Below are 144,179 nucleotides of genomic sequence, written 5' to 3'. Positions count from 1 at the left end.
CAATGAAATGCAGCTTCCTCTGTCGGAGAAGGCAAGCAACCATCTGGCACAACAATGAGTAAAGGGGAAGTTCTGACTAAGGATACCAGGGTAAAACCCCATCTCGTATGAGAAGTGTCTATCTGCTACTCTTACTAGAAATCTCAATGGGCTCTTTAGAGTACAGAGTACACAGCTACCAGATTTTTCTCTCCCGGCCTAATATCTCCTCCAGAAGAGACCGCCCATCCCAACTCACTTTAATGGCTCGTGAAGAATGAAGGGCTGAATAGACCCTCCTGGGATTTAAACTTGTATGTCTAGGGCGGCTGGCTATTTCCACCTCATCTCAGCTGATCAACAATATCAGTGAGTGAGGTCTCTTCAAAGTCTACTGCGAGCCCCAGAATAATCTACTAAAGAGGGGGTGGGCTGAAGAGTGAATAACTGTCTTGGAGGAAGGGCCAGATGGCACCTTATGATTTGCTAGGCTGCTTGTGTTGTCAGAGAACTCAAGTTGTCGTAGGGCCCAGCAAGCTGGCTCCTCGTAACAGCAGAGCCCGCTCGCATACTGCAAAGAGTCTGTCACGGTTTCCCCTCTAGACCTCATACATGGGGGCTCCAAGTATACTGCTCTCTTGCATTATTTCTGCTTGTGCCCATCTAGCAGCACGAGTAGCTTGTCACTGAACTCCTCTGTGCTGCCACAGAGAGTTCAGGTGCAAGAGAGTCAGTCACCTAGACACCATAACCCAGGGAAGCTTAGACTCCATTAGCATTACCTTCAACTGTAGCAGGCAGGTGGGGACTGCCATTCTGCCGATGCTGTCCGAGGACGTCTTGATGTCCACTCTCCAGTCCATATCAACCAGCCGAGGCAGGGAGACTGCAGGATTGAAAGTTACATGTTAGTTAAATTAATGACTTGGGGTTGTCCACATGCAGTACTCCCAGCCTTTGCTATGGGAGCCAGTGAACTGTTCCAGATCCACATTTCCATGCTGGCAAATTGCACTGAAACAAACCAAAGGCTTATAATTTCAACAGAGGCACTTGGCACCTTCTGGTTCCCAATCAGCCCTCTGCTCTGCACTACACATAAGCTGCAGGCAGCTGGACGCCCCCTCCCATGGCAATGAAACAGCACACAAGGTTATCCCGGCACCACACGCAAGGGTGGTATCATGCAAAACAACCCTAGAAAGAGTGTAAAACAATTGGGGGAAGGGAGCAATAAGGTTCACTAACTCCCTTCTCCAAAGGCATCCCAGCATCCCTCTTGCCTTATTGAACTAGCTTGCTGTCTGCAGCATACAACCAGCATTTGCGTGTGCCCTGATTTGAGCCCTAGTGTCTCACGCCATGCTGCAGCCAAAGATAACTCATGTAGGAATGATCTGAAAACTAAGCAATGTAAAGTACATACTTTCCACTCCCATGCCTGCTAGCAAAGGAACTCCAGTGTATGTACAGGGGGACACCCACCTCCGTGTGCCTGGTCAATTCATTAAAAGCACTGAGACACTTCTACTTGATGACTAATGGATCTCAGCCTGACCTTATTTCTATTGGACTAAATCTAATGAATTCAACAGCCATTCAATGCAATACTGATGTAGGTGTTTAAGAGGCCTGAAACACTATAAACCCTTCAAGAGAATGAGGCTCTTTGAACTTGGCTGACAGTTAAATTATTTGTATATCTGTATTCCACCTAGGAGAGCAAAGGGTTACATTGTCTCATCTGACGGAGTGCCCACAGCCTAGCTGTGTCTTTCAAGGTTATTAAGAGGTCAGAGGCTGTGCAAGCTTTAAAGCATCAATACTACAGCAAGTCTGCCAAGGCAGCAGGATGATCACATGACTCACCTTGTGTCCAAACTGGAAAAGCTACCGATATGTGAAAAGCCTTGGAAAATAACTACAAGCTGCATTCCAAAGCACAGCTGGGCGGGAACCTGTTTTCCCATTCCGCAAAAATATAAATTAAAAAAAAAATAATTTCCCATTCACCACGTGGAGGAAACCAAGACCTTTCAAGGAAAAGCAGAGAGAGACCCCAAAACAGCCAATTGGTCAGGGGACTCACCTGCAATGGGTGAGCCAAGTTCAAGCACTTATTCAGCCCAGTTTGAAGCCTGCTCTTGTCATCTGTCCCCCGAGCTGAACCCCAGGGGGCAGTGCAGCCTGGGTTGGCAAGCACTTGCCTTTGGAAGCCACTCCCAGTTACAGTCCAGTGTTTGGAAGCATTCACAACACAATGTAAGATGCATCTGTCGGTCTTGTCTTTTAATTGGCAAGGGAGTCATTGCTGGAGCTTTGGAGGTCCAGGAAACTGTCCTAATCTTTATGAGCATGTAAATTGACCATTCATAATGTTTGTTGTTTCAATCATCGTATCTGCCCCTCAACAATGTGCAGCAGATGCCTTATAAACAGCAATAGCATAATCCAACATTTCCCAGAAAATAATCTCTCTGTCCAACAGGATATTCCACCACGTTCAGCCGTTAGTAAAATAAGGGCCAGAAGCCCTAAAGCAGGGGTTCCTGAACATGGTCCAAGGGCTACCAGCAGTCAGCAGAGCCATTGCTGATAGGCCATGGAGAGCTGGTTGGACACATGGCACTGGCTCACCTCATTTCCTAGATCACATTGCAATGTGAAAATGTGTGGAGAAGTATGGTTAGGACAATATTTAGTGTAAGCAATTGCTGTAATTGCCAGTCATGTGATGCAACTGTGGAACAACCTCTCCCCACAATTTGTACTTTATCAAGATGTTTGAAAATCCCTTCCCTAATGATTCTCTTACTGCAGTGTTTTCCCAGAGTGTTTGGTGTGCCTCCCGCAGCCCCTACCCCATTGGGAGGGGCAAGGAGGGCCCATACTGGCCTCAAGTTGTTCTCTAGAGTGTCAGCTTTCTTCTGAAAGAAAACTCTTTAGTTATTAGGGTTTCAAAGAAAAGCTTTAAAAAAACAGTGTAGCAAGTGTAATCGATGCAGAGAAATCTGCTTGAGTTTGCAGAGAGCCTGAAAAAATGTCTCTGAGGGGTGAACTGTCCAGGCACTTAAAAGTGGGCTTTAAATGTCAGCATTGTTAACTGTTCGCTAAACACCAAAGCATGTGAGAAAGCAGGGGCACTGTATTATAAAGATCTATGCTAGTGTTTTCAATAACATGTGGGGGTGAGCGGGTCTGAGAGCAAGGACAGTTCGGGATGGCACTGAAGATGTATACGCTACAATACGTAAGCCCTTGACAATCCATGGGAAGGTTGCAGAGTGGGGGCAACATTGCTTTCGCTTTCTGAAGGGGGGCTCAGTTTTCAAAGAAGTTTGGCAAACGCCATTTTAGTATACCTCACAGTTTTACATTTCAAGGTCTCGCTAATCCTCCTGGAAATATTAATAGCCTTAAAATGCAACCTGCTACTTACTCTGACTTGATTGTGCTTCACTCCTCCAGACGGAGCTGCGAAAAGGAAGAGAGAGAAAAAAAAATGATCAGGCCTTTAAAAGAGATTACAGCAGCAGTGCAGAGCAGGGATGGTGAGCAGGGTGGCTCCTTTCTGAAGGATCAGTCAGAAAAAGTGGGTGGAGATATGAGACTACCCATAGCAGGTGGCAATTAAACCGTGGCAACTGGAAGAGTTGGTGGGGTGAAGAAACTAGGACAAAGGGGAAGGTTGGCCCGTGGTATTCAAGACAAAATTGCTTTGCCATCAGAAACTCGCTGCAATTTACTGGAACTGTATATTTATCTTCAGGCTCCACAGCATAGCTTTAATCTTTACATTTTGTCCCTTGACTGTGAGACAGTCTGATAGGTGGTAAGGATGGGCCATTGGTGAAGGCACTAGTCTGGGATTTAAGTGACAGAGGTTCAATTCCCTGCTCTACCACACGCTTCCTTAGGCTAGCCACTTAGGCCCGGATCACAAAGGGACTTAGGTGTTGCAATACCTTTTAGGTGCCTAGAAAATCACAGGAACAACGCCGCAATCCGCAAAGCCCGAGTTAGGTGCCCAGGCTCCCTAAGGGCCCATACAATGAATGGGGGAAAGAGAGATGCCTTAGAACTAGATGCATAAAAGCCAGTGCATTACGTGGGGAACCCACCTCCCCCCCTCACAGAGATGGGCATTGTATATGAGGTGCAGGGAGGCACCTATCTTAGCTAGTGATCCGCAACCAGGAACTGTTGGAGTCCTATGACTTAAGTGCCTAAGTCATTTCTTATGAAAATGAGTTAGGTGCTTGCCTCTGTCCACACAAAACAGGTGGAGGAGGAGGAGGGAGAGGTGGTACTACCCACCTTATAACTTACCCTAAGTGAGTGCTCTCACCAGAATTATGTGGGAGACCCAGGTTCAATTCCACCCCTCTGCCTGAAGGACACACAAGATTTTAACAGAGGCCTCCCACCTCTCAGGAGAATGCTTCAACCACTGAGCTATGGGATATTCTAACACAGGGCTCCCTCAGTCTCTCCTGTTGAAGCTGTTCCACTGTGTATAAATAAAAGTGATTGGAGCAGAGGGACTAGAACCTGGGTCTCTGACCCAGAACTATACAGTCACTCCCTCTCTCTCTCTCTCTCTCTCACTAAGCCTTACAATGCTGAGGTGTTCCAGACTGCCAGCCATGTGAATACTTGGAATGTCTAACACCCTCTTGCTTTACATCCACATGAATCTCAACTGGCAAGCACTTACACATTTTCCAAAATTATCTTGGTCAGGAGGTTTTTTAGACTCTGGTGGAAGTTCTCTGGGAAAAGCGAGAGAATTTCTTCCGCAGATGACAGGCCCCGATACACAATGTGCCTGGTGAGGTTGTGCAAAGAGCAGATCAGCTGCAGGAAAGGAACAGATAATGGAAAAGAAGCTGAAGTGATGAAGGGCACTACATGCTGCACAGGGAATGACTTAATGACTTCAGTAACCAGATGGGGTGCAGGGCAGTGTACACGCATAGGCCCAGCTCCAGCAATCAGATGCACACTGGCAGGCCCGCATGGCGCCAACTGCAAAATCATGGTCATAGAATTTCATTTTATGTAGGGAATGACAATGACCTTGATATGTGCTGCTCACAATCCACTGTACTCCAACCCGCACTCTCCAAACACAGACAACTCCAGCGTCCTCTTAAGGATTCTGGGTCATGTTATCCAACTAAGTATTAAGCCCTTTACTAAGTACTATAATTATAACTACTGCCCCTGGGTTTTCAAAAACAGCCAGGGCCCGATCTTCAGTGCTGCTGCGCCTCTGGGGAGGCCTCTGACTTCAATCTAAGTTGGAAGCATTCAGCCCTCTGAAAGTCAGGTCCTAATTGCTCATATTACTACTTTACAGAACAAATTACATTTAAGGATGAACTAGACATATGAAGTTACAGAAATTGGAAGCAGAATATGCTTATTGGGTGACCTTGCTCATCCCTCTGCTGATGAAGGGTTGCTTCCTATAGAATAGTCCTACCTATATTTTGTACTGCTTGTTCAGCCTTGGAAAAATTGAAAATCAATGGGACTTGAGCTTCTAACTCACTTTAGCACTTTTGAATATTTTAACCCTAGATCTTGAAAAAACTTAAGCTGGTTAGCATGATTTAGGCCCCAATCTTGCATGGTATTCTACAGGACACAAGTGTCTGTGCCAGCTGATCCCGATGTAGGACTGGGGTTTTACCCATAGGCAGCAATTCAGTTTGAACAGAGCAAGTTTTAAAGCCATATTTTCACTCAACTCACAGAATGAAACAGAATTTATTAAAAACCTTGGCTAGGTAAATGGAGGAGGAAAAAAAAACCTGTTTGGATTGTACTCAGTGCTTTCTTAACTTACTGCATGAAATAAATTGGAGTGGCTTTTAGAGGCATTTAATGTTTGTTCTTACACTGCTACAATTGCTTAATTATATTTAGGCACTTCAGACCTTTAAGAGGCTTTGCTAACATTGACTGATTCATGAGCCCTGCTGTAAGGTAGCTGAATTATATAGAATTTGCATCCATTTTGAGTGTACTTGTTAAGCAGAATTTTCCATTTTGTGCTCTAGTATCTGTGAAGACGTCCTGTCCTCACAGGCCAACACAGAGCTCTAATGGAGTTCTGAGCCAGCCTGACTGTAGCATTGAGGACTTTGTACTGCCTCATTAGCCATCACAGTGAAAGCAGATTATTAACTACCTACTTTTAGTTTCAAAATCTGCTTCTCACCAGTGTTTGGCTGCTTGTGAAGAGAGGAGCCAGAGGGAAAAGCACCTGTTACATGCAGGCCCTGTCAATAAGACCGTATTGTCATTGATGAAGTGTCATTGTGTAACTCACACACCTTCTGGGTGTGGTGTTGTGTCCTATCTAGTGGCACTGAGACCACTTAGAGAGATAAAATGAGTCTGCTCTACAGCCTTCACTAACAGCCAGTTGGCTTTTAGCTCATACAGTAGAGGCTCATGCTTTAAGCTCCAGAGGTCCCCGGTTCAATTCCACCTGCTGACGACCAGGGTCTGTTGGTGTTACAATTGTACTCTTACTTGAGCTGCTTCATCTGATGTCACAGACAGATTGGAACGGGTGCTGTCAATCAGTTTGCTTGAGCCTCTTGTTGAGCTAGAAAAGCAGTCTTGGCACAGTTGTCTAACTACGTCTTTTGAGGAAGCCTGGAAAATAATGAGTGCGGGGTTCAGAAACCATTGTTTATATGCAGAGACATGTGAGTACTTCTATAGTGTTTTACAACTGCAAAGCACTGAACTAATAACTACTTAGTCTTCAAAACTCCACTGTGCAACAGGTTAGCATTATATTCATCTTGTAGACAGAGAAACTGAAACAAAGAGGTGAAGTGACTTGCCTGAGGCCACATAGGGAGCTGGTGGCAGCAGCAGAACTGGAATTTAGGAGCACCAGGGTCCCAATCCTGTGTTCAGCTCATACTGTGTTGCTGAATTATTTGTGTGTGTTTTCAAATTTGGAATCTTCCCCCCCCCCATTTTTTTATCCTTAAAAGAGCAACAAATTAAATCAGTCCTACAGATCCTGTTACAATGCTACCTGACCACACCAACCAGGAAAAAAATACTGCTTGAAAGGATGGGGGGGCATTTATTAATACAGAAGCTTTCATTTTACATTCTTCTGGTCCTGTCATTAAGAGGCGACAGGGCTTGTAGTGCTCATTTATGTGCAAAGAATTGATCCACCGTGGGGAGACAGCATTTTTTGAATGCATCACCAATTTAAAACCTCATCTCCCTTGTCTCCAAAGTTTGCATAAATGACTACATGCAGCTCATCTTCCAAAGTGCACCACTGTTGAGCCCAGGAATAGAAACACCATTTAAGGCAGCAGCTGAATGAGCTCAAACACTTTTCATTCTCTTTTTATTAGTCACATTTAGCTGGCATATTTCTTCCCAAACTGCTTTACAAACTCTATCCAGGGATCAGTGAAATGCAGCCACGTCTTGGGCAGAATTCAGCAGCTGTTTAACAGTATAGGGATTTTAAAAAGCAAACATCATACTAACTTAGTACATTTGTGTCCCTCTCTTTTTTTACCTTCAATAAGATCTGCAGAGCTGCAAACTGCTCTTCTGTCACTGCAGCCATCTTTACTCTTTCATGTGACTCTATCATGTGACTGCAGACACTAGCAATCGCAAGAGCTCAGTTTAAGTCATATGATTAGCGCTTCTGTTGCCTTGCATTCTGGAAGTTGTAGTTCTAGCTGCAGCCTGGTGATTATTTTCATTTGAAGCCATTTAAAAACGTAATGGATTAAACAAATAGTTCCTGGCATGGTTTTTTAAAAGTATATTGCTGAATCACTGATACTTCAAACACTTAGGCATATGTGTAACTTTACTTACATGAATCATTCCTAGTGAAGTCACTGGGACTGCTCACATGAGTAAAATTACTCATGTGAGTATTTGCAGAACTGAGGCCTAGCTTTGCAAAGGGGCACTGTCAATTTAAATTTGGCTCAAGGTTTGACAGTTGTAGAAACAAGCCATTGTAAAGCCCAACACCAACAAAAATATTTCCACAAATTTAAAAACAGGGAAAACCTCCAACAAAAGCAGTTGTTTAAGTAAATAAACATTCCCCTGCTGAGTGTCACACCCAAATATTAGAGCACTAAAGACTTAAAAGTGAAACATTCTAAATAAACAAAAGTCAGAGGAACTTAATTGATTCTCACTGTCCATTTTGCACAGAGGCCGTTTTCTGCTTCCGTTTCCCTGGCAGATCCCATACCTTTCTCTAAAACTATGCTACTGGATGTGATCGCAAAGGTCCCTGAGCTAAAGCTCTGTATAGGAGTTTGTACTTGCTTTGTGTCCTTCATTCAAGAATCTCAAAGCAGTATATAAACATTAACTTTTTGTAAGCACTGTAGCACCCCTGTGAGGTGCACTGGCCCTTTGTGTTATTTTTATTACTGTAGCCAATTTACAGCTGAGTAATCCTACTTAGATTGTAAGCAGGGCCGGCTCCAGACCCCAGCGCGACAAGCACGCACGTGGGGCGGCACTTGCCGGCAGGGGCGGCAGATTGGGCCGGCAGACCTGCCGCAGTCACGCCTGTGGGAGGTCCACCGGAGCCCCGGGACGACCGGACCTGCCGCAGGCATGACTGCGGAGGGGGCGCTGGTCGCGCGGGTCGGCTCAACCACAGCCACCGGACCAGCGAACCGCCTGCAGCTGCGGGAGGTCCAGCTGAGCCGCGTGACTAGCGGACCCTCACCAGTCAAGCCCACGGGAGGTCCGCTGCTTCCGGGGCGCCTCCCGCGCATGACTGCTTGGGGCGGCGGAATATGTAGAGCCGCCCCTGATTGTAAGCACTGTCTTTTTGTTCTGTGTTCATACAGCACCTCGCACAATGGGGTCCGGGTCCATGACTAGGGCTCCTAGGCACTATGGTAATTGTTGTGTATTTGGTTGTCATGGGTTTTGTTACTATGGCAACTGAGTTAGACTATTAAGGGATAGCTCAGCCGGTTTCAACCGGCTGAGTGAGCTCTCTGTCTCTGTAAATAAAATGGAGGTTTTGGTTAGCTGTCTGCTCTCTGGCCTCAACTGATTGCTTCCTACCCCGGCTGCCCCAAGGATACAACACTGGCGACGAGGATGGGATCCTGGTGCTGCTCCAGTAACAGAAGGAAGTAGAAGTCAAGGTAAAGACCAAACAAAGAAAAAAAGCTGCTTGTTGCACTGACTGTGAAAGTGAAACTAAAAATCATGGCTACTCTGACCAGGCCCCTGGAGCCTTTTGATGAGAATACAGAGCAGTGGCATGTGTATACTGAGCGTTTTGAGCTTTTTGGTATTGCAAATGACATTACAGAAGCGAAGAAGGTGCCAATATTCTTAACTGTTGTAGGGGCTAAAACCTACTCTCTGCTACGCAGCTTACTACACCCTGTTAAGCCTGAGACTAAATCTTACAGTGACATTGTGGAAATCCTGGGGTCTCATTTCTCCCCAAAACCACTGGTAATTGCTGAAAGATATAGGTTCCACAAAAGAGACCAAAAGGAAGATGAAACAGTTGTACAATTTGTAGCCATTTTAAAAAAGCTAGCAGAACACTGGTGAATTTAAAGAGATGTTAAATGATGCCCTGCATAACAGGTTAGTGTGTGGCCTCTGCAGTGAAGCTATACGGAAGCGCCTACTGACAGAGGCTCAGCTTACATTACAGAAGGCTGTTGATATTGCTGTCTCCATGGAACTGGCTACAAGGGAGGCACAATACATCGGTGCATCCCCTAGGGTGCAAAAAGTGTCACAAGAACTGACCCACAAAACGGTGCAGAGTCAAGAATGTTACCGCTGTGGTAAGCTGGGTCACCAGGCATCAGAATGCTGGTGTAAGGACCTGGTGTGTCGACGCTGTGGCAAAAAGGGACACATTGAGTATGCCTGTAAACAAAAGAAAAAGAGGCCTGTGGTCTGGCCGACAAAAAGAGGAACCTTGCATACCCTAGAGCAGACCCAGGATGATCAAGGTGACACCTCCTCACAAGAGGAAGTGCCACTGCATGTTTTGTCTTTGGCAGCGGGCTCACATGAATACTGGGTAACCCCCTTATTGGATGGCAAACCTATACGCATGGAACTAGACACCAGTGCAGCTGTCTCGCTGGTTCCGGAGACTGTGTATAAGGAAAAGCTACAGCATCTTCCGCTTAAGGCAACAAAAACTGTTCTGAAGACGTATACAGGTGAAGCTGTGCCCATGTTGGGCACTATTGATGTTAAGGTGGAGCTCAATGGACAGGCGGCTAAATTGCCACTGTTTGTGGTGAGAGGTGACTACCCAGCCTTAATGGGTAGGTCTTGGCTTGGGAAGATTCAGCTGAACTGGGCAGAAGTGCACCGGATGACTAAAGAAGAAACCAGTCTAACCCCTATACTAAGGAAACATGCTGCTGTTTTTGGAGATGATTTGGGAAGTATGAAGGGAATCACTGTGACATTGAACATTAAACCTGGCAGTCCACCAAAATATCTGAAAGCCCGAACTGTGCCATATGCCATCAGGCCAAAAGTTGAAGCAGACCTGGAGCGCCTGGTCACCAATGGAGTCCTAATACCAGTTACCCATAGCTCATGGGCCACTCCTATCGTTCCAATAGTGAAGAAAGATGGCTCTCTCCGGATTTGCGGTGATTTTAAAGTCACTGTCAACCCAGTGTTGTGTGCAGAGCAATACCCGCTTCCCCGCATCAATGACCTCTTCGCAGGCCTGGCTGGGGGACAAAAGTTCAGTAAGATTGATCTGAGTCAAGCATATTTACAGATGCACGTCGATGAAAAGTCCCAAGAGCTGTTGACTATTGTGACTCATAAGGGGCTTTATCGATACTGTCGCCTACCCTTCGGAATCACATCGGCTCCCGCCCTGTTCCAGAGGGCTATGGACCAGATCTTGTGTGGCTTGTCAGGAGTTCAGTGCTATCTGGATGATATCCTGGTCACTGGAAGAAATGAAGAGGATCATTTAAAGAATTTAGAGGCTACCCTACAAAGACTGGAAGAGTATGGCCTACGAGTTCGCAAAGACAAGTGTGAATTCTTCAAGCCCTCTGTTGAATATTTGGGACACATCATCGATTCTGCAGGTCTTCATAAGGCCCCTGCAAAAGTTAAAGCTATTGTGGAGGCTCCCCCACCTCGAAATGTAAGCCAGCTACGCTCATTTCTAGGACTACTGAACTATTATGGAAAGTTCATCTCACAGTTAGCCACACTGCTAAAACCACTTCATGAGCTCCTTGGGCAGAACAAGGCCTGGAAGTGGACTGAAGCCTGTGATGTTGCATTTAACAAAGCTAAGGATGCATTGTTAAATTCTGAAGTTCTAACGCCCTTTGATCCATCCTTACCCCTGCAATTGGCCTGCGATGCTTCCCCTTACGGAGTGGGAGCGGTCGTGTCACACATTATGCCTTTGGGAGAAGAAAGACCTATTGCTTTTGCTTCACGCACTCTAAGCAAAGCAGAAACTAACTACGCCCAAATCGAACGTGAGGCATTAGGAATTTGTTTTTGGAATTAGGAAGTTTCATCAGTACCTGTTTGGGCGAAAGTTTACTCTTCTTACAGACCATCGATCTCTGACATCAATTTTTGGACCCTACACAGGCATTCCTCCATTAACTGCTAGTCGTATGCAATGTTGGGCATTGATACTTTCTGCACACACATATGAAATCAAATATCGGAAATCCACTCTGCACGGCAATGCAGATGGCCTCTCAAGGTTGCCTTTACCGGTCAAACATCAAGATAGTGCCCAAAAGGAAATCTTCTACTTTGAACAGGTAGAGAATACACCCATCACTGCTGCTCAGATAAAGAAGGCAACCCGCGTTGACCCAGTATTATCCCAAGTTATGGACCTGGTGATGCATGGAAAATCTCGACAAACCTCTCCGGTCTCACCCGACCTTGTTCCCTACATGTCCAGGCGGACAGAGTTATCGGTCCAATCTGGTTGTTTGTTGTGGGGGAGGCGTGTCATTATTCCACCACCCCTGAGATCACAGATGTTAGAACAGCTACATTCCGGTCACTGTGGAATAGTGCGCATGAAGGAAATTGCACGAAGCTATTTTTGGTGGCCTAGATTGGACAGTGCTATTGAAGAGAAGGCAAAGCTTGTATGTCATGTCAGGGTGTAAGAAATGCACCCCAGTGGGCACCCCTACACCCATGGGACTGGCCTGAAAACTCGTGGCAACGTATTCATGTTGACTTTGCTGGTCCCCTTGAAGGAAGCATGTTCTTGGTGGCAGTAGATGCCCATTCTAAATGGCCAGAAGTCTCTATAATGCAGTCCACTACTGCAGAGAGTACTATCCAAAAACTACGAGGACTCTTTAGTCGTTTTGGTCTGCCAGAACAACTTGTGAGCGACAACGGACCGCAGTTCGTCTCTCAGGAGTTTCAAAATTTTATGAAGGCAAATGGGATACACCACATCACGTCAGCACCATATCATCCGTCCACCAACGGATTAGCTGAAAGATTTGTGCAGACAATGAAAAACGCTTTGAAATCAGCAAAGGGACAACACTCCATTCAAAAGCGTCTGGATACCTTCTTACTTTCCTATAGAAACACACCTCATGCTACGACCCAGGCTTCCCCAGCCTTTCTAATGATGGGACGACAGCTGCGCACTTGCTTTGATCTGCTGAAACCTTCTGAACCCCGACAAATTGTGCAACATCAGCAGCAATATCAAGTCATCAGACGGGCACCCAGAGCAAAAGACCGAACCTTTAGCCCAGGGCAGCCAGTTTTGGCTCGGAATTATACTTCCAGAGCTAAATGGGTCCCGGCCACAGTCATCACTCAAACAGGACCTGTTTCCTATACAGTCTGGACTGCAGAGAATCTTACCTGGCGGCGACATGTAGATTAGCTGTTGCCAGGTCATGCCAGTCTTCAGGACCCATCTGCAGTTGAGGGGTCTGACTTCACCCCTCCTGGTGAGACACCGAATCATGAGTCACCTGTTCCTGACTGTTCTCCTCCATTACTGCCGGCAGCTGAGATACCCCTTTGCCCAGCACGAGCTGATACCACCTCCTCACCTATTCGTGCTGCGGACCCTGAGCCCCTAGTACTTTCGGGTGCAACAACACCAGAAGTTCGCCGTAATCCACCTAGAGACAGAAGGCCTCCTCATCGGCTGGATCTTTAGTTAGGGCGAACCCACGGTTATGGGGCAAAATAATCCCCAGGGTTTAGCCGGGAATGGAGGCAGTCTACCCTCCTTCTCTAGTTTAGTGTGTGTTTTATTTAGGGGATGTTCTTATTGGGGGGGAGGAATATGTTGTGTATTTGGTTGTCATGGGTTTTGTTACTATGGCAACGGAGTTAGACTATTAAGGGATAGCTCAGCCGGTTTCAACTGGCTGAGTGAGCTCTCTGTCTCTGTAAATAAAATGGAAGTTTTGGTTAGCTGTCTGCTCTCTGGCCTCAAGTGATTGCTTCCTACACCGGCTGCCCCAAGGATACAACAGTAATACACATAATAATTAAATAATAGTAATATTATTAATAAATATAGGGGCAGGGAAAGATGATTTGCTTATGGTCACATAGTGAGCTAGTTGCCCTGTTGGGAATGGACTGATGCACTGGGGGCTAAGAACACTTGTGCACAGAGGCTCGGGAAGGACTCAGAAGTTTTCCCACAACATGCCATGAACTAATTCCTAAAGTGGCTCAGTTTAGTGAGGCGCTAAGGCCCCTGGGATATGTCCCTCAAAAATCCTAGTGCCGAGCCTGTATAATCACAGGTACATGGGTATGAGTTGTGTGAAACTCTGCAGTGGAACTGCTTGGAGGCGGGGTCGGCTCTGCGTGCATATCAGCCACCATCTGGGTACACTCTGCAGTATAGACATACCCTAAGACCTAACAGTCCTGATTTCCAGTCCTCTGATCTGATCACTAACCTACACTCCCTCCCAAAGCTCCAAGTATCTTCTCTATAGTGGATGCATAGCCTGGAGAAAGATGATCTAAGGGTTTGATCCTGGGAGGTGCTGAGTGCCCATTATCTTCAGCTGCTGAAGGCATAGGGTTTACCATTGTATTACTGCAATGGTATGGGCCTTTATTCTAGGATACTGTTATATTTTCCCCATAGAAGGGAAATTTAAATAAATCCTCTTTCAGTGAGAGAAACAGTCTCCTTATGTCCTGTGTAATTCACCACACATCAAGTACCTTGCATTTTGCACAATCCCAGGACTTTCATCATCCCCACATCTCTGCCACACCACTGGCACCTCAATTTTATTTTGCACTGCTCCTCTGCAAATGAAAGAATAAATTGAAAGTGTAAATGTGCAACTGTTATTTGCAGCATGATGGAGAGTGCTTGGCAAGGGGAAAGGGCTTCCGCTCACAGATGAACTGATTTCACTTTCACATGCTGGGAACCTTTCAAGGGCAGAAGAATCTGAAGGGAGAGGAGTTTATTTTCTAGCATTTTTCATGAGCAACCGGAAATGATACTCTGGGGGGAGCTATTTCAAGGTATGAGTTTACCATCTGTGGCCTCTTGAAATTAATGAGTATGATTGAGTAGCTTAGAGAGGCACAATATGTTTGTGCTGCTGTTACCGTTAAGTTAACCCAGTATAGGTAGTATAATATGTAAAGCTGCCTTACAGATCCATCCCAATGGAGGCCCCTATCTGGAATATTGACATGCTGTTGGGTAGGATGGAATGGGAGACAGATGTGACCTGATTGTTCAGCCAGGTAGTCCCATTACACAGCCCAATCCATAGATCTACCCTGATCAGCAAGGGAACACAACCTGTAATCAGATTAGGGGAACTGCCACATCAGCTGTCCTTCCCCCAGGTGATATACTTGAGCTATTCTGTCCCTGGGGTTGCCAGGTGTCTGTTTTTTGACCGGAACGCTGACCGGGCCATTAAAAGTCCAGTTGGCACAGGGCTGGCAGGTTCCCTACCTGGCTCTGCCTGGCTCCCCGGAAGTGGCAACATGTCCCTCAGCTCCTAGGCGGAGGGTCGGCCACAGGGAGCGTTGTGTGCTATCCTTGCCCCACTTCGAGTGCCGGCTCCGCTGCTCCCATTGGCTGTGAGGGCGGCACCTGCGGCGGAGGCAGCATGCAGAGCCGCCTGGATGCGCCTCTGCCTAGGAGCAGAGGGACATGTCACTGCTTGTGGGGAGCCGCCTGAGGTGAGTTCTGTCCGGAGCCCACACCCCAAAGCCCTGACCCACTTGTCTAAGGAGTGAATTACACAAAGCTTCCTGCCAGTTGGACAAACAGAAGGAGAGGTGGAGAGATGGAAAGGAGGGGTCAAGGAGTCTGTGGCAAGAGAGAACATTTACTTGTGAGTCACATATTCGGAACAAAGATATCGCCTGCCAGTAAACACAGTTGAATTGTATTGCATTGACGCTCCAACTGCTACTATGCACGCACCTCCAACTGTCATCATTTCCTCACTGTAGGAACCTTCTAATGATGGGGAAACAATGACATGTTTGAGTTAATATAAAAATGGAATTAGCGGATAGCTCAGAAATGGTCAAAAGCTGATAACGGTGCTCAGAAAATATGCTGTATTTGGGGTGGGTGGTCTTTTTCTATTTGTAGTTTTTCCCCTCTCTTTTTTTGGCAGCCTCAAGGAACAAGAGGCCAGAACCAGATTTTCCCATGTAACAGTTGGAGCAGAAATGTGTTTAAACCATTGTGTCTCATCATTTTGCAGAAGGATGGTCCAATGGTTGGGATGCTAGCCTGGGACTTGGGAGCTTTTGGGAGCAGGGATTCCCTCTCTTCCACTGTCTTCCTCTGGGACCTTGGGCAAGTCCCTTAGCCTCTCAGCGCCTCAGTTCCCCATCTGTGCAATGTGGATGATAGCACTTCTCAACCTGCCAGGGGGATTGTGAGGCTAAATCAATGAATGATTGTTAGACTCTCTGATATTATGGTAATAGGCTTTAGATAGATTCTGTAAGCTGGTGCTTCCTGAATTCAGGACCTCCCCAGAGAGTGTGAAAATTCTGAGTTGCGTTTCCTTGTGTCCCCTACATGGTGAATCCCCTGTGCTGTAATGAGTTCTCTTTGAGCTCCCTATTGACATCAGTGGGGTTTCATGTGGGCATAGAGGTCCACTGACAAGTTTATTGGTCCGGGCCTAGATAAGTGTAGGCAGAGGCATGGGGTAGCAACTATTAAATTTCATGGTGGAGTTTACTGGTGAGAACTGGAAGGTTGTTCTTCATTAGGCCTTTCACTTAACTATCACAGCAGATACAGTTAGGTACTGCCTAATACACGGGTCGGCAACCTTTCAGAAGTGGTGTGCCGAGTCTTCATTTATTCACGCTAATTTAAGGTTTCGCGTGCCAGTAATACATTTTAATGTTTTTAGAAGGTCTCTTTCTATAAGTCTTTAATATATAACTCAACTATTGTTGTATGTAAAGTAAATGTTTTTAAAATGTTTAAGAAGCTTCATTTAAAATTAAATTAAAATGCAGAGCCCTCCGGACCGGTGGCCAGGACCCGGGCAGTGTGAGTGCCACTGAAAATCAGCTCGGGTGCCGCCTTCGGCACACGTGCCATAGGTTGCCTACCCCTGGCCTAATATCTTATCAGGCTGGGCCACATTTAATATGTGAGCATAATGCTTGTGCCCGTATGGACCCCAGTGAAGTAAAAAAATCCTGTAGTTATTAGTGCAATATGGGTAAGGGCATGTGCCAGCTATCATCCGCCTTGCTCTCAGGGTTTATGTATCCTGCTTTCAGCTGGACCATGAAGGAATTAAGCCTTTCCATTGGGAGGAGGGAGAACAGCTCAATGGGTAGGGAAGACTGCCTTTTGCAAAGGAAAAAATCTGGGATTTGTGCCCCTTTTTGCTTCTTCATAATGGAAGAACAAGGCCTGAAAGCATGTTGTGAAAAACCAACAAACCAAAACCAAACCACCCCTTCAAGAAACAAAAAACCTAAACAAACCAACCTTTTGCACCCTTTTTATTCATCATAAAGAAGCAAAACACAAAGGACCAAATCTAGTTTTTAAAATTTTCAGGCCAGCCACCTTTAACCTTTGTCAGGTTCTGGAGAGAAGCCCATAGCTGTGGCTTGGTTTGGAAGGTACAGCAGACAGCTGAGCTTCAGTAAGAGAAACTCATAAGACATTAAGGGTTTGGTTGGGAGGCTCCAGGGAAGGAGTTAAGATGAACAGTCATCCAGCCTCTCCAGAGACTAAAACAGCCCTCTGTGACTATGGACATAGAGTCCTAGCAGCCCTGGGAGGGAGCACACATAAGTAGTGTGAGACCAAGATATGAGCAGCTTTAAGACTGTTAACATCTAGAGGAGCATCTCCATTCAACTTTAAATATTATCAAAAACTACCTAAGCTATTCCCTAGACAGAGAGTAAAGACAGTAGCCAGGGTCCTGACACCTGACTAACAAAAACTACTGCTAGAACTGTGTATGTTCTCGTTGATCTCACCAGTGATGACCAATGTACTTATCAAGAAGCAAATATAGGTTTATAGCAGCAGATTTTCCATTCAAAGAACAGAAGCAAAACATTGTTTGCAAAATAGACAGAGAGGAAAATTACTAAAGGAAGAAACAGAATGTCAAAATTGCTTATTAGTCTGTGTGAATCTTTTCTAGGATTCTGAAAGAATTTGACTTGAGCAGCAAATGTAGCTGGTTAGTTAAAAAGTTTATTACAGATAATAATTATAAGTTTTGGGAAACCAAAATAGCAATCTCAACAAGAACATTTATAGCAGGGTTTCTCAAACAGGGGTCGCCGCTTGTGTAGGGAAAGCCCCAGGCTGGCCGGGCCGGTGTGTTTACCTGCCCAGTCCGCAGGTCTGGCCGATCGCGGCTCCCACTGGCCGCGGATCACTGCTCCAGACCAATGGGAGCTGCTGGAAGCGGCATCTCCCATTGACCCAGAGCAGCGATCCACGGCCAGTGGGAGCAGTGATCTGCGGCCAGTAGGAGCAGCGATCGGCCGGCCCTGCAGACGGGGCAGGTAAACAGACCGGCCCGGTGCACCAGGGGCTTTCACTACACAAGTGGTGACCCCTGTTTGAGAAACCCTGATTTATAGGATCCTAATCAGCCTCTAGGTCACAAGTCTGAATGCTCTCTGCCTGCTTCTTAGTTGCACTCAAACATGTTAAACATAGGCCAGTATGCAATATAAAGATGCACCCCAGCCCCCAATTCTGCAATGATGGCAGATATTAGTGGGTCTCTGAATGGACCCAATGATCATTGCAGGATTGGGGCTCTAGTGTGTAATTTATCTTGCATTCAAACACATACTTTTCTCCAGTGTTTTTAAAGCAATAGTGATTTTTTTTAAGTTGACAGTGCTGTTGAAAACACAGCACAAGTGAATAGCCTAAATAGCAAATGATATTCTTCTTTATTTGTATTGCTGTTGTGCCAAGGATTCCCAGTCACGGACCAGAGCTCCGTGGTGCTAGGTGCTGTACAAACACAGAACAAAAAGACAGCTCCTACCACAAGGAGCTTACAGCCTACACACTTTTTAACTGAAGATAAAATTCACCAGAAAAGGTAACAATTATGAATTTTGCTATTATCCCCTAATATGCAAGTAAGAAAACCAGTCAAGCTTGTAAGATGGGTTTTCAAAAAATGATTGTTTGTTAATCACTGGCAGTCACTGGGCCAGATCCTCAGCTGGTATAAACTGGCACAGTTTGTCAATGGAGGTCTGCTGATGTTCATAAGATGAGAGTGTGTTGCAGCGTGTTTGGTGCTGTACAAATGAAGAGATGGTTCCGGCCCTGAGGAGGTTATAATAAAAAACCTGATCATTCTTCGATTCAGGAGTTCCAGGATTGGGCTTTTCTGTTGGTGCAATATATAAAGCACCAAACTGCGAGTCACCTGAGTTGGGTTCTATTCCCAGCCTGACCGTAGACTGACTGTGTGATGTAAGGCACAAACTCTGCTTCAGATTCCTCCTATGTAATAGGAGGAAAATACTGCTTCTGCTTATCCACCTTTGTGCAGCACTCACTGTAGGATCTACAGCTGGAATGCCCAATACAAGTGCTAAGTATCATTGCTGTTTATAATTAAATAACCTGTAAAGAATGTAAAAATATTGAAAAGCAATACAAATAAGACTACTTGACAGTTGCCTTTGAATGTGTATTGATTTTAAGATCCTTGTGGGCATGAAAACAAGGCTTTTGCATTTAGCATCTTGATGCAGAATTCTGGTTATTGTAATGCAGACTCATTGATTGGTGTTGAATGATTCAGGAAAGCTTCCCTATTGATTACTGTTGCCGACAGATAATTCTTGCCTTGAGGACTTGTCTACACGAGACTTCACCCCCTCAAAAAAAATTTTCCCACGGTTGTTGTTATTGATGCAGCTCCACTGATTATTGCAATGGTGGGAGTGCTAGTGTAGACATGTCACTGGCATTTTAAACACCGTGGACCTGATTTTCCATTGCCCTGTACCTTGTATGGTCATTTACACAGTGCAGAATGGGTGAAAAATGCTACTGAGTCTGAATGGTAGAATTTTGTTCCTACTTTGCTCTGCTGTAAATGACTAAACAAGGTGCAGGGCAATGGAGAATCGGGCTCTGTGTTGACTAGACGAGCTTTGATTTAGAGTTTGGGCCGCATCTCTAATCATTAAATATATCTCATCCTAACAACCTTTCTACTCTTCTTGTTGAGTACACAGAGAACGGCCCAGATTGTGGTTTCAGACCCTGGTTTGTCCCCTTCATCCTTACAAAATCTTCTGTCATCTTTAAAATGGCTGTTTTCCCTCTTTCTCTGGCCTCTCAGCTGAAGCACCGGGTGCCTTTTGAGTTTCACTTGTTGACATTTGAGGCTCTCGTGATGGGAGTGTTAATGTCTCTGAGGACACCATCTGTCAAGGCTGATTCCCCACTCTGGCACTTCAAGTGCAGTAGGTGGGGGCCCGCAAGGATTTTAAAAATTAATAGTTGCCACTCCAGGCTTGTATTAAACTCCCAAGGTTACAGCTTTTCTCTGACCTTGGCTTGCTAAACGCTGCCACCACCCAAATGCAAAACCCCTTTTTTGGAACCCAGGAAGGCGCACTTGGGAATTCCTTCCTGTGGAGTACCCTCAAGCCCATTCACCTCCCCTCCAGGGAAGAGCTGAGAAAGAAAACAAAGGAAATTAGCTGTTGCCACCAGCTACTTAAACAACATGCACAAACCTCTTAGGACACCAAAAATCCAATCCTGTTCTTAAAAAAGGTAAATTTTATTAAAAACAAAAAGAAAGAAAATACATCTAGAACTTAGGTTTTTGCTAGCTTTTAAAAGAGCAATTCCAAAAATTAAGCACCCAAAATAGCTTTCTTGGGGGTTCATCTTAAAGGTTACAAGCAAACAAAAGCATCTGGGGTTAGCACAGAGGAGATCACTAGCCATAAGAAATAAACAGAAATAAACCTAATCACATCTTTCTAAACAGTCCTGTTCTACTTACACATTTGGGAGTTCCAAATAAATAGTTCTAGGTATGATCTGATGATTTATGATCATACCTGGCTTAAAACTTCTCATAGCATAACTGCTCCCTGTTCACCTGGTTCCCATACAACAACAGCTACAAAGGGGAAGTTTTTTCCCATTTTAAAAAATTCTAGCCTTCCCATTGCCCATTCCCTTTCCTTCACTTGGGGGACTTTTTTAACCCTTTACAGGTAAAGCAAGCAGAGAACAGCCACCAAGAGGGACTTTACAGCTAACTTACTGGCTGGGTGTCCATAAAAGGGAGCTACGTCCCCGCCCTTCATTTATCACACCGTCACTGACGGATGTGACCTGTAAGATACCAGCGGTGCTCCCAGATACCAATACGTGTCCGTGTTCTATATAACACTGCAGACATTTATTTCTACTATAATTGGAAGTGATCGTCTTAATGTCAGCATGAAGAGGACACTAAAAGTTAATGGCTTCAATAATGCAATGTCCCTTCCCCAACCTGTCGAATGACCCCTTAAAATTTGATTGATCGGTCAGACCACTCCCCACTGGATGATGAATCTGACTAAACTGTAAGGTGTCACAGAGAAGACAAGCTACTATATTTCAGCAGGACGCGTCAGGCTACTGCCTGAGACTAATCCCCAGGTGTTATAACCTTTATCCATGATCTCATCCTACCTTAACAAACATTAATTAAGGCTCACAACACTCCTGTGAGAACATTAGGTTTAACAAATCTCAGGTCAATAAAAAGGTTTCCATTTTTTCGAAATGTGAATTTTAAAGCAGGTTTTGTTTGCATTTCAACATTTTTCCCTATAGTGTTTGCAATTCAGACATTGCAGCAGAGCTAGTGCTGGAGAGGCAGAAGGGACAAGAGACTAGAGACAAAAATGGAACAGACCTAATCTCTCTTTATTTTCCTAGTGGAGGGAAAAGCATAAAGTAAACAAGCAGCATAACTAAGGCCATGTCTACACTACAAAATTACGTTGCCCTAATTTATGTCAGCATACAGCCATCACAGTTGTTAAATCACTTGTGTGTGTGTACACTTGGCTCCTTGTGTTGGCAGTGTGTGTCCTCACCAGGAGCACTAGTATCAATTGTACTGTTAGTGTGGAGCATTGTGGGCTAGCTCCTGAAAGCCAGTAACAGTTGACGTAAGCAATGCAGTGTCTACACTGACACTGCATTGACCTAACTACATTGACCATGACTCTATGCCGCGAGGGGAGGTGGTGTTACTCAATCATGATAGAGAGGCACTTACGTCGGCAGGAGCCAAATTTGAGTGAAGACACTTTCACAGCTCAGTCGACGCAAGGCAGCTTACCTTGACCTAACCCTGCAGCGTACACCAGGCCCTAGTAAACAAGGTCAGGATACACAGTGAATGAGTGGCAAACCCAAGTTCTGACTCCCAATTAAGATTGCTGCCAGACTGTAAGACCTGGTTTATACTTAAAAATTAGATCCCTCTAGCTGCATAGTTCAGGGCTGTGAAAAATTTCACAATCTGAGCATTATAGTTAGGTCGACCTAACCTCTGGTGTAGGTGCAGCTAGGTCAACAGAAGAATTCTTCTGCCAACCCATCTATTAGATGGACTAACTACATTGACAGAAAATCCCCTTCTGTCAAAGTAGGACATCTACACTATGGTGCTACAGTGACACCGCTGCAGTGTCATAGCTGTGCCACTGTAGTGTAGACATGGCCTAAGTTAGAAAGTTCCATGGCTCAGAGATGTTGAAAAAACTCAGCATTGGTCTGTCTCTCAGATGATGTTACTATATTTGGAGATTTTAAGGCCAGCAAAGACCACTGTGATCACTTAGTCAGATCCTGACATGCAGTAATTTAGGTTATTTGTACTTGGAAATGACTGAGTTCTTATGTTAACAATGACTGTCAGCCATAGGTCCTCTGTGATCAGTATTCAAAACAGTTTAACAGTAAGTCTCAATCGTACCTTTTGCAATGGTATGGGAAATGGTTCCTTTTCCAATCTATACTATGTTAATTTGTTATCAAGGCCAGTTGAGGAAAGCCCATTCTGGAACCCATTGTTGGCAAGCGGTCAGTTTCCCCATGTAGATGGAGCCAAAGGGACATTCTAATCTCCCCAGAGCCATGGATTACAACCTTCAGTGTAAGAATTGAGTGAAACAGCAAGAGGCTGTGAGGAGTATAGTGAATTCTATGACAATAAACTGGTTTTAGAGACATTGCACTAGTACATCCAGCAATTAAATGTTCAGTTTTCATTACAAAGGCTTGCCATGCCACAGCCTTTTGCATTCACCTCCAGCCACTGGATATATGTGCCTATAGGCATTTTGAAAACCCATTATTAGTCTGCTGATTCTGTTGCCTTTCGTCTCTCCCAACCCACCGACTCCCATTATTTATTATCCTCTGCGCCTCTTTCTTTAACCACCAGGTGTCACTGGGCCTCACAACAAAAGTCTATTTATACGCTGGTTCTTCCCAAGTAATGGAAAATGATCCATGCAGATAAACAAGAGCCAGAGAATGAACTGCATGATGTTCCCTAAAGCACGGTGCCATTTGAAAACTGGTCACTGGCCTTCCACGAGGCCCGAGCACGGAAGGCGTTGAAGTACACCCCACTGGCCGACACCCTGAGAGCCCAGGGCTACGAGATTCAGATACACACCCTGATCTTGGGAGCCCTGGGCTCTGAGACCATGTGGAATCGGGTGATGCTACGCCAAGCTCATGAGACAGCTCATGGTGGTCCAGAGACATCTATACGGAACACATCACAGAACACAGTCAATACTACGTTGAGTAATCAAGACCACCGACCAGGGAAATAACCCACTTCCTTCCCTGATGAACCAAGGGACGCACCCCACCCAGGTACTTATTCACAACACTGATACTGACTTGGACTCTTTATACAGTCCATGGGTGGTGTACCCAAGACCACTTATCCACTGACGCTTTAAAAAACCCTGCACCCCAATCTGGATCTATGCTGGTTATGTGATATGCATGTATCTCGTGATGCTTGTAACTGATACCTGTAATCCCTCATAACTCAAGCTGGACCCCAGATGTACAGTACCTTCCCTCTTAACTTGTGTATATTTAATTTTAAACATTAACTTTAATAAAAAATTTAAATCTATAGCTGGTAAATTCATCTGGCAGTGCAGAGCACATATTGAATTGGGGTGGTGCTGGGCCAGTTTTCAATCACTTCATCTAGTTTTGTTTGTTTTTGTAATAAATGTAGCTCTGGTGAAAGGTGCTATCAAGAGCAATAGCAGTGCAAGCTTCCCCCCCACTTAAACAAATGTGCTGCAGTCCTAACTTGGAGGGACCACTAGGGGAGAGTAGGTAATTCAGTGTCTGAGTTCATTTTATCCTTGACTTCCCCTCTCAGAGTGCCCCCAAGGCAGTAAGTTAACACCTGACATTGCAATGGTTTTGTGACTGGAGATCAGAACACAGAGTACCACCTGCTCACTTTGCATTGGTCCCCAAACAGCCAACATAAAATCTCTCCGTTGCCACTGACCTAACCTAGATTTAAACAGGTAATCTGAATGCTGAGGTGAAATGATCCATATCCCATTAACAATCAACTCCTTGCGTCATCCAATCCCTTGTTGTTGCTGCTGCTATTTTTTAATGATTTACAATTATTATTACTTAAGGCTAAATCTTACACTTCTTTGGGGCAACGACTGTCTTTTTGCTCTGGGTTTGTATAGTGATTAGCACAATGAAGTTCTGGTCTGTGACTGGGGCTCCTAGACTCTATAGTAATACAAAAAGTAAATGGTAAAGCTTCCATTAACTTCTTTTTTAAAAACTTTTATTTTTATTGACTTTATATAAAATATAAACACATAAAACAAAACGTATGTAAATACACACACAAGATGGAAACACCATATACATTACAAAATTCAATGCTCATTATTTATAAAACCTGGAAAAACAAAAGCAAAACATAACCAAACAAAAAATCCTGAACCCACAGAGGTCATGCAGGGCATCAATTATTTAAGTGACTAAATAGATAAATAAGTGAGAATGTAACGTCTGAGTATCAGGGACTATTATATACTAAACTGCAAAAGTATGCAATAGTTTCGTGTATGAGCAGACACCCTCATTTTCCCCCCAAGCATTTCTATTAGACAGAGTCATTTTTTCCATGAATGCAGCAGTAAAGAGCTCACTGTGCCAGTCTGTTTATGAGGGAGGAACGGCAGAGTTCCATTTTCTCAAAATAACTCTTCTGGGTACTAAAATAGTTACTGCAATCCATTTCTCAATGTTAACTGGTAATACCAGCTCATCCAGCACCGGTAAAAGTTTGGAGAAAGAAAGATAGCAACACTTTTGAGAGAGCACTGAATATGGTGTTCCTGAACACATGCATTTTTAGACAGGTATAGAGGATGTGTGGAAGGTTGGCATGTGGTTGTTTGCATCTCCACCACTGTGTTGTCAATCTAGCCTCAAACAAATGTTGGGGAGTCCAGTAGTATCTGGAAGAACAAGTCTCTTTAATATTAAGCCAGGTATCCTCCCAGGTTTCTGTTGTAATAATAAGGCTAAGTTCTTTTCCCCATTTTTCTTTGAGACAGAGGTCGAGAGGATAATGCAAAGCATTAAGCCACCTACGCATAATTCCTACAAAGTGACTTTTGATTTCATGTCTTTTTAGAGGAGAGAAAGTAGAAACAGAGCAGTTGTCTCCATCCTTGCATGAATCCTTGAACATAGCCTCTGAAAGAAGGAACTGTGAGACAGCAGTAGCTGATATTTCTTACACATGTAACTGAAGGAGACCAGTCTACCATCTTATAATATATCTTTAATTTTTGTTAACCCTTTTCCTATCCAAATTGTTTTAAGCATGGAGTTAGCCTTGACCATGACGCACGGGTTACCCCACAGTGGAACGAGAAGAAAATTAGTAAGATTGGATGCTGTAACAGGCTTAACGTTGCAGGGAGCCCCATGTAGATACAAAGATTGGATTGGATTTTCCCTTAAGGATGTGGGTAACCCCTTAAGGTATATAAAAGAAGGGAGGGAACCAAATGGCGTAGCTAAGCTTTTTTCAATCTCAAAACCAGGCTGGTGTATATACAGAGCTACTGGAGGGGAACCACCTTATAATAGGATGCATTTGGAATGCTAGATAATATAGATACATATCTGGTGACCCCATACCTCCAGTTGCCAGGATTTTTTAAGGGTCTTGTGTGACAAGAGAGGCTGTTTTTTTTATCCCATATAAATTAAATGATAAACCTGCTTATTTGAACAAAGAGCAAGGGAGAGACCTTGAAAGGCAATAGGCTAATGATACAAGTTATTCTTGAGTGGGCAGATATTCATTTTGGCTATTTCTGTTCTCCCCAATAAGGACAGAAGGAGGAGACACCACTCCTCTACATCTTGGGAAATGTCTTTTAATAGATAGTCCATGTTCATAGAAACAATTTTGGAAAGATAGGACAAATATTAACACCTAAATAAGTTATTTCCTTGCCTATTTGAAATGGAAAATTCTGAAATTGAGAAGAATCTGGTCTTTGGGATATACCCAGGGCTTGTGTTTTATTCCAGTTAATGAAAAGCTAGAGATTTCTCCAAAAATATCAACTACATTCAGTAATGATGGATTCCATTAACTTCTGTGATGCTGGGTCAGGCATTTAATCACAGCAGAAATTAAACAAAAGTTATTTCTTTCCCCAATTGTTTTGGTTTAATTGAAATACACACAAAAAGATGTGAATAGATATGAAAAGCCAGGCACACCCTGTACATTTGGAAAGTTTCCACAACAACTCCTTAAATCAGAAGAACAGGACTTTGAAAGGCTCAGAACCTGGAATAAAAGGGATCTGTGCTCTATCACGTTCTCCCGCTGAACTTTACCCCATCACGACTACTGGCTTAAATTAGCATGCCATTGTAAAGGAAAATGTCAAGATAAAAACAAAGTATCGTAAAAATAAATTCCTTCCTTGCATTACTAACAGTCTTACAGATTATTATCAGAGAGTCCTTTAAAATCTAATTAACTTTTCATTATTTAATCTCATGTTTTCTCTTTGAACTTCATTGATCATACATGATGAAACTCGATTGGCCATAGACCAACCCCTAAACAATGGGGATTAGAAACTTTTCTTGTGAGCAGGTTATTCCGTAACTACCTTCTGTTGTTTCTTACACCTTCCTCTAAAGCATTTGGTACTGGATGCTGTCCGAGACAGAGTGCTGGACTGCATGGGCCACTAGTTTGATCCACTATGGTAATTCCTCTACTCAGGTTTTCCTGGGGTATCTTGGGAATTGGTACTGCACCTCCCATGGCCAGGCCCACTATGTATATACTATATAACTAATCAGGAGACAGGGGAGCTAAAGTGAAATCTTCTCCGTTAGCCGAGGCCTGGTTTACACTTAAAATTTAAATTGACTTAGCTATGTCACTTAGGGTGTGAAAAATTCACATCCCAAACCAAAGTAGTTAAGCCAATCTACCCCCACAGTGTAGACATCACTAGATTGATGGAGGAATTCTTTCATTGACCTAGTTACTATCACTCAGGAATATGGATTACTTACATTAATGGAAAAAAACATTCCATCTATAGAGGAAGACAGCTGTGCCCATAGGGTAGACATGACCTGAATCAACATGAACTTAGCTGGTCTCAGCTGGACTTTGCTCTTGCATAGATCACAGTGTATTCTAAACTGTTGCAGCATGGAGTTTCTACAGCTGGCACCAGCCCTGGATCAAGAGCCTGTTCAGTCCAGTGTGAAAGAGTAAAGAGATTTTTATTTGCACATTTCTCTTCACTTCAGAACATTGACAACTAATTAACTCTATTAAGACTTCAGTCCACGTTTGTTTGAAACATTAAGCACCAAACAGATTGAATCTATCTAAGTCTCTGCTGGCCTTCGACCAACAGAGCAAGTATGAAATATGATATTAGGTGAAATAATTCTCTCTCTCTTAAAGGAAGTGTTCAAGAGGACAACACAAGATGCATGGATGGACTCTTCATCCCCAACCTGCATAGTCCATTACATAGTAAAATGAAGCATATTTAACAAAAAATTAATACCACACTGTTTTCTCCAGAAGAGGTACCCATAACCACTGTGCATGAATTCATTATCCATCATGGTCCTCATTCCCTAAACAGTGATTTAGATGTAAATGTAATGAGTTTATTCTGAACACATTGTGGCCCTGATATTAGATGTCTTTGGCAAAAGTTTTGCATGCATTAGCAGTACATTAAGCAGGCACATTAGATTAGGGTTTTTTACAGTGAATGCTTTTCTGCAGGAAATACTGGAACGGAATGTCCCATAAACAGCAAAAATAGCAGGGTAGGTGTCCTGATGTGTCAGCCACTCAGTGCTCTCTGCTTTGGAAAGGTCCGAGTCCAGCATGACAAGATAAGGGCTTTAGAATGTGCATTAGCCCTCGGAACACTCCCATGGGATGGGCATTATTAGGCAGATGGGGAAACTGAGGTACAGTTTGAAATTATGTGACTTTCCCAAAGTCACACAGCAAGTTGGTGGCAGAGCTGGGAATAATACTGAGGTCTTCTGTCTCTGAGGCTTCCGCTTTAAACTCAAGACCATGCTTTCAGTAAACAGGTTCATACCTGGCTTAGGCTGGGAATTAAATGTTTCATTACAGGCTAGTGCTTGGTAGCCTCAGTTGTCCCTTTTACTACTCCCCCATGTTGAGCAGCACAACTAGAAATCTTGACTCAGGTGCAGAATAGAATGGGGATAGCCAGGGAGGCTACAAGTGAAGACCGAGGTGCATTTTCTGAGCTGTGAGGAGCCCCAAACTGTAATAGCTGCACATATTGAGGCTGAGGAATGGGATGTGGAGTAATGGGTGGGGTGGGGGGTGGCAGAGCTCTAATAGAAGTGGATGCTCCTGCAGGTGAGGAGTGAAATACAGTGGTAGAGGAGCCTGGAGCCCAGGACTGACATAACAGGGAGCACTGTCAGCAGCAGGGTTTGTTGCTCTGTTCAGTACCATCAGTATCTCACTTTCAAAGGCATAACACTCACCCTTAAATTATTAAATATCCAGAGTTCTTAGATTAAATTAGCTGTGTCATTGATCACTTGGGGTTGGATGAGTTCAAATGATCACATGCCAGGTTGCCCTCAGAATAGTTTATGGCTTGTGGGCATTTGCAGTCGGGGCATTCTCTGAAATTTTCCTCATGGTACACACAACTGCACCACACTCACCCCACAGTAGCAGTTTGGCTCTTGTCCTGAGGGGCTGGGCCTTGCTCCCTGCTCCGGGAATTGCACCCTGGTGCTTGGAGTCGCATGAGAGAGGGGCCACTGGGCCAAATTTCAGTGAGTGGTGTTGTGAGCTGGTGAACCGGGTCGCAATATCACTTGGTTTGGAGCCCTCTCAAACAGGGGATCTATGCCAAACTGCCTCTTTTGCCCCCAATCTGGGTGGCCCCGCCCCCCAATTGGTGCCCCTGCCAATAATACGCACTGTGCACACTGTCCATACATCTGCAGGCACCATTGTTTACAGTCAGACTTACTCTGCAGAAACAAACACATGACAAAAAAGTGTCTTCTAGGAGATTCAGCATTTAATGGAGGTGCCTCGGGAATGCATCCATATCTTGATCTATCAGTCTGATCCTTTGCCATGCCGAGGAGAGCACCTAGTACTGGTGTGTTAGTTGTTTTTTTCTCTGGCTGTCTGGTACATCAGTCAAACAAGTTGCTGTCATCCCCAGATCTCACAATGGGAATATTGTACATTGACTGCAGGAACAAATCCTCATTCAGCAATAGGAATCATGCCTACCATAGGAATCATGGTACCAGGGCTTGAACTGAAGGGGTACTGAGGAGTGGCACAGCCTTACAAATGGCATTGTTAGACCCAGAATTTGTCTCCACACCCCCAAAATTACAGTTGTTGTTTACTCTCCATACTCCCCCACATATCTCCCATTCCCCTGATAAAAATCATCTGCCTCTGAAATGGGTATTGCAATCGTTCTAGAATCTCCTAGGTTGGATAGAGCCATCCCCCATCTTCATTCCAAAGCATCCAGGACAATCCTTATTATCTTCAGTCTGCCTTACAGGAGTCCCAAATGTATCCTGTGTCTCTTGATGCAGTGCTGCGAAGGAGCATCCCAGCCTGCATCTTCATGTGGTGATGTTGAGTTAGTATGAGGTGATGTAATGCTATGATGTAACTTCATCATACCGTGATACAAACATCACAGTGTTGCAGAGTGGGCTTTATTGTATTTCCCAAGACCCAACAACGTAACATTCACCCTCAAATGAATAAGAACCTAGATTTGTTGTGTTAAATCAGTTCTGTGTCACTGACTACAGTGGGCAGAATTTATTTCGGTATCTTTGGACACAGCCTACATCAGATAGGCATTTAGGTGCAAGTACTTTGTCCTGCAGGAGAAATGCCTAACGACAGAAACCCTAAGTCTTTGACTGCAGACCAAGGTTGTTGGGATCCCAGATATACATGTGTTCATCATCTATCTACACTTGATGGCTTTGTGGTCAGGGCCAGTTCCAGGCACCAGCAAACCAAGCATGTGCCTGGGGCGGCACATTTTCAGGGGCGGCATTCCGTTGTGTTTTTTTTTGTTTTGCTTCGGGCGGCAAAAGCCTAGAGCGGGCCCTGGCAGCAGCAGCGCGTCGTGCGCGGGGGACGCCCTGGGGCCGCTGCGGTTCGCGCCGTGGGGGAGCAGCGCCTCCACCTTGTGGCTGGGCCAGGCAGGCTCCGAGTGGGGGACACTCAGGCTGGGGGCTACCCCGTGGGGCACACGGAGACTCCTGCAGGTGCTGCAGGGCAGCCGCCCCCCAGCACCACAGCTGGGGCTGGGCGAAGTGGCCCGAGCCGCCCAGGGACTGTGGCAGGGTGGACAGAAGCAGCAGCAGCAGCGGAGCCATGGAGGGCGGGGTGCTGCCGTGTGGGGCTCATGTCCCGCTCTTTGGGGCTCCGCTCCCTCGGGGCTACCCTGCCCCAGCTCCTCATCCCCCTGCCGGGGAGGTCCCCTGGCTCTGCCCTCCTGGGTCCCAGCTGGTCCCGGAGGTGGGAGCCCTGGCTGGAGGGACCCTGGGCTGAGGTGTGGCCCGAGAGCCCTGCTGCTTACCCTGACCCTGCCAGCGCCGGACCAGCTTGAGGCGAGGGGGGAGTGGGCAGAGTCAGCACTGGTGCAGGGGAGCCCAGGGCTGGGGCAGCAGGGGGTGTGGGTGGGGGCGGGAGGGAGAGCCCAGGGCTAGGGTGACAGGGGATGCAGGTCGGGGAGGGCACTGGTGGGAGGGTCTGAGAGCCCAGGGCTGGGGTGGAGGACAGCCAAAATTTTTTTTGCTTGGGGCGGCAAAAAACCTAGAGCCAGCCCTGTTTGTGGTTCTAATATATAGGGAAGTAGTATCATCTAGCAGTGGGTTGAGCCTGGGACTGACTGTCAGAAGCTCCAGAATTCTAATACTTGTATTGCCACAGTTTGATCTTGAACAAATCACTTATTGCCTGATTTTTAAGAGTAGTTGAGTACATCCAGCTCCTATCAAACTCTGAAAAGCAGGCAGGTATCTTCGTTGCCTCAGTTTCCCCCTCTATAAAATGGGGATAATACTTTACCTCAAAGGCAAGTTGTGATTTTTATTTAAATCATCATAATACAGCACCCCAGATGTGTGACACAGTATGGCCAATTTAAAGTGATATCAGTGCGGAAAACCTATTACTAAAATACCTTTTATCATGTGGGATCCCCAAACATTTAATAACATATACTTATAGAACAAACACTTCACCCATCACTGAAATGTAGCCACTTCGAAAGTGGAACATATCAGGTGATTAACAGCGCACAGAGTTACTATATAATAGTTCAGGATAAGAGGCAAAGAAGAATCCCTTGTCTAAGAAGAATTTAGAACATATCAATCTAAATTGAAATTATGTCAGCACTTATATCCCTATTTGTACCACAGATGTCATAGGACCTTTAAGCAGTTAAGACCCTGCTTGTAACATTTCATTGAGAAACAGATGATTTCAAAACCCCTACTTAAAAAATAATTTGAAGGGGGCGGGGAGGAAGTCCCCTAGAGAGAAATAATGGCTACAATGAGGAAGACACTGGTGAGATTGACCCAGATCTTCAAAGGTATTTGGGTGCCCAGGGCTGGCTCCAGGCACCAGCTTATCAAGCAGATGCTTGGGGCGGCCACTCCAGAGCGGGGCGGCACTTTCAAGTATTCAGCGGCAATTCGGCGGAGGGTCCCTCGCTCCCGCTCGGAGCGAAGGAGCTCCCGCTGAATTGCCACAGATTGCGATCACGGCTTTTTTTTTTTTTTTTTTTTTGGCTTCTTGGGGCGGCAAAACCCCTGGAGCCGGCCCTGTAGGTGCCTACCTCCACTGATTTTAAATGAAAGTTAGGAGCCTAAATACCTTTGAAAACCTGGACTTTGTCTTTAATATTTTCCCTGTATGGCACTTCAACAGGAACAAATAAGCATTTGACATGCTGGTCAATGGAAGGTCTTTGTTTATATTAACAGGTTACATTAACAGTGTATGGAGAAAATGATGTGTTAGTGAATCATAGAGAAATATGCTGCATTTTTTCCAAGTGATGCAAGGACACTTTTTCCCCCCGAAGTAGAAGTTCAGATAATTCTTTAAGGATCAGCAGAAATTCTGGTTTCATTCAACTTTGGAAGGCAAAGTCTATAATTTAAAAAAGTCTTTCCTTCCTGGAACAGGAAATGTAAAAATAAGGATAGTGTATTTCCAACTTCTACTAAGGGAGGAGAGAATATAGCCACTTCTTTTTGCCATAAGACTGTACGTACATCTTATTTCTTGAAAGAGACAGATTTCAAGTATGCATGTCCCCATATAAAATAATAAACATGGTGAACTAAACAGTTTCCGATATAAATATGCTTATATGTGTTTCTTTTACAGCAGCATATGGGCAAGATATGAAGGCATACAGAACTTCCATCCATCCTGATTTCCAAGGCAGCTGCAGCATGTGCTAGTGGACTAGACATGGGACTGAGAACAAGGGATTCCTATGTTCTGGTAGGGTTGCCAACTGTCTAATTGCACAAACCCAAACACCATTGCCCTGCCCCTTCTCTGAGGCCTTACCCCCTGCTCACTCCATCCCCCCTCCCTCGGTTGCTTGTTCTTCCCGACCCTCACTCACTTTCACCAGGCTGGGGGCACGGGGTTGGTGTGCAGGAGGCAGGGCCAGATTAATGCAGGGGCTTTAGGGGCTGCAGCCCAGGGTGTTGGGCTAAGGGGGGCCCCACAGGCCGGATGCAGCCCGTTGCTTCTTTTCATCCAGCCCACAGCAAGTCTCCACACCGCAGGCCAGACACCAGTCCCTGAGCCTCGGCGCCTCCCCTGGGGCTGGAGCCATGAGCGCCGGCTTGACGATGTGCCCCTGCGGCCCCTAGGCGAGGGGTATTCAGGGAATCTCGGCACGCTGCCCTTGCTCCCAGCACCATCTCCGCAGCTCCCATTGGCCGGATACTGCAGCCAATGGGAGCTGCGGGGGCAGCACCTGCGGGCACGGGCAGTGTGCACTGCACAGAGTGGCCTGGACCCTCGGCCTAGGGGCCGGATATGCCAGCCTCCTCATGGAGCCGAGCAGCACAAAGCCAGGCCAGGCAGGGATCCTGCCTTAGCTCTGCTACGCTGCTGACCAGGAGCCGCCCAAGATAAGTGCCTCTCGGACGGAGCCTGCACCCCCGCATCCTCTCCTGCACCCCAACCCTGTACCCCAGCCCGGAGCCCCCTTTTGCACCCAAACTCCCTCCCAGAGCCCACCCCCTGAACCTCCTGCTGTACCCCAACCACCTGTCCTATCCCTAGCCCCACCCCAGAGCCCACCCCCCAGCTGGAGCTGCAACCCCTCCCACATCCCAATTCCCTGCCCCAGCCCTGAACCCATTCCTCCACTCCAAAACTCCATGGGCCCCACAAAATCCAATAGCCCTGGGCCCACAGGAGAGTTAATCCAGCCCTGACAGGAAGGGATGTGGTGTGCGGGTTCTAAGAGGGAGTTTGAGTGTGGGGTGCAGGCTCTGGGCTGGGGCAGTGGGTTGGGGTGAGGGGTGCAGGCTCCGGCCGGGCAGTACTTACCTAGGGCTGCTTCCAAAAGCAACTGGTACATCTCTCTGGCAGCAGCTCCTAGGCGGGAAGGCCAGGGGGTCTTTGTATTCTGCTGCTGCCCACAGGCACAGCCCCTGGAGTTCCCATTGGCCACAGTTCCTGGCCAATGGGAGCTGTGGAGTCGGTGCTCAGGGTGGAGGCAGCTTGTGGAGAACCCCTAGCCCCACCCAGGCCATAGGGACATCCTGGCTGCTTCTGGGAGTGGCGTGGACCCAGGGCAGGCAAGGAGCCTGCCTTAGCCCCGCTGTGCCACCGGACTTTTAGCGCCTAAAATCTCCCCGTTTGGCTTCAGTAGCCTCTGGGAGTGTTGACCACCCTAGTTCTGACCCTGGCTTGGACATTGACTCTCCCAGTCCTCTTGGTCAACTCACTTAAAGCACATTTTTAAAAAGTGAGTACCTCCATTTTTGAGTGTCCAACATGTGCCTCATTTTCAGAACCATTGCACACCCAGAAATCTAGTTTGCAGTCAGCAGGAACTGCAAGCATTCTGACAATCAGACCCAAGCATCTCAGACTGGGCATCCAAAATCTAAGGGCACTAAAAATCAGAGGACATCTTGTAAAACAAAGACCTTAACCTTTCTGCCTTTGTTTGCCCACCAATACAATGGTGACTGTAATCCCTACCTCATAGAAAGGTTATTAAAGGTAATGGAAAGCATTATAAATCCTAAATTTACCAAAATATATATACAACCCTACTGTAGATGAGGCAGTAGAATTCCACTTATTTGGACACAGTCCCTTGCAAAACACTTCCCAAATCTTGGCTAATAGGAATAGACTCCAAAACAAGCAGCCCCTGCTCTGCTTCTCTTGCCACAGGAGCCAGAGGAGCAAATTCTTCAGGCTGGACTTTGGGGGCAATCAGAGGATAAAAGAAAGGTGTCAGTTATGTTTGAGGGGAATGGAGGTGGAGAAAAATTGTTTCACAGGTCCTCCCAAAACTACTAAGGCCAGCTCTGCTCCTTGCCAGTGTTGGATAGTTCTCTCCTGAACATTTGCTAGGGCTTTCTTCAATGTATACGGTCTGTATTCAGCCACTTCTGGAAATATGATCTGTATGATAAGCTGGAACTGAGTCAATGCCCTAGACTAGGGAACAGGATACAGGAGGACTTTATTACGACTTGGGTTTCCTGGAGGGAAGTCCAGTCAAAGAGGTGGCTTGCATTCTCCCCAGGGCTATTGTTCATTCAGACTTGGACCCGGGCCTTTTCTGTTTATTTATCCAGACTGAGCATCTCCTTGCATGCCAGTCCTCCTGTATACAGTAAACAATGGCAGCTCATTGTAGTGGTAATAAATGCAGCAGTAGCTATGACCTTCCTCCTCTTCCTAGGATCATCTGATAATCTGAGTTCCCTCTGCCCTCTTCCTGCTTGTTGCCAGGCTCAGGCAAGAACACAATTATATGTATATTCTAGAATTTCATTCCTGGTCTGAACAACTATATGTAGGCACTTTCACCAGTAGAAAAAGCTGTGGTTAACTTGACATTTTGTTTGTTTTTGTTCAAAGTCCCATTTTCACTTGCTCCTGCCTTTCTCAAAGATTCTCCTTTGGGGTTGGAATTTGCCATGCTTGCCTCTGCGATTTGTGTTAGTGTGTGTGAAAGAAAAGTTTGAGGATGATCCTTTTGATTGTTCTTGAGATACAAGTGTGAGTATGGGGTACAGGGGAGAGACACGGTGGACCAGATCCTGAGCTGGTATAAATCAGTGTAGCTCCATTGGCTTCTGTGCTCAGTGATGTAAATGGAGCTGCACCGATTTATACTAGCTTGGGACCAGGCACTTTCCCCTTCTCCCCCATTTACAAAAGGAAAAGAAAAAAAAATCTGACTCTCTTTTAGACACCATGCAGATAACTCCAAATTGGCTGAGCTTTGCAATGCCAACCTGTGAATGGCAGTTTCCCTTAGCAAGGTGTCTGCACTTTGCAAAGTTTTAAAAAACAAGAGTGGAGAAATAACAGGGGGAGATGTCTGAAAATATTTCACCTGGCCTGCACAGTAAGTAGAATGTGCTGATGTGGCCAGCCCTTGTACATACACAGCTCAGAAAGCACATACAATTCAATAGCAATTAATCTCTCCTTAAGAGTTATTTTGCCATAGTGCCTACAGAACCCGCCTACTGATAACAGGTAGGGAAGTGACAGTGCTGCCTGTTCCTCTTCCCTTTTTCCTACAATCCATCATCCCTACCTCTTTCCCTTTATAAAAAATCCAATACATGTAGCTAACTATACCCTAAAGCTGTGCTAATTCCTCACCATATTCATCTTTTGTATGTTTTAGCCTCTTCTTCTACCCTTGGTCTGGTTGCATCTTTAGACTGAAAGCCCTTCAGGGCAAGGGTTTTCTCTTTTCTATGTTTGCACTGTGATCTCAGTTCCGCTGTGACCACTCTCATACGATACATATTTAATAATAATAAGCACAGTGGCTGAGATGGAAGTGCTGGGCTTTCAGTTGCTTGTAAGGATTTTTCAGTTGCTTGTAAAGATTTTTAAATAAAGGGGATATGGTGCAAGGGTGTCTCACACATATGTACGTTTGAACGCCTCAGACCCTCCCAATCCCCATGTGTGTATATATATACACACACACACACTGTAGCTCCTCCTTCCCCAACCCACTTTAATCTTGTGGTTTCTTTGGGCTGGTCCACACTAAGAAGCGGGGTCGAACTAGGGTACGCAAATTCAGCTACGTGAATAGCGTAGCTGAATTCGAAGTACCCTAGTTCGAACTACTCACCCGTCCAGACGCCGCGGAATCAAAGTCCGCGGCTCCAAGGTCGACTCCGCCACCGCTGTTTGCAGTGGTGGAGTACCGGAGTCGACCGCAGCGCTTCCGGAGTTCGAACTATCGCGTCCACATTAGATGCGATAGTTCGAACTCCGAGAAGTCGAACTCACCGCGTCGACCCGGCTGGTAAGTGTAGACTAGCCCTTTGAGTATTATTTCCCTCCCTCCTTCTCCATTTTGCTCTAAACCAAAGAAATTCCATGAAACAAACAAACACAAAATCCAACCAAAAATACCCTATGCTAATGCAACAGTAATCAGGAAACACTTAGCTGAGAATGAATTCTCACCTTACCTTAACTTTGTCCCCTTTGTGCTTAGGTATCATTATATGGTCTTTAATTTGCAACATGTTGTGTATTATACTGAATGTCTTTGGCTTCAAGCTCCTAGGATCCGTTCCTTCAGGATGCTGTGGATTATTTTCTCAACCCTTCTGCAAGAAAAGGTTTCTCTATATGGGGAAATTGCCCAGCAGAACTGTACCGGTGTAATTATACCACTGTAGTGGTACGACTATAATTCCCTATGTGGACATTCTATTCTGGAATAAAAGTTACTTTTTTGGTACATCTTAAACTGTTTCCAATGTGACATGAGTTATACTGAAAAAAACTCTCACGTGTGCACGTGCGGGAGTTGTACTGACGTAGCTATAGTGGTATAATATTAATGCTATAGTTCTGCTGGTCAGTTTCCCCATTTAGACAAGCCTTAAGCAGCTGAGGTTTTCCTCTCTCTCATCCTAGCCACTCCCTGGTGAGGAAGAGTTGAGAGTTCTGAAAACCACTGAAGAGCAGACTAGGGAAAGTACAACTATGATTCCTTTTTAGTTTCAAAAAGTACAGTGACTATGGATGTCTGTAGCAATCACAGATCCCCTTTGGGCCTGTTTTACAGATGTGAGTGCCTGAGTCACAGTGCTAAGTTCTGCATGTGCATATTAGCATGTAAGTGACTAGACAGAAAGGAGTAATGGCACCTGCCAGCTAGTCTGCAGGAATTGCTATGCTGCTAAATCTACTGCAGTTGACCTGGTGTTAGCAACCATAATTTAGACAGGGCCTAAGCTAAGGAGCAGGAGTTGTGCTTCTGATGTACTTAGTGGATGTTTTATCCCAGTGCAGGGCTGGTAATTTCAGATAGCTGGTTACATTTTATTGTGCTTCCTCCTGGTAAAGAACACCTAATCATTTCTGCGAGGCGAGGCTAATTTGTCAAGGTGGGATGCCAGCTGTGCTGCTTGTGCAAGAAGATAACAAAATGGGAAACTTGCTTAGAGTGGGAAATAAGTGTCTGCTAGTCATCCTGCTGGTGGTGTGAAGCCCAGATAGGCTCACGGCTGTCTCCCATTGCTCGCTGAACATAAATCCGTCAGAGGCACTATGAACATTTCCAGTATGACACACTATTTGTTATTGTCTCTGACTAAACCAAAGTTTTCATGCTGCTCAGCTCAGGAAGCGACCATGCCTGTGAACTGCATCCTCACCACCTTGCCAGCCTCAACAGGCCCTGAAAATAGCATTAAACAAAGACCAATGGTTTCTGTTAGACTTTTTAATGAAGAAGCCTTGGGTTCCAGATGTGGCAATCTACCCCCAGTGACAAAATAACTATTTTCAATATGCTTGCATTTCAGGAACACAGAGATTCATTTCACCAGGGGCAGCTCTAGACATTTTGCCACCCCAAGCACGGCAGCATGCCGTGGGGGGGGGGGGCGCTCTGCTGGTCGCCGGGAGGGCGGCAGGCAGCTCCGGTGGACCTCCCGCAGGCATGCCTGCGGAGGGTCCGCTGGTCCCACGGTCCGCAGGTTCCGCGGCTTTGGTGGACCGCCCGCAGGAACGCCTGCGGGAGGTCCACCGGAGCTGCAGGACCAGCGGACCCTGCGCAGTCACGCCTGCGGGAGGTCCACCGGAGTCACCTGCCGCCCTCCCGGCGACCGGCAGAGCACCCCCCGCGGCATGCCACCCCAAGCACGCACTTGGCGTGCCTGGAGCCGCCCCTGCATTTCACACACAAAAGCATAGCAGCTGTTGCATGGTCAGAAAGGCCTGTGCAGACCTGTGAAGGGAAATGCAAATGAATCACAGTGAGGCATGGAGTGAGGGAAGGTATCTTAAGAGCTGATCCTAAATGATGGGGCTGTTATAAAAAACTCTGTATAACACCCAGTGTGATTTGACATTCATTCACTAATCAGAGTCATCCAGCTCCCAGTGAGTCACTTGTTCCACTCCTCTGGAGACATGTCTCATACTGTAACCAAAAGCACTTTGTTTGTTCATATAGTTTTAAAAGGAACGGACAAAATGTAGTGACCAAAAGTTGTTGCCGTCTGAGAGTTGATCCATGAAATGAGTTAACAGACCTCGGTACAGTTGCTAGTTGATGAGTGGCTACATCACAAAAAACCACCCCACTACAGTATGCACTTGGCAGTCTCTCTGGAGCAGCATCGCCTTGGCTGCATCCTAAACAACCCTCTTGCTCTTAGAGGTGATCCCTCTATGTCAGGTTGAGGCACGGTGGCAGGCACAGAGTGGGGAAGGATGCACAGCTGTTAACTGTGCCTTTTCTTGAGCCTCCTTTAACCAGCCCTGAATTAATTAAAAAGATAAATTAAGAAAAAAAAATTAAAAAGAAAAAAATAAAGTGCAAAAGGCCAAGAACTCCATAGTACCATTTCCAAATATGCAAGATACAAGAAAAGAGGGTGGGACGGCACTTTTTCAGTGGTTCTCAACCTTATTTGATTGCACCCCCCTTCTTTGTGTCTGTAGTTTATGCCCCCCTGCCATACAAGTTCATATACCAGTTAATGAAAAATCAACCTGCAACTCTCACTAAATATTAAAAACGGTAAGGCATTGATTCAGACAGAGCCAACGATCCATTGTAATAAGAGCAAAAGCAAAACTGCAATTGTGGTCAGTGCTTCCAAATTAAATGTGCACACTGTGTCGTAGCAAATGGATTAACGTACAGAGGGCAACGACTTTGTATAATACTATGCAAGCTTAACAGAAATCTATCAAAATGCACAGCGCCATCTGAGGACCTGATATGTCCGGATGAATCAGCTTTGCTAGTTATTCATTGCTATGGGTAAAATGTGCATAGTAAGGGGTTTTTTGTTTGTTTTTTCCCCTAAAGCTTCTCAGGCCTCGCCAGAATACATTCCATGCCCACCCCCAAGTTTGAGAACCTCTGCTTTACATCATCGTGTTATGGCCTGGCCTGGCTAACAGTGCTTTATGAGCCACTGTAAACAATTATCAGCCACTGATGGAGAGGCACTGGGAAGAGTTTGGATGCTATATGCCAGCTTTTTGGGACAATGGGGGTAAGAGAGAGTGTGTATTTGATGGGACACTCATAGAGTGAGAACAGAAGGCCTGTTAGGCGCAGTCACACTTAGAACAAGGTACAAGTCTCTGTGTTCTTGTTCCGGTGTGGCGTGGAGCTATGGCAACCCAGCCTTGAAAGAAGCATGTCTACATGGAGCAGCTCCTGTCCAGGGTTGGATTTAGGGACAGGTAACCCAGGTGACTGCCTCGGGTGCTGGGCTTGGGGGGCACTGGGCTTGGGGTGCTCTTTTTATTGTTAGCGACAAAGGGGAACATAGAATATTTGAAGTAAAATGTTTCAGGTATTCTGTATGTGGATCCATTTTTCACTAATCTCCAGGAATGTTCTGGGCCTTTGTAGAATCTCATGGAAACTTCCAGACTTTCTGAGAACTACGTTTTCCTCCAACCTCCTAGAACATTGTCAGCCGTGCCCTCGTGGGTATTTAAGTGGTGGTGCGTCACCAGTCAGTCAGTGAGATATAAGGACGAACTGAAATGAAGTGAGAGCCCAGCTGTGATACTGTGACAACGGCACAAACATGAAGAGAAGAAACAGGGGGATCCTTGCACTGAATCCAAGAGCTCTCTTCATGCCTTGTGGCTGCCATTCCTTCAACCGGTTGTGTCAGATGCATCATCTTCTTTAGATTCAGTATCCTCTTCGGAGTACTGCAAAGGATATGCTTCCTGTTCTCAGCATCAGATACAAGATCCTCATAGACAGTGGTACAAATCTGACAGTGAAGCTGGTAAGTGACACTCACTATTTTATTACTTGAAAATGCCATTGGCTAGTCTTTGGGTCTCTCTGACACTGTGCTTCAGTTCGCAAGGGCAAAGGCAACAAAAACGACTTTTTTAACTAAAGGACTAGGGTTAACATTCTAAGGCTGTCATCTACTGTAACACTATTTAATTCTGGTTCACCCAATGCTGATGCACAGTTCAATTTCTTGATGTTAGTACATTTCAGTTATTCTTAAAATTAAAAAGTTTCTATAAGCTTAGAGCAATGATTCCCAAACTGGGGTTCATGAACCCCTGGGGGTTCACGAAATGTTACAGATGGTTCTTGGGAAAAAAATTCCCTAATGTTGGACAGAGCTGTCCCTAGGGATCCCAGGCAGCATGGGGCCAGCAGCCCGGAGCCCTCCTAGACTTCCAAGAGCTAAGCAGATCAAAGCAAGTATATCTATCACACTGAGGAGATTTAAACTTCAAGACTCCTTATAAGAAATGGAAAGAGAGGTGAATATTTTTTGCTGCTTTTAAAATTAAATAGGCAACTAGTATTGTTTTTAAAATTATTATGAAGAACAAGTTTAAGCTTTTTTGTAACGTGCGCTGTTTGCGTGGACTGCTCAAGACCTGAATGCTTGTGTAGGAGGAACTCTTTTGAGTGAGATCTTGGAAGAGTGTTGCCGTTTTCATAATGTAATAAAAATACTGTAATGATAAATAATTAATAATAAATAGTGTGTAATAAGCATGTCATAAAAACACATTTTATATTTCCAAGATCACTGCTTTTATAATTTATACTCAGGTACAGGAGAAAATCCCTGGAAATATTCATTTTTAAGAGGGGGTTCGTGAGACCTGACGTGCTAGTGAACGGGGTTCACAGGCTGTTAAAGTTTGGGAACCACTGGCTTAGAGGAAACACATTTTTTTATTTGCTTATATATGCCATGAATAATCACAGATTTACAGATCCTAGCATGCAAATGTATCATCTTATGTGCATGCTGAGTGGAAAGAATGAACAATTTGTGGCTGTGAATATTTGTCCATATTCTTAGGAGCTTTACAGTATCATTTCCAGCAAAAGTCTGCATGAGGACACTGTGTTGCATTGGGGTTTTTTTAACTACGATTTCTGTTGTGACTGTAGAATATTGTACGCAAACACTTCTTTAGTCCTTTTCTTTCTTTAGATTTTTCCCTCCCGGAGGGCTAGTCTATTTGCCTTCTCTCTTACAGGTTTGCTTCAGACATGCCAAACGGTGTCCTAAAGAGGAGAAAGAACAGGAGTACTTGTGGCACCTTAGAGACTAACAAATTTATTTCAGCATGAGCTTTCGTGGGCTACAGCTCACTTCTTTGGATGCATAGAATGGAACACACAGACAGGAAATATTTATACATACAGAGAACATGAAAAGGTGGAAGTATACAAACCAACAGGAAGAGTCTAAAGAGGAGAAAGACTTAGAACCACAGGGGTTAGAGATGGAAAATCCCTCAATGTAAGATCGGTTAGCCCACACACACCATCAGCCAGTGCAGAATTGTGCCTGGACACAGATACTCTAGCGCTATGCTCAGTTTCATTTTAATTGTCCCAAGCAATAGGGCTTCCAGAGTGACTATTCTGCAGGGTAACAGATTTCATAGCCAAACACTTTGAATGGTACTCATCCTAAATTTTATTTTGCTTAATTTCAGTCCCTTATACCATTACTCCTAATTATACCCGCTCCTGCCTCCCTAAATAGTCCTCCTTTCTCCTTGGTGTTTTACACCTCAGATAGTTGTAGACTCTTATCTTGTCCCCCTAGCACACCTAGGCATACAGTATTTAGAACTTAGGTCTTTACTCATAGGGTAGAGTTTCCAAAACCTTGATACTTTTTGTTGCTGTTCTATGAGCAACCTTATACTTTCTGATAAGGGGGTCCCTCGGATTGAATGCAGTATTTCAGATCTGTTTGCATCAGGGCTATACAGAAAGGCACCATTATCTCTGGCTCTGTGACTTACGCAGCTCAAAATTGCATCGGTCTTTTTTCTGTCATCTCACATTAGAAGCATGTCTAATGCCCTGTCCACTCTCCAGCTACTTGAGGTCTTGTTCAGCATTACCACTTCTCAGAATGTTCCCTCCCCCTGAATATCTGTGATTCAGAGGCTCTCTCACCAGATGTAATATAGCCACACTTTTCCCTGTGGAATCACATTTTGTTTCTTGAATCACATTTTGTACCAGAGTTTTGACTTGCCAAGCTAACAGGATAACGCTCTTTGCGTGCACAAACACAGTCAACCCTTTTAGATGTCGCTCAGGACTTGAACACCGCTGCTCCCTTTTGCCAGAAGGCACCTTTAAGCAGCACTAAGTATTGTTACATATATCTAAGAGGTAAGTAACTGAGGCATAAAGTGGTGATATGATTTGCACAAGGTCACACAGCAAATCAGTGTCTGAGCCAGGAACAATATTCAGAATTCCTGACTCCTTATTCATTGCTCTAGCTATTAGCTCTGTAGGCAAAGGTACAGTGTGGTCTAACTTCTGGGAAGCGTGTGATACAGAAGACAGGTAGGATCAAATATCCATGATAAAGTTACGCAGCGTGCTGCATCCACGTGGATTCACTCTTTCCCCCAACTGAAAAGATCAAATATATTATAAGCCAAACCAATAAAAGGTCATGTTTTTTAGTGATACCTCTTGTGGGTTTGCCCTCTTTAGAACCGTGCGTGTGAGAGCAGGACATCTGAGTGGGTGAGGGCTGCAGTACCATAGCAATCTTGCTGTGGGGAGGACGTGTGGTAAAAAAAAACCCAAGGTATTGCTGCAGCAATTTCATGCATAGCTGTTCAATGTGTAAATTGGCTGTGATAACATCTTTGGTGATGTTGATTTGCGTGTTCTTCAATTCTTTTAATGATGCTTTAAACAGACCCTACAGGGAGTAAACTCCCCTGTCCCACAGTCTGTTTGCACTGTGCTGTTTGTTCAGGTGCTAAGTATTGTTGTTTTCAGATGATTGCTTTTCTGAGTGGTGTAGGGAGTTTTCATCAGGAACAATCTTCCCGTACTTTTTCAGGACTGAAGCACAAAGGCAAAGTGAAGCTGCTAAAATCATGTTCCTTGCCTGTTAATCGTACCACAGCACCTCGCTTTTTGAATCCTTCCACTGGCTCTCCCTGACACCCTATTAAGTTTACATTTCCTGTCCTCCCCTTCAAGGTCCTTCACATCTCTAACCCTCCCTTCTTGTCTCATATCACATTGCAATCTCATGGCCTCCACTCCACTAACAAAGGCAGCCCCTGGGGACTGAATTAAGGCAATTGGGGGGTCCAGGCACACCATGAGGAAGGGTTCCCTTGTGGCCCCATCCCCAACTTGGAATGGAAGTCACAGGGTGCCCTCCCATCTTTTCTGGAGAGGCATGGACAGCCGTAATGGGGCCCTTTTCCTCCCCAGAAGTGGCAGCAGGGACTCTCTTCAACCCCCTCTCCTCCAAAGAGGCAGAGCTGGCAGCAGAGGGTCTCTTCAGTCCTTAACACAGTGCATCTGCTCTGGTGGCTGGAGTGGGCTCACCTCACTTTTCTCCTCCTGCCACACACACTGTCCCTGCTGGGATGGGGTTGGCAGAAACTCCCCTGAGAAGTGGATCTTGGAGTTAGCACCCCATTGAAATGCACTACAGCCCCCTCCTTCAAATCCCCCTTCTGCCATGACAACCGACAGGAAATTCATTAATTATGGCTGGGTTGAAGGGCAGATGAGGAATAAGTGACACTTTATTTACTTGGAATAATTATTAAGTATACAGATCTATAACAACTGTATATCTTTGTATGTCACATGTTTTCTTCGGGGCAGGAACACGGGGGGAACATGTCCTTTGTTCAGTCTGATTGGAGCTTTTAGGCACTTATTCAATAGTAATACATCCTGTTTATATAGCCTATAGCAGTGTTTCTCAAACTGGGAACCCTGAGGGTACTCCAGGGGGTCCATGGGCCACACTGATCAACTCCTCCCCCTGCCCGGCATGCAGGAGGCCCTGGGAGGGAGGGAGAGAGAGAGAGGCGGGCATGGGGAAAGGGCATGCTCGAGGGAGGGGGGGCAGGGGTAGAGTGGGGTTGGGAAGAGGTGGGGTGGGGCCTTGGGGGGAAGGGATGGAGTCAGGGTGGGGCCTGGGGCTCAGGAGGGAACTTGAGGGTCCACACAAATGTTTTTAGTCAAAATGGGGGTCCTCAGGTTGCTAAAGTTTGAGAATCGCTGGCCTATATAATAACAGCGAGGTTCCTTAGAGGGGAAAATACAGCTACAGGATTTTAGCTGTACACGCATTTGTCTCTAAGGTACAGAAATGTGGGTTACATTAATGTGTTACACATATTTAGCACCACTTACTTAAAGGTCTTGATGGGCATTAAGTTAGACTCATAACACTCCTGTGAGAGAGGCATTAATTATACCTTGTTATAGGTAAACCGAGGCCCAGAGCTAGTAGAACCCATTCCTGAAGCCACTGAAGTCAATGGCCCCAAGTGACTTGCTCCAAGGATGCACATGGCATGGACGTCTGTGCATTGGGCTTGTGCTAGCTTGGCCCATTGTAGGTTCAGGGCTCAAATCAGCTGCCTAGATGTGACCAGAAGGCACTGAAAGGCAGTAGCCCCAACCTCCAGCCCTGTGTGTTGGCCACAAGTGTGCAGGTCAGGTACAGGTTACTTAACAGAAGCAGAACTCCCCTGACGTGTGGGTGTGGGTTTTTTTTTACAAACTTTGGGCTTGATCCTGCAAACACGTCAGCACCGGAGTAACTTGAATCACCTGGGTAGCTCCACAGAAGTCAGTGCGTCTGTTTCTGTGCGGAAAACCGACTCGTGCATGTGTTTGCAGGGTCGGGGAGCTGTGGCTTTTCGGAGGCGCTGCAGGACTCTGGCTGCACGCGAATAGCCTTTTAGCGGCGTCCTGCCCAACGCCGCTGAACAGAACAAACTGCAAGGAAACCTGCCGCCACCGGCAGCCCGTAGAGAAAGCTGGAAAACAACCCAACCCACCTATCGCGCACTGGCTCTCCATTTCTAAGGCTGTCCAGCTGCGTAATGTCCTAGATGCGCCTCAGTTACTGCATCTCGCGCTCCGTAATTAGTGTCCAAGGCAAATTCCTGCCAGCCTTTCCCCTGGGTGTGCAACGCATGTGGGCTCAACCCTGCCACTCTCTCAGTGCTGGCTCCGTGGAAAGCTGGGAGCGAAGCTCTATTTTGAAGTGAAATTCGTTGTTCTGTTGAAAGCATCCAAGATCTGATCATATTGAGGAACCGCCTCCTGCCCCCCTCTTAAAGTCACAAAGCCATAATATTTTGCCTTTCAGTTTCCCCCTTGTGGCTTGCTGTGCTTATCTAAACTCCCACCGACCGGAGGCTGGATGCAATTTCAGCACATTGCTGCCAGTTAAATGCAGCATTTCGAAAATGTTTGTATTTAGCAACAGAAAGCCAGTGACCAGCTCCTTGGCAGTCCAGGCAGGCGCTGTTTAGGGTGAGCTTTAACTGTGCAGACTCACACATCCCGTGCACTGTGCCCCTCATTCAAATCTTTGGTCTCCTCCCTCCCCTCTTAAAAGTTTCCTCTGATCGGCTTTGTTACACTTGAAGGTCTAGCATTAGCTGTGCCGGAGGCAGAGGTGCTCCAGGAGGAGGAGGAGGAGGAGGAGGCATGTGAAACTGTTGCATCCTTTTCTCTCTCTCCTTTTTCTTTAAAGGCTAAAGAACTTAAACTTCCTGAAATTGTTGAATAGAAGCTGAGCGGACTTTTCTTCTTCCCCCCAGGAGCTGGAAACTGACTAACAGTTCAAGGAAGGCTCCAAAGCCGAGAGAGCAGCAGCACACTTCCTTTAGGGGACTCCCTGGACTTTCCCCGCTCCCCGATTTGTCTCTCCTGGGAGGAGCCAGCAAAAGGCACATTGTAAAAATAAAAACTGGACCGGAGCCAGCAAGTGTAAAATTCTAAGTGGTGTCGGTCAGATCGCGTCGGATAAAGTAGAAACTCCTTCATTCCGTGATGTGAAAAGTCTCAGGAGAGAGCTGAAACATTTCTAGTAGCGGTGGGTTGTTTAATCTCTTATTTCCTTCTCCAAAAGCCGCGATGCCGCCCTAACTTAACATAAAAAGGGGGTGAGTGTAAAATACACTTTCTTTTTTGTCTTTACACTGGCAATCTAAGGTGGTGGGGGATGCACTGTAGTTTAGCAAAGAGGGGAGGGGAGACCTCTGAGGAGCTGCAGCAGCAAATGGCATTCATGTAGATTTTGGATCAGAGTGTCAGCATTTGTCTTGTTTGAACAGGAGATAATCGCAAGGCTGTTGCCATTAAAACGGCCTCTGTTGTGTTAAGATGTTTATCTTGAGAAAGAGTTTGCAAAAAAAAAAAAAAGTTTGGGCTGTGTCTGATCCTCTATAAGAACCGTGTGCTTTATATTTTAGGCTAACACTTTCAGCTCGTTGGGTTGTTTTTTGTCCAGTTGTTAACGATTATTGAGGCATGGGATGCACTGACAGCGAGAGCCTGCTTGAGTCAAAACAAAACAAAACTCAGCAAGTTCTCCATTAACATAAATAAATAAAAATAGAGTCTCCGGGCTTTTGATATCTTTGAAGAGCATTGCCAGTGTAGACAGCCCTGAGTCATCCGGAAAACAAAATGCCTCATTCTACCCCTTCCCCTCAGGAGACACAATAATTCTGAAACTGGGGGTGGGAAAAAGAGAATCTTCTCTGGCTTTTTCGGTTTGCTAAATGAATTTAATTAGAACGTAGCCTGTTGCAAAGAGACTGAAGCCATATAACTGGCAGTGAGCCTGTCCTAAAAGGCAGAACAGAGAAGAGAGATCCATCCCTCTTTAACCCCCCCACCACCATCTTTTCTCAGTAGCTGTGTAAAGTTCATTTGCCTGGCTGTTTTGTGAATGAAAATGGAAAGTTTCTTGTTCCCTAATAACTGCTCAGGGTCTCTGTGCACTGGAAGATTTTTGTACTTGTTTTTAATAGACAAAATGTTAATAAAAAATGAGGACTCCGGTGGCACCTTAAAGACTAACAGATTTATTTGGAGATAAGCTTTCGTGGGTAAAAAACCCACTTCTTCAGATGCATGGAGTGAAAATTACAGATGCAGGCATACATATACTGGCACACAAACGTTAATGTTTTCACCAGAGTTCCTATTGGTAGAAAGAATCCCAACACCCTTCTTTCCCCTGTTCTCCGAAATGTCCCAGCACTTGCAACTTTTGTCACTTGCCTGGGCTGGGCAGAAATGCGAATGTGCATATGCAGGTTTTGGGGCTGATGCAGTTTATAACTGTCTTTTTGCTGGCCTTCTAGTCATATGAGCTCCGTCTCTTGATTTTGTGTATTTTTGTTTGTCGGAGCATATTTGTAGACAACACTGTAATTCTGTGGTATGAAAGGTTTCAGTTGTGCTGAACTCACCAGTGTCTGTGGTTCAACACATAATATCTGTTTACAGTGTGTGCATGTATGTTTAGAGTATATAGACAGTTATGACTTCAGCTAGGTTACATAAATTCAGCACAGAAATTGATCTATAATCTTTCTTTTCCTATCATAGAAACCATAGAGAAACTGTATCATAGGCCAGGGTGACATAAACTACTACTTGGTTAGTTTCATGTCTTCATTGTTCTAATATTTATTCAAGATTTTTCCTTAAAAATCCCCAGACATTCTAATAGCTTTAGTCAAATTCTGCTCTCTTTACCCATGTGAGTAACTTCATTAGCCTTGTCTATGTACAAAAATGACCTGTGACTGACAATGTGTGTGAGCAATCGGTGTAGCTAAATATGTGCAGTGCTGAACATAATCTGTCCTGGTCTGCAGTTGCAGTTAAACCATTTCAGCACCAATTCAGCCGCACCTGTCGTCAGTAGTGGGAAACTTCTCATAATACAGACAGTGTTACTGACTTCTGTGTGAGCAGAATTTATTCCACAACATTTCAGTGCAGCCATCTCTGGGGTGGACCGCACCGATCATTTAAAGGAGTGCACAAGAACAATAGGCCTTTTAAATAGTTTGGGACTGACAGGAAGAAATACTTGTATCCAAGTGTTTTGGCAGGAGGAATTTAATTAAGCAGAATGCATTTACCTTTGCTGTAATTTCCCCAGGACAAGGTGGTTAAATCTTCCTTAAACCTTAGATGTCACCTGAAAAGTGACATGGGCTCAATTTTGAAAACCTAATTTATTTCTCTCTTCCCCAAACCATTTAGTTTTTCTAGTGTCTTGATTTTATGTATTAAAGCCCACTATTGGAGGTAGTGTTGGCTGCAGGTTTTAGGGGCTGAATCTCTTGCTCATCTTTTCTTCCACCTCAGACTTTACTTTCGTCCTACCTCTTTTGGATGAGCCGTGTGCTGTCTTTACATATTGCATCTGCCATTTAAAATCAGAAGGAATAATAAGGCATTGGCCTTATTAAAATTAGTGTGCTGGGGCCAGGGAAATCTTAGCCATTTCCTATCCTGACTACTGTAAATGAGGATTCCAGGTGAAGTTTTTATAGACACATTTATATGAGACTATTAAACTGCTTGTGTGGTGAAACATGTTTTACAGATGTTAATATAGTTTTACTGATCCTTTTTATTAGAAGGGAATTACGTAAAATGTCAAATGTTTGTTTTCCACATAACAAACAACTTATATATTTTTTTCTGTTTTATTACCCTCACCACAATGTTATCCTGGATGTCTGGAGCAAAGTATATCTTAGACAATAATTGTAAGGATTCCGGTGATAAATATTTAACAAATCCATGGTCACCTACAATTTCATGGTTGTTGCTATGTTGCTCCCCATGGCTGCTTGGAACCTCAGTAACAGTAGGGATAGAACTATGATCTTCTGCTTCGTGAGCACAGGACCCTATTATGCGAACTAAAGGAGAATCTCCATTAGCTGTCGCAGCATAGGGCAACAGGTCACACAGTTCCACAATTTTAAATTCATTTCCATTAGAGTCCAGTGGTATGTGCGGCCACACACCAGCTTTTCCATTATAGATCATGTGGTATGTACATTTGAGGATATGAAATATGGCAGTAGATTTTAAGATGGAAATAGAGATTTCATTAGATCTTTATTTCTTTTAATCTAGTAAGGAAGAATATCTAAAAGCACTTTTATTCATACTGTTTGGGCTCAGTTTCCTTGATTAACACCATTCATAAATTCTAAGACCATTATTATCTAGTCTGACCTCTTGCATAATGCAAGCCATAGAACCTCACCCAATAATTCCTGCATCAAACCCATGCCTTCTGATTGAGCTGTAGCACGTCTCTTAGAAAGGTATTCATAATTTCTTCTCTGAGTGAATGTGTCTGTGGTACTACATTTTATATGAAGAAGGTAAATCAGGTTCTCCCATTTACTTTCTCACAATTCAAGAAAAAGGGGACTTCAGATGTAATGCTTTTTTGTTACACAACCCATAATTAACACATGTCACTCACTGCCACAGGATGGCATTGTGGCTAAGATCTCACTAGGATTGAAAAAGGGATTAGATGCGCATATAGCTAGGCAATAATGCATTTACAGTATGCTCAGTTTACAAGCCAATCACTAATTGATGGGGTTAGGAAGAAACTTCCCCACAGGCAGATTATTCCATAATTGTACAGTGTGGGAGTTTCTGGCACTTTTGTTTGAAGTGTCTGGTTCTGGCCACTGTCAGAGACAGGACACTTGGCTAGATGGATTTGATCCAGTATGGCAATCCCTGTATTCCTATTCTTCTGCTCATCAATGATGAAAACTTTCATTTCAAAATGGTTTAACTTGGGGATACTGTGATGGAATTCTTAAAAGAACTCTTGATACAGCAACAGGCAACAAAGCCCTTTAGAAAGCCTTCTATTCTCTATAAAAGCAAATAAAACTGGAATGTGGATATTTACAGTGTAGTTGACAGCTAGCATGGATATCATAATTGCACTCGCCCTTCAAGATAAAGGCGCCTCTAAACAGTTTTGTGCAACCAATTCATGGATTATACAATGTCAGCTCAGATGAGTTCAGAGACTCACAAGGTTCATTTTCAAAACTGAAGGGCCCAGCAATAAAAAGCTGTGTTGCCATCACTCACAATATTTGGTGTTTTTCTCAAAGTCCCAGCTCCCAGGAAACCTCCGCTTCCATTCAAAAAAAAAAAAAAATTCTAGCTCCTATAGTTGTAAGGAAAAACAATTTGAAAACAAGAACCAAGTCTGTCTCTAAGGCTCAGAAACCAGACGGCAAGGAAAAGAACTCAAAATCTATTATTTTTTAAAAACCTTTTGGTTTTTAAGTCAGTCACATGATTTTGAGAGGCTTGACTCATGATTTTTTCAACATTTAGAGTTGACAGTACTGTTAACCATAAAAGTATGGTGTTGTTGTCTACACTAGATTTATTGTCTTAACATTTACTACTGGTGAGACTACAAATGTAGATTTTACACACTGAGAAGACGTGCTGTGATCCTGTTCTAGTGTTTGTATAATGGAGGATAACAGCCTACTAATGATGCAAGCTGAGAGGTCATCTTTAGTTCAGATGGTAGAGGTCTGTGTTGAAAGTCTTCACATCAAACAAACCCTGTTGAAAAGCCATAGGGAGGGTTGTTATGTAAACAGACCTTGTACAGCCCCTGGTGTTCTTAATGGGCACATTTTCTAACCCAGTGATAAGACAACTGATGGTGAAAACACTGGTGGCTGGTCTGTTCAAGTTCTCCCACTGTTGTTACTACTGGTGGAGCTACAAAGGTGCGAAATGCTAAGGTAGTGTCCTGTGCAGAAAAGGTTTAATTTTGCTAGATCACTTCCACTTACTGTATGGATGGACCCTAAAAGATTTGTGGTTATTTGAATTGGACTAAGTCATATCTAAAGAGATCTTGCATCTCTCTAATTAGCATCTCATAAGCAATAAAATATGTGATTAAATTTAAACGGACATGGCTTGCTTGCTTTCACCTGTGATGTGGGATTTTTTTAAATTGAATTTGAGCAGTTGATCAGCTACATTTTTCTTGTTTTTTTTAAAAATCATTTTGCCAGATTTCTCCATATGCAGAGCAAAGCTCTTCTAATCTTCACAAACTATTATGTGTGACTAGGACAGTACACTTTGTCTGAATTAACTCCAGGAAGTATGTAAATGTATTTTGCTGCAGATGTTACTAGTATCATTGGAGAGAGACTGAAAACAGGATACAGCAGTTGAAAGTTCATGTTGGTTTTTGAGTTTGAATACATAAATGTGCTAGTTATTCCTCCGGTTAGCCAAGGCCCAATCATGCAAAAAATTTAGGCCCTGTCTACGCTAGAAAGTGTTGTTGCTTACTCATGGTGCATGAAAAATCCACACCCAGGAGAAACATAGCTATGCTGACCTAACCCCTGGTATAGATTGATAGCAGAATTCTTCCGTTGATCTAGATACCACCTCTCAGGCCTGGTCTACACTACGAGTTTAGGTCAAATTTAGCAGCATTAAATCGAATTAACCCTGCACCCGTCCACACAACAAAGCCGTTTTTGTCAACATAAAGGGCTCTTAAAATCAATTTCTGTACTCCTCCCCAATGAGGGGAGTAGTGCTGAAATTGACATTTCCGGTTGGAATTAGGGTTAGTGTGGATGCAATTCGACGGTATTGGCTTCCGGGAGCTATCCCACAGTGCCCCATTGTGACCACTCTGGACAGCAATATGAACTCGGATGCACTGGCCAGGTAGATGGGAGAAGCCCCGCGAACTTTTGAATTTAATTTCCTGTTTGCCCAGCGTGGAGAGCTGATCAGCACAGGTGACCATGCAGTCTTGAGAATCGAAAAAGAGCTCCAGAATGGACCGTACGGGAGGTATTGGATCTGATCGCTGTATGGGGAGATGAATCCGTGCTATCAGAACTCCGTTCCAAAAGACGGAATGCCAAAACATTTGAAAAAATCTCCAAAGCCATGATGGACAGAGGCCACAACAGGGACTCAACTCAGTGCCGCGTGAAACTTAAGGAGCTGAGAAGGCATATTAGAAAGCCAAAGAATCAAATGGACGCTCCGGGACAGAGCCGCAGACATGCCGCTTCTACGCTGAGCTGCAGGCAATTCTGGAGGGGCCGCCACCACTACCCCACCCCTGTCCGTGGACTCCGATGATGGGGTACTCTCAGTCGCTGTGCCTGAGGATTTTGCAGACAGGGAGGAGGAGGAGTGGAAGATTGAGGATACCACACGGTTCTCTCCAGCAGCCAGGATCTTTTTCTCAGCATGACTGAAATACCCTCCCAACCTTCCCAAGGCAGTATCCTGGACCATGAAGCTGGAGAAGGGACCTCTGGTGAGTGTACCTTTTGTAAATATAAAACATGGTTTAAAGGCAAGCGTTTTTTAATGATTAATTTTCCCTGAGGACTTGGGATGCATTTGTGGCCAGTACAGCTACTGGAAAAGTCTGTTAACGTGTCTGGGGATGGAGCTCTCCTGGAGGTACTCCAAAAGCCTTTCCAGAAGGTTTCTGGGGAGATCAGCCTTATTCCATCCTCCATGGTAGGACACTTGACGACGCCATGCTAATAGCAAGTAATCTGGTATCATTGCATGACAAAGCCTGGCAGCATATGGTACTGGTGTTTGCTGGCATTCAAACAACATGCATTCTTTATCTCTCTGTGTTATCCTCAGGAGAGTGATATCGTTCATGGTAACCTGGTTGAAATACGGGAATTTAATTAAGGGGACTTTCAGAGGTGGCCGTTCCTACTGGGCTGTTTGCCTGTGGCTGAAAAGAAATCCTCCCCGCAGTTAGCCGGGCTGGGGGGGGGGGCATTGGCACTGAGCTGTTCGCGTTTGGCTATCAGGGATCTTCCCTGATACCAGCCATGCGGTGCGGTGGGGGGAGGGTTAAAGTGGTCATCCCAGAGAAAAGGATGGGTGGGGAGTTTAGTTTGTATCGAAATCACATGTGCTATGTCATGTGAATAGTGTGCTCACCGTGAAAGCGTATACCCATTGAAAAGTACCCCTTGCGGTTTATGTACTGGCTGCCTTGGTGGTCCGGTCCCAAGATAGGGATATGGGTTCCATCTTTCGCCCTACCACAGTTAGGGAATCCCATTGCAGCGAAACCATCTACTATGACCTGCACATTTCCCAGAGTCACTGCCTTTGATAGCAGCAGCTCAGTGATTGTGTTGGCTACTTGCATGACAGCAGCCCCCACAGTAGATTTGCCCACTCCAAATTGATACCCGACTGACCAGTAGCTGTCTGGCATTGCAAGCTTCCACAGGGCTATCGCCACTTGCTTGTGAACTGTGAGAGCTGCTCTCATCTTGGTATTCTTGTGCTTCACGGCAGGGGAAAGCAAGTCATAAAGTTCCATGAAAGTGCCCTTACGCATGCGAAAGTTTCGCAGCCACTGGGAATCATCCCAGACCTGCAACACTATGCGGTCCCACCAGTCTGTGCTTGTTTCCTGGGCCGAGAATTGGCGTTCCACAGCATGAACCTGCCCCATTAACACCATGATGTCCACATTGCCGGGGCCTGCGCTTTGAGAGAAGTCCGTGTCCATGTCCTCATCACTCTCGTCACCACGCTGCCGTCGCCTCCTCACCTGGTTTTTCAGCATCTGGTTCTGCATAAACTGCACAATATTGCGTGAGATGTTTACAATGCTCATAACTGCTGTGGTGAGCTGAATGGCCTCTATGCTTTCTGTCTTGTGGCGTCTTTGTGGAAAAAAGGTGTGAAATGATTGTCTGCTGTTGCTGTCATGGAGGGAGGGGCGTCTGACGACTGTAGCTATCCCACAGTTCCTGCAGTCTCCGCCAACCATTTGAATTCTGGGTTGAGCTGATGTGGCAAAAACATTGTCGTCAGTCCCCTCTAGCCCCCCCCCCCTCCCCCCGTGACAGCAACAGGAAAAAATTGTTTCTTGCCTTTTTTCACTGTCACCGTATGTCTACTGGATGCTGCTGGCAGACGCAGTACTGCAGCGCTACACAGCAGCATCCCCTTGCCTTGCTGTGTGGACGGTAGATGGTACAGTATGACTGGTATCCGTCATTGTCGTCCTGTGAGTGCTCCTGGCTGGCCTCGGTAAGGTCGGTCGGGGGCACCTGGAAAAAAAAGGGAATGACTTCTTTAAGTTCTGTGTAATGGAGATTCAGTCCTGCCTGGAATATCATGTGAGCGGGAGGCTTCTGCCTCAGGCTGCTCTCCCAGCCGGCAGCACCGCACGGTCATGCCTACCCCTTGCTCCTATGGCTCGTGAAGCCAGGACAGTAGTAAGGAGCAGTCCAACTATAGGTTGAGCAAGTACAGAATGGTGGTTCACTCTACTTCCCTGTAAGCCAACCGCGCTCCCCTCCCTCCTTTGATCTCTGCTTGCAGAGGCAATAAAGTCAGTGTTGTTTCAAATTCATGCATTCTTTATTACTTCATCACACAAATGGGGGGATAACTGCCATGGTAGCCCAGGAGGGGTGGGAGAGGAGGGAAGCAACGGGTGGGGTTCTTGTACTGGCACCCCTAGAATGGCATGCAGCTCATCATTTCTGCGGGATGTCTGGGGCTCTGACCCGGAGCGGCCGCTTGCATCTGTGGTTCTTTAGTAGGCTTGCCTGATATTCTAGGCAGCACTGAATCTCCATTAGACAAAACTTAAAGAAGAAAATCACCTGGGGAGTCATTCCCATTTTTGTCTAGGTGCCCCCTGACCGACCACACCGAGGCCAGCCAGGAGCACCCATGACAGCAGCAGACGGTACAGTATGACTGGTAACTGTCTTTGCCCTGGTCTACACTAAGGTCGGGGGTCGAACTAGGGTACGCGAATTCAGCTACGTGAATAACGTAGCTGAATTCGAACTACCCTAGTTCGACTCACTTACCCGTCCAGACGCCGCGGAAGCGAACTCCGCGGCTCCAAGGTCGACTCCGGCAACTCCTCCTGCCGTGGTGGAGTACTAGCGCTTCCGGAGTTCGAACTATCGCGTCTAGATCAGACGCGATAGTTCGAACTCCGAGCAGTCGAACTTGCCGCGTCGACCCAGCAGGTAAGTGTAAACGTGGCCTTTGCTAACTTGCAAAGGCAAGGGGATGCTGCTGTTGCTGTGTAGCACTGTAGTACCGCATCTGTCAGCAGCATCCAGTAGACATACGGTGACAGTGAAAAAAGACTGAATGGGCCCCATGGTTGCCATGCTATGGCGTCTGCCCAGGCAATCCAGGGAAAATGGTGCGGAATGATTGTCTGCTGTTGCTTTCATGGATGGGGGCGTTGACTGACGATATTTACCCATAACCACCCGCAACAAATTTTTGGCCCCATCAGGCACTGGGAGCTCAACCCAGAATTCCAATGGGCAGCGGGGACTGCGGGAACTGTGGGATAGCTACCACAGTGCACTGCTCCAAAAGTCGACGCTAGCCACGGTTCTATGGACGTACACCACCAAATTAATGTGCTTAGTGTGGCCGCGTGCACTCGACTTTATACAATCTGTTCCCAAAAATCGACTTCTGTAAAATCAGAGTAATTTCATAGTGTAGACATACCCTCAGGGAAGAGAATTCCTACGCCGACAGGAGAACCCCTCCCATCAGTGAAGATAGTATCTACACTGATGTGCTACAGTGCCACAACTGCAGCGCTGCAGCCGTGCCACATTTGAAGTGTCAACAAGCCCTGTGTCTTCATTGCCAAAACAAAATGTGATTTTGTAGGGGAATAGCTGGAGTTAGCTATCTCACGGTAAAATTCTAGTGGAGACTAGGTATAAAACAGTTCCCTCTATGGGTTTTCAGCAAGGTTTGAAGTGAAAACCTTCAGCACAGACCTCTACCATTTGAGTTAAAGTTAACTCCTTAGCATGTACGATGTAAAGTTAAACCCCTTAGCAGCAGGCAATTATCCTTTACTGTACAAGCTCTAGAGAGGGCCCATGGCACAGCTTTTGTCAGTGTTTTAAATCTACACTAGCACTCCCACCAGTGGTAAATTTTAAGAAAATAAACCGACTGTAGAGAAGGCCTTACTTCTATGGTTAGTAGTATTGCCAACCCAAAGCATTCAAGAATCATGAATCAGGCCCTCAAAAAGCATGAGATTAACTTGCTGTAGTTAATCACCGTCAACACCACCAGGGGGTTATCTTGACTAGCTACACTATGATGGGAGAACCTCAGATGTTTGGATGCTGCTAAGCTTGCTGCTTGGCAAAGCTATGAGCAGTGGGGGCACTAAAGCTCTCTGTCTGCAGACTCAGACAGCATTGGATTGTGTCATGTTTAAAAGGTTACATTAGCCAGAATAGCTAGAACAGAGGTTCTGCAGCTGGGGGTTGGGACCCCTCAGGGGATCACATTCTGTCGGCCTCCACCCCCAAACCTTGCTTTGCCTCCAGCATTTATAATGGTGTTAAATATATTTAAAAGTGTTTTAATGTATAAGGGGGGTTGCACTCAGAGATTTGCTATGTAAAAGAGGTCACCAGTACAAAAGTTTGAGAACCACTGAGCTAAAATGTTCTTTTTAAATGAAATCTTTAAATTCTGCAAAAAATGATGGTTTAGCACTCCATGTTTCTCCATTCTCCCCTTCCCCCAATCAGGAAAAGGTTCTTACTTGTCCCTGGCAAATGGTGTATAGTTTTCTTAAGGCCTGGTACTGGATCTGTATCATTTCAGTTCTAAAATTTGGTTGTATTCTTTTGCCTCAGGCTGTAATCAGTCTTGTACTATGGTTGTTGCTTAGCGGGAAATCTAGTTTGTGTTAGATTCATAGATTCTAGGACTAGAAGGGACCTCGAGAGGTCATCGAGTCCAGTACCCTGCCCTCATGGCAGGACCAAATACTGTCTAGACCATCCCTGATTTATCTAACCTATTTAATCTAGATTAAATCAATTCACTTCTCTTAAAGTCTGTAATTCAAAAGTGCTTTTAATTTCAGGCAGATCTGCTATGTGACTATATGAATGAGTTCTTCTCTAGCACTTTCCACCCAAGCATTTTAAAGTGTTCTACAAACATTTTAGGCCTTTTGACACCCATAAAAGGTAGGCATTATTTCCCCCATTTTTCAAATGAAGAAACTGAAGCACAGGCGTTAAGTAACTTGCCAAAGATCAGACAGGAAATCTGTGGTAGAGACAGGAATAGAACCGAGTTCTCTTGATTACTAATCCAATGCCTTAATTACAACATCATTCTTTTTTTATATGTTCTGGAGCATGATCTGATCTCTTTGGCTCAAAACTAAACTAACTGGTCATAAAGAAGTTCACTCTTTTATTTTCTTAGAATTTTCATAAGGAATTTTAATGCTCGTAGTACATGTGCGACATATACCTATTTCACACCATAGGTTCCAAAGAGGTTCTGTGGTGTCAGAAATAGAGTGGGTCTTTTCAAACCATGGTGGGCTGCGTGAAAAGGTTTTCGTATGCTTCGGTTCTCAGACTGTTCCTACCACCCCCACCAAGTGTCTTGCTTGGAGTTTCAGGTGTGATTCAGCCTCAACAGCTCAAAGCAAAAGTTACTTGAAACCACGAGTTTCTTTGTAAACTTTACATGGTTTTGATGTCAAACCATACATGGGCCCAGGTTTGAGAGAACTTTCACTGAATCTGTTTAGAGGCTATAATGGAATCTATCACCGTGGAAGTTTCCCGGCAAACACTGGAGAGATGGTTGCATCCAGCGGGCTGGGAGACCTGGGCTCTATTGCTACCTCTGCTGCTCACTCATTTGAGGGAGTCACTCTAGGGCTCTGTAATTGCATTCCCTCATTTGTAAAATGATATAATGATTCTTGCCCTCCTTTGTAAAGCACTTTGGGATCCTGTGGAGTGCTAAGGATGAACACATCACAAAGCTGTCGGGATCCCTTGTGATCTTTCATGTGAGATTATTTACCGAAATGAAAGAGGGGCTGCAAAGCATGATATGTTGGAAGGGCTCATGTGAGGGGTTCAAGTACTTGCCAAGACTGTGTTTTGAACTTGTTACTACTCCCATCCGCAGTTGCATCACTGCTCTTAGATCGGGGTGAGATGGTGGGAGATATAAGCCGAGGTACATGTTTTCCTCTGTGTTATAATTTGGAGATGTCGTCAGCCTTAAGTTAGTTGAGCTTCCGGGCTTTAATCCAGCTAAACATGGCCGCCATTCACATTCTTTAATCATTAATTTTTGGTATTTAATTATAGTACATGTGTTTTTGTCTGGGTCATGAAGCATGTGCTTTGTGTTTCTTGGCTGGCTATTCCTGCATTCTTCTCTGTCTTTTGCTCTGAAGTCCAGCTGGCCCAGTGTGGCACGTAGTGTTTTAGTCTAGCTGGGAGCCTGAGACTTCTCAGATTTTTGGATCTGAGGAATGGTGAAGCGGTAAGTTCAGCCTTCTTGTTGGGGACAGCAGAGGGGAGGAGCTGGAGGCGGGGAATCCTGGTCATATCACCCCTCCTACTTGCAGCTGTGAAATTGCATGCAGCAGTTGTTGCTCTGGCACTTTGGAAAGGAGATTAGTATGTACATGTTCTTGACCAAAGGTAAGGGACCTACAACAACATGCATTAAAAGGGGAGTCTGATATTGTCATTTTGTAGGTCTTGAACTTGGATATTTTCTTATATAATTGTTTGTTTTACTACTGCTGTACCGCTGGCATGACACTAACTTCATGAGCACCTAAACCAATTCTTACATACAATCCAGTTCTCTCTCCCCTCCCCAGTAATTTTGTTTTTCAGCATACAGATAATTTTGTGAGCATGTTTGTTTTAAGCAAATGATGACTAGAAGCTTCAGTCCTCACCTTCCAATGTGCTTGTGTTTAGGTTTTTTTTGGCTTTTATTGCTGTTAAATAACTTTCTAGGAGAAATCAGAACTAACCTGGAGGAGGAGATGCCAGTTAAGTGGGTGGGGTGGTGTTAGTACAATACAAGTATTTTCAAACAAAACTTAGCCCTAATCACAAGTCACACTTGCCACTATCATCTGGCTTTTTTTTTTTTCCAGAGAGAAGTGACAGCATTTATTTATTTATTTATTTATTTTGAGGGGCAGGTTTTAAATTTTATTTTGTTATATTAGAGTAAAAATGTTTGTTAGCTTAGGTTTGGTATCAAAGCCTGTACTTAAAAAGCTGATTTTGACAAACTGAAAACAGTGAATCTCTTTCTAAAAATAATGATTTGTTATAGCAGCAGTTGCCTGTTTTTCATTATGTTGTTTCATTCAGGGTCTACACTAGTAAAATATCTAACTGCAACTTGGGTTAGCGTGGGTGCAGTGGAGTGGTGGCATTATCTCCAGTACCTCCATGGGGGAGGTGATGTTAATACTCATCCGGTTGAAGTTTTCTGCTTTGCAAATTGGCTTGCAACCAGCACAGCAAACTTGAGTCATTGACATATGACTTTGCAGTGGTACAGCAACACTGGCAAATAGTGCCGGTAAGATGGCAGTTGGCCATGAGGAATGTTTTCTTCCCCCTCATGTTTAATCCTGTTCTGATTTTGTGGAATAGAAACAGGATGAACCCTAACATAGTCCTTTACTTACAGTCTAATGTCTTTAACTAAATTCATTAATTCTTTGAACTAGACTTTCTGCTCACAGAATTTACACGCTTTACTGGTTTTACCAGCAAAATTGGTGATTAAGGGTATGCCTACATTGGCAGACTTACATCGCTGGCAGTTACATCGCCACTCAGAGAGTGCTGAAGGGAAACTGCTGTTGTGTGTTCACATTGTCAGCTGTCTGCGCAATAGCGTGTTCACACTTGCAGCGGTATTCAGAACAGTGCATTCTGGGCAGCTGTCCCACAGAGCATCTCTTCCTCTTCTGCCGCTAAGAATTGTGGGAAGGTGGAGGAGGTCATGGGGCATCCTGAGTCCTGTTCCAATGCCCTGTGATGCATTGCTTCGCATCCCAGCAATCCCTGTGCTTCCGTCCGCATTTGGCACCATCTTTCAATGGTTTGTGTATTGCATGCTCTACCTCTTTAGTCTGCAGGAATGGATCCTGTACTGTTGACCAATATGCTGCTTGCTCTCACTAATACCTCATGAGTGGCAGTGGAGTTATTCCTTAAACTACAAAGGCAAGAGGAGTTTGACACTGATCTTGCCACACGTAGTAGCTATGACATGAGATTGCTTGTGGCATTCACGGAGGTGCTGACCACAGTGGAATGCCACTTTAGCACTTGGGAAACAAGCACCGAGGGGTGGGATCACATCATGATGCACATCTGGGATGACGAGCAGTGGCTGCAGAACTTTCGGATGAGGAAAGCCACATTCATGGGAGTGTGTGATGAGCGGTGCAAGGACACGAGAAGGAGAGCTGCCTTGTCATTGGAGAAGCGCATGGCGATTGCAATGTGGAAGCTGGCTACTCCAGACTGGTACGGATCGGTTGCTAACCAGTTCGGAGTGGGAAAGTCAACCGTTGGACTCGTGTTGACAGAAGTGTGCAAGGTTATTAATCACATCCTGCTTTGAAAGACCGTGATTCTGGGCAACATGTGTGACATTGTGGATGGCTTTGCACAAATGGGCTTTCCTAACTCCGGAGGGGCGATAGATGGCACACACATTCCAATTCTGGCACCAGACCACCTAGCCACCGAATACATTAGTCTGAAGGGATATTTCTTGATGGTTCTCCAGGCGCTTATGGATCACCGTGGGCGTTTCATGGACATTAATGTTGACTGGTCTGGAAAGGTGCATGACACATGCATCTTTTGGAACAGTGGCCTGTTCAGGAAGCTGCAAGCAGGGACTTTCTTCCCAGACCAGAAGATCACCATAGGGAAAGTCGAAATGCCCATTATGGTCCTGGGAGTCCTCGCCTACCCCTAAATGCCGTGGCTTATGAAGCCATACACTGGGCACCTTGACAGCATCAAGGAGCAGTTCAACAACAGGCTGAACAAGTGCAGAATGACTGAGTGTGCTTTTGGCCATTTAAAGGCCTGCTGGCGCTGCCTCTGTGGGAAGCTGGACCTGGCCGATTACAATATTCCTATGCTTACAGTCGCGTGCTGTACGCTCCATAATATTTCTGAAGGGAAGGGTAAAAGCTTCACTCAGGACTGGACCTATTAGAGGGGTGCAGCGTGGGGCTATAAGGATCAGGGATGCCTTGAGGCAGCAATTTGAAGCTGAAAGCCACTAATATTTGTTGCTATGCTCAGGAGTGCAGTGTTTGTAATGCTAGGAGGTGATTTGTGATTGGTGCAGTTGATGCACTGTGAAGGTTTAAGAAAATTGCCTGTAGCCTTGCAGGGCTCTGTTTGCTTTCAGTTAATGGAATAAAGATTGCTTTCTAACCTAAACAATTCTTTTAATAAAAAACAACAACCGGAGAAGAGAGACAAACAAAAAAACACATCAGCACTGTGGGGGATGGGGGGAAGGGAGGGTCCCAGGAGGAGGTGGGGTCCCAGGATGGTTAAAGATTTGTGTATGTCCAGGTATCATGTGCAACCTTGTCCTATGGAGTACAGTACAGCGGGTATTGTACTTCAGCAGGGCTAAACTGCAGAGGGACGGGTGTTGAGTGCAGTGGGTACTGGGAGTCCACAGGGCTGGACTGTGACGGGGCAGGAGTGGAATGCAGCGAGTACAGACTGGAGCCAGGAGGTTGATGATAGTGTGTTGCCGGTGTCTGGGATTCTTCAATTCTTGGTTTTTGGCCACAGAGTGCATCATGGCATCATGCATGATGGGGGAGGTCCCAGATGACTGGAAAAAAGCTAATGTAGTGCCCATCTTTTAAAAAAGGGAAGAAGGAAGATCCAGGGAACTACAGGCCAGTCAGTCTCACCTCAGTCCCTGGAAAAATCATGGAACAGGTCCTCAAGGAATCCATTCTGAACCACTTAAAGGAGGGGAAAGTGATCAGGAATAGTCAGCATGGATTCACCAAGGGCAAGTCATGCCTGACTAACCTAATTGCCTTCTATGATGAGATAACCGGCTCTGTGGATGAGGGGAAAGCAGTGGATGTGCTATTTCTGGACTTTAGCAAAGCCTTTGATACAGTCTCCCACAGTATTCTTGCCAGCAAGTTAAAGAAGTATGGGCTGGATGAATGGACGGTAAGCTGGATAGAAAGCTGGCTAGATGGTCAGGCTCAACGGGTAGTGATCAATGGTTCCATGTCTAGTTGGCAGCCGGTATCAAGTGGAGTGCCCCAAGGGTCGGTGCTGGGGCTGGTTTTGTTCAATATCTTCATTAACAATCTGGAGGATGGTGTGGACTGCACCCTTAGCAAGTTTGCAGATGACACTAAACTGGGAGGAGTGGTTGATACGCTGGAGGGTAGGGATAGGATACAGAGGGACCTAGACAAATTAGAGGATTGGGCCAAAAGAAATATGATGAGGTTCAACAAGGACAAGTGCAGAGTCCTGCACTTAGGACGGAAGAATCCCATGCACTGCTACAGACTAGGGACCGAATGGCTGGGCAGCAGTTCTGCAGAAAAGGACCTAGGGGTTACAGTGGACGAAAAGCTGAATATGAGTCAACAGTGTGCCCTTGTTGCCAAGAAGGCTAATGGCATTTTGGGTTGTATAAGTAGGGGCATTTCCAGCAGATCGAGGGATGTGATCATCCCCCTCTATTCAGCATTGTTGAGGCCTCATTTGGAGTACTGTGTCCAGTTTTGGGCCCCACACTACAAGAAGGATGTGGATAAATTGGAGAGAGTCCAGCAGAGGGCAACAAAAATGATTAGGGGGCTGGAGCACATGACTTATGAGGAGAGGCTGAGGGAACTGAGATTGTTTAGCCTGCAGAAGAGAAGAATGAGGGGGGATTTGATAGCTGCTTTCAACTACCTGAAAGGGGGTTCCAAAGAGGATGGATCTAGACTGTTCTCAGTGGTAGAAGATGAAAGAACAAGGAGTAATGGTATCAAGTTGCAGTGGGGGAGGTTTAGGTTGGACATTAGGAAAAACTTTTTCACTAGTAGGGTGGTGAAGAACTGGAATGGGTTACCTAGGGAGGTGGTGGAATCTCCTTCCTTAGAGGTTTTTAAGGTCAGGCTTGACAAAGCCCTGGCTGGGATGATTTAGTTGGATTTGATCCTGCTTTGAGCAGGGGGTTGGACTAGATGACCTCCTGAGGTCCCTTCCAACCCTGAGATTCTATGATTCTATGCAGAAAGTCCTCTTTATTTCTTCGTGGTCGCTTTCTAATTCTGCGCAGCCATTCAGCCGGTCATAACAAAGAGGGAGGCTGGGCTCCCAAGGTTATATCTGTGAAGAACAAAATGCCACATTTTACAGAAGTGGCATTGTTTGCAACACACAGACCACTGATTCAAAACATAGCTACTAGTCACACACCTGTCACTAACTGGCTGACCCCAGGCAAGCACACATGAGCCACAAGCCCCCCAAAATGGTGAGTAACCGCAGGGGCAGGGGAAATCTGAGTTCCAGGACCATATTGTACACTGGGCACGTGGCTCTTGGAGAGAGCCAGCACTGTAAGGGAGGGCTTATAATCATTATTGTCCCCACATTTTCCACAGGCTGTGTTCATTATGGAAGATATCTTGCTGCTAGGGGTGAGCAGGAAATCAAGGGAGGGTCTTCTCCACCACTGCGGCTTCTGCCCTGGCCCTTATGCGGCTCGCCTGTGTGCAGCAATGGTGTCATCGCCCTCTTCCCCCCACCCCATCCCCGCCCCCAGTGACGGCAGAGTGGCATGGGAAATTTACCCTTAATGGGACAAGAAACAAAGTAGCTGTGCCAAAGAACCTGCCCAGTATCTCCATGAGAGTTTCAGGGAGATCTGAGGCAAATTCCTGTGAAGTGAGGAAGTAAGTCAACACCCTGTTCTGCCACACAGACGAGGCATGTGGTGGTATGTGCATCAGATAGACACAAGCCTGCTTTCTGCAACCCTCCTGCCCCCAACAACTCACTTCAGTGATTCCCAAAATCAAAGCCACTTACCAGGGGCCTCCTCTCCTGTTTTCGCTTCACCAAGCTCTGACAACTGTGACTGGCTAGGGGTAGAGAAGAGCTCCTGGCTGCATGCATCTCTGACCTTCGAGTTGTCCTCTGCCTCTGGGTCCCCCTCCACATCCACATCCAAGATTTCCTTCTCTGGCCTCGTTCCACTCTCGACTGGCATGTGAGCCACTGAAGTCTCCACAGTGGCCTTCGCAGTGGAGGTGGGGGTCGCCGCCGAGTATCGTGTCCAGCTCTTTGTAGATCCCGCAGCTCATGGGCGCAGCACCAGAGTGGCGGTTTGCCTCTCTTGCCTTCTGGTAGGTGTTCCGCAGCTCCTTCACTTTGACCCTGCACTGCAGTGTGTCCCAGTCATGGCCCCTTTCTGTCATGCATCATGAAATCTGTCCGTAGGTATCATAATTCCTATGGCTGGAGCATAGCTGGGACTGGACAGCTTCCTATCCCCAAATGCCAATGACGTTCAGCAGCTGAGCATTGTTCCAATTGGGGGATCGCCTGGTGCATGGAGCAGGCATGGTCACCTGGAAAGATGTCCTGAGACCACTGCATCCATCACTGATCAAACAGGAAAGGGACTTTCAAAATTTCAAAGGAATTTATGGGGTGGGGATGCCAGTTGGTCACCTGAGGGCAGGGCAGTAGAGTTCAAACCGATGACTAGAGAGGCGAGAACAGGCATTGTGGGAAACCTTCCGGAGGCCAATCGCTGCGCTGTAATCGACCAAGGTGTCTACACTGGCACCGGGGTGCTGTAGCCCTGGCGCAGAAAGCTGTATGCTTCTCGTCAGGGTGGTTTTTTTTACAGCACTGCAACTGCGCAGTTTCTGTGCACTAAGTGGCCTGGCAGTGTATATACCTTGGGAGTTACAATGCAGAAAGCTGCTTTACTACACAGAAGCTTGGCAGTGTAGACAAGACCTAACAGCATGCAGAAGCTGTTGTCTCTTAATGCTGAGAATTTGACAATCTTATCAGAGGGGTGTATTCAAACTTGTAGTCTGACCCTGCAAACCCTACTCTCATCCTTGGACTGTGAGCTCTTAGGAGCATGGGCTGTGTTTGTTCAGTGTTTGGAAATACCTAGTCTATACTGAGCACTAGAGTAAATAAATAATGAGTAATCCTTATTCCCAGGAGAAGTCCTATTGAAGGCAATAGGACTGCTTACATGAATAAAGGTTTGCAGGATTAGATCCTTGCCTTGCTTTCTAAGAGGCTGATCCAAAGCCCTTTGAAGTCAATGGTTAGATTCCCATTACTTTCAGTGGGCTTTGGATCAGGTCCTGTAGTTGCTATGGACCAGATTTTAAAAGGTATTTAGGTGCCGAAAGAAAGAGAGAGGCACATAGTGGGGTTTTCAAAGGCACCTAACTCCCATAGGCACTTATGTGCTGTTGAAAATCTCTATCTCTGTCTTTAGGCACCTAAATACCTTGGCTCAGTGGGCCTAATTAAAATCCCATGGAAGTCAGTGGGAAGACTCCCATCGACTTTGATCAGGCCCTATGGGAGCTACAAAACAAGCCAGTTTTGAAGTTTCACCTATCCTTGAATTAGCTAAAATAATTTCTGATCAAGACCTGTTGTTTTAGAGTGGGGTTTTGTTAACTATGTGCTTTTTTGGGGAGAGGGGTGGGCATGAGGATTAAAACCTTAATTGACTTGGTTTAAATTCATTCTTCCTTCTCTCACTCTACCCCTCCAAAAATCAAACTCACGTGACGTTTCCTTGAGGAAACTGAGCAACTGGAAAAACAAATGGAAATTGGATTGCAGCCTTAAGGGTAGCAGGAACTATCTGCGCTCACTTTAAAAACACCACAACTGAGCCCTTGTCGACACTACTGACTAATGTCAGTATAACTACGTTGCTCAGAGGCATGGAAAATCACGCAGTTATTCCAATCTAACTCCCCATGTAGACAATGCTATGTTGGTGAGAGGACTTCTGTCGACACAGCTGCCGCCTCTCAGGGAGGTGAAGTACCAATGCTGATGGCAGCTAAGCTAAGCAACGCAGCTGCACCAGGACAGCTCTGTAAGTGTAGACAAGCCCTTATGTTCATGCGCATGCACACATTGTTTTGATGAACTGAAGGGCACTGAGGTAGAATTTTGTGGACTATCTGCCTTTGTCAGTGTGGCCTTGAAGTAAATAATGTAAAGAAATGTGATTCAGAAATAATCGTGACTGGATTGTATCAGCTGAACACACATCATTTCATTGATCACGTGTTTTGTTAAATATTTACTGGGCTTGAAAAAGAAGCAGCTAACAAATTCCTGCCTGGTTCTTTTTGCACCGTTTTGTATCTATTTAAGTTGGCTGAGTGGGGTGGAGCTGTGTTTTTACTGCGGGAAGCCATTCATGGAATTGTAAAGCTGGCACAGTGGGAAATCCCTTTTGAAATTATTATTTTTCCTAGATTTTTATGCAAGAGTCCTAAAAGTTTCTGGTATATGTTGTTTTTTCCAGTTGCATGAGTTTTTAATTCCATTTTAAGTGTGCCTTACAATAATATCTGTGTTGCTTTGGTGCTACCTCTTGAGTCTAACTGTAGCCTCCCGGTGGCTAGATTTGAGGAAGGCTGTGAAGGTTTTGTTGGGTGAAGAATGCTCATTTGATTTTTTTCCTTCTGCATCTGGTTTAAAGTTGCTTTTTGGCTTGTGGCAGCTTGGTGTGAATTTACTTTTGGTCTTGACAAATACAAGCGGTGCCAGTTATCCTATTGCAAGCCTTTCTGTCCCTTGTGCTACTGCAACGCCTGCCTCCGCTGGCAGCCTTCCAACACCCGTGCTGCCTTTCCAAAGGAACTGGATTCCAGTGCATATTGGACCCTGCTGCCCTGGATCTGCAGAGAAAATACCAGGGAAAAGTAAAAATAATTGAAGACACAAACAGTCTGTTCTCTTGTTATTTAAATATTTGTTGTTTAAATATTTGTGTTTTTTTAAATCAACGCTGCATCATCTGGAAGATGCATATTCTTGAAGTGCTGCCAACTTTCTCCCTTTGTCACCCCTTCTTTGGTATTCCTGAAGTTTCAATAAGGAGCAAGTCTTTTTGCTGATCTTTCTTCTCTTCCAGGCAGCCAGATGTATTTTGCCTACTGCAGGGACACCTTTGGCTAAAATCTTTTTATAATGAATTCTTCGGTGGTTTTCATAACTATCTGGAGACAAACAATTATAAACTAGCATTGGTCCCTTAATTTCACTGGTGGTGAGGCTATTTCTTACTTAACTTTTGGAAATATCAGCTTCCAACAGACATGTGTCTGTACATGTGTTTCCTCTTGCCCTGTTTGGAATCTGTAATGAAAGCATTTTCTGAAATGTAACATATTGCAGATGGATAACGTTGCTTCATTGTCAGGTTACGCATATTCTCCAGTTTAGAAAGCTGGTGCCCAATCATGCATTGTTTGTGCACTTAAAGACCACAAAACTCTGTGGGCTATCTTGTGTGTGTATCAACTACAGATCTGCTTTGTTTGGGCTTCAAAGGCTTTTTGGCAGACAGATATTAAGCTTATAATTAGGGATGAGTGAATCAGTTTGGGTGTGGGCCTGTGGGATTGGGGTGGGGAGAAGACAACAATAAAACATCTTCTTGAACTTTGACAAGCTTCATATCTGAAAAACATCCAACATAATTAAGTAGATTGGGTAGAGGATCATGTTGCCAAAGAAGACAATGACTAAATTACCATGAAGAGGGCGCTACTCTCTTGCATCTAGAGGTGTTTCACAGCACTGAACCATGTGCTTGTACTGGGATAGGTTGCAATGCTGCTGCCCAGTGCTATATGTGGCCTGAACTTGTGTCTCCAGAGCTTGACACCTTTCATGAGCACTAATGAAAGGCAGTATTGCCTAGCTGCTAGAGCACTAGACTGGGACTTGGGAGGCTTAGGCTCTATTTCCAGGTCTGCCATTGGCCTGCTGGATGACTGTGGGCAAGTCGCTTTACTTCTCTATGCCTCAGTTTCCCATCTGTAAAATGGGGAAATGATACTTCCCTCCTTTTGTAAAGCACTTTGAGATCTATGGATGAAAAGTGCTATATAAGGCTTGGTGGCATTATTATTATTATTATAATCTCATGAAACATTTTAGAGACATGGAGAGGAAAAATCTTGGACAGGACTCAGTGAAGAGCAGTAGGAACGGGGGATACCTTTTGCTGAAATCTTTTTTAATCTAATTGGTTCTTTAGCGTTTTCATACCAAACAGAGGAGAAAGAGTTATAAACTTGTCATACTCAGCATTTTGTTATGCACTGTGGCATTCCTGGTAGCCAAAATAGCTGGAATATCATGAAGTCTCCTTACAAAACTATAACTATATTAATGCCTCTCTAACCACAAAGATAGTCTCAGCACAAGCTGTAAATTACACATTACAGAACACGCAAAATGGACACAGCCAACTAACAAGATTTGCTTGCATAGAAGAGACAGAGTTTATAAGGAAGCCTTGTTTTGGGGACCTTTTGTCTGGGGATGGGGTGTGGGTCTCATTACTGTAGAAGGAAAATTTGGTTTCCATCAAGTCTAGGAAATGCATCTGTTTGGCAGATACTGCAGAGTAGTGATGGGAGGTTCAGGATCTGGTTTGGATGCTTAGCAAAATGTAAAATGATCATAGAATATCAGGGTTGGAAGGGACCTCAGGAGTTCATCTAGTCCAACCCCCTGCTAACAGCAGGACCAATCCCCACTCAAGGATTGAGTTTACAATCCTGGGTTTAGCTGGCCAATGCTCAAACCACTGAGCTATCCCAGGTCTGCAAAATTTAAGCTTGTTCTATCAACAGAATGTTGTCTCGTGAGCATTCTCTTTTCTCCTGCTTTTTGGTGGTCTGAAAATAACAAAAGTAGACTGTAGGATGGGGAAAATGGGCTCCCACAGTTTTTGACACTTCCATTTGGAGACAGGCAACACACTGGCTAATTGTGTTTTGATGCCCTCTAGTGACTGGTGCACATAAAGGATAATAGCCTACTATTCTTACTAGTTAACACTTGCTGCTTTAACTTAAATGGAAGAGGCTTTTGTCTTTGGGTCCTGAAGCAATGGAAAGACTCCCAATGACTTCAGTGGATTTTGGATCAGGCCCTTGGTGCTGTAGGTCTCAGGTTCAGTTCCTGCTGATGACCTGTAATTAGGATTGTTGCACAGGAATTGAAGATGTGCATGAAAGTATGATTTGGCATAGGGGAATATTCATCTTTTATCCACAGACCAGACCATGAACTATCTGTCTGTGTGACTTACAAAAGCTTAAGGAAAACAGCATGTAAATTGCAATGAGCAAGAGTGAGCACGTTCTTTAGTAAGAGCCATTCAAGAAATCTGTTGGAGGGCCCTGAAAGATTCTGCAGCTGTAGTAGTGGAATTTGCTGCAGAACCCATTTCCTCCTACAAATTTATGCTCCAGAATCTAAGCTTTCATTTTAAGAAAAGTTTTAGCCCTCTTAACTACAATTAAGAATATGAACCTAATTCAGTGCAGTCATCGTAGTTAGGAAAACCTGTATGCATTTTTTAAGGACTAGCTCACGTGTCTTAACTATGGTTATGTACACTGCCTTGTGACATAGTGTGTCAATGCCTGTACCTGGTGTAAAATAATGTTTATACTGCACTGCATCGGCACTGAAAAATGCATACACATATCTTGGATGTCTATCCTGAATTAATAACTCTGAGAGGTGTGAACTTACCCTTATTCATTTCAATAGGCTGTTTTAACTCTGAAACCTAAAGATGATACATGTCATCACTTAACTATCTCACTGCTAATCTTTTAGGCAGAAGCATCCAGCTAACTTACTTATTCCAAACCTTTGTTCTAAATGTTAAATCTTTGTTTCCAAAAGAGCTGACTTCCCTGTACCCAGCTACCCAAACTTTCAGCTTCTCCCTTGGCAACTTCTACAATGTGGCTGGACATTTTCAATACCAGAATCTGTAGCACACTTAAATGTCAGGACAGTGTAAAACACATGAAATTTAATATGACACAGCTGTGATACTGTCCTGATCGTATTATTCATTTTCACACTTAACTTATAAAACCTCTATATTTTTAATCAAAATATAGTAGATGTAGAATCTCCAATCTACCACCCCATTGAGCATCTGTGTAGAATTTAGGCTCATCTTGCAGCAGATTAACTGGGTTCTGCATCATTTAAAGGTGCAGTGCCAAGAAAAAAAATGAATTGGAACATCACTGCTGCATGTGCCACAGAGCTCTTATCCAAACTGTATTGAACGTGTACAAAGAATCTGGGTGAAGCTTTGGACAGAGATGAATAGACTTTAAGTTCTTTGGGGATGATGACTATTTATTAGTGTCTTGTATAGCACTGAGAACATTCTTAGTACTTAACAAGAATGAGGTTCAAGTCTTGTTATTTTCTTTAAGATGATCCACCAATCTGTAGTCATAACACAGTGTTCTGATACCCTTGTAATGAATGGCATCTCTGTGGGAAAAATGCAGTGGTGAGGAGGGTCACAGCAACCATGCCTAAATCAGTCAGGCTCTTTAGCTGTCATAGATTCTGGGGCTTCCTTGAAGTCTGAGACAAGGTCCTGAGGACAAACAAGTCTTAAATCAGTAGGTCATAACCTGGCAGATGGATACGAAGGGTGGGGGTGGGGAGGTGGAGTCAGGACTAGTTTGGTAGGGAAAAAATGTGCCTGTCACTCATGAAAAGGTTAATTTGAAAGCTGCTAGAAATGGGTTCATGTCTTCAGGGAACGACCAGTCAATGGGAATTTGTTGTGTTGGTGCAGTGTTTCTAAACTGGATTTTCACTGGCTGACTATATTGTCTTTTGCTATCCTGTTGGAGGCATAGTGGAAAAGAGGGGTTCCTGCCTTCCATCTGTGCAGCTTAGCTAAGCATAGCTGTTGTTTTCAAGCAGGTCAGGGGGAAAACTTCTAAAGTACCATCTCTCCAAATACTACAGGAGGAGGTGGGTAGGAGGTGGAGAGGAGAGGCTTCAAAAGTTTTGGCTAAGTGTACGAATTTTTGAGAGTTTATCCAAATTCCACCTAACTTCTGACCCTTCTGCAGTTTACCCAAGGCTACTTAATCATGTCTTGGAAGATGACAGTTGGGAGGGAAGTGTTTCTACATTTTAAACTTGGTCTATCAGTTGCACCTGGCTGTGTGGAGTAAAACCTCCAGGCCTCCTTATGTTACATCATTGATTCTCAAATCACTTTTGCAGTCCCCTTATTTTGTTCCTTGCAATGGGTGTTTGGGTAGCCTTCACTTCCTCCCCATCATGTCCTCACGCCCCAGAAAAGTTACAGATGACATTGTCTCTTCATCTTCTTTCTCCCTGTATGATTGTTTCTTTCTTCTATTCTCTGTGTCTTTCCCTCCATGCTGCCTGGGATGGGCATGGCACTAGTAGCTCCAGATTGAAGTGGCTCTAACAGAAGTATTTAGGCACTTATGCTCTCACAGCAGAGCTAAATTAAATGGGAGGAGAGAAGAGATGCTTGGGCCATTGGGCTGTTACCTAATTCACATGGCTTGTTCCCATGGCTGGCTGCCATTAGGTACTGCTGCAGGGGCAGGTTGGGAAGGGGGGCTGCTTTCAAAGAGCTACCTGCCACTTGTCCTAAGTGTACACTTGTGGGAGGGGTGGATTAGGGGATATGTAGGTTTCCTTGCTCCCTTCATGTGCCCTACACTCTTCCTTCTCTTCACCAGTCTTCAGAACTATTTTGTTTCCTGAATGGTATCTTGGAAAACACCTATCTTAAGGCATTTCATACAGTGCATGTTTGTTTAGGCCCAGCAATTACGAATCAACTCTTTGCTTTTGTTACAGGGTGAACCCTTGGATTTGAAGGAAGGAAGCCCAGTGTTTGCCAGAGAACTCACAACCTTGATACCCTCCTTAGTTTGACCTTCAAGAGGGGAAGACTTCTGGCCCCCTTGACACCTTTCAGTCCAGCTGAATCTATGACTGGGGGTTCCACCCTAGCCCCACCCTTTGCTGTCCCATTCCAGAAAATGGGTTCATTTCGAAGGCCCAGGCCTCGCTTCATGAGCTCCCCGGTGCTCAGTGACTTGCCACGTTTTCAAGCAGCACGACAGGCTTTGCAGCTTAGCTCCAACTCTGCGTGGAACAGGTGAGGCCCTGCCAGTACCAGGCCCAAAGTAGCTCTGTTTGTAAAGATCTCTAGATTTTGACCTCAGGTGACTGATCCAAGGTATTTCAGACTTTTTTTCAGCTTAATCAGTCTGCTAGTGAGGATGAATGAATTTTGGGTGCTCCTCAGATTTTGTCTGCATTGGGAAACTGACTCATTGTTGATACAGGTTGGTTCTAACAATCTTCAACTGTCCTTTCTTTAATGGTGTTGAGAGACTGTGTTCATCTCCACTAACAATCAAACCATTGTACACACTGGTGCTGTCTACAGAACTCGCTCCAATGTGGACAAGAACCCACAAATATTTCAGATGCACTGGTTTAGTTAGTCATCTATCCCAGGAACAACGCTGGATGCTTTGGGTTAGGTGCTGCAGGAATCCAGAAGCACTGGTACAGCCGTGATTGTAAGTTGTATAGAATGTGGATGTGCCACAGCCCAGAACTTCTATGCATTTTGTGTAATGGTTTTCCCTTTAATCACTGTAGATACATTTGTCTCCCCTGTAGAACACAGACAAACAAGAGCAGTGATTTCCAGGGGAGAAAAAGTGGAAGTATATAAGTGCAGTTAAACTCCCCACCCCATTATGTCCACTCAGCTGTTGGCAGCTAGCTCACATTGCTCGGTGTGTTAAATCATCCTGACGTGTGTTATTTATGGATGTTGTACTGTCTTATTTCTCTTTGGCAGTGTTCAAACAGCAGTGATAAATGTGTTCAAAGGGGGAGGCTTGCAAAACAATGAACTTTACACCCTCAACGAAAACATCAGGTATGTTGCCAAGTTGTGTGCAGAGAGCCCTTTTGGTGTCAACCAGGTGGTGAGGTGGGGTGGAGTTTTGTGGGGGAAGGGAAAAGGCTGTGTTCAACTTCCTCTTCTTTTGCCATTGGGGGATGGGAGATATGTATCTAAGGTTTGGCATCTGCTGTTCTGGCCTGCATGGATGCGTGTTGATTTGGGTACAGGGGATTTTTTCCCTTCTTTGGGATTTTATCTTCTTTGTTAGATACTAAAGCAGTCTTGCCAACTCTTACAATTTTTTCATTAGCCACATGATATTTGGTGTTTTTCCTAAAGCTCCAGCTCCCAGAGTCATGTGATTATGGAAGACTCTCTGCTTTCTTGTAATAAATAAATAAATAAGATACTAGCCCTCATGGTGGTGAAGAAAAGCTTGAAAATGTGAACCCTAATGGTTCAAACTAGAAGATTCTTTTTATTTGCCTAACATTAGTTATTTTTAAAAGCCCATGATTTTTAGGCAAATCTCACGGATGTTTGAATGCTTATGGTTGTCAGGGTTGATTCAACTAAGACCTCCTAGTCAAGGGTGACTTAAAAACCCACTCTACATTAGGCGACTTGAATCTTGGCTGAAAACGGACTTCAGCAACAGGTCTGCAAAATGGTTTACTTTCTTATGGAGACCAGACCGAGCTATTTTCAATATTGTTGAGACACTGAGACTGAATTTTGGTTCTACTTTGATTCTGTAGTAGAGTCCATTCACCCTTTCACTTTCTGGTCTTTCCTACATTGAGAAATTTTCTTATTTCAAAACCTGCTGAATGCAGCGTCAAAACCAGTTCAGTGAAAAAGGCCCTGGCTGCTTGAATCCAGGCCTATACTACAACTCCCACCTGTTTTTACTATCAGTTTTGCTAAACTGGTCTGAAAATGGGTTCAAATTGTTAGGAAAACTTCCCCAGTGTAGCTAGGCTACACTGACTGAAGCTGTATTGAAAATTTTTCAGTCTGGTCTACTTGAGAACTTTAAACTGACTTCAGTACTGGTTAAGATACTTTCCTGGGGCGGACACCCACAGATATTACTATTATGTGGTGTTTTTCCTTCCATCAGCTATCTCATTACATACACATGTACTCAATTTGAATGTTGTCACAGAAGGGGAAGTTGACACCTTTTATGTAAAAGATTAACCATGTGGCATTATTGCAGTTCTGTTGTACACTAAGTTCAGATGGCTGTTCCAACTGAAACCCTTATTTTCAGCAGCCTAACCAACCCTTTCCCTACTTTCAAAATAAAACCTAAAGGGCACGAAACTCTTCCCACTTTATCTCAGCCCAAAGGTCAAAGCTTCATAAAATTCCATGCAGCCATTTTTAAGATCCTCTGAGTAACAAAACCGTACCTTCCGTGCCTTTAATTACCTCTGTAGGTGCTGCCACAGGAGTCAGAAGTCCCCAGATTTAGTGCCCCATAAGGGGAGCTGCATTTGATCTACATGAAGAAATAGTTTAGAAATAAATGTCTTAATGATTTCAAAATAGTGTAGTCTGTGGTGCATTTGGTTTATCTTGCTGAAATTAATACAGACTGTAAAGAGCTTGTTAAAGAACAGGATTTTTTTTGGTGAAATTTAGAAATATTCCCACCACCTTTAAATGCAGAGTGTGTTCCTCCAAATAGAGAGACACTTCTAGAGCTTGGGAGCACAATCATGAAATAAACACACTTACTTTTATTTAATGTTCTAAGTGTTCCCAGTGTTGGTTACGTCTCAGAGTGTCTGTTCTTAAAAAAATAGCCTCCCAATTCATTGGGTAATGTATTAATTTCAACCTACAGAGCAAAGGATATGGATTTGCACACATGCAGATCTGCACTCAGCACCTGTGATTCTAAATCTTTTTTCTGGCAAACTGTCAATAGATGTGCACACTAGCCTGAGACCTGGCAAAGAAACAAACCTGGTGAAAGGCTAGTTCTTGCGTGCCATGAGATTGAGTCAGTGTGTTTTCCTGGTTTGTATTACTTGGTTCATGTTACCCACTGACATCGCCCAATGCAAGATGTTTTTTAAAAGAAAAAACAAAAACACTAACAGCATCCCACTGATGCTCCACGGAGTTATTTACATGATATGGGGGAGGAGTGAGAGGGCGCTAAATGGGGTAGCAAAGATGGGAATAGGGAACAAGAGAGTGGTAACATTCTGCTCTGGATCGCTGCCACAGAGTTTCCCAGCTCCCTGACATTTGAGATTGCTTCAATAGCTCCTCTTTTGTTTTCCTGTACTGAAGAGGTAAGGAGCTCAGCAAGGGGAAAGCTTGGTCTATACTTAGGTCCACATAGTAAAAACCAGACTCCTGACCTACATAGTTATGCCAACCTTAGTCCCAGTGCAGAGGCAGCTATGTTGATGCTTCCCGTGATGTAAGTATTTTTGTTCGGGGAGGCAGTGTTCCTGCACCAATGGAATAAACCCTTATTTTGGTATAGGCTGCATCTGTGCTGCGGTGCTATGCTGGCATAGCTAGGCCAATATATCCTCCATATCCACCATAGACACATCCAAGGTGACAGAATGCTGCAGAGAGGTGGAATTTCAGGAAGCAGGAAATGAGCTGGCCATAGTAAGGCCATGTCTACACTACAGGCCCTATAGCGATGGGCTAAGGTGCCATAGTATAGATGGAAGGGGGTTTTCTATTGCTGTAAGTAATCTACTTCTCCAAGAGGTGGTAGTTAGGTCACCAGAATAATTCTTGAGCTTCATCTATTCTGGGGGTTAGTTCAGTTTAACTATGGTGCTCAGGGTGTGAATTTTTCACACTGCTGAGGTATGTAACTAGGTCCATCTAAGTATAGCTCACGTGTTAGTGTGAGACAATTACGATTCCCCAGTGCAGCAGGTGCCAAAATGTATTGGTTCATGTCTCACCTTCTTAAAATGTTGTGAGGTGAATGGCTGGAACATCAGCCTTGCGTACCACCAGTGGTACATGTACCACAATTTGGGACCCCCTGCCTAGAGCCTTCAGTTGCAAGGGAGAGGAATTGTCACCAGTGCTTCACTCTCTGAGTCCTCAGATTCATTCAGCGTCCACTGACTAAATATCCTGTTTTTTTCACATCAGTGATCTGGCTGAAGCCAGTGGGAGCACTTCTGAAAATCAGGCCCCAAAAGACTAACCTTCTTATAGTTGCCATCCCCTAGAGAAAGAATTTAACAGTGAGTCTGAGTCTCTTATTCCAGCTCTGTCCACCCTCTGAGGAAAGATTCTGCTGGTAAACAGGGATGTTTAATTTTAGTGTTGTGCAATGCAATCACTCCTGCAAAATGCCCGAAATTGCTAAATTAAACTGGTTGACAAAATACAGTCCTGTTCCAGTCGCTCCTGATGCAGCATTATGGTGGTGTTTTCTCCCTGTCATTGAGCCCATATAGCATATTTCTCTCCCCCTCGTTCCTCATCCCCCACATCCCTTTGCATTAGTGGGAGATAGGTACATATGCTGAAAACTCTACAGACCTTTGTTATCGTCCAAAAGGCCCTCATGTGTGTACATATATGCAGAGATCTAATGGGAAATATGTACACATAATACATATGTTCCTATGTAAAGACCTTTATACATCCTCAGAGGGTTGAAGCACCAAAAGGTAATTTTATGTAAGAAATATTTTATCATGAAAATTGACTTTTTCTGAAGACTGCAAAAATAGTGGTAATATTGTCTAGTGCTTTGATCATGAACCTGGGAGTCAAACATCTCCCTAGCTCTAATATTAGTTCCACTAGAGACTTTCTATATGACCTCTCATGAAAGGTGTGGAGAAAGTGAATAAGGAAGTGTTATTTACTCTTCCCATAACACACAAACCAGAGGTCATCCAGTGAAATTAAGAGGCAGCAGGTTTAAAACTAGCATAAGGAAGTACTTCTTCACACAATGCACAGTCAGCCTATGGAACTCATTGCCAGGGGACGCTGTAAAGGCCAAAAGTATAACTGAGTTCAAAAAAAGGATAAGTTCATCAATGGCTATTAGCCAAGATGGTGAGGGACACAACCCTTGCTGTGGGAGTCTCTAAACCTCCGACTGCCAGACGCTGGGCCTGGATGACATGGGGTGTATCACTCTGTAATTGTCCTGTTCTGTTCATTCCCTCGGAAGCACCTGGCATTGGCCACTGTCAGAAGACAGGATACCGGGCTAGGTAGGCCATTGGACTGACCCAATATGACCATTCTTATGTTCTTACCTTGTGCACAGTCACCTCTCGGTTCCTCAGTATCCCCATCAGTAAAATAGGCATTACAGTACTAATCTTCTGGGCATGCTGCAACCCCTCCCCCATGTTTGGTTTGAAAATCTATTTAGTCAAAAAAATTAGCATTTAAAAAAAACCTAACAACAACATTCTCTTAATTTAATAACTTTCCCCACACTCCCCCCGCCCCCAAACTGGAAATATTGTGGGGGTTTTTTGTTTAAAGAGAGGGTAACAACTTTCTCTCACTTTACTTCCCCGGTACCCTCCATTCTCCAAATGAAGACTGTGGGTGGGGGAAATCCCCTAAATTTGAAATGAAACAAATTTTTGCGTAGAAATTTTGTCACATGGTTTAAAACAAAACAGGTAAAATGTTGACTACAATGAAAACGGTTTATTGTTTTTTAAAAAAAATCTTTTATGCGGTAGGGAACCATGTTTTTCAGCCACCGCTAGTTGTAAGGTCTTTCTATACCGGACTTTAGGGAAGAGGATGTATTCCTCCCTAGTCTGTACATAACCTCCATTGGCATTATAGGAGGTTATTATATGCAGAGACATGAAGGGAATCTACCTTTGACCAGAATGACTCTCTCCTTTCTTCATGGTGTTCCACTTACACATATCAGGATGTCTGTGGTATGACTATGGAGGTGATGGCAGTGTAAATTTATGTATGAGCGGAGGAGTTATTTTAGAAAAATTCTGTGGGAGGCAAATTTGTGTCAGAGTATAGAACATTATATGTGATTATATTATACCCTGCAAGGTCCAGGGAAAGTGGGGAAGGACAAAAACTGGAAGACATAATGGTGTGCCATAGACCTATGTAAAGTCTGGGGGTTGGAGGGGTTAATCCATGTCGAGGAGGCAACTGCCTCCTTTGCCCATAGCGAATGACACCCCTGCCTGCAACCAGTTTATAACTCATGTTCCATTTCTTTTCAGACGTTTGCTGAAAAGTGAACTTGGATCCTTCATCACAGATTATTTCCAGGTAAGACGTGTTCCTTAACAGATAACTAAACGTTGCTCAGTTTTTAATTTGGTTTAGTTTGCTCTTGAAAACTTTTTCATATGTAGAAAAATAAATAGAATCGCTTCTTACAAGTAGGTAGCCTGCATTCAGTGTTCTCTGCCACACAGGTTCATGGAATCAAATACAGTATCTGAATTTTTTTTTTACTAAGGGCTGCATAGTCTTATGTTCAATAGTATTTGTTGTTATACATAGTAAAATAAAGATGACCAGCTCCCATGCTTCAGTATGTGATGTGATCACCTGCTGGGATCAGGAAGGAAATGCCTCTCCTGAGCTCTCTAATAGAGAACTGGGTGCACTGACGTTGCTTTTTGCCTTGGTTTGGCAGCAGTCTCCAGTGGTTAGAGCACAGGACTGGGGGGCAGGGGTGGAGCTGGGTCCAGGAAAAAAGGTGATCTGCTCCCGGTTCTGTCAATAATTTGATGTATTGCCTTGAGTAAATCACTTCCCCTCTGTAAACTAGGGCTGATGTCCACCTTTTATAAAGTGCTTTGAGAATCCTTTGAGATAAGTGCAAAGCATGGACTGGATAAACTAATATGGTACGGGAATTCCTATGTTTCCAACACTGATGCTCAGTTTCTCAGAGTGTAACTTAAACCCGCCCCCCCCCCCCCCAATATTTAGAAATAGTGGATGAAAGTTTCTCTCTCTAGAGGCGGGGGGACGAACCCTACCCCACCCTATCAGCAGGAATTTAGTCTGATCACTATCTTGGGATCCCAGAAATGTAATTCCAGTTTGTGGTGGAGCAAAAATCTAAAGCCTGGAGAAGAGGTACAGTAATTAGTCACAAATGTGCATAAATGTAACAGCCTTTAACTAATAATGTCATTATCTGTGGTTAGATGTAACCACATGAAAGTGTGTTTGAGATGAGTGCAGGGGCATGCTGATGGTTTCAGTACTGCAATCATTCAGTGGCGCTATTTAAAAAAGAGCAGGACTGCTGAGAACAACAGGGATTTCAGTGTTGGTTTTATTCTCTACCAGTAAAAGAGAAGAAAAAATTGCACCACTTCCTGAGGTGGCTGAAGTAGCTTGTGCACTGTGTCTGTAGTAAAAAAAAAAAAATAACTGACTGGTGTTGTTTCCTTTCAGTATTAGATTGCATGACTTAAAAAAAAAAAAAAAAGGTGCTGTTGAGTGAAAAATAAACTCCTGTGTTGCGGGCAGCTGTGTTTCACCTCTTCAGACCCTATCTTCACAACCCTCTTTACTGGAAGGAGAAAACTTTTGCTTCACTTAATGGGAGGACATTTCCTAGAATGTGAGCCAAGAGTCTAGCAGCAGTGAGACAGTAATGCAGTGAGTCCATATTACAAAGAGTTTGGTCTGAGTGGAAATCCACTATTACTGTAACTGGCTTTGGGGTTTTTTGTTAAACATTGCAAACCATTATATTTGTTTAGATTTGTGAAGGACTCCAGAAGGGCCTACACAGGTGGTCGGATATTACAGACAGGCCTGATATAAAAACTACAACACAAGAGAAAACATACACTTGGGGGGGTACGTCTACACTGCGATAAAAGACCTGTGTCATGGCCATGGCTGGCCCAAGTGAGCTGACTTGGGCTCGGAGGGCTATAAAATTGAACGGTTGGTGTTTGGGTTTGGGCTGGAGCCCAGGCTGCGAGAACCTGTACACTGCAATTTTATAGGCCCACAGCCTGAGCCCACTGAATCAGCTAACCCGGGCTCTGAGACTCAGTGCTGCCGTTTTTTTATCACAGTGTGGACAAGTGTGAAGCAGTGCATGCTAGAAGGAACAATATAAAGTGCTAGTATATAAGCACTGATTGGCTCTGAATGTTCTATGTTCTGGACTATACTGAAAGAGGCAAGTTTTGTTTTTTAACTTTGAATAAGATGTGCTTACACTATGCAAGCCAATCAGAAAAGTCCTGAAGGACTTAGGTTCAAACGCTGTCTAGACCAAATGGATACCTGTGACATTAACTGATGCTTGCTCAACCTCTTCACAGTACAACCAATGATAGACTAAAATCCCCTCTGATCCTTATTGACTGGGCCTCCAGTTCAGGGCCAAGTCATATTAGTAAGTGGAACCTTGCCTTGTTTTGTGGACAACATGGGGATTCTTTCACCAAGGTTGTCAATCAGTAACACTGGAACTCAGATAGAATTGTAAAATCTATCACTTGGATAGAACAGCAGAGTAATGATATTATTATATTATTGGCCCCTAAGACCACAATCAGGATTAGGATCCATATATGCTCAGCACTATACAAATACAGAAGACATGATGGTCCATGCCCCAAAATGCTGGCTGTGCAAGGGCTAGTCTACACTTGAGTTAATTTTAGGTTGTTGGGAGTGGGGTGGGGGCTGCACTGGTATAACTACATTCATGCAGCGGCACCAGTCCAAACACGAGCCATTGAAGTCAACAGGGCCAGAGTTTTACCTCTAGTATAGTCAAGTACTAAAAATGTGACTTGCCCCAGTCTGGCTCACACTGATGCAAAAAAGCTTCAGTGCAGGCATTCCATAAGAGGACAAGCAATATGAGATGTAGACTAAAGAAGGAAGCAATTTATCTTCCCCTGGTGTGTTTGTGAAATTAGAAACTTACAGTGCACATAATTGACTATAAAAAGTTGACATCCCTTTCCATGGATCTCTGTTCAAGAAGTAGCGAGGTAGTGGAATGGGGCAGTCTATGTGTTACTAACCAAACTATCTTGTTGGGATTTCTCTATCAGAGAAGAACTCTTTTCTCATTAGGTTCTCTAAAGTTCTCTATTTTTGTTTTCCACCTTCCTTTGCATGGGTCACTTACTGGTTTAAACTAGAGTAAATGGTGGATTCTCTGTAACTTGAAGCATTTAAATTAAGATTTGAGGACCTCAGTAACTCAGCTGGAGGTTATTGGCCTGTTACAGGAGGGGGTGTGAGACTCTGTGGCCTGTGATGTGCAGGAGGTCAGACTAGATGATCATGATGGTCCTTCTGGCCTTAACGTCTATGAGTTTAAAATGTACAACCTGCCCTCCTCTGTCCCAAGGATAGATCTGTTTTCCCCTCAAGATGATGTGCGCAATACTCTAGTGGCAAGCAGGACAATTACCTGAATCTTCCAAAGTTTGAAAATTATGAAGTGCCTTCAACATTTCTTGTCCTGTTACATTACAGAGTACACTACACTATTAGTAAGTGCTAAGATAATTGTCAAATCATATTTTCCATAGTTTGAGTGCTGGCTCTTACATTATTTTTTAAAGAATTGTTTCAACCACTGAAGGTTTTCCATGGAACATAGTTCAATGCTAAGACAAAGCTAACTTTGTGAGTCACTTGAATTGGTTGCTCAGAAGTAATTTTCACCAACACTCATGGAAATTTCCAGTTCTTACACTGCATGGAATCTTCAAGAATGGAATGAGCTAGTAGGTATCTTCATATTTCTTAGATTGTCCTAATGAAGTCTAGGGAGATTTTATCTTCAAAATCCCCATGGCCCCAGTGTTATCAAGTCTGTCTTGTAGTTAAACCAAACCATAATATAACAGACTAATGCACCCACTCATTAAGATCTCAGTGGAAATTCAAATGTTTGATTCTGAAGGAGGTTTGTGTTACTAATCTGCTGCCTTAGTAACTTTAGAGGCGCTATAGGCCATGTTACTGAAAGTGATCTTTGAGCTTCTAAAGACCAAATAACCAGCACCCAGTATATTCTGCCACTCCTGATTTTCTGCAGGATCTACCCTGTGCTGAATGTTTCTGAATCCACATTTTCAGTTATCTTGCTATCCCTCATGGATGTGAAGAAAGCCTTAAAAATGTAAACCTATTGCAGATTGACATATTGATACATTATGTACCTGAGTCTGCAGGCAGCCTGAAATGATAGCTTTGGCTGGGTGAATTGCTTCTTCTCATATCCCAGTGGGTTGCTAACTCTCAAATCCAGCGGTGGAAAATGTAAATGTTAAGTATTTAACTGCTGACCGCTTTAGCCAAAATACCCAGCTAATGGGCTTACCCCAAACTGAATCCTTCTGAGGTGTGGAAACCCAAGCTGTTCCTTGCCCAGCTGCCAAAACCTCCAGCTTCCTCCAACATCTACATACAGTACAAAACTGTGGTGTACTGAAAGCATAGAGACAACATAAAATATATTTACTTTGACATCAAAATCAGTAATAGGGTTCTGTACTGATTGTATTCTCATATTTAATTTAATCCAAACCTCAATTTCTTAAAATTGAAATGAAGCTGCTGCTGAATTTTCAAGCCTGTGGCACCAGAGAGTTGCAGAATCCAGAGACCTTGACCCAGAATTTAGGTCCAGTTTGCTGAGGCATATACAGAACTTTGCAAATAACCCATATATGGGATAGCTAAATCCCCACTAGGGTGTCCAGATTTTCAAAGAAAATAGACAAATTTATGCTAGAGCTGTGCTTAAAAAAATAAATAAAAATCACATCTCCTCCTCTATCCCACACAGTTCTTGAAAGAAGATGATTTTAGCCCGAATGTTCTGTAGCGCAAATCTGCTTCTTCTCCTGCTGACGGCCATGGCCCCTCTATCCTACGCCCAGCCTATTGGGTTAAAACTGCATAAGGCTGAAGCCTTGAGGAGCCGAGCCAGAGGACTAATAAAATTTCCCCTGCACCTTGCACTTTCCCCTGCTAGGCTCTTAGGGGGACAGCTCCACCAGAGACTCCTTAGGATTGGTCCAGTCCTCTGAACTTGGAGGGGCTTAATAGGCAAAGCAACCCTAATGGGCTGTGTGTAGGGTATGATCCTACTAGAGGGCCCAGTGCTGCATGGTGCAGGTGACCGTGGAAGGTGTTCATCACCTTGCAGGGCTAGCCCAAAGCTCCTTTGCGGAACTGACTGATTCACCAGCAGGGACTCTGAATTTTAGTTGTTGCCACTAAAATTTACATGAAACTGTGGGCCCTGGTTAGTCACTTTACTCTGAATTGCAACCGTATGTGGGCAGGAGTGTTGTCCGTTTTCCCTGTAGCTGCTGTAACACTGAAACACTGTGGGCTGGATTCTTACAGTAACACCCTCTTTGTGAAAGGCTGCAACTCTGCCTGGCACACACTCTGTCCTCTTTCCTCATGCTTAGGCCTGGTTCACACCTCTGAGCACCCTATCTATGCCAATGCCTGTATGCCAATCTATGCCAATCTCACCCCTGATGTAGATGCAGCTATGCTGACCGAAAAATGTTTCAGTTGACTTAGCTACTGTCACTTGGCAAAGTGGAGTTCCTACAGCGATGGAACAACCCACTGTAGGAAACGGCCACACTGGGGCACTGCAGTGGCATCGTTCTGGCGCTGTAGCTGTGCCCATTGTACAGACATGGCTTCAGTCACTTTCTCGCTTTGTCTGCCCGTAAAGCCTCCCTCTGATTTCTTTGCATTAAAAGTAGTGAAAGCCTTGCCCAAGCTCCCTAGATCTAAACTGCTTTGTATTTTTGAGGCATTGTGACATACAAAGGTGAAAGGTGTGACAGAATACATCCCTGTATTCACACCCTACACACTGTTGTAATAATCTTTGTATAAGGTTTGCCTTGTAAGGTATCATCTGAAAACTCCTAATTTGCTGGTCAGTATTGTTCTGGTAAAATGTGTGTGGCAACATTGTATGTGAAGTTACAAGATTTCCTTGTATGGGGTGGTGGTAACACATGTTCCAAACCCCACTGCCCTGCCCAAGCAGAAGTCAGATCTGTCCTAAACAAAGGAAGGAACGTGTGTTTGCCTTAATTTGCATTTAAGCAGTAAACAGAGTCATCATGCAGGAAGGGGAAAAAAAGGAAGTTCAAACGGGTGAAAAAATCTGCAGGGAACATCCTTCCACATAGAGTCTTTGTCTCCTGGGTCTCAGCTGGAAATGTTTTTCAACAGGGGGACTGAAACAGTAAAAAGAAGGGACAAAAGCCCCTGCTTCCTCTCCCTGCCCAAATCAGTCTGTGCATCTGAGATGATCAAAGGAAACAGCTATTGGACTTTGGTCCGCTAAAGAGTTTGGTCAGTAACCTTGCTGGAAGCAAGTGGTGAGAATTTGCTTTGCAGCTAAGATAGTTTCTTAAGTAGTTACTAGTAAGCATTTTACCTTTATTTTTCTTGCACCTATTTCTTACTTTTATGCCTCATTACTTGTAATCACTTAAAATCTCTCTCTTTTTGTAGTTAATAAACTTGTTTTACTTTTTATCTAATACAGTGTGTTGAAGCTGGAGGTCTGGGCACACTGTTTATAATAATAAGATGGCATATTATTCCCTTAAAGGAATAACAGAGTTAATATATTTGTACTGTTCAGGAGAGGGCTGGGCAGTACAGGATATACATTTCTGGGGGAAGATCTGGGATTAGGGGGTCACCCTGCAGTATAACCCAGGCTGCTGAGAGCCAGGATGCAGCTGCCAGAATGCAGTTACACACAGACACTCTGGTGTGGCTTACATGCTGGAAGGTTGTTTGTGAGGGGCCCAGGTGGGAGCTTCTACTGCAAGGCATTATAAGGCACCCAAGGTTGCAGGGCAGGGGTGACACAGCCCCACATAGTCTGGATTGTGCCCTGGTATGTCACAGGTATCTCTTCTGCTCCTGAATGTTGTGGCTTATTCTGTCTATTGGGCCAAAATAAGCTCCCATATCCATTCACCTAGCTAAATTTTGGAGAGTTTCAGGGCTGAACTCTGCAGCTAAGACCCAATTACGGTTTTAAAGCAACTCCTACAAGTGGGAAGATGTGTATCTACAATCTGGAGCTGTACAGAACTGGCAAATGGCTTTCTGAAAAATTATGGGAGCACAATTTTAGGTGACATTTGTCCCTCAGATGTCTGTTTCCTTGCAAAATTTGATGCCAGAGCTACATGTTCAAAGCAAGACCTGTGCAAATTGATCAGAGATGGCGCTTGTATTGAGCTAAAGAAATTATGAAATATGATGTAAAAAAAATTCAGTGAAACAGGCTCAATTTTTTTAAATTGATATGGAAATGAGCCTTTCATTTTGAACAGTTGTTTGTCCTTGGTGAGTATATTTTTTAGAAATATAGGACATCTCTAGTGCTGAAATTTGAAAGGAAAAGAATCCTGAAGTCATTTCTGATTTTGTGTGTGTGTGTGTGTGTGTGTGTGTATTTTCTTTTGTAAAGAAGAAGAGAGGCATGTTGAAGAATGTTAATTGCTTTCTTTGGTTAGTTGGAGAATTCCTCCACCCCCTTTTGAACTTCAGGAACGTGGCCACAGGCATATCCATCTTCCAGACAAGATGTGAAACTGCTTGTGATGGCTAAATATTCCCCTGATGCTTTTCATAAGATTTGGGGTGTTAACTGTAGCATCCTGGCCAATTTCCAGCTCAGGTAATTGCATTCTGCCTACTTAAAATTCACCCTCCAGATACAATTGGAGAGGTTTGCTTTGTTCCCCTACAGGAGAAAAAAACTTCCGTGCTTTGTCACTCGGACAAAGAAGCTGTCACCCACCACGTGACTGCATTTTACTGATGGGCATGTGACTCCCTTTGGGAACTTTCTAGTCCAACAATGTCCATACAGAGCAGACAGGACTCAGTGTTTGAGGCTTTATCCAAAGAGCCTCCCTGCTGCACACCTGCCCCCATCATGTGCATGCGCTCTCTCTGTCTCTGTCTCTCTCTCTCACTCTAACTCACTCACTGGAAAATGTACTGTGCTCATCTTCCTTGAGGAGAAAGATCTGAGTTGACTTGGCTGGGATTCTTGGCCCTCTCAGATGCTCCTTCCAGCCATAGACCTGTAACAGAGTTACTGTGATTTTATATGCATTATAAAAACATAGGAGTTCTCATCCTATCAGACTTCATAAATCCATTTGTTGGTATCTGCTATCAAACACACACCTTCCCAAACTTACTTGGGCCATGTTTGCCAACTGTTTGGGAGTTAATCCAGTGTCTTGTTCCTTCTCAGTCCATCTCCTCTTCCCACAGTGAAGTAGTAATACAATGTTTGTGGCACCCATCACTAGACCTGGGTTTGGTCCTGCTTTGAGCAGGGGGTTGGACTAGATGACCTCCTGAGGTCCCTTCTAACCCTGAGATTCTATGATTCTATGATCTACAGCAACTTGTGATGCCCTGACTGTAAGGTTAAAATTTCACTATGGGATCCAGGAGAAAGTTGATTCAGAAGGGGAATAATCTCTTACCCAAGCATACAATTCTTCTGTAATAGCAAGTGGGAAGAAGGTGGGTGGGCAGCATAGTTCCCTTTCATATAGACATGTGTCCTTCAAGCTTGCTTGGTGTGTGAGGCTTTATCTGCTCCTGCTTGTAACTGTATCAGATTGTTTTTCCCTAGGCTATATCCCTTTATGTTGCCTATAGCAACCAGGGATAAAGCAGTAATGAGACCTGTAATCTAGATAAGGTCTGGTGCAAACCTTTGCTTCATTCTGTGTTTGTTAGAGTGTATTCGTTCCTCAGCAAACTACACCGTTGGATTTTTTTAAAATGCAAATGTATCTGGCTGAGTGCTTGATTTTGGGAGGAGGAAGCTTAAATTCAATCTGTTTCCAATCTTGGTGTCTTTTGGCAGTAAAGCAAAGCAGCTCCTGGATTAGTCAACAGAAAAACCTGTTCTGCTAAATGAATCCAAAATCTGTAGCGAGATGAGGTGGGTGAGGTAATATCTTTTATTGGACCAACTTCGGTGTCACTTCACCTTGAGTTGTCTCTTAGAATATGCACTAACTACCTATGCTTAACTATCTGTTCAATCTTGTATTTAGCTGTGATACTCTCAGACCCATAGAAGAGCTCGGTGCAGGACCGATGGAAGCTCCCTAAAAGCAGGGGAGTGTGGGGGCACCAGTGCCTGAACTGTGGCCCTGCCCCCCTCTTGCTGCCCCTTCCCCCTGAAGCCCTGCCCCTTTGCCGCCCCTTCCCCTGAGACCCCATCCTCATACCGTCACTTCTCCCCAAAACCCTGCCCCTGTTCGTTCCCCTCCCCCCCCCCCCGTTGCTCACCCTTGTGGTCGGTAAAAAGTGATGTGTCCATGGCCCTGTGGCCCCCCTGTTCCAGTGCCCCTTGCTCTGTGTGACTCGAAAGCTTTGTCTCTCTCTCTCTCTCACCAACAGAAGTTGGTACAATAAAAGCTATTACCTCACCCACCTTGTCTCTCTCAGATCCTGGGCCCACCATGGCTACCCCGGCACCCAAAATCTGTAGGGATGTACCCAGAAAAGTGAATGTGTCTCTCAAAGGACTTGTCTTCACCCTCGGGAAACTTTGAGACAATTAAAGTTCCACCAGTATTTGCAGCATAGGAAGCCTGAAGCTTTGTGGGCACAAGGTTAGTCTCCGCTATAGAGCATGTTGGAAAATAGGGGGTGGGATTTTCTGCAGAAATGTTTGACGTTTTGTCAAAAACCCAAATCAGAAAGTTGAAATTTTTCATAAAAAGCAGACCCTGTTTGCAAAAACCTTAGTTTAGTCAGGCCAGGCCTACAGTACAAACATACATTAGTATAACGACATCGCTCAGGGGATTGAAAAATCCACATCCCTGAGCGACACACTTATACTGACCTAGCCCCCAGTACAGACACTGCTATTTCGACTGGTGGGCTTCTCTCTCTCGACATAGCTGCTGTCTCTCACGGAGGTGAATTAACTATGCTGATGGGAGAGGATTTCCTGTTGGCATAATAACGTCTTCACTGAAGTGGTTTAAGTGTAGAGCTGTTCTCACAAACCCCAAATTATCCACTGGAAAAAAGTTTGAGTGGAAAATGCTTGACTAATCCTAGCACCTTTGGAGCTGTAGCATGGATGGGGTGACATCTGCTGCTGGCATTCAAAGCACTGTGTTATGTGACCCTACTAAAAAGCATATTGTAATTGCATTTCTAAATCATGCAAAAACCTTTGACCTTTGCAGGGCTGTAGCACGATGCAGAAACACAGTACCATCTATGATGTATGCCCAAACCATAAATTGTTTCTGTGGACTAAAGTGCTGTTATCTAGTCTCCTAGCACCATTGCATCCACACTGATCTGGGTAGCTCTGCTTGTTTGTTCCAGGGATGTGAAATTGCCTGCATGCAGGGGCTAGTATGTGGGGAATGGAGCCCTAAGGGCCTATACAGTTGAATTTCTTAATCTGCTTGCAAATGAGGCACAAATGATTCTTGTTAACCTTAGTTAAAAGCTTGTGGATGCCAACAGGAAAAAGCAATGTGCTGGCAAGCCTATGATTGCAGAATAGCTGCTCTTGGCATTGTGAGAATGGCTTCCAGTTTGACAGCTTGAATTTCTGATCTCTGATGACATCCTTGGCCCTTTCTGTGCCACCAATTTCCCCATTGTTGGCAACTTTGGTAAAGTACTGGAATAATTAGACCTGCTTTGAACAGGGTCAGATAACATGGTTTTAGAAAGCCAGCAATAGCCAGCACTCCATCCACATTGCAGCTCCCATACATGCTGTCCAGTCCAAATGTCTTAACCATCTCTGGCTCCATCATATGTATATTCCTTGAAAGAAGTTCTGTCTTGACTTGCCTTCCATGCAACATCATTGACTTGAAGGCAGATTTTGGCCCTTTCTGTGTATTTGGGGAACTTTCTAGTGGGTGAGTTGCATATGGGATGGCCTCAAATCAAGTTACTGGAGCTGTTCTCTTTCTTAAAGGCTCTTTGCCAAAATTTCAGACTAAAGTAAAGATGCCAAGGGAAGAAGGTTGCTTTTTAATCTCAGATATTTCTAGGGCACCTATCAACGTAACATGTAAGTGCTAAGCTTTAATTGCATAAGATTCCAGGGCAGAAGGAGAATGACTGATTTGCCTAGCTGAGAACTTTGGGGTCTTGTTGACCTTGGCAACATTGAGGGGTCAGATTTAACTCCCACACACACACAGCTACATGGATAAATTCTTAAGTCTAGGGCATGCATGCAGATAGATGGTCTCTTACACCAACAATCACACTAATATTCAGGTTGCTCCGAGTCCCAAAGGACCTGTCACTTACCCCAGGTCAATTGTACTTTAGATTTTATACCAAAGACAACACTGGTAGCCAGTCCTATAATAAACTAACTAAAGATTTGTTAGCTAAGAAAAATAAAATAGTTATTTACAAGGTTAAAGAAGATAAACATATATACACACACACGCGCGAGTTTGGCCTGGTCTACACTGGGGGGATCAATCTAAGATGTGCAACTTCAGCTACGAGAATAGCATAGCTGAAGTCGACGTATCTTAGATCGACTTAGAATCACTTACTTCGCGGCCTCGCGGCATGGGATCAACGGCCACTGCTCCCCCGTCGACTTTGCTTCCGCCTCTCTCCGAGCTGGAGTTCAGCAGTCAACGGGAGAGCGATCGGGGATTGATTTATCGCATCTACACTACACGCAATAAATCGATCCCCGATAGATCGATTGCTACCCGCTGATCCAGCAGGTAGTGTAGACGAACCCTTAGTCTTGGATTTCAAAAGATGATAGAAGCTTCTATAATGAGCAAGCTCTGTATGTCCTTTACAGCTAGTCAGGCCAAGCACTGGCAATCCTTTGCTTGTGTTTAGTAATCCTGGTTCCTCAGAGTCCAAGCAGCAGAGTGCAAGCTGATGGGATGAGTCCTCATGCACTTTTCCTTTTCCTGGGTGTATGTGTGTGGGGACAATAAACAAAGTCTTTTGTCCTCTGATGATCCACAATGGTTTGTCTGGTGTCTGTGGGCCTTCCTTTGTGGGCAGGAGCTAACACCTCTTGCGGCAAACTAGTATTTCACACTTGTGCTGTGGCTACACTTAGCACTTCAAAGCGCTGCCGCGGTAGCGCTGCCGCGGCAGCGCTTTGAAGCGCTAAGTTTAGTCAAAGCGCCAGCGCTGGGAGAGAGCTCTCCCAGCGCTGTCCGTACTCCACCTCCCTGTGGGGAATAATGGACAGCGCTGGGAGCTGTGCTCCCAGCGCTGGGGCTTTGACCACACTGGCGCTTTGCAGCGCCGCAATTTGCAGCGCTGGAGAGGGTGTGTTTTCACACCTTGCTGCAGCGCTGCAAATTTGTAAGTGTAGCCAAGCCCTTGGTAATGCTTCTGTTCTGACTGTTTATTTACAGTTACAGTGCAAACACTTAAATATTACTCTCTGCAACATGGGATACAGATATTATAAGTGAGATGAATGCATAGAGCAACCTACATGCATTTCATGAAGTCTAAATGTTAAACACAGTTTTATAAATCTAATACCTGTTTTAACAATACTAACACATAGGTGAGTCAGACTGGCTTCCAGCTATGTATTGGTCAGTGTTCAGTTGAGGACTTGGGACCTTGGCATGAGCTGGCACCTGGTCTGCCAACATCCTGGATGCAACAGTTTTTCAGGCATCTAAAGTGGCAGCGTAGGGATGGCTATGTGTTATGGAGGCCTGTGACTCCTGCTGGCCTAAAGGATGCTTCTGTGTTACAGAATATTGTGTACAGCATTTCCCATGAGCATGAGGCACATTCTCTATTGATGCAATGCCTGTGGTAGGGCCCAACCTTTCTGAGATGAGAATATGAAATCATTTCCCAATAATTGATTTTCTTCCCACAACAGTGCTAGCAGATCGGTAAGGGTTAACCCTTTTTACAGATGTGGAAACTGAGCCACAGACAGTCTAAGGCTGGATTTACAAAAGCATTTAGGCACCTAAAGATGCAACTAGGTGCTTACTGGGATTTACAGAAGTGCCTAAGAAGATTAGGCACCTTTGTAAATTCAGGTGTCTAGCTGTGTTTTTAGGTGCCTAAATACTTGGATAAATCTGCCCTAAATGGCTTTTCCCAAGGGCACATGGGAAGGCTGTGGCAGTCCCAGGAAGAGACTTACCTGATTCTCCTGACTCCCAGTCTTGTGGCCTAAAACAAGCTCATCCTTCAGTTCACCTGGAAGTCCAGTTGTTTTGTGAAATGCTCCATGTATCTGCTGCACCTGTTGTGCTTCAAAAATAGCTGTAGGTTAGGTAGGGGTTAATACCATGTGTGAGATTCTTAACGTGCCAAGTCTAGTGTTAGGGCTGGGAGTGCACTGACTGAACTTTAGACACCTGCATGTCAAGCAAATAACAGCAATAAAACTCTGTCTTCAAAATTTATTTTAAGTCTTGGGAAAAGCAAATGCATGTCTCTCTCTTCTCTCTTGGCAGAACCAGCTGCTTGCGAAGGGCCTGCTGTTTATAGAGGAGAAGGTTAAGCTGTGCGAAGGCAAGTATAGAGAGACTGTTTTGGAATGGGGTCCTGGAGGGGTCCTGATGATTGGACAGCTGAGATTCATCTGTCATAACCCCGTCATCTCCAAATGATTCACACGACTGGAAATTCTAAGGCCCCTTCTATGAAACTGAGATCACAATCACTGGCTAAGCCCAGTTCAAGCTAGCATGCAGCTGAACTAGTTTAACATATCCATGCTACCCCTCTGGGAACTACATTGTACTGTAGCCTGTATGTTACTTGAGGGATGTTGGATCTTGTTGAGTAAGAAGCATGACTGAGGCTTTTCCATCAGCCCCGCTCTTCGCCAGGAAGACTCACACATGGTTCTGCAGTGTAATTTAAACCCAGTTTCCAAATGGTGCCAATCCTTGGTGTGAATCCTATTTCTCTGCTTTTAAACAGTGTTAAGCCCCTACAGGCTTTTGCCTTATTTCTTAAGATGGTTTGAAACTGTGCAGAAAGGCCAGAACTCATGAGTCTTGTGACTATAACCTTATCATATCATAACATATATCATAATCAATCATATATCATATCATATATCCTATCATATCATACCTTTGTTCTGTCGAAAGCCCTCAACAAATGTACTAGAATGAGTGTGTGTTTCACCAAGATGGGGATGAAACCCCATTAGGACTCAAACTCTCCATATGTGAAGAGCTAGTGGCCATTCAAACTGCTGGCCCCACAGTGTCATGCTCCAGTTGCACCTGAAGGTCTGGTGGGGGGAGAACAGTGGGACAGCGGCTGTTATGGTTGATCTTTGGTGATAAGTCACTTTTATTAGGGTTGCCTAATTGACTTGTGCAGCTCTGGCTCTTGAAAACTAGATTGCCATTTGCTGACCCAGTTTTGTAGCCTCTGATCATCAGCAAGCAAGCTTCCCCATTGACCCGCTTTTTCTGGGTCATTAAATGCCAGTAAAGACACATACTCCTACACTGCTAGATTCCTTAGCACTGCTTTCTTTTAAGCTGATATCTCAACCCACGTGTTGCCAGTGAGCAGGTCAGTAATCCCAGTGTGCAGGAGCCGCAGAGTTTGCTAACCTCCTCCTTACAGGGGCCACTTTCCATTTGACTTACTGCCCACTTGTTTGGTGCAGTCCTGTAAAGGAGAATATGGGAGGAATGGAATCTGCACACTATATCTAAGGGCTTGTAGACACGGCCACTTGTATCAGTATAACTCATGTCGCTCAGGGATGTGAATAAGCCACCTCCAGAACGATGTAAGTTACACCAACCTAATGTGGACAGCACTATGTTGGCGGGAGAGCTTCTCCTGACGGCATTGCTACTCACGGTCGAGGGGAGAACTCTTTCCCATTGGCACAGGGCGTCTCTACCAGACAAGCTACAGCTGCATTGGTACAGCTGTGCTGCTGTAGCTCTGCTAGCGTAGACTAGCCCCAAGGGTGTGCTGCACTCAGTGTCCTAAACAGGGATCTCTGTCTTGCTGTTACCACCCCCTTAGCTTTCTAAAGAACAAACACTGGCCAGTTAACAAAACTCTAAAACAAACAGACAAAAAATCCCTTGTAAAACTGTCCCAATTTGTGATGCAGATTAAAACATACAGCTCCTGTTGGCAGTGGGTTTGTGAGTCATCCATCATCATGTTAAAATGAAACAAAGGTGCCAGCATGTGGCTGCTGATTGCTTGGGAAAGATGTTCCAACTAGACAGACAAGGGCCTTCCTGCTGCCCTTTCATTTGTCTGAAGTGGCATTGTAAACACGGTGCTTACAGGAGCTAAGATCACTGTGATGCAGTTAGGAGCCAGATGATTCATGGAATTTCCAAGCACTGATTTTTTTTCTTCTCCGTTCTTTCATAAATTTATCACTTTGTTCCAGAGAATCTGGCTTGTGGTCACTGCAACAAGAGCCACTTGTGCCCACTTCCCAGTTAGCTTTGACTTCCAAAAAGGGAGCTCCCTTCCCAGCTCTGAGTCGAAGTAATGCCCATGCTGCAGAGAGCAGCAACGTTTTAAGTGCATGTTTGTCTTAATCAGAACTTCTTCTCTTAATGCAGCACTTCAGATTTCTGTAGGATTTATGATCTCTTGCACAAATACACCACTTCCCCATCCTAAAGATTATCTTTCCTTTTTATTTCCATTCCCACACACTGCAACAGCTCAGCCCCGAGACAGGTAGGAGGGGGATCCTAAAACCTAACCACACACTCAGAGACATTAAGGTCAGAAAGGGCCATCATGATCATCTAGTCTGACCTCCTGCACATCGCAGGCCACAGAACCTCACCCACCCATCCTGTATTAGGCCCAAAACTTTTGGCTGAGTTACTGAAGTCCTCAAATCTTAATTTAAAGACTTCAAGTTACAGAGAATCCACTGTTTACTCTAATTCAAACCTGCAAATGATCTGTGCCCCATACTGACAGGGAGGCAAACATCCCCTCACTCCTCCGTCCTACCTCCGGTGTCTGCCAATCTGACCTGGGATGAAATTCCTTCCCATCCCCAAATATGGCTATTAGACCCTGAGCATGTGGGCAAGACCCACCAGAGAGACACCTGGGACAGAATTCTCTGTAGTAACTCAGAACCCTCCCCATCTTGCATCCCATCTCTGGCCATTGCAGATATTTGCTAATAGCAGTCACAGGTGGCCCGCGTGCCATTGTAGGCAATTCATCATACTATCCCTTTTATCAAACTTGAAAAAAATTAGTTTTTTTGCCCCCACTACTTCTCTTGGAAAGCTGATCCAAAATTTCACTCTTCTGATAGTTACATAAGTGGTCATGTCTACACTGCCACTTATGTAGGCAAAACTCATGTTGCCCTGAGTGACATAAGTTTTGCCGTCATAAGAGCGTGTGTGCACAGCGCTATGTCGATGGGAGAGCTCTCTCCCGTTGGCATAGAGCGGCTACATGAGTGATTTTACAGCAGTGCAGCTGCATCGCTACAGCTGTGCCGCTGTAAGTTTGCTAGTGTAGACATGGCCTACATCTAGTTTCAAGCTAAAACTTATTGATGGCCAGTTTATATACCTTTGTTCTTGTGCCAACATTGGCCCTTAACTTAAGTAATTCCTCTCCCTCACTGGTGTTTCCCTCAGATGTATTTATAAAGAGCAATCATATCTTCCATTGGCCTCCTTTCTGTTAGGCTAAACAAGCCTACCTCCTTAAGTCTCCTCTCATTAAGCAAGTTCTCCATTCCTCTGATCACCCTAGTAGCCCTTCTCTGAACCTGTTCCAGTTTGAATTAATCTTTCTTGAACACGAGAGACCAGAGCTGCACACGGTATTTCAGGTGGGGTCTCACTACTACCTTGTATAATGGCAATAACACTTCTCTATCTCTACTGGAAATACCTGGCCTAATGCATCCTAGGATTACATTGGTTTTTTTTCCTGGTTGCATCACATTGGTGGCTCATACCCCCAGGGCTTTCTCCTCCTCTTTCGCTTTCAACTGATACATCCACGGCTTATAGCAAAAATTCTTGTGGTAGTCCCTAAGTTCACTATTACAGTATTAAATTTCATCCTTTTCCTATTAGTTCAGTTTTCAAGGTTGTCCAAATCTTCTTGTATGATAATCCAGTCCTCCTCTGTACTGGCAATACCTCTCAACTTTGTGTCATCCACAGATTTTATTAGCACATTTCTATTTTTTGTGCCAAAGTCATTTAATGTAAATGTTAAATAAGATTGGTCCCAAGACTGATCATTGAGTAACTCCACTAGTAACCTCCCTCCAGCCTGATAGTTCACCTTTCATCATGACCTTGTAGTCTCCCCTTAAACCAGTTTTTTCCCACTTTTTGATTCTCATTTTAATCCCCATTTTCTTCAGTTTAATAATTTCCCATGTGGAACTGTACTGAAATCTTTACTGCATTTCCTTTATCTAGAAAATCTGTTATCTTCTCAAAGAAGGAGATCAGGGTGGTGTGGCATGATCTACTTTTTGCAAAAACATTTAGTATTTCATCCCAATTACTGTTTACCTCTATGTCTTTATCTACTCTTTCAAAATTTGTTCTAAGTCCTTCCATACAACTGAGGTAAAAATAACGGGCCCATAGTTTTCCAGATCACTTTCTTTCCCTTTCTTAAATAAAGATACTATGTTTGCAATTCTCCAGGCATAGGATACTACCCCCATGTTTACAGATTCATTAAAAACTCTTGCTATTGGGTTTGCAGTTTCATGTGCAGTTCCTTTTATATTCTTGGATGGAGATTATCTGGGTCCCCCAATTTGGTCCTATTAAGCTGTTTGAAAATGGCTTCCACCTCAGATGTGGTAATTTCTACTTTCATATCCTTGTTCGCATTAGCCACCCTGACACTGCCCCCATGCTCCTCATTACCCTTATTGAAAACTGAAACAAAGTATTCAGTTAGGTTGGGCCATACCTAGATTATCTTTAATCTCCATCCTGTCCTCAGTGCTTAGCGGGGTCCTACTTCTCTCTCCCCTGTCATTACAGACAGTGTGAATAAAGCATGGCTCCATGGATGGTTGGAAGGATGATTTTTTTGGTGAATTCTTGCAGTTGGGATTAAAAAGCAGACATAGGACCTGATCCTGTAATCCGTTGAAGTCAATGGGGCCTTTGCTCCTGGGAGGTAAAGCTTGCAGAATCAGGCCCTATGGTTGCACGTTCTCTTTCTGATGGTTTATATCACAAGTAAGGTGTGCTACAGTCATGCTAGGGGAAACAATCAGTAGTAAACATGAAAACACACAGGAGCGGAGCGGGTCGGCGCGGTCGAGTTTCGAGAGTGAGAACGACTCGTCTAATCTGAATATATTCGAACTGAACTCCATCTAGTTCGTTCGACTCCGGTCACCACACCACAAAAGCGCGGGAGGCGGGTGGAGCAGTGGCGGACGATTCCGGCGCGCGTCTGGGCGGGTGTAGTGTGAACTAGAGGTGCTTCGAGTTCAGCTACGCTATTCACGTAGCTGAATTTGCGTACCCTAGTTCGACCCCGCTTCTTAGTGTGGACCAGCCCTATGTCTTTGGAATTTTCCTTCATTTGGAAAACATTTCAGTACAGGTAAATAATGCTCTTGTGAGACGCAATTAAATATAAGTCCCTCTGTGAGGAACTGATACAACTGCTACACTCAAGTTTAAGACTGAGATTTCAAAGCTGTCTAGGGCAGGGTTTCTTAATCTTTTTCTTTCTGAGTGCACCCCCCCCACCAGCATGCTATAAAAACTCCATGGCCCACCTGTGCCACAACAGTTGTTTTGGGGCCAGCATTAGGGGGTAGCAAGCAGGGCAATTTCCCGGTGCCCCATGCCACAGGGCGCCCTGTGAAGCTAAGTTGCTCAGGCTTTGGCTTCAGCCCCAGGTGGCAGGACTTCGAGCCCCGGGCTTCAGCCCTAGGTGGTGGGGCTTTCGCTTTCTGCCCTGAGCCCCAGCAGGTGTAATGCCAGCCCTACTTGGCAGACCCCCAGAAACCTGCTCACAGCACCCCAGTGGGACCCAAACCCCTGGTTGAGAACCACTGGCCATGGGGATGGAAAACTGGATGTCCAAATCCACTAGGCAGCTTGGAAATCTCAGCCTAACTTTTTAGAAACACAAGAAGCTTTGTGAATTGAGTTTATTCGTGAGTTAATTAAAAATATTCCATCTAAATGACCAAATGTACCCATTGCATGATCATTTCTACATCACCTTGTGATGAAGGTTACGTGCTTGCCATGTGAGTTACGGGTTGCATGACTTTCAGACTGCATTTATTTTAAATATCTAAACTTGGGACAGTTGGGGCTTTTGTTATGGCTGGCTGGATGCAATGGGAGCAGTTGAACCTTGTGAGTTGCCAAGTTTAAAACTTCTCTCCAGTAGAAGAGACGCTTTCCTCATTCTGGCTTTGTGGCTTGTTACCGCGGGTGGGTTTGTTCTGTGACTTCTAGATCTATGTTTGGGGCAGGGAGAATCTCAGAGTTAATGTAGCTGGTTAAAGAGGTGTCTGTACAGCACTGGCTCCCTGACTTCAGCCTCTGGGCTCTTCCTGGGCTGGTCAGTGAGACCATACTGGAATATCAGCTTAATGTTTGTTAGGTGCTTTGTAATTGCAACATACTTGGCCAGTGGAGATAGACCCTATTGTCTAAGGAGCAGCATCACCCTTTTAATTTAATTGGGCTGTTTTACATTTCACGTGGAACTGTGTTCTTAGAGCTGGGAGGGACTCAGCAGTTTCTGATCATAGATTTATGCCCCCCCCCCACTTCTTTGCTGTGAACAAATACAGAGCAAAACTCAGCTAAAGCTGCCAGGACTTGTCTGCTTTGGGGTAGGAGGTCCTAAATGAGGTGGGTTTGTGATGCTCACCTAGAAAGGTAAAGAGCACTGGGACATTTGAACCTGACTGTAGTGTCCTAATTGCTAAAGGGTTTTTCTCCCTCCAAATTCCTGTGCTTTTAGGTGAGGATCGCATTGATATCCTGTCTGAAATCTGGGATCACTTCTTCACAGAGACCCTTCCCACACTCCAGGCGATATTCTACCCCGTCCAGGTAAACCTGATTAAAATATAGTCTGGGAGATGGGGAGGGAATGCAACTACAGTACCTGCTTAATGGTCCCTTGGTGCTTCCCTTCTCTCCCTGCAGCAATTAAGGCTCCATCTCTGCTGGCTAAACAGGTTTTAAAAACTTTAAACCATGGGCTCCTAGTGAAGTTTGTCCTAGTGGACTATGTAAATGGAACTAGTGTAATAAACTAGGTAACCTAAGGTAGAGTGCAATGTTTTGAATCCTGTTTGGTCCTGTTCTCCGGCTGTTAGGAGCCTGTCTGTGGCGGAGTTTAAACAGTGCTTAAGCACTGATACAACTGGACTGTACTTGGGCCTTGTCTAGACTGAGGATTTGTCCCAGTTATTGTCATTAGTTCTTTAGTCACTGTGGTAGCTATAGCTCCATCACTGCAAGTAGTGGCTTTGCCCTGTCTGCATTAGAGGATAGCACTGGCACAGCTATTCCAATGTCTGGTTGACACTGGGGCAAATCCTGAATCTAGTCCAGGGGAGAAATTTGTAAAGGCGCATATGAAAGATTTCTAACTCCCATTGACTTTAATCTGAAGTTAGGCACCTGACTGTCATTTGTGCCTTTGAAAATGTCTCCCGGGGGTCTCGGATGCTTTTGTGATGAGTGGCCATATATGTACAGTACCTGCAAAGTGACATCACGCTGGTTTCTCTCTAAGTCCCGTTTACAAGGCTAAGCAGCCGAGTGTCGGATTCCTAAAGGTGTTTTGATTTTAAACCTATATTTTACTTCTTTAATTTGCTTAGACTGTAAACCTTTTGGGGGCAGGGACTGTCTTTTTGTTCTCTTTGTACAGTGCTTAGCGATGTGGGGTCCTGGCTCACGACTTAGGGCTCCTAGGTGCTACGATAATACAAATAATAATAGTTTTGGTCAGAATTTCCAGCACCAGCAATCCTAATTGAAGTGGGTGGGTGAGATTCTGTGGCCTGCGTTGTGCAGGAGGTCAGACTAGATGATCATAATGGTCCCTTCTGACCTTAAAGTCTATGAGTCTAATTGTTGAGGAGCTATTGACAAATGAGCACGTTTATAGGTTCTCGCCAGTCATGAGGAAGGCAGTGGAGGGAGGGGTCTGAAAAGGCACCAAAACCACATCATCTGTGTAGAATGAAATTCTTAGAAATGTTAGGCCTTCCCTTTTGGCCTATCTCTGCTCCTGGAGAACCAGACTCTAGATACAGTCGATTTTTCCTTTTATCACTTGAAAGTCAGCAGTTGAAATTTGAAGGTTGCCCTTTCCTAATGATTAAAGTTGGCATTTCCTAAAAGTGGCCAAGAGAACTTATCTAAAGATGATTGCTAACTGTCCAATATATTTGTTTTTACTCTCTCCTGTCTGTACTTGCTGCAGATGCTAGAAGGTATGTGTGGGGGTGGGATACAAGTGAAATTGTGCAACTGAGAAGTCTTTTTACTCTTTTCGTGCTGCGTGTGTGTGTGCGCATGTTCATGTGTGCACATACTCTGGAGACATGGAGGGACCTAATCTAGCAGGGTGAGATGCCAAAACCTGGTTTTTAATGTACTAAATTCCTTGAGGAGAAGAATCTTTCTTTCCATTTTATTGGGAGTTGCTTCTGCTCTCCTTGTATTTTAGCAGCTCTCCTGGCTACAGAAAAAGTGATACCATGTGGCTCAGTGGTGACACCCTTTTCCACTAATGGCTCCAGGGAAAATCTCTTTGCTGCTATATGGTGTCTCAATAATGAGAAACTGAACAAAAGTTACTCTATAACTTTGTGAATTTTTAAAGTAAATGATATGAAGGAAATCGAGATCCTTTGTATTTTATTTATTTTTACATTTTCCTAAGGCATACATCCCAGTAGTATTGGAGAATCACATAAACATATCCTTGCCACTCCCTTTTGAGTTAGGGAAGCATTATTCTCATTTTACAGATGAAGAACTGAGTGTCTAATGACAGGTTTCAGAGTAGCAGCCGTGTTAGTCTCTATCCGCAAAAAGAACAGGAGTACTTGTGGCACCTTAAAGACTAACAAATTTATTTTAGCATGAGCTTTCGTGAGCTACAGCTCACTTCTTCGGATGCAATGGATGTGTGTTCCATTCTATGCATCCGAAGAAGTGAGCTGTAGCTCACGAAAGCTCATGCTAAAATAAATTTGTTAGTCTTTAAGGTGCCACGAGTACTCCTGTTCTTTTTGAGTGTCTAAGTGACTTGCCACAATCACACAGGGAATTGGTGGTGGATCTGGGGACTGAATCCAGATCACTGGACTCTGAAGTCCAGTGCCTTAATAACAAGAACAGCCTCCTCTCCCTGCAGAAAGGAACTGTATTGATCCACACGTGGCACTGTTCTGGGGGAATTATGTCTTTGGGTGAGAGGGTCCTGTCAGTCTTCGGACTCATTCAGCCTGTGACTTTTTTACTGCAAATGCTGTTAAGGGTATAGTAGTGGCTTTTGTGATGGGGACAAGTGTCCACTCGGAAAAATAACTGAGCCCTTCAATGATAAGCTTCCGAACCTTCATCATATGGAAGTGACTTCTGATTACTAACAACTTCAGCTAGGTTTGAACCTGTGACCTAGGTATGACCCTAAGACAACCAGTCCCCTAAATTGCCAGTTACATGCAAATAGTTTATACAAGTCACATTGCTCTCACTGAGTTACTGAGTGACTGCTCTGCTGGGCTTGGGAAGAAAAATGGGATCAAATCTTTCTGTTTTCTATGGGATGTTGTTTTTAACTGAGATAGTAAATTAGTTGGATTAAATTGGACAATAGGAATAAATGGAAAAAGAGTGTCATGTTATTGCTGAGATACATTTCTCAGCTTTGTGCAGCTCCTTTTTACACCTGGCATTCTCAAACAAGCATTCTGATGTCTTAGAAGAACAAAACACTCATGTAATGGCCAGGTCAGTCTTGGCTATAGGTCTTAAGTTATTTGCACATTGATGTAGCTGTTAATTGCAATATTAAGCCTATTTTAAATTTATGGTTAACTGGCGTTGCTTCACTGTGTGTGTGTTATGGATCCCAAAGCAGAATATGGGGCAGAGTTTAATTCCCTCAAGAAAGAGGGGGAGAGACTCCACACTGGAAAGCATTGGGGAGGGATGGGAAGAAAGTTTGAGCAGTGAAATCTTAGCTGCAATTGGTTTAATGCAGTGGTTCCCAAACTTTAACAACCTGTGAACCCCTTTCACTAAAATGTCAAGTCTCGCAAACCCCCTCCTAATAATGAGTATTTCCAGGGATTTTCTCCTTTATCTGAGTATAAATTATAAAAGCAGTGATCTTGGAAATAAAAATACTGTAATGATAAATTTTATATTACATATGAAAATGGCAACACTCTTCCAAGATCTCACTTTCGTATCTTGCATCATTTTGAATAAGCCTGTTATAAGACAAGGCTCCTATGTTTCATCAAGGAGTATCAGATGTGAAATAGCATGAAGGTATTTAAGAAGCCAATTCAAAGAGTTCCTCCTACACAAGTGTTCAGGTCTTGAGCAGTCCAGGCAAACAGCGCATGTTACAAAAAGGCTTAAACTTGTTCTTCATAATCATTTTAAAAACAACACTAGTTGCCTATTTAATTTTAAAAACACCAAAAAATATCCACCTCCCTTTCCATTGCTTATAAGGAGTCTTGAAGTTTTAATCTCCTCAGTGTGATAGAGATACTTGGTTTGATCTGCTTAGTTCTTGGAAGTCCAGGGGCTCCGTGCTGCTGACCCCGTGCTGCCCAGGGTCCCTAGGGACAGTTCTGTCCGCCATTAGGGATTTTTTTCCCGAGAACCCCCTGTAACACTTTGCGAACCCCCAGGGGTTCGCGAACCCCAGTTTGGGAACCACTGGTTTAATGGTATAGTAGACTGTGTTGTGCGTGTTAGGCATAGCACTGGGTTACTGTGATGCTGGAATATTGGACTGAGCTCAATTGTGTTTAAATATGCTGTGAAATATTTCAACATCTTCATCTGTTAAACCTTTACAGGTGCCCTATCATTAATGTTGAAAATGAAAACAAAACCCTCTTTTAACCTACTCACATTGGAAAGCCAAAACTGTTGCTTCCCTTGCCTTCAGTGGAAAGAATGGGACAGGGGTTGGCTCTGGCCCAAAGTGAATAGTAAACCTAATAATTAATTAAATTGTATTTTCATTTGCAATTTCCAACGCTAAATGTTGGTGTTCAGTATGGGGTCTGACACAGACTAGAAGCAGTCATAGTTCAGGTGCATGCTATACAAATTCATCCCCTCCCAGCATAGCCAATGCGCCTGAAGTCTGACCAGCAACACAACAGTGGCTGTACCAGTCCTGGGTTTCAGACTGCTAATCCTAATAACAACCAAAACAGTGGTTTGGTTTTTGTGAATAAGTGTCATTTTCTGCTGAGATCATGGCTTATTTTTTGCATGACTGTCACCAGTCATGGGCTTCAGGGGTTTGTCACTCATAGATTAGAAATGGGGCAGGAAAGGTGCTCTCTAGATAGGCTGCTCAACAGTACAAGGAATCATGAGGCTGAGCAGCTGATGGGTGCTCTACCATAACAGCACACACAACAATAATTTGCAAGACAGGCTTTGGGTGTGTGTGTGTGCACGTGAGTGTGTGTGCGCGCGCATTATGCACACACACATTTCCAAACTGTATTTTTTCAGGGTCAGGAATTGACTATCCGCCAGATTGCCCTGCTCGGCTTCAGAGACTTGGTCTTATTAAAGGTGAAGTTGGAAGAGATTCTTCCTCTAGTCCAAACAAAGCTCCCAGCTTCCATTGTCCAGATGCTGCTGGTTCTACAGGTAGGGAATTTCCTTTCTTTTTTCTCCTTCTATCTGTCTCTCACCCATGCATACACATCTCACAGCTACCAATTCATATTGCCCCTGGAAAGAGGAAAACCAGTTGGCACGATGAGGCTGGGGAAAGAGTTGTGTGTGTTCATGTGGGGAGCTGGACATGAAAATGAACTAAACTGAACATCAAGCATTGTGGCTTGAGTTTCCTGAGCAAACGGGTCGAAGGGGGTCAAGCTGTCCCAGTGGGAAAGAAATGAACCAAACTCTGGGGTCTTGGGGCTTTTCCCTTGGTGACTGAGAAGTCCCAGTGCTCTTGCTTCACTTACACACGGATCTTAGAGCATCTCCAAATGCCTTTCACTTCTGATTACAGTTCTCATAGTTGCGACCCCCATATACGAGTTCTTCTAGTTCAACAGCTTTACACTGACAGGGAAGTGCTCTCTCTCACTCACAAGAGACAATGGAATCTGATGAGCACTGGCCATTCACTTCTAATACAGGCTTTCTCAGCTAGGGAGGGGGTTGAGCTGGGGTCCAGCTTTGCCTGTGAGGGGAAGAGCATTGATGGGAGGAGTACTCTTGGCAGCAGGCATTGGGCTATAGATCTTCCAAGGGCCCCTCTCAAGCAACACAAATGTTCTAAGGGAACCAGCCTACCCATCCAAACCTCAAGGGAACAGGAACAGAATCTTCCACATATGATATGTGCATCCAAGTGCACCAGCTGTGTCATCCTATACAGCCTGATGTGGAAACCATGGAAAATATCCAGATTCCAGACCTTTATGTAGGCTCCTCTGGGTTTTATTTCCATACAGTTTCCATGGTTTTTTTCCCCCCTTTAAAAGGAAGAGAGAGAGAAAAACCAAGAGCAATTAAAGTTTCTGAAGCACAATCAGTGTGGAAAGTGGCTAAGCTTGTGTTTACCTAAGAACTTTTAGTTTTCCAACCATAATTATTGTAACCCAAGTGGTGTAACAGGAGCCATCCGAGTGAAGGTTGAATTTCTCTTTTAAAGATTTTAGGAAAAGAACGTTGAGAGTGTAGAGGGGCAATTGCCAGAGTGAGGAATTTATCACTAAAAGGAGAAATTCTTAGCTAGTCTTTGCAAGAAAACTATAGAAATCTATAATGAGTTTCTAGCATCAAACACCTGGGTTAGACAGGTTAGCTTTACAGGTAAAAGAAGGAGAAGAGAGGGGTGGTGACTCACAGTTCCTGTTCAGGGAGGGGCAGTGATTTGCCCAAGTCAATGTAGGGACTTATCTTTATAGGGAAATTTACTGGCAGAACTTTACCAGTATAATTATATTAGTACAGTTATACTGATACAGTGGAAGACTAGGGTCTTTATGATGCTTTGCAACATAAGCTAAACCAGAAAAGGCATTCTTCTTGCAGAATAAGTGTGTCCACACATGAAGAGTGCCTTTTTCTGGTTTAGATTATGTTGCTAAGTGTAATAAAGGCACTCTTGTTCCAGAATAAGATGTTTACATGTGGAGTTATACTGGTATAACTTCAGTGGTATAATTCTGCCATAAATATCCCCATGTTTCTACTCCTTTAGAACTGGAAGTAGACCCCAGACATTCTGGCTCCCAGAATATGTGACTGGAAGCTGTGTAGTTGTGTGATGACACATTTGCTTTGATGCTTGAATTGCAGGGTGTCCATGAACCTACAGGCCCCAGCAAGGGCTACGTACTGCTGGAAGAGCTGGTCAAACAGGTGGTCTCTCCATACCTGGGCTTGTGTGAGGATCACAGCTTCCCTGGCGGCACCTGCGCACTCGGTAAGACATGTCACACTGAAGCTGATGTAAGTCCTCTTATTCAGGCACCCCCACTGGTTCATGTAAGGAAATGTGCAGCTGTGCCAGACAAAGAGATGGGAACTGACAGGTGCACAGCTCTGTGAGAGAGAAAGAATCAAAGGTTAAAATGTCCCCAAGTGGATTCCGATCAATACAGCCCTGGATGTAATTTATGCACATGTGAAAGGCTTTAATCTTTTCTCATGCCACAGTGAGCTGTAATGAAACCCCACAACACTCCCCACTCTCAGGTTGCTCCTGTGGGTGGAATGATTACAAGATGTCACTGCACTCTGCTTATTTCCAGCATCTTGGCTTTTAGATTGCTCTCCCCCTCAGCCAGCACGAGATCTGATCTCTCCTCCTTCAACACTCACCTCCTCCCTCTTCTATCTGATCCCCTCATTCCACAACCACTTCCAGTTGCCGGTGTTCTCCTCTCCCCCTCAGTTTCTGGAGTAGCTGTTACATCTGCCAGATCGTTAAGGCAATGAGTTTCCAGGTGTTGGTTCTCAATGGTTAAGTTTTTCTTACAGAGATTTTCTACTGTCTTTTGGTGCTCACCGCCTGGGGTTTCTGGGCAAGAAAAGCTACCCCAAAGATTGTGAATAAAAAGGGGTGGTTTAGGTCTAGACTACTTAGGTGGCTATCTAGAGCACTACACTCTGAGTGAGGGTTTGTTGTGACTCCAGGAGATGTTCCTCTACAAAAGGAATCTCTCCAATGAATTACCATGCTCCAGCAGCCCAGCTTTGGATCCTGGCTTTCGGGAGAAGGCAGAACTAACTGGAGTGAAAGATCACAATCTGACTCTGCAACCAAAGGGATGGTATAAAAAAGCGTCCCCTGTTCAGTTTGTAGCATTTCATAGACGATAGGCCTCATTTTAGAAAGGGGTCACAGTTTCAGGGTAACTACACCTATATTCCCACTCTGTGGTTCCTAATTTAGGCTTCCAGCTCCCGGCCATCATCTCTTTTGGTTGGAGACCTGTGTCTGACTCTCTCTTGGAATTTTAAGGCTGCGCAACTCTGCTCCTTATATTACACTGTGATATCCGCAGTAAGCCATATTGTCTGAAAATCCCAGCGTCTGTGCTTTGCTTCTCCCTGAGGGCTAAGATTGGTGTGTTGCCCTCAGTTATGTTACCACACAGCTCCTCTAGGCAAGCACATTTATTCTTAAGGTGAAAGCACTACAGAGAAAACCTATAAAAAACTATAAGAATTCCTACATGCATGCTAGCTAACCAGAGGTCATCCCTAACTCCAACCTCAGGGTTGGGTAGGTTCAAACTCACAGCTGGGTTTTCCCTATGGTTACAAGTTCATATACCTCTTAGATCCAGAACCAGAACAAATGGCACATCAGCCATTTCTTTATACAGCTTGGGCCTTTGATCCTGGCCTTCTGTAACAAGTAATCCGGAGACAATGACTTTTTCCTCATGGCATAGCTTCAAAAGGCTGGGTATTTGCATAAGTGGAGTTGGGGAATTTGCATTAACTTCTCCGTAGGACTTCCCCAGGAAATCTACTTAACATGTATTGTTCTAAAAGTCCATACTTGTCTGACACATTTTCAGTGTAGTGCTTTGAACTCCCAGGTCTTATATCTGTTATATCTGTATGAGAAGTTACATACAACCCTGGCCCATGATAATACATAAATTTAATAGAGTAAGGCCATTTAAGGATATTGCAGGAAATTTCCATATCTGTCACAGGAATCTCAGTATGATAACTGGAGACACATAGCCCCTCCTCCTCAGTCTCTAGAGCAGGGGAGAAAAGATAGCCTTGTGGTTATGGCACCTGACTGGGACTTGGCCTCCATCCTGGCTCTATCAAAGACTCACTGTGTGACCTTCAGGTGAGTTATTTCTATGGGCCTTTTGTTCTTCCCTCGCTCAATAAAATGGGGATATTGGACAAATTAGCAAATATTCAATATATGCTGTAGCAGTGCTAAGTTGCCATCATTCTTACACCCATTCATGAAGCTAGAAGTGGTTAGGCCACCTGAACTTCCACGTGCAAACCTGATCACTGTACAGACTGCTTGTCCTAGATGATTAACCCTTACTCCACACAGGGCAACTGAGTGTTGACCCGATGGGTCTATGTGTCTGGCCGCTTAAGGGGATTTGCATCCTGCTGGAATAGTTTTAAGTGTAGCCACCTGACCCCTGTGAAAGTTTCTAGCCATCTTGTTTCCTGCCAAATAAAGAAGGAGCTAGTGTCATAAAAACCAGTTAAATCCAATCTGGCCTTGTAAAGTTTGTGCACTTAAAATCATTGTGTTTACTTTGATTTAGTTGCTGTTCATTTGTGTGTTTTTTTTCCCCAGATGGTCTTTTGCTCCAGCCCCTTCCTTTTCTGAACTGGCAGGGAAAAAGAAGAAGGGAAAACTTGTGTTTGTGTTACACAGTCTTGACAGCAAAGCAGAACTCTTCCCCAGATAATCTTGGCATTTCAAAAGCACACGCACATTTTGCAAAACCCTCTCCCTAGTCTGCAGGCTCCTCTCTCTCTGGTTCTGAAAGAGCCAAGAGGTAGCAATCTGGGATCTCAATGTGCAGCATAACAGCTGTGAAATCCAGAGGGGTCCATGTGATTGCATAGCACTGTAGTAGCCTCTGCAGAATGATTAGTTGGACTCTGGATAACAGAATCCAAGGACTGAATAAAAGGGCTGTTGAACCTGAATTAACCTCTCCTCCCTAGAGCTGGATCCTTCAGGTCAGGATTAGGGAATAAAGCTTGGTTTGGTTTGTTTTGTTTTTTTGAGATAAGGAAGTTTGCACTGGCCAGGCCCTGCTGTAGGTAAAGAAAGGACTTCAGCCTCCAGGGTTGTCAATCTGCCTACCTTCAATTCACATTAAACTTGATTTTAAAATGGGCAGGGAATGCAGCCGGAACCAAAATGAAAGGGGATGATGGACACTGGGGATATTAGTAGGAGTAGCACCAAAAGCAGCAATTTAGAAAGATAAAATGTGGCACTGGCAGGGAAGGCAGGATCTGAGAGCCTGAGCATAGGGAGGCTGGATTCAGCCCTTGAGAACTCATTTTACTTCTGTCCTGTCATACAAGCAGCCTGTCACTGTGAATGAGGTTGGATCTTGGCAACGTGACACTGTGTTAGAGATTAGCCTCCCCTATTCTTTCAAGTTCTCTTTCGCTGCTCTTGCCTTACCCCCGTCCTGTTTGTAGTTCTGTCCCGTATAACTTACCACAGCTGCCCCAGAAAACAAGTGTTTGCATTATAAATGGGGAAGAAGGTGGAACTGCGTGACTGACCCAACATGCAGAGGCTGTTTGGCAGGAATGTCAGTGCTCATCTGGGTATGTATCCAAAGATTCCCTCCAAAAACCTCCCATTCAAGTTCCTATTTCACTCCTAACAAATCAAACGTGAACTAAAATCCCAGCTCAGCTATTCATGAGAATTTCCTCAGAGCAGAATCTTGTGTGGCTTCTGGGAGGATGTGAGATATGGCCTTGTTTCTGGTTTGAATCATCTCCTATAAACCCATGAGTAATGCTGTCCATACCCACAGCCAGCGCTCCCTTCACCTTCTGCACAGCGAGTTGGCTGCACTGGGATTGAGCCCAAACTCATCCTGGCTTTCAGCCCTTGGCTCTAAGCTAGGGTGACTGAGTTTTGGAAATGGAAAACCAGAACACCTTTTTCTCCAGAGTCCTGCCCTGCAGGAAAGTTTTGAAGATCAGAAAGGAATAGAGTGAGGTCTCTGGTGTTGCATGTGTCAGAACTCTGCTTCGCACTCCAGAGCACCTTCTGGTACTCTCTTCGAGGGGCCAGGAAGGAATTTTCTTCTCTCCTACTCCTCTGCATGACAGCCATACACAACTGTCTAGGTACATTGCAACTGGGACTGGCTGGTTGTTATGGATTTGATGCGATGGCATGCTGCATAGTGAGCAATGCGCGGGGCTTAGGAGAGAACAAAGCAAAATGGGCTGAAGCACGTTTGCCACCGTTGGTGGCAACATTAGACTTGATGGACTCTTGGTCTAATCAGGTTTAACAAATTCTGGTGCCAGCCATGCTAATTGCTCAATCTGGCCAAGAGGAGATGAGCTTTGGCTCAACTGAGGGCCACTAAACTCCCTGCCCTGTGTCTATTTTTAGCACCTCTCCACACATCATCTGCCCAGGTGAATCCATTGATCTCTCTTCTTCTGATAGCTGTAATTTGAGGCTATTCATTTCCAGGTACAGTCAGGGCAAAGAATTATTCTAGCTTCTTTCATAGTAGTGCAGAGTCAGTTCCTTTCCACTACGTGTTACGGTGTGATCCCTTCTGGAGTATCTATGTGTTCCCCATTACATTAGTATCTAAGCCCACCACAATCTTTAATATATTTATTTATCTCACAACACCCCTGTGTGGTAGAAAAGAGCTGTTATCCCCCATTTCACAGACAGGGAACTGAGGCCTAGATCCTCCTTTAGGTGCCACTGACATTTTCAAAACTTCCACCTTAACCCTGCTGCCTGACCCTGTAGGTGCCTACATTTCTGTCAGTGGACACTCCCAAAGCTGCTTATGCCCCAGTTCCATGCCACAGCTAACAAGCTGCTCAGAGCCCCGTGTGCCCCAAAGCAGGATTCTCAAACTAGGTAGGAGAATACCTGTCTCACCAGAGAGGCCTGATCTGAGCACAGACCTGATTCCTGGTAGATGGGCTGAAGCATGATACTGTCAGAAAAGACAGCTAGGGGCACAGGGAGACCTAAGGTAAATGTAAGAGAAGTGTGCTGGGAGCCCCAGGGTGCAGCCTGGGATTGTGGGGTCACTGTACCCCCTTAAGTCTCCACCCTGGGCTGTCTCTCACAATGCTTTGCTAGTGACAAGCAGCAATCCCCTCCAGGCACTGTGATCACTCAGCACAACCGCATGTGGAGCCCCCCGTCCAGCTAGAATTGCATGAATGCTTCCAGAGCTGCTCATGAATCACACAGAGAAAGGCGCCAGCCAAATCCCCCTAGCTCCCAGCCTTGTACCTCAGGAATATACCATCGTGCACTGCTCACGATGAGCAGTGCAAGTTTATTAATGAGTTCACCACTTCATCAATGGAAAGTGGATATACACCAGCCTTTGTAAACCTGAGCAGATTTACCACACACTTCAGGCAAACTCACTGGGTAAAGATAAATAGTAAAACAAGTTTATTGGCTACAAAAGGTAGACTTAAAGTGATTATAAGTGAGAGGCAAAAAGTCAGAATTAGTTACCAAAGAAAACAAAATACGCGCACAATCTAAATTTTAAACCTGTAAGGGCTAGTCTACACTTACCAGCCGGGTCGACGCGGTGAGTTCGACTTCTCGGAGTTCGAACTATCGCATCTAATCTGGACGTGATAGTTCGAACTCCCGAAGCGCCGCGGTCGACTCCGGTACTCCACCACTGCAAACGGCGGTGGCGGAGTCGACCTTGGAGCCGCGGACTTCGATTCCGCGGCGTCTGGACGGGTGAGTAGTTCGAACTAGGGTACTTCGAGTTCAGCTACGCTATTCACGTAGCTGAACTTGCGTACCCTAGTTCGACCCCCGCCCTTAGTGTAGACCTGCCCTAAGACACTAAGCAGTATTTAGATCAAGCAGTTTTCTCACCCCACTGGATGTTACAGTTCATAATACCCAGGTTTCACCCTTGAAACCTGGGCCAGTCTCCTCTGTTGGAGGCTTCAGTCTTCTGAGTGTCTTTGTTGCTTGCAGCATAGATGAGGGAGGAGGAAAGGCAAAGCCTGGGGCCACGCTGTTCTGTTTTATACCCTTAGTCCATGTGCTTGGAGAGCATAAGTCCAGGCATGTCTGGTAGGTATTGCTGATTCACCAGGCAAGGTTAAGCAATTCCCCTGGTGTGCCTTGTGCAAGTGTGTCATTGCATTGTAGCTCCCTTGCTGGACAATGGCTGTTGATAGTTGTTTGACATCTGCCCGGGTGTTGGTTATGCCCCTCGTTATTGTCTTTGGGGAGCTAGAATCTGGGTACTTTTAGTGACAACCATCCAACACAGTCTCATAAGTTCATATGCACTGATGATATACATATTTAGCTGGAACAGTGGGTTTTAGCAGATCAGAACCTTTCCCATGATACTTTACAAGGCATGCTTTATATGCAATATCACAATGATATACTAATAATGAATACAGGGGGTACGCTGTGAGTGTCACAAGAGGTATCAAGCATGAGCAGGAGAGAGAGGGTTTCAGTTGCTCAGATTCTAAGCTGCCTTGGGTGCCTCCTCCCAGGAGAGAGTTCACAGCTGAGGATCCTGCACAGAGAGAGGCCCCTCTCTTTTGACCTGGCACATCAGGACAAACACTTAGTTGTCTAAACCCTGCCTTCTCCCCAGGATTTCCCTGCTGTATGAGTTTATGTGGCGCCCTATTCAGTTTGCTGGCTTCTGAGGAGCCCTTTCTCTAGCAGGACTTAGCCCAGCTCTTCCCCCTGTATTTAGTGCACCTAAGTGCCTGCTGAGGATTCCACAAAGCAGCAGGCCAGATAGCCATTAGGGGTTGCAATGCCAAAGTAACCTTTCAGGATCTGTCCTGAGAGACGTTAGGCTCCTAACATCCATTGAAATCAATGATCATCTTTCAGTGAAAGTTAGGAGCCTAAATACCTTTGCAGATCTGGGTCTAACTGACTGGCCCAAGATCACATGGAACTGAACCTGGGTCTTCCAAGTCCTAGTCTAGGGCCCTAACTACTGGACCATCTTTCCTCCCTTAAGCTCAGCTAAGATCTTCATTGCCTCTATACTTCTTCTGAATGGGTTCTTGCCCCTTCATCTGGCTCCAGTTGGTGTAACTATCTGCTCTGTTGCATTTGGGTTGGAGAGATCTCCTCAGGCCTTACTTGCCAGCTTCACAGAGGTTTTCTAGTTGCCTTTGTTGCTTTCATTCCAAGCTGGCAGCTGGAAGGGATAATTGAAGGTATGGAATCCAGAGTTCTAAACAAATGAGAGACATGTGAAGCCACTGCAAAATCTAATTTAGAAAAGTGGGGTCATATGCTGGCCCAGTAGAATGCTGCCATTCAGCTCTCTCCTTACCCCAGCTAACTGCAATAAATAACCTACAGCAGGGGTAGGCAACCTATGGCACACATGCCGAAGGCGGCACGCGAGCTGATTTTCAGTGGCACTCTCACTGCCCGGGTCCTGGCCACCAGTCCGGGGGCCTCTGCCTTTTAATTTAATTTTAAATGAAGCTTCTTAAACATTTTAAAAATATTATTTACTTTACATGCAACAATAGTTATATATTATAGACTTATAGAAAGAGATCTTCTAAAAACGTTAAAATGTATTACCGGCACGGGAACCCTTAAATTAGAGTGAATAAATGAAGACTCGGCACATCGCTTCTGAAAGGTTGCCGACCCCTGACCTACAGTATAAACAGCCTCAGTCCTAGCAAATTCCAGCAGCACAGGAGATCTTATCCCTGTAATTTTTGGAGCTGTCCCTTTCTATTAAAGTCCACTTTGCTTGGTTATCAAGTCTGTTGTCATATGCTTCCCATTATGTACTATTGCACTGCAACTGGCTCATAATACCAACTTGAGCAGCACTTTTCATCCCAAAGCATTTTAGACTGCAGGAAGAAATCAGTGAAATGCAGCAATCTGTTGGGTGGAATGCAGCAGTTTGTCTGCATCAGCAGCTGTACAGAACAATTTTTAGCAGAGAGAGTTAGGATTTAACTTCTCCAGCTGAAAACACAGGAGAAGGAGTTCAGTCACTGGCAATAAGTTACTGAAATTTGGCTACCTATGTTCTTGCAAAAGATGTCTTGGGAAGGCTGAGTAGCACCTCGGCTTTGATCCTCACACAAAGGACAGCAGCAAAGCACCCTATAGCCATACCTGGGCACTGATTTAGGGCTAAGAGCACCACCCATTGAATCACTATCACCACTTGTTGTAACTCTTTATTTAAAATTTCCCAATCCAAATTCTGACCAGGCTTGACTCTATTTAGCATGTGAGAGTGGATGTGGGTGGGGACTGGCTGGCTGTCCACATCACAGAAATCACCAACAGAGAGGCCAAGGAGCGAAAGGCAAATGCGCTATCTTTTGAGGCCTGGGGTTGGTCTCAGGCATAGTGGGAGCATGGTTTGTGGGGAGGCTTGCACTGCTGTACTTGCTCTGGAAGGACTTTAATCCGCAGGGTTGTCTGACTTGCCTCTTTCAACAGAACGAACATTTACACACACTCAAAACCCAATGGAGCTTTATTCCTAGAGAAGTAATTTTTGAAGTTAATGCAAGAGGCCTATTTGCTTGTGATTTTTCTCCTTGTGTTGAGTCCCCTGTTTGTTCTGGCTGTGAATTTGCCAGGTGAACGGTCTTGGGTTTGGGTAGTCCTCAAATCCGCCCTGATATGAGGAAGGATATAACCATTTTTAAAAATGGAGTGTTTAGAAACAGAGAAAAGAACCAAAATTCCATCTTCTGAGGCAGAACCTGCAACAAAACAAAAAGGGAAGTGGGCAGCATTTTCCACAGCTTAGTTCAGTTTGATCTAAGTACTAATGCAGTAAACCCTGGGGGTTGAGATGAAACCCCCCTGCCCCCCCCCCCAAAAAAAAGCAATTGAGCCACCTTGCCTCCTGGCCCTTGGGGTTTGTCAAGCCTGAGAGGGTTAAAGTCTAGCGAGATTGAAGTTACTGAGCTAAGTAACTGTTGCCCTGGCTTCTGTCTCTCACTGTGTCAACCTTTGGGTTTGTTTACTTCAGTCAGAAAAGCAGAAGCTATCATATGATTGCTCTCTATAAATACACTAGGGGGTAAACACCAGAGAGGAAGAAAATCTATTTAAGGTTAAGGACAATGTTGGCACAAGAATGAATGGCCATGAGCAAGCTTAGGCTGGAAATTAGGTTTCTAACCATCGGAGGAGTGAAGTCCTGGAACAGCCTCTCGTTAGGGGTATTGGGGGCAAACAACCTAACTAGTTTTATGATGGGACTTGATACATTTATGAACAGGCTGATATGACGTGGTTACCTGCGATAGCAGGGGACTGGACTCTATGACCAGGGAGGTCCCTTCCAGTCCTATGTTTCACCAGGAAAGATGGAGAGGCAGCGACTGCCACTGTGTAATTTAGGTCTTGTCTATGCTAGACTAATTTTCCTACAAATAAAAATGTCGCTCAGTGACCACTCCTCCCTTGGGAGCACTAGGGTAAACCAGCCACTCTCAGCCAGCAGCACACTAGCACGCTTAGATGACCCAGGGCATAGTCACTGAGTTTTCTTTTCCCCTGGGGGTATCCACCCCCTGCTCCACCCCCTCCCCTGAGGTCCTGCTCCCTCCGCTCCACCTCCCCCTGAGGCTTCACCCTTGCTCTGCCTCTTCCCTCCTCCAAGGCCCCGCCCTCAGCCTGCTTCTTCCTGCCCCGCTCCAAGCCTTCCCCCAAGGCCCAGTCCACCCACTGCTCCCTGCTCTCCGCCCTCCCCCAAGCGCCGCTCCCAGCCACCAAACAACTGATTGGTGGCAGCTGCCTGAACAGCTGATCAGCAATTGCTGCTGGACAACTGTGGCTAGAGGGTCCTGAGTACCCACTATTTTTTTTCCCGTGTATGCTCCGTAACTGGAGCACCCATGGAGTTGGTGCCTATGACCCAGTAGTTAAAATGCTGTTGGCCAGTCTACAACAGTGTTGCCCATTGTTACTATCATTGGAGGTGCACATGTGGGCAATGGTGAGACATTTTAGGAGAAAAGGACTAATGTGGACATCCCCAACAACTCTCCCATATACCCAGTCCAGCTCGCAGTGGGGCTAGTTGGAGTTGGGTCGGAAACAATGCATTTACTGTGCCTGTAACATGCCTAAAACTGATTCCACCATTGTCTTAAGCCTTAAGCCTGAAATGAACCTTTTTGAATGAGTGCATTATTGGCAGCATCAGGGTGAAGTTTTGTCATAGCCTGGCTGCTGCCAGTGGTGGAGTTTTGGCTGGTCCCTCATCCCTCCCTGTCACAATATAGAGTTTGTTTCGTGCCTTTCTTACTGATGCAAGCTTCCAAAAATGTTTCATAACCTTCAACGACTAGTGCTTTGCAGTTTGTTATTCTGTGTCTCATGCTTTTCACTTTTTCGCTGGACAGATTTTATAGGATCTCAAAAGTGCTGCCTAAGAATTAATTGTTCCTTGACACTCTCTTAGATCATAGGTAGGAGAGATACAGGGATCCACTTTATCTGCTATTGGAAAACAGCCATTTCTGGGGTAGTGCATACCATCTATTTAACAATGCATAGCAACTCTGCACAATGGTTTAGAGCAGGGGGTCTCAAACTCAAATGACCACGAGGGCCACATGAGGACTAGTACATTGGCCTGAGGGCTGCATTACTGACACCTCCCCCCACCGCCCTCAGCCCCGCCCCCCACTCCACTCCTTCCATGAGGTCCCGCCCCTGCCCTGCCTCTTCCCACCCCTTCCCTGCCCTCATTCCAACCCCTTCCCTGAAGTCCCCACCCCAACTCTGCCTCCTCCCTGCCCCCACGGGGTGCAGGAGGGGTGTGGCATGTGGCAGGGGCTCAGGGCGGGGAGTTGGGGTATGGGGTGCAGGAGGGATGAGGGGTGCGTCAGTGGGTTGGCGTGCAGGATGGGGTTGGGGTGTGGCAGGGGGCTCAGGGCATGGGGGCAGGGTGCGGCAGGCGGCTCAGGGAAGGGGATTGGGGTGCAAGAGGGTTGCGGGGTGCAGCAGGGGGTTCAGGGCAGGGGGTCAGGTGCAGGGTGCGGCAGGTGGCTCAGGGCAGGGTGTCGGGGTGCAGGATACAGCAGGGGGTCAGGGTGCAGCAGAGGGTGTAGGACAGTGGGTTGGGGTGCAGGAGGGGCCCAGCATCTCCCATTGGCTGGGAACGGGGAACCACGGCCAGTGGGAGCTGCCTGAAGCAACATCAACACACACCCCTGCGCGTCTCTTCCCCACGTTCTTTCCGCTTCCCGGAGCAGTGCGGGGGCAGGGCAGGCAGGCAGGGAGCCTGCCCTGCCCCCGGTGTGTGCCGGGCCAGAGCCGCTCTAGGTAAACACTGGGGAGGTGGCGGGGGGCTCAAGGAGCTCACGGGCTGCAGAAAATAACTTTGCGGGCCGCATGTTTGAGACCCCTGGTTTAGAGCAGGAGATGAGAAAGAATGCTGTGTTCAGTTAGAACTGCTGGGGGAATTTAGTTATGAAGATTGGAATTACCTGAATGGCAATTAGCCGGGACACAGGAGGTAAAACTCCATCTCCTCCTAAAAATACCAAAGTCAGTATTGAATCAGTGCCTCAGAATGCTGGTGGGATGCACTGTGGTGCAGGAGGTGACATCTTAGATGTTGAGTTTAAAATTAAGGAACTCTTTTCAGCCTTCTTGGATGTTTTGCAGAGAAGGTGGTAGGCCCCAAGTCCTGGCTGTTCTGGTCATTCCATTCTGCATACTAAATTTCCCCCAGCAGTTCTAACTGAACACTGAGTTCTTCACTTCCTGTCCTAAACTGTTGGCCATGGCTGGAGATGGGACACTAGGCAGGGTGGGCCAGGACTCTGAAGTGGCACCAAACAGTCTCTGTCTCAGTTGCTTGGCTCGCTGGTTCTTGCTCACATGCTTAGGGTTTTACTGATCACCATATGTGGGGTCAGGGAGGAATTTCCCCCCAGGTCAGATTGGGAGTGACCTTGGGGGAGGGGCGGTCCATCTTCCACTGCAGTGTGTGGGTGTGGGTCACTTGCCAGGATTATCTGGGTATCTCTCATTTAACCATTTACCTGCAATTGTGGGGGCCTTGGGCACTGCTCCACCTCGGTTCCTCCTATTCTTTGCCTGTGGTGCATAATAGTCTAGTTTCCTTGGTTACAGGGCTGGCTCCAGGGTTTTTGCCTCCCCAAGCGGCCAGAGGGGAAAAAAAAAAAGAAAAAGCCGTGATCATGATTGGCGGCAGCTCCACCGCACCTGGTGCTCCTAACAAAATTCATGTGGTGGGGTGAGGCTGTCGGGTTCGGCCTGTGAGAGGGGGCTCAGGGCTGGGGCAGAAGGCTGACGTGCCTGGGGATGAGGGCTCTGAATGGGGTGCAGGCTCTGGGGTGGGGCCAGGGATGAGCAGCTCAGGGCTGGGGCAGAGGGTTGGGGGACGACGGGGTGAGGGCTCTGGCTGGGGTAGCAGGCTCTGGGGTGGGGCCAGGGATGAGCGGCTCAGGGCTGGGGCAGAGGGTTGGGGTGCAAAGGGGTGAGGGCTCTGGCTGGGGTGCAGGCTCTGGAGTGGGGCCGGGGATGAACAGCTGGGCAACGATGGGAAGAGAGGACTCCTTCCCGCAGCTCTGTCTCCTTGCAGCACCAGCAGCACCGGGGCTGTGGGGAGGGAGAGGCGCCTCTCCCCGCTGTGGCAGGTCCAGGCTGTGTTGGTCGGGGCTGGGGGAGGGGTGCCTGTCCCTCGGCTGCAGCAGCTGTAGGCCAGGCTGGGTCGGGGCCGGGGGAGGGGCACGTGTCCACCAGACGTGGCAGGTTCCATGCTGGGCTTGGTTGGGGCCAGGGGAGGGGCACCATGGCAGGTCCAGGGCTTCTGGGGAGGTCTCTCTCCCCCGGCGCAGCTGCACGGCCGTGCAGTTTAGGGGGAACTTAGGAGCGGAGAAACATGGAGGGGGGCATGTGGCGATGCCTGGTGGGGGGCAGGCAGGGCTCAAGTGAGCAGCAACACCAGCCCCAGCCTTTGGGAAGTATGCTAACCCTATCCAGTATGTGGATCGCTGCTCACCCAAGTCTTGCCTGCCCCCTGCGAGGGGAGAGGGGCTTGGGTAAGTGGCTCAGGGTGGGAGGAGGCTCAGGTGGGGTCGGGGGACTCGGGTGACTAGCTCAGGCCAGCCCCTCACGGTGTCCTATTTTCCCTTTGGGAAATATGTTCACCCTAATGTTGGCCTCATTTCAGTTGTTGGGTTTAATGTGTGGGTGTTGGTGGTGGCCTGGGAAACACAGGAGGTCAGACTAGATGATCTAGTCTGGCCTCAAATTCTATGACACTTTGTGTCCCATCCCAGAAGTGGCCACATTGCAGCAGCGAGTGACATGCTTGTTGCACATGTAATCTGTATAGCGCACGAGGATAGTGCTGGCACCATAGGTGTGTGCAGCTGTGACAAAACAACCTGTGCCCTGCCCCAAAGAGTGGACTGCACTAGTGTAGTATGTTTCATATTGACTTTAGCTGATGGCAAAGCATTTTCTTGCAATACATTTGTTAGGCCAAAAGAATGGCTCCCCAAATCCTCTCTGGGGCTTTCTTTGGAGACAGTTGAGGAGGGAAGTTAGGCACCCAACTCCCATTGACTTTCAGTGGACGTTGGGCCCCCCCAGGTGCCATTTGTGTCTTGACAGTTTCCCCCAGAGAGCCTGTTTACCACTCGTATTTATCCCAAGTTAACTCATTGGCTTCAGTGCAGCTACACCTGATTCCCACTGTCATAAGTAAGAGGAGAGTCAGATTCAGACACTGAAGAAGTGTCTTGAGTTGCAAACTCCCTGTCCGTTTTTGTTCCACTTTCACAGCAGGTGGCATTGCCTCTGCTGCATGCACTTTCAGGATACCCTAAGGCAAGCTCTTCAATTCAGCGGGATGCTATTGGATTTATCTATGCCCTGCTGATCTCTCCTGCTTCATTTTTATTTTCCAGAGAGACGGTATTCCAGATCTCGTCCCAAGGCAAACCTGCTGAGCTACTCTTCCCATAGCGTGACGGCTCGGCAGCCCAGCGAGACGGCCCTGACGCCACTGACGGAGCAGGAGGGCGAGGCTTACTTGGAGAAATGTGGCAGCATCCGTCGCCACACCGTTGCCAATGCTCACTCGGATATCCAGCTCCTGGCCATGGCCTCCATGATGCACACCGGGATCGTGATAGAAGAGCCAGACAACAGTGACAAATGCCTCCTCCTGCAGCCCAGCTTCAGCCACAGGCAATGCTCCAGTGAGCCCAGTATCGCAGATGGGCCGGAAGGACTGGTAGCAACGGGCAGGCAGGAACCTACGGAACTGAACTGCACCTCAATCAGCTAGAAGGGATGTCCCCTCCAGGAGAGATAACCATGTGCACTAAACCAAAGGATGTTCCTGCTGGGAATGGTGGAGAACATGAGCTTTGGGGATGTATTTGCTCATGTTGTGGGAACGGTCTATGTTCTCACGTCTCTTGGGAAAGGCACCTTAGATTTTTCTCTCTGACTTTCTAGGATCATTGTCAGTGGAGGTACCAGGCTGCTCCCAGGAGAGCATTCAGGACTGCAAGGGTTTCAGTGTTAAATGCCACTGTCTCTGTGTTCTGTAGAGTTTTTTTTTCAACATCCAAGTTCCACTGCTGTAGCCTCAGATTCCTTCCCTTTTCTTTTTAGTGAAAGAAATTAATCTGAACGTTTTTCAATCTCATGCCGAACTCCTTGGTCTCATTAAATGGAGCCCTCCTCCAACTCCCAGCAGCAGCTGGAGAGACTGTGCTAAAAGCTCACTTGGTCCTTGGCCTCTGTTGCTAGGGTGGTGATGCCTGAGGTTGGGTTTTTATTTTACATGTATTGTACTCAGGGATTAAACTTTGTGAGTCTTGTGGAGAACTCGGCCCCAGATGCTTTGTGGTTTCTGAGGGTGGAGGAGGGATTTCCTTTCTTCTTTGCTCCCACTGCATACAGGGGAGAGACTTCACCTGACTTAGCGAGAAGCCCAAATCAAAGTGAGCTAAAAAGCTCTGAATGGTTTTTCCTCTGAGAGTATTGCCTGTCCATGTTCAGCCCCAGTGTGCACCCCAATTTGAGGTCAGTGGAGTCTTATGGGGAATAAATCGGGGCAGGATTTGGTCCCACATGCCCTACTTGGGCTTTGGCATCAGGCGTGCTGTCAGAAATGTTAGGGTTATTAGAATTCCACCATAAGGAGAAACCGAAACAGGTGGCATCCAAGAGAAAAGGGGCAATATGGTAAGTGAGGGTGTGCTCCTGCATTCGAAAGGTGACTTGAAAGTGGCTTTTCGAGCCCAGGCATGCATGGGTCCAACCCTGGAGCTAACATGGGGGAAATCAGCTTTTCGATTGGTGCCTGAACTTCTAGCTCTTACAGAATTTATGAAATCAAAGATAACCATCTGGGTGTAGATACAGGAACTCTAACTCTGTTTGCAGCTAGGTCTGGGTTTTTTTTTTGTTTTATCTGGAAAGCTGCAACTTGTCCAGTTCTTAAGCAATGTTAGTGTCTGTCTGACAGTGCCATACAGTGAATTCCACTCTGTCTGTTACAGAGGGACCGGTAGGTACTCCAGAAGCTGCTCCTGTAAGAGTGGAGTCAACCTGCTCCACAAATCCCCCTAAATATTCTGCTGATGTCTTGCTAAACAGAATTGTAAGTGTAATTACAAGCTGCTTTGAATTTCAGACTCCATTTAAAAAGGAGACACCTCCCCATCATCTCTCAGTGTTGCCTGCCCATGTTCAGCCCAGATGTGCACCCCCATTGATGTCCCCATGGTCATCAACATGCACATGTGGATGATAAATAAATCCATAAGTGGAAAGATTTTCTCTACCTGCCAGGACCTGAATTCTCATGCTATAGGTAATGACTTTGTGTAAGGTCGGCTTTTGCAAGGCAGTGAGCACAGCTCCATTCCCATTGACTTCAATGAAAGTGGAGGTTGCTGGGCATCTCTCAGGATTGGGCCTCAATCGCCCAAGCAATGTTGGGAGTAGAGAGTCTTCCGAAGCTGCTGTTAGCATCAGAAATACCAGGGAGGAGCCCTGAGCACTGGAGCTCTTTGCAGCTCCTGTGGTTGGTAACTGTCGGTCTACAAATGCATTTGACAAGGGCCTGCTCCTGCCCCTGGGCAAGCTGCCTGGAGTTTTGCTGTTGGCTCTAGCAGAAGTGCACTGATCTGGGAATGCAACCAGCTGTTTGGACTTTAAAACCCTGGTCTGCCCTTACGTTCAAGCCTCCCAAGGAGGAGCAGCACAGAATGTGCAGCCCAGCAGGAGGAGGGGCAAAAGTGGCTTTAAGCCACTTTTGCTCTACTAGATTGTGGGCTTGTGCTGTGCCACCCAGTGTAAATGGTGGCTGTTCTAATTTACCAGCTTACCCAGGTTGCCTAAGGACTGTGTCAGAGCCCAGAATATTGCCAATGGCATGTGTTACAAAGACTTCCCCTGCTGGCCGTTACTTGGCATGCCCCCTACATTAAGGCTTTCAAGGTGGGGGTGCAGGATTGGGCTCATTATGTTGACCCTACACTGCCCCTGCACCAAGATAATTCTTCTCTGGCCACTCGTGGTATTTTTATGGCTCTATTGGATACCAGTGACGGGATGTGGTGCGGGGAAGATAAGCTCTTCCCCGCATTTCAGTTCAACCTCTTCCCCCCATTTAGTAAATATCAGGAACGTTTTTCAATAGCGTGTACGAGCTTCTTTTTATGACTAAACAATGAGAAATGGCTGTTCGTTTCCTGACGTACTCTGGGATCATCATCCATTTCCCTCTCTGGAGAGGGGAGTCTCTGAGGAGTATGGGACTCCATGCCTGGTTTTAACTTGAATTTCTTTTTTATCTAGCTCTATCCACTTGTTTGACTTTTCAACATTTGTGTGGGTCTGCTACTTTGCAAAAATTTGTACCAAGACAGTCTGAGTTGGGCACGTCCCGTGTTTGATTTTGGCAGGGGAGAGGAAGGTAAAGCTGGTGGTTACATTTTGTAAACAATGTGCGAGGCTCAAGGAAAGCGCGAGGGTGTTTAGAAATGAGGTGGGAAAGGTGGTGCTTACTGGGCCACCAAATGAACATATAAGGTGCACAAGCTTTTGGAAGCACAAAGAGGCTAGGTCTCCTGTGAGCAGCCAATGCAAACTAGTGTTGTAGAAGGTGAGTAGCCTGCCTGCTGTGGCTTTCATGATAGGCGAGAGGAAGGGGTTGCATTGAATGGCAGGACACTGCTGAGTGCTAGGGCATGGGTTGCATCATATTTGCCCAGGGGATGGCAACAGGCTAGGAGCTAAAGGAGCCAATGACAACAGTGATCCCTGCTGCTCAATAGAAAATCTGACCTGTGGAAGGTTTCTAGCATGCAGTGATCTATCTTGATTCAAACAGCTAGACAGGGCTGCTTTGATATTGGTCCAAGGCAGGTCCTAGACCTCCTATCTACGTGCCTTCTTGCATTGCTATGGACAATAGGGAAGGGAGGTGGGAGGGGTTCAACTCCCCTATAACCTGCCATTTGAGGCAAACCTCTATAAGCTGCCAACAAGTGATGAAATGATTCCCCTCCTACCCCCCAAGGTTGTACAGTACCTCCTTATTGGATTAACAGAGAGAGTAACCCACTTCCCACCTCAGTTGCTCTGTCTTACTCCTACCAGATTCAAGACCACATGGACAAGTGTTTGTTATCACCTCCATGTATCCATAGTTTTGCTGTAGTCTGTGATGCAGATTTACTTAAGGGTTCAGATCGAAACCTAAATTTTAGTAAAACTTCTCATTTTTCTACTGCCCTCATGGGTCAAATGGTATGGTTGTATCCCTAGCAAGTTTGGTCTCCTCCAGTCCACTACTGGGATGGGCAGCCACCTGCTTTTATATTTTAATTCTCAGGCCAAACACAGGCAGTAAATCCTGTTGCTATTAAAGCTGGGTTGGCCCTGACAGCACACGAATTGCAGCTGGGTTTGGAAGGAACTGCGTGTAGTACTTTTCCTTTAGGTTCCCACCCTCCCCAGTCTTATTGCTGGGGTTCTCTGGGGAGTAAAACTGTTGAAGCCCGCAACTCTGTGTTGAAGCTGCAGAACAGTGGTTTTGGTCCACATACTATGGCTAAGATTTCCAAAGGGGTCTGCACCTCCATTTGAAATTTTTTAGGGGCCCGCAACTGAAAAAAGTTAAAAAACCACTGCTGTAGTCTGAAAACTCTCATTTTATGGATTGCTTTGATTGTGCATTGACATCCTTCTTACTCACTACACGTTGTTTTACACTAGCCATGTATGTCTACTTTTGCTCTTAAAGTTAAATTTTTATACGGAATTGGTTTTGAACCATGCAGTTCTACTGCAGCCCCAAGGGAACTTGTACTTCCAGCGCCACTGCCTGCCAGCCTGAGTTATCTTTTCAACCCGTCAGGTGTAGTCCTGACCCTGTTGCATCCATTGACCTCAGTGGAATGAGGCGCTCACCCTCTGGTGTTTGAACAAATTACCCTAGTGCAGCAGGCTGTTACAATGGCCCTGCTCTGGACCACCTAAAGCTGACCTGCAAAGGACACAAATTGGCCTTTCTGGTAGGAAGAATGCCTAAAGGGCTCATTGTTTATGGGCTGGTGCTGTACAAGACAGTCAGCCCCTCTGATGCAAGATGCATTGGAAGAGCCAGAGAAGATCAGCTGGTGTAAATCACCATAGTGCTGTTGAAATGAGTGCTAGCCTGACTCACAGGAGCTGAGGATCTGGCCTGTTTCATCCAGTTGCCCGCTCCACACTCCTTCAAGGGGAGGATAACATCTCTGGGGCTAGGGTTAGCGTTTGTCAGTCACCCTCCCTCTCCCCACTTTGGGAACATCTAGTGGGTCCATGGAGGGAGGGATGGGAGGTGGGTTTGGGGCTGGTAGTGTGCTTGGAGTGAAGGGGACATCAGCTGACACAACAATCCGGCTGAAGGCCAAAGGAGTTGGATTGGAAAGGGAGGCTGAGGACTGTAAATGGTGGGGAAGGTGATTTGGAGACGGAAGTAGGGCAACAATGATCCTTTTAGCAGCTGTGCCTGGGCTTGAGGCAGTAGCCAGGAGCAAAGACATGCACTTTTTTTTCATAGACTCTTTCAGCACCTGGTATAGTTACATAGTTTCTGCTTGGCAAACGCTAGCTCTTCCTGTACTCCTCTGAAAGGGCTCCATGGGCCTTGTCAGCAGCCCTTCGCTGTCACAGTTGCAAAGCCCCTTTGGGTAGCCTTCATAAGGCGATCCAGCTGGCTGGAGCCTAGTAAGTGAGGGAGGATGGGTATGTGTCCCTGGTGGTGATGAAGCATCTACCTTGCTCCCCTCCTGCTGCTTAGATGCAACTGTCAGGGGCTCACTAGTAAATTTTTAGCTTTACATCCTTATTGCAGCTGCCTCAGAGCAGTATGAGGAAGTGCTGCCTCCGTATTTTGGAGTTGAGCTCCAGCTGTTGCTGCTGCCCAGTGTTGTTGACTCGGTCAGTGTATGTTTGTTTGAAGCTTGAGCCATTTTGGTAATTGCTACTTCCTGTGAAAAACAACCTGTCAGCAGAGTTCAGGAAACTCGTGATAGAGAGTGGAAAACAAGCCCTTTTCTAACACAAAATGTGTCAGGAAGGACCTGGAGGTGGTGTTAGCTGCCCAAGTCTGACACTTCCATTGTAATTTAACTCAAAGGCACCCGGAGAGACACATTGATGCTTCCAAGCAACCAACCACCACTATATTCCGGGACTTTCCTAGAGGGCAGCGTGCCTGTAGCCCATGAAGTCAATGGAATTTTGACTGTTAATTCAAGAGGAGCAAAATGGAGGAAATGCTGAATGCTTTTGAAGAGCTCACCCTGCTGGGCCTCCTGGGCTGTCCTCAGCTCAGTGTGGATAATCAGATTCTTTACCTTCATTTGGAGAAGGCAGGGTCTGTCAAACAGTTGTGTGGACCACACTTTGAAAGCGTGATGGTGGCATGGAACCAGAACCTCCCACCCTCCCTCCAAATGCATTTCACAGAGCACCTGCCCTCCTCTCTGCAGTCATAACCTTGGATTGATGATAGCCACTGATTAGCTGAGAAAACAATTACTAGGGTTTAGCACATGGAGCTGAGGGGAGGCCCATCAGCAATCTGACAGTCACAGTTTGAGAACTGGTGCCCTATATTATCTTATGCCCTTTGTAAAGCAACTGACAGCTTCCACCCTAGAGCTGGCTGCATCCCCCTGTTAAAGGGAAGGTGCAGTTGGGTGTAGACTCCTCAGCCATCACATACCCATGGCACCTATCTTTAATGGGTTCACAGGCCTGAGTTGTCTCCCCCCCAATAAAGGGTCAGCATCTACCCTTTGTTGGTACCACTGCAGTGTGTGGCTTCCTCCCCTTCCACCTATATCGCTTATATACGCTGTAATAAATGGGATGGTGGTTTTGGGGCATGCTGCCCTGCTTGTAATTCCTTTCCTCAGGAAGGTCTTGATTAACTCACTTTGCCCGTCCAACTTGATCTCACTTAGCTCCACAGCAGTGGCAGCTTTGGTTGTACTATGGTGCTCGGCTGGTACTCTGAAGCCTAAGTCAATCCCAGCATTGCAAAGCTGAGTAATATTAGGAGATTTGAAAATTACTGTCATGATGTGGAGAGTTACTGGCCTTCCATAAAAATTTCAAGTTGGCCTGGGCAATCTGCCTATGTGGGGGGGTGATACACATACTGAATCAGCTGAGCAGCTGTATGCTCTCTCATCACATAATGATAGAGGGTTAACTATAGCTCAGTTACAGCTGTTGAACTGGTCTCAGCCCACAGTCCCTACATTAAAGGGAAAGAAAAACCCAGCTAAAATAGTAGCTTGAATGCTTTCAGATGGAAGGTGGAGTGATGTGTCTCTTCCCCAACTCTTGTAGAAGAGCTATAGGATTTGGCTTTAACAATCAGAGGGTTTCCTGGTGTAGCTCTAGTCAGTAGGCTTTAGAGTTAATTCCCACTGCAGCTCAATGGGCTTCATCTCTGTCCTCCAGTAAGTGGTAGAGGCTGAAAATCAGTAACCTGTCCTAGCCCGTGAGATGACAATGGTCCCTGTTGCTTTTAACCCACAGCAGTTCTCTTCCATACCCATAAGCACTACAGCATTATTACTTTTGTAAAATGAAAGCTTAAGTTTATATGAACTGACAAGATTCCTAACACCACACAGAGGGCCCCCTGCTTAGAACTAAATCCAACACCTGTATGAGTAAACAAACTGATACTGTTCCCCTTTGGCAGATGCATTTTATGGCTTACTGTGAACATGTAGTTGCATTAACAAACTGCAGATAATAGAATGAAAATTCAAGCTGCTGAAGTAAGAGCTGTTCAAACCTCTGCAGAATGTGAAGGGTTTGTGTGTGACAGCCTAAGTAGACTTCATTTGAGGGCTGGAGTGATGCTGCCCCCTGCAGGCAGATGTTTCCTGCAGCTCTCTCAGCAGAATAAGCCTTCAGTTTTTTATTATAACCTTCCTCACTGGGTGACTGCAATGCACAGTGAGTACAGATCCAACAGCTGTTCCTGCTGCTTTGCCTGGGAGCCTGTAGTTTTAACCCTAATTAAAATGGTTTAATGGCTCATCCTTAGTATTCTGGCATTAAAAAATGACAGCAGTTGAAGAGCTCTCAGGTTATCTAATTGCTCCTCTGCTGAAGGAAGATTATCCCCTACTGTATGTCACCGAATGGCAGAGTGCCTGTTGTACACTCTCAGATATCCACAGGATTGGTATTACGCCATCACCTTTGGAAAAGTCTTCAGGAGGAACCTGTAGGCCAGACCCCAAGGGCTCTCACTCTTCCTGCGTAGTCCATATGGCTTCACTGTCTCCTTACATGGGACTCCTGCTTCACCCTGTGAGCTACCTCAGTTTGTAGAGACTTGAACATGGTTCAGGGATTAATGCACCTAACACAGCATTTGCAGTAACGCTCAACAAGCATTGTCAAAACAGTAGGGTTTATTAGTCACCTGGAACACAACATACAAAGTCCTTAGGTTAGCATTGGGAACTGAAGGTTAAAGTGTTGTCCATTCTGGTTAGCCCAGAGCCCAGTCACACTTCAGAGAACGCCCGTGGTCAAGCTCTGTCTCTCAATCAGACCTCCTTAGTCACTTCTCGGGTGACACCCCAGCTTCCAGCAGCCAACTCTTATCCCCTACCTCACACCTCTCCAGTCCTTTGTTCTGGAGCTGGCATCTTTGTAAAACAGCTTCCCTGCTGAGAGGTGGAGAAATCCATCTCCCTCCCTCTGGGGCATTGGGTGGTAGTGTCAATGTCTTGCTGACTGGATTTACCAATGTCTTCTCAGATTCTCCATTGATATGGGGTCAGTCTGAGCCAGTCCTATTCTTCATGTCCATTCAAAGTAGGTGTGTGCGCGCCGTGTGCACGCCAGCCGGAAGACTTTCCCTAGCAGCGTCCGTAGGGTCGGCCCGGGCGCCCCCTGGAGTGGCGCCACCGCGGCGCCCTATAAGGGGCCCGCCGACCCTCCACCCCCTCACTTCCGTCTTACCGCCGGTGACGGCTAGCTGGAACTTCTCTTGTGAATAGCAAGTCGGCAGTGTCCTATCCTTACCGTTTAGTGTATAAAGTTATATTATAGTTAGCTGATTAGTTCTCCGTATACAAGTCCTGAGTCCCTGGTCATGCGGCGGGGAGCCTGGCTCCAGGTCTCGGGCCTGCCCTATGAGGTCCAGCAGACGATTTAAGATCTCCCCTTTGAGGGGCAGCTCCTGTTTTCGGAGAAAATGGACAAACGTCTGCACAGCTTAAAGGACTCGAGGGCCACGCTTCGCTCGCTAGGCCTGCATACCCCTGCATCCCAGCGCAGACAGTTTAGGCCGCAGACGGCCCCCCGCCCGTACCAGCCACAGACTCGCCAGGAGGCAGGGCAGAAATGGCAGGAGGCGTCCCCAACGCCACCCCTCCGGCCAGGCGTCGGGTCAATCGAGGCCATCATCAGGGCCTAGACCTCCTATTTGATGGTACGGTCGAGGGAGACCTACCAATCGAGACTCTGGATCCTTCCACCCTTACCTTTGGGTCACGTCTGTCCCACTTCTACCGTGCCTGGTCCCGCATCACGTCAGACAAGTGGATGCTCTGCACGGTAGAGAGGGGATATTCTATCCAGGTCTCCTCCCGTCCGCCCCACCAACCCCTTTCCCCGTCCCTCTTCAGGGACCCATCTCACGAGCATCTTCTACTCAAGAAGTGCAGTCCCTCACGCAGGCGGGGGCGGTGGAGGAAGTTCCTCGGGAGCTCAGGGGCAAAGGCTTCTACTCCCGGTATTTCCTCAGACCGAAGGCGAAAGGGGGCCTAAGGCCCATTCTAGATCTGCGGCGGCTGAACAAGTTTGTACGAAAACTCAAGTTCCTCATGGTCTCCCTGTCCTCGATCATTCCCTCCCTGGATCCAGGAGATTGGTATGCCGCCTTTGACTTGAAGGACGCCTATTTCCACATTGCCATAATTCCCCGACACCGTCGGTACCTCAGGTTCGTCGTGGCCGGTGCCTATCTGCAGTTCACGGTGCTCCCGTTTGGCCTGTTGGCTGCTCCCAGTGAATGAAGTGAATGGCAGTCGTGGCCGCCTTCCTGCGCAGGGGGGGCATCCAGGTATTTCCCTACCTGGACGACTGGCTCATAAAAGGTCGCTCCAAGGAGCAGGTAGAGACACAGGTGTCGTTCATCAGGCGGACCTTTCTCGATCTCGGCCTCCTCTTGAATGAAGCCAAGTCGACCCTGTCTCCGACACAACGAATAGAGTTCATAGGAGCTGTTCTGGACTCCACTCATGCCAAAGCGTATTTGCCGGAATCCAGGTTCCATGCGATTTCCAAGCTCATCCTCGGACTGCACCGCGCCCCGGTAACCATGGCGCAAGTGTGCCTTCGGCTGTTGGGCCACATGGCGGCATGCACCTATGTGGTGGCCCACGCCAGACTCCGGCTCTGCCCGCTACAGTCCTGGTTAGCGACAGTTTACCACCCGGCCAGGGACCCCCTGGACTTGGTGGTGTCCATTCCCAGTTTGGTGCGAAGCTCGCTGCGGTGGTGGCTCGACCCGTGGGAAGTATGCATGGGTGTCCCCTTCGCTGCCCCGCAGCCCTCCCTCTCCCTGGTGACGGACGCCTCGGATCAAGGTTGGGGAGCGCACCTGGGTCACCTCAGGACGCAGGGCTTGTAGTCGCCGGAGGACCTCGAGTTGCATATCAATGTCAGGGAGCTGAGGGCGGTCCGCCTGGCTTGTCTGACCTTCCGATCCCACCTGGCTAGCAGATGTGTTTTGGTCCTCTCGAACAACACGGTGACAGTTTTCTATATCAACAAACAGGGGGGTGCACGCTCCTCTCCCCTGTGCAGGGAAGCCCTCGCGCTGTGGGATTTCTGCATTCTCAATGCCACCCACCTGACGGCGTTCTACCTCCCGGGCGAGCAGAATGGTCTGGCAGACACCCTCAGCCGCTTGTTCCGCGGTCACGAGTGGTCCCTTCGGTGGGAGATGGTGTGCTCAATTTTCCAGCTCTGGGGTTTTCCCCAGTTAGACCTGTTTGCTTCGAGGGAGAACAGGAAGTGCCAACAGTTCTGCTCCCTCCTGGGCCACAGCCGGGGGTCTCTGTCGGACACCTTCCTACAGTCCTGGGTGGTCGGCCTTCCCTCCGTTTCCCCTGATACACAGGGTGCTCTTGAAAATTCACAGGGACCACACGAGGGTAATCCTGATAGCCCCGGCATGGCCGCGCCAGCATTTCCTGGGTAGCAGGAAACCATCCACTAGGGCCACCTACCTGGCAAAATGGAAGCGCTTCTCCATATGGTCGGGTCAGCGAGGTCACGACCCGCTGTGGGTCTCAATCTCCATTGTCCTAGACTATTTGGCTTCACCTAAGACATCTGGGCCTCTCCCTTTCCTCCATTCGTGTTCACTTGGCGGCTATATCTGCCTTCCATCCCGGGGAAGGGGGTGCCTCAGTGTTTGTGAACCCGCTGGTTGGGCGTTTCCTTAAGGGTATGGACAGGCTCTTCCCGCATGTTCGTCCGCTGACCCCTGCCTGGGACCTGAATCTGGTCCTCTCCGTCCTCTCAGGGCCTCCCTTTGAGCCTCTGGCTTCGTGCTCCCTGCTATACCTGTCATACAAGACCGCCTTCCTGGTGTCGGAGCTTCGGGCGTTAACATCTGAGCCCCTGTACACTTTCTTCTACAAGGACAAAGTCCAACTTAGACCTCACCCAGCCTTTCTACCTAAGGTCGTATCCCAGTTCCACATGGGCCAAGATATATTTCTCCCGGTGTTTTATCCGAAACCAAACTCCTCCAGCGAGGAGTGGAGGCTACATTCCCTGGATGTCCGCCGGGCCTTGGCGTTTTACATAGAGCATACCAAGCCCTTCAGACGCTCAGCTCAGCTCTTTGTTGCAGTGGCAGAGAGGATGAAGGGTCTCCCGGTCTCCTCTCAGCGAATCTCTTCGTGGATAGCGACCTGCATCCGGGAATGCTACTGTATAGCTAAGACCCCTGTCCCTCTGGTCACGGCCCACTCCACTAGGGCGCAGGCCTCCTCTGCGGTGTTCCTGGCTCAGGTCCCGACTCAAGAGATTTGTAGAGCAGCCACATGGTCCTCCATCCACACATTCTCGGCTCACTACGCCATCATGCACCAGGCGAGGGATGACGCAGCCTTCAGTCGTGCAGTTCTCCAGTCAGCAGTGATCTCCCACCCCTCCTCCTAAGGTTAGGCTACTTTGAATGGACATGAACAACCACTCGAATTAAAAACGGTTACCCACCTTTTAGTAACTGTTGTTCTTCGAGATATGTTGTTCATGTCCATTCCAACACCCACCCTCCTACCCCTCTGTCGGAGAGCCGGCAAGAAGGAACTGAGGGGATGGAGGGTCGGCGGGCCCCTTTATAGGGCGCCGCGGTGGCGCCACTCCAGGGGGCACCCGGGCCGACCCTACGGACGCTGCTAGGGAAAATCTTCCGGCTGGCGTGCATGCGGCGCGCGCACACCTACTTTGAATGGACATGAACAACACATCTCGAAGAACAACAGTTACTAAAAGGTGGGTAACCCTTTTTTTTAATGACTCGTTTAGGCTCAGACAGCTAGGTGACATTCATACCTCTGTCTTTTAGGCTATGTCTACACTACCACTTATGTCCCTCAAGGGTGTGAATGTTCCACCCCCCCAAGCAACAAATTATGCTCAAATAAGTGGTAGTGTGCACGGCGCTATGTCAGCAGGAGACCTTCTATTGCTGACATAGCTACTGCCACTTGATGGAGGTTGTTTAATTATGTTGACGGGAGAGCTTTCTCCAGCGGCATAGCACGGCTACACGAGATCTTACAGCAACGTAGCTGCAGCGGTACAGCTGTACTGCTGTAAGCTCTCTAGCATAGACATAGCCTGAGTCTGCTCTGAGAGCAAACAGTCCTTTCTCCCCCCACTGAGGTTCCCATGAGAAATATAGGAGAAACTGAGGCACACATTGGATTCATAAAAGTATTACAGAGAATTCTCTCTGTCTCTCACACAGATTACAAATACACCACCACCGAGACAAGAGCTAAGGGAACAAAACAATCACCTTTCTCTAGGCAAAGAACATCCCATCTGTCAAAATTGGCACTCCTCCAATCTAAATCCATTCCTCTGTCCACTCCCTGACCTCTGTAAGACACGCGCACACACACACACACAGAAGCGCAGCCCTTCCCAATTCACTGCCTCAACAGTGGGAGTAGTCTTATGATTCCATTCGTCTTAAAGCAACATCAATAAAAGTAACATAGCTCAAATTGGAGGGCCCACTTCTGCCTTAGTGACACTTGCACAGCCGAAATGGAGCTCTGCACACATGGTTCACTTTAGCTTCAGGGAAAGTTGAATGCTCAGCACCTGCTAAATATCGGAACTAAATATCCAAATAAGGATACTCAACAACTGAGGTGCTCAAAAATTATAGTCCACTCTTGTAAACATAGGCATTCATAAACCAACTGAAAACAAGGGGTTACAAAAGGTGTAACTGGGTGCAGAATTTATCCTGCAGGAAGAATGGTTACTTACCCTATAACAACTGTGGTCATTAGAGATGTGTCGTCCACTTGGATTAAACTCTAGGTGCACATGTGCCCCATGCATGCAAGATTGGATTGTTTGGGCCAGCAGCGTCCACAACTGTGACCTTCATGTCCTTGCATGCCCCTCACCCCCGCAAGCTTATAAGAGATAGAGTGGGCCCAACTGTCTCTCAGTTCCTTTGCCAGTACAGAATCCCAGAGTTAAGGGACTCTGCAGTAGTGGCAGAGAAGGAGAGTAGCTTCTAGGATCCAAATTGACAACATGTCTTGAAGAACCAGTTGCTGTAAGGTAAATAACTGTGTTGTTTTGAGAATAATTGTACACAAGGCTCCCATTCTAGGTGTCTGGCTAGCAATTGTCTCCCTAAGGAGGTGACTGTCTTGAGTTCTACTGAAATAAAGACTGCAGGATTGTCCTATAAAACAAGGCAGCAGATCTAGTAGCTGCCATCAGCACATAGTACTGAATAGAAGTATACTCTAAGTGGCTGCCCTGCAAATTTCTGATACAGGGACATTCTTCAAGTATGCCAGGGAGGTTATAGACTCAGACTCATAGACTTTAAGGTCAGAAGGGACCATTATGATCATCTAGTCTGACCTCCTGCACAATGCAGGCCACAGAATCTCACCCACACACTTCTGTAACAAACCCCTAACCTATGTCTGAGTTACTGAAGTCCTCAAATCGTGGTTTAAAGACCTCAAGGTGCAGAGAATCCTCCAGCAAGGTGACCCGTGCCCCACGCTGCAGAGGCCCTGGAGGAAAATTCCTTCCCAACCCCAAATATGGCGATCAGTTAAACCCTGAGCATGTGGGCAAGACTCACCAGCTAGCACCCAGGAAAGAATTTCTGTAGTAATTCAGATCCCACCCCATCTAACATACCATCACAGACCATTGGGCATATTTACCTGCTAATAATCAAAGATCAATTAATTGCCAAAATTAGGCTATCCCATCATACCATCCCCTCCATAAACTTATCAAGCTTAGTCTTGAAGCCAGATATGTCTTTTGCCCCCACTACTCCCCTTGGAAGGCTGTTCCAGAACTTCTGTAGTGGGAGGCGGTGGCATAATTGTTTCATCCGGGGATGAGAATGAAATACAAGTGGGTGGCAGTGTATCACCTTCAGGGGCCTCTTCGGGCTCCTCTCTCTCTTCCTCCTGGACTTCTGATGGCGGTGGTCCTCTTGGTGATGGGGACCGAGTGGTCCTAGGTGCTGGATGTGGACCATAGTAGTAACATATGAGTGTGGAGCTAATTTATTTAGTTCATAGGAGATCTTAATGCACTCTTATATGTGTTGAGCATCTCTGCGTCAAGATTGCTTTGTTGCTAAATACTACAAAGAATGTGAGTGACTTGTACAAGGGCTTTGTTCTATGGAGGTAGCAGGAGAGTGCCCTCAAGACATCGAGCATTTGACGTCTTGCTTCTCCAAGAGTCAAATGCGGTTTGGGGAAAAACCCTAGAAGACGCACACATTGATTTAAATGAAAGTCTGAGACCACTCTGGGTAAGAACTTAGGGTGAGGACTGAGGATCACCTTGTCTTTGTGTAAGGAGGTCCTGCCATTAATGCCTGGATCTCTTACCCTTAATGCAGAGGAAGCAGGCACCAAATATGCTGTCTTGATGGAGATGAAGGAGCACAATGCTCAAGACTCAAAAAGGGATCCATTAGGACCTGAAGGTCAAACTGCAGTTCCTCAGGAAGGGAGAAATCCCTCACTGGAGGAAATCCATGAATTAGATCTTTCAAGAATGTAGCCATGATGTGAGAATATAGTGTGACCTTGAATTGGAGGGTGACAGTCAGATATTGCAGCTTAATGAACCCTAATCAAGTTGATTAAGATTCTTGAATGTTTCAAGTACAATCGTCCATGGCTACCCCTCTGATAATACTCCAGAATGTCGTCTCAGAGTTGACGGTCACCCTGAACAGCCCTGGGAGAAAATCATTTCCATTTGGTTCTATACATTAGTCTTGCTTGGAATCAGAATGTTTTGTACCTCAGTGAAGCAGCTCCTATCTAGAGCACTGAATCAGCTAGCACCTATGTTGTCAGATGTAAAGATAAGGAGTCTGATTACAGGATAAAGCCCTGATTCTGTAAAACAACATCTGGGACAGCTGGAAGAGACACGGGAGGCCAAGCTGATATTGGTTTCAGTTCTGAAGGCCATGCTGGTGCTAGCCATCGTAGCACTGTTTGTCCAGTCTTACTTTTGTGAGGACTCCAGGGATACATCAGGTCTCTTTTCCACTGGATTTGGAATGGCTTTGACAAGGGGCCTGGGCTCATGCCTCTTCAGGAGCAAAATGGCAGGCACTTCATGTTCAAATTGGTGGGAGAGAGGTCTGTGGTGCAAAGACCCCATCTGAGGAAGATTTGACTGAGAACAGAGTCTTTGATGGTCCATTCATGACCAATGAAGCATTACCAGCTGAGTTGGACTGCCAGGTTGTTCTGAAGATCTTGTTAGCTTAGGACTATGAGATTGTCCTGGTTTTATATGCATCAATCCTGACAGAGAGGGATGAGCTCACTACACCTTGTCTGTTGAGGCAGTGCATCGCTGTAGTATTGTCTGTCAGGACTTGAATGGTGATCCCTTTGAGGAGGGGCAGGAAAGCTCTGCATGCTAAACATGGCTCTGAGTTCTAACATTTATCTGCAGATAAGAATCTGTTATGAACCACCAGCCTTGAGTGTGAAGATGGTCTAGGTGTGCTCACTAGTCCTGTTTGGAAGCAGAGTGTGGATGGCAAGGCGAATGGGACACCTCGGCAGACTTTTTCCTGAGACCTTCCACCAGAGTAGCAAGGATAAAATGTGGGGGGGAGCTAAACCCTGCACATTTGTGCTGTGCCTGCCAGGTTGATAAACTGATTTTAACCACGCTTGAAGAGCTAAAGGCCAAGTCTGGCATCAGGCCTGATGAAAATGCACGAGTCTCAACAATCTGATACTCTCCTTTGCTGAGGTATCCCGATGATGGCATAGATTTCAAATGAGGTGCATCATGATGCAAAGTCAGTCCCCCTGGAAATAAGTTCTCAGTAAGCTCAAATAGAAAATTGCTTCTATGAATGCTTTTGTTAGCGTGTGAGTGGATGTTGCTTGATAGATCTTGAGTCCTTGTGAGAAGAGGTGGAGAACCATTCATACGGCATCCAAATCAGTCAGTCATTGAGGTATGGCTAAACGTGGAAGCTCTATCTAGTGATGACAGTACCAATGTAGCTGGTGCTGATATAGAAAGATTGGCAACCAACCTCAATTGGCATGGTGCCACAGAGTAGGGTGACCAGATGTTCCATTTTTAAAGGGACAGTCTCATTTTTTGGGACTTTTTCTTATATAGGTGCCTATTACCTCCCACCCCCGTCACGTTTTTTTCTCCACAGTTGCTATCTGGTCACCCAACCACAGCGTGTGTATCGGGTGGTATAGCTGATTTGCAGTGTGGGTCAGGCTTCGAAGAAGGCACCAAGATGAAATCAGAACTCTTCAGCTTTCTCTTTGACGATAGCGGAAAAGGCAATCAGTGCCATGTTTGTGTCTTAGAACGGTGTTCCCTTCTGCCACAATCAGCAAAAGGAGACTGACTGACTCATGGATGTTGTACTGATTGTTCTCTACCTCTAGATGAGGTCTGAGGCCTTTTGGTACTGCAGAGATGTGGATACTAGCGGTAGCATCCCAGCTTACTGGAGCACTGACTAAATGCTGTTTATGAGAAGATGAAAAACCTTTCAACTCAGGATTCTCTGAGTCAGAAGTGCCCTTCATTGATCACTCAGGTTAGTATCATGGGCTTTCTAGGTCCATGTGGAGAAAGACCTACAGCTGGAGCACTCATCGGAAATGTGGCCAGCTCCAAGGCAGAAAAGGCATTTAGAATGCCCATCATTCAGGGGCACTGCCACCACATAGTGAGGGCAGGACACAAAGACAGGAGACTGCCTCAGCCAGGCAGTCGATGCGTCAGTACAAGAATCCTCAGATTTTCCAAATATTATTTATGTTTCCAACAGGCTAAATAAAATGTTAACTACTAAAGTAACTAACATATTAATACTAATAAAGGAGAGCTATGGGGCAGTAGATGGACACCACTAAGGTCTGTCCATAGACAGCAAGAAGAGTGGGTTGAGCCTGCCCTACCCTTTCCTGTGGAAGGGGAGTGAGGATATATAGAGAGTGTCAACGCAGCAACGGGGAGGGCGTTTCCTGATACAGGCACACACATGCATGCTAGCCCTGCTTGAGGCCATTGGCTTGGTTTGTGATCTTGGGCAAGTCACTTCTCCTCTTTATGCCTCCATTTTCCAGTCAGTAAACTACATACACTGATGTTACCCTCCTATGCAAAGCACTGAGATCCTTGGATAGAGAGTGCAGCATAAGTATTATTAGATATAGGGTTTTTATTCCTTAAGGGGATCCAAAAGCAGGGTCAGTGGGTTTAGGGACAATGCACAGAATTCAAAGATTAGAAGCAGCAGGTAGATGAACTCAGAAAAACTTGCGGCAGTCTGGGTCTGTAATTTTAAATGTCTAGTATCAGAGGGGTAGCCGTGTTAGTCTGGATCTGTAAAAAGCAACAAAGAGTCCCGTGGCACCTTATCTGTTACCTTATCTTGTCTGTTAGTCTATAAGGTGCCACAGGACTCTTCAACATTTAAAAAGCGACAATTAATTCACTTTCTTTTCTAGAAAATTGAAGGAGAAACAGAAAACCAGAGCTTTGAATAACAGAATTCAAAGCTAGTTCAGATTGGATATTTTGCTGAGTGAATCATATTGTTTGCTTAAGGTTACAAATTACATTAAGATACTAAAACCATAAGAAACCCATATGTAACATCCACATTGTGATGTCTCAAATCCTAGGAGTGCTGATCTTGTCTTAAGAAGAATTAAAGAACAGCTGCCAGCCTGAACTATTTCTCTTTTGTAGAAGGATGTAATAGAAACAAACCTGTTGTGTGGGAAACAAACACTAGCAAGCAGGAAAGAAAACAGCCAAAAATAAAAGTGTTGAGCCCACACATACTATCCCAGGGTTTGAAAGAATCTACTCTTCTACTTGAGATTGAGGAATGGGATTTATTTGAGGCACTCCAGTGGCCGAAAGCATAAATTTCTGCAGAATGTGTGTCATGGTTACCAGGTGAGCTGTGCCATAGAGCTCTTGTGGTCACTTGAGTGCATCATCATATGCCTCACTCTGGGTGGAACCACCTACTCCAACCATTCAGACCGGGTCTCTGGGCTGCAGCCCCTTGTTTACACAACTATGTTATTCCAACAGGCCTGGACTCTGTTGGGCACCTGTAACAGCAGCTGATTAAAGTGACTCAAAAACAGCATCATCAAAACTTAGTAGCATTTAACTGCTCAAGGAAACACAGCATTTACGAAAATGGTTTTTTTTTTTTTTTTTTTTTTTTTTTTTTTTTTTTATTTTTTAATAAAAAGTTATAAAAAATGGTTTGAAGTGCCCCCCCCCAGCAGCAGCTCCAAGTTAGCAGACAGTGCAAAATCACTGTTAGTAAGAGAGTCCCCCTGCAGCGATGCTGTGTGCAGTTTGGGTTTGTGCCTGCACAGAGGAAGCATTCTCCCAGCTGTAGAGTTGTGGACCAAGAGAGACAGTGCTGCTTATGGAAGACAAGTGGCAGTGGTCCTCTCTCTTCACCCTCCATTGGCTCTGGATGGCAGATGCAGGTCGCAGGAACACTCTGGTCATGACTGAGCAGGAGAAAAGCAGAGGGACGCAGCAGTATTCTATCAGAACAGGCACTCAAGGGTTAACAGACAGCAGCTGACACCAACCCCATTGCATTAGAGAGAGAGAGAGAGAGAGAAAAACCTCCACAGGAGCTACACAGAGTCCTATACACATTTCTTTACTAAGATTAACTTCTCTAGTCATAGCTCGGGTAAACCCATCTCTGGCTGGCAGAAACAGACTGTCCTCACAGCATGCTCTGTCTTCTTGCAACCCTGACAACAGTCACTGACTCACTTGGCAATCCCTCACTTCTTCCCGAGGCCAGCATCTTTAAAGGTTTATAATTCCATTTAATCCTACGCTGTCAGGTTTTGGAAGAGTAAACTATGAGCCAAGCAGGTTGCTTCTTCCCAATCAATGGCCCAGCCTTTGCTATCTTAACTCCTTTGTAGCTGTTCATGCCAGGTACCTTATCTTTGCCATTGTTTGGTTTTCTATTTGCTTTCCCCTTCACTATTGACTGAATGCTGGCAGCCAGGTAGTTAGCAAATAATCTGTGGGCAAAAGGACATTTATAAAAAAACAAAACACACAACTCCTTCTTTCTCCACACTTTGCTAGCATCCACAAAGAAGAGCATCTAGTTCTCATGGTAGTAAGAAAAGCTACCAAACACAGTCCTGCTGCAGGGTCAGAACTTTCCGAGTCTTCAGACAACTCCAGTGCTTCAGCTAATGGCATCTCCAAGCAGCAGCCAATGAAGTTAAGATTCTTGTCTATTTCTTTTCATCTATTGAGAAAGCAATAGATCATTGGGTCTTAACCATTTTTTCATTTGCCGACCCCTAAAAAATTTCAAATGGAGGTGTGGACCCCTTTGGGAATCTATTGTCTGTTCATATAGTTGACTTATGATCAGTCAGTTTTCAGTCGTAAGTTTTTTGCAGACCCCTTAGACTAAGTCCACAGACCAGAACCACTGCAATAGATGGGTAACAAAGAAATGAAAATGGAAGGCAGTTTCACTACGCTGGGGAAAGCAGAACAGCAGCAGTTGTAGGCACTGGAGAGCCACATTTTTCAGAGCTAGTGTATTCTCATAGCAGGGCTTCACTCATTTTTGAGTGAGTAGGAAGTGGGGGAATTTAACGGATTGTCTGCAGCTGTGAACACCCTGTAACTGATGAATCACAATATTTATGCATATTACTGCTCCAAGCTTTCAAGGGAGAATAGACTATCATGGAAAACTACCCAAAGAATGTTCAAGTAGATCCTACATCCACATCACCACGGGCTATAACCTAGCCAGGTCTCAATTTAAGCAGGGTGAAACTGGCTAATACTCAGATGAGAAACTCAGATTAACTTAAAAACATACAGGAACAGAGGTCAAAGCAGTAGGTGTACATAAGTACATAAAGTATTGAATTGGATGGTGCAGTATTATGTTAGGTGGCACTTTGCTGAAGATGTTCATTCAGATGTGGTGGAAACTCCCATACTCCCACACAGGCTCATTACTATTCATCCTTCCAATGCACTTCTTCTGTGAAGCCTACAAACTGTGAGCCTATAAAGCAACAACAATCTAAGGTAGAACCTGCAGGGTCTCTGGTGTGAGTGTTATGATGACTATACGTTCTGCAGGAGAAGAAATGATACTGTGCAAGACAGACAAGTACCATAGAATATCAGGATTGGAAGGGACCTAAGGAGGTCATCTAGTCCAACCCCTTCTCAAAGCAGGACCAATCCCCAGACAGATTTTTGCCTCAGATCCCTAACTAGCCCCCTCAAGGATTGAACTCACAAACCCTGGGTTTAGCAGGCCAATGCTCAAACCACTGAGCTATCCCACACTTCCTTTTGTACACTGTTCACAGGTTCAGTAACAGGTTAAATAATCACTTTATAATATCTAAGCAGTTTAGCAATTATATAGTTCCTTTCATCCAACTCATTTGAGTTACATGGCAAAGTGGGTCACAGAACAAGAGCTGAAGCCCGCACAGCATCAAACTCCTTGGAATGTGGTAACCTAGTAACTAGGTAAAGCCACACCAAAAAGCAGCTAGCTCTGGGGCTTCAGTTGAAGACCTTATTTTGACACAAAGCAAGTAGGCACCAGCTCCAGCCTCTTCAACAGCTGAGCTGAAATCACCATATACTGCCCCCTACAGCTCAGACAGCTGCATGTTTTATTGGTTTATGGATTAGCAAGAATAGGAAACTGGGCTGGGGATGACTCCATAATTCAAGGTTTCAGCTTTAGAAAGCACCTTTGGGGCAAAGACTGAGGGCAGAGCTCTTCATATACACAATGTTTATGCACCCACATTTGCACACAGACTGGGGAATACGCACAGATTAGCTAGATACCTTGTAACTGCCTGTCTCTTTACCTGAAAAATGGTTAGACACAGGCGCGTGTGTCATATTTTACTGCAAAAAGTGATCATATTTTTCTTCCATCTATCCAAAGGTACATGATTACACACTTTGAAGTATGGGCAGAGGAAATAATGCAACAGATGAAGGTATCTGGAAACCCAATCCTGTAATAAGCAAATTTGACCTCCCCTTTTTATTAGTTTGACGACTGGCTTTCTAGGTGTATGACATTTACAATTAAATAGAGATCACATTAAATACTACATTCATAGTAATCAGGATCATGTTTCTTGCTAACAGTTTCTATGACTCTTAAAGACAGACACATTCTTCCAAAGAGGACAGAAACTTTAGAACGGTTTTAGTATTTAAAAATGTTGGAAGCAGAATACTCTTCCCCCACCCACCTTGAAATAAAGCCGAGGAAATTTAGCATTCACACAGAGATTAGGAGCACTGGTCTGAGCAGAGCATAAAGCAAAGAGGCTGTGTCCACTGTGAAGTTTGGAGTCAAGGCTCCTCACAATGAACCAACCTCCATGACCTCTCAGAGCTGGGCCTCTGCAGTTAAAGTGCTTATCATTAAGCTTATCATGAAACCTAAGGCAGGCTCACTTTCATTTTAGCCCCAAATGTTCTGCCTATAGGTTAAAGGTTAATTGCCTAAAGTAGGGCTGACCGTAACTTTTTTCATAGCTCAATCCACATCAGACAAAGGATGTCCAAGGCATGAGAAATACACACAATTAGTACTGGAAAAGTTTAATGAGTTTATTTCTAAAAAGTTGTTTGAATGAAATAAGCTTGTGCATTAGTTACAAAATATATTAATCTATTGAGAGATACTTCAGTGAAACCAGCGGAGTGTGCATTGTGTTCAAATGCAGATCAGAGCGTTTCTTCAATAATACTGACGAGAGTACTTGTTTGCACCAAAGCATTAGTGCACATTTGATGAGAAAAAGAATGTCTTCTAGTAAGGCAAACAAAGGCCATCCATTTTGTTTACTACCAGATTTAAATTATTCAATAGGCAGGACCACTTGCTACACAGCCAGCCCATAGAATGAGTTTTTCCATCTCACAAATATAATTGTCTGTATATAATTACGTGCTGACAATTTTTAAAGAATTACTCCCCCTGCCCTGCAGGGGGACACTGAGCTAAAAAGGAGTCTCATACGCAATATATGATACCCAGAGAATTCTGAGAGCAGCAACCTTGCAAGTGCACCCATACATAAAGAATACATAGCAGGAATAAGGGAGAGACAAAAGAGAACATGGGAGAAGGGAGGGGGCAATCAAATAAGTATCTTAGATGTCTGTACACTAATGTAGGAAGTATAGTAAGAACTAGAAATGCTAGTTATTGAAAACACTATGACATAGTTGGCATCATAGGCTTGGTGGGATAATATATGACTAGTATATTGGTATAGAAGGATACAGGTTGCTCAGGAAGGACAGGCAGGGGAAAAAAACGGGAGATGTTGCTTTGTGTATATATTAAATGTATACACTTGGAAATAGGAGACAGATTTGTTGAAAGTCTCTGGTAAGGATAAAAAGGATAAAAAACAAGGGTGATGTCATGGCAAGGATTTACTACAGACCACCTACTCAGGAAGAAGAGGTGGATAAGACTTTTTTTTAAAACTAAACAAAATCATGCAAAACACAGGACTTGGTGGTGATGGGGGACTTCACTACCCAAACATCTGTTGGGAATATAACACAACAAAGCACAGATTATCCAACAAGTTCTTGGAATGTATTAGAGATTTTTTTATTTCAGAAGGTAGAGAAAACTACTAGGGGAGACGCAGTTCTAGACTTGATTTAGACAAATATGGAGGAACTGGTTGAGAATCCGAAAGTGGAAGGCAGCTTGGGTGAAAGTGATCACACAATGAGTTCATGATTCTAAAGAATGGTAGGAAAAACAGCACAATAAAGATAATGGATTTTAAGAAGGCAGGCTTTAGCAAACTCAGGGAGTTGGTAGGTAAGATCCCATAGGAAGCAAGTCTAAGGGGAAAAACAGGGGACTGGACTAAAAGATCTTTTGAGGTTCCTTTCAGTCCTACAATTCTATTATTCTAAGACTGTTTGACACAGGTAACAGAAATCTGATTAAAAAAAATAGAAGGGGAAAGTAATCCAGCTTCTAAACATACATATTATATATATATATATATATATATATATATATATATATATATATATATATATACACACACACACACACACACACATATATACATATACACACACACAAAATATTGCAAAAGCACCAAGAGTCACAGAGAAAGAACTATACACAAAGCCTAAATTCTATATATATATATATATATATATATATATATATATATATATATATATACACACACACACACACACATATATACATATACACACACACAAAATATTGCAAAAGCACCAAGAGTCACAGAGAAAGAACTATACACAAAGCCTAAATTCCCTTAAAAAGTTAACAGTTGAAAACTAGGCTAATCATTGCAACTCCACATTTGTTTTAGATTGCTTTATTCCAGAAATTTTCATAAATCTGTGGCAGTTGTGATCCAAAATCCATTCTCCTTTTAAGTATTTTTCAAGATCATTCTTCAACCGTCATAGCATAATGATTTCTTAAAAGAGAAGAAAACAGACCTCTAGGGGAAAAGGTGATGCAAATACACTATAAAGCTGTATTTTATCACAGAAATTGAACTCTCAAACAATGCCAACTCAAAAAGAGATTAAATAAAATAACTTTAACAACTGAGATTGTACATATCTGGACGGCAACTCAATCCAGCATTTAAGTTCTACAAATTTCTTTCCACCAGCTGAAATTACATTCCCATGTGTGATGTGACAGACAATTCTGGAACTGCACTGTCGCAAAGATAATTTGAAAAAAAAAATTAAGTAGTTGAGAGGTCTGCATAGATAAGTACATACGGTTAGTAAGAGAGAATATATTTGGCTGATATTTAACGTAGCAGCTCAGAAAGTCTCCCATGTAAGCCTTGTGGTTAAATCAGCTTAGCATTGGGTTAGAATTCCATAGTGCAACCTTTAATAAGTACGCGATACAATATCAGCAGCAGCTAAAACTGTTAATGTTCCATATTTTTTTCTGCCAGTGTACCATGCACCAACTTTGCTATTTCCTATTAGGCCGTGCTATTTTACATTATCCAATTGAAATAATAAAATCTTATATATACTACAGAGCTGCCACCATGCTGAATTTCATTTCAAGTCAAAAGTAGACTAGATTGAGATTTTTAAGAAGGAGATAGTTGTGCCTGGGAATTGACGGTCTTTTGTAAAAACAAATCTTAACGATTTTGAAAGGGTAATGAAAATGGAACTCCTAGAGGTGTTAAGTTGGCACTTCAAAGACCCGTACATAGGGGACAGGTTTTTTTAAATGATGCACTATACAATTTATATGAAGAGGGAGCCAGAGGAAGTAAGAGGTACCTGAATAAATTAGAAGTTACCCCTCCTTTCTTCCTCTATCCCCAGAAAGAGAATCTGATTTCATTTCCTACACAATAAAG

At 45.3% G+C, this 144,179-nt stretch overlaps 2 protein-coding genes across 13 annotated transcripts in view; one reads left to right on the top strand and one right to left on the bottom strand.

Moving 5' to 3' along the window:
• Nucleotides 1–8,896, bottom strand: part of COMMD9 (COMM domain containing 9) — a 9,999-nt gene extending 1,103 nt beyond the window's left edge. The window contains exons 1-6 of one of the 3 annotated variants that reach the window (XM_039538980.1): nt 8,871–8,896; nt 7,553–7,728; nt 6,526–6,651; nt 4,697–4,836; nt 3,419–3,453; nt 762–865 (exon numbers count right to left, since the gene is read on the bottom strand). In XM_039538980.1, the coding sequence (XP_039394914.1) occupies nt 762–865; nt 3,419–3,453; nt 4,697–4,836; nt 6,526–6,651; nt 7,553–7,630 (483 nt within the window). In that variant the 5' untranslated portion in view covers nt 7,631–7,728; nt 8,871–8,896. Of the gene's footprint in view, nt 1–761; nt 866–3,418; nt 3,454–4,696; nt 4,837–6,525; nt 6,652–7,552; nt 7,729–8,743; nt 8,803–8,870 lie in introns of those variants that run through there. The other 2 variants (XM_039538981.1, XM_039538979.1) reach the window with 2 other exon arrangements.
• A 23,757-nt stretch (nt 8,897–32,653) lies between these two features.
• PRR5L (proline rich 5 like) lies at nt 32,654–121,088 on the top strand. 10 transcript variants are annotated; one of them, XM_039538596.1, is made up of 10 exons: nt 32,654–32,735; nt 46,587–46,931; nt 72,711–73,014; nt 73,732–73,812; nt 79,017–79,065; nt 92,316–92,373; nt 98,824–98,915; nt 103,602–103,742; nt 105,411–105,537; nt 119,271–121,088. In XM_039538596.1, the coding sequence occupies exons 3-10, from the start codon at nt 72,845–72,847 to the stop codon at nt 119,651–119,653; spliced, it is 1,101 nt and encodes a 366-aa protein (XP_039394530.1). In that variant the 5' UTR covers nt 32,654–32,735; nt 46,587–46,931; nt 72,711–72,844; the 3' UTR covers nt 119,654–121,088. The 10 variants fall into 10 exon arrangements, with proteins under 10 accessions (XP_039394530.1, XP_039394531.1, XP_039394536.1 ...); XM_039538597.1 differs by lacking the exon at nt 32,654–32,735 and adding an exon at nt 40,737–40,756; XM_039538594.1 differs by lacking the exon at nt 32,654–32,735 and adding an exon at nt 46,131–46,296.
• The last annotated feature ends 23,091 nt before the right edge of the window (nt 121,089–144,179 follow it).

Source organism: Mauremys reevesii, linkage group 4 (assembly GCF_016161935.1).
Source record: "Mauremys reevesii isolate NIE-2019 linkage group 4, ASM1616193v1, whole genome shotgun sequence".
NCBI lineage: Eukaryota > Metazoa > Chordata > Testudines > Geoemydidae > Mauremys > Mauremys reevesii.
This window is presented reverse-complemented; position numbering and strand designations above follow the sequence as displayed.

Bases quoted from the DNA above. Each gene is read 5' to 3' on its own strand.
- PRR5L (XM_039538596.1), top strand. From the start codon at position 72,845: ATGACTGGGGGTTCCACCCTAGCCCCACCCTTTGCTGTCCCATTCCAG. The intron at 98,916-103,601 runs GTAAACCTGATT...GTATTTTTTCAG, and splicing joins CGATATTCTACCCCGTCCAG to GGTCAGGAATTGACTATCCG. The intron at 105,538-119,270 runs GTAAGACATGTC...TTTATTTTCCAG, and splicing joins TGGCGGCACCTGCGCACTCG to AGAGACGGTATTCCAGATCT.